The sequence below is a fragment of the Salarias fasciatus genome, chromosome 22, assembly GCF_902148845.1.
Source record: "Salarias fasciatus chromosome 22, fSalaFa1.1, whole genome shotgun sequence".
Classification (NCBI taxonomy): Eukaryota; Metazoa; Chordata; class Actinopteri; order Blenniiformes; family Blenniidae; genus Salarias; species Salarias fasciatus.
The window spans coordinates 9,124,539-9,268,126 of NC_043765.1; the positions used below are offsets into that span (position 1 = coordinate 9,124,539).

The 143,588-nt window shown below is 41.6% G+C and overlaps 7 protein-coding genes and 1 long non-coding RNA gene across 12 annotated transcripts in view; 2 read left to right on the top strand and 6 right to left on the bottom strand.

Annotated features, from left to right (window-relative positions):
• Positions 1-1,150: 1,150 nt before the first annotated feature.
• LOC115409279 (uncharacterized) lies at positions 1,151-2,512 on the bottom strand. The gene is made up of 2 exons (XR_003933933.1): positions 2,179-2,512; positions 1,151-2,140 (listed from the first exon to the last, which is right to left on the bottom strand). It is a non-coding gene; the product is annotated as an uncharacterized LOC115409279 (long non-coding RNA).
• A 2,189-nt stretch (positions 2,513-4,701) lies between these two features.
• Positions 4,702-22,805, bottom strand: LOC115409278 (protein shisa-7-like). The gene is given in 10 exon segments (XM_030120382.1): positions 4,702-5,249; positions 6,203-6,581; positions 12,137-12,379; positions 16,105-16,122; positions 16,125-16,172; positions 18,489-18,634; positions 19,566-19,682; positions 20,067-20,154; positions 20,157-20,308; positions 22,340-22,805. Coding segments are annotated over 10 exon segments (2,049 nt in total). The 5' UTR covers positions 22,750-22,805; the 3' UTR covers positions 4,702-4,801.
• A 34,358-nt stretch (positions 22,806-57,163) lies between these two features.
• LOC115409525 (CCR4-NOT transcription complex subunit 3-like) lies at positions 57,164-90,960 on the bottom strand. Of its 2 annotated transcripts, XM_030120749.1 has the most exons (20): positions 90,800-90,960; positions 83,289-83,351; positions 79,399-79,466; positions 78,034-78,108; positions 76,640-76,729; positions 74,185-74,313; positions 72,766-72,861; positions 69,808-69,936; positions 69,549-69,639; positions 69,176-69,309; positions 68,003-68,059; positions 66,707-67,691; positions 66,258-66,363; positions 65,938-66,085; positions 64,861-64,957; positions 64,414-64,615; positions 64,031-64,072; positions 62,018-62,150; positions 61,788-61,913; positions 57,164-61,296 (listed from the first exon to the last, which is right to left on the bottom strand). In XM_030120749.1, the coding sequence occupies exons 2-20, from the start codon at positions 83,311-83,313 to the stop codon at positions 61,198-61,200; spliced, it is 2,832 nt and encodes a 943-aa protein (XP_029976609.1). In that variant the 5' UTR covers positions 83,314-83,351; positions 90,800-90,960; the 3' UTR covers positions 57,164-61,197. The 2 variants fall into 2 exon arrangements, with proteins under 2 accessions (XP_029976609.1, XP_029976610.1); XM_030120750.1 differs by lacking the exon at positions 64,031-64,072.
• A 3,147-nt stretch (positions 90,961-94,107) lies between these two features.
• LOC115409755 (coiled-coil domain-containing protein 106-like) lies at positions 94,108-98,644 on the bottom strand. The gene is made up of 7 exons (XM_030121030.1): positions 98,605-98,644; positions 97,116-97,313; positions 95,796-95,987; positions 95,572-95,712; positions 95,241-95,450; positions 94,744-94,904; positions 94,108-94,263 (listed from the first exon to the last, which is right to left on the bottom strand). Exons 1-7 carry the CDS (start codon positions 98,642-98,644, stop codon positions 94,108-94,110), a joined length of 1,098 nt encoding a protein of 365 aa, XP_029976890.1.
• An 830-nt stretch (positions 98,645-99,474) lies between these two features.
• Positions 99,475-102,974, top strand: LOC115409589 (transmembrane protein 238-like). Of its 2 annotated transcripts, XR_003933993.1 has the most exons (4): positions 99,475-99,593; positions 100,422-100,579; positions 102,211-102,600; positions 102,963-102,974. XR_003933993.1 is itself a non-coding variant. In XM_030120828.1 (3 exons), the coding sequence occupies exons 2-3, from the start codon at positions 100,429-100,431 to the stop codon at positions 102,372-102,374; spliced, it is 315 nt and encodes a 104-aa protein (XP_029976688.1). In that variant the 5' UTR covers positions 99,475-99,593; positions 100,422-100,428; the 3' UTR covers positions 102,375-102,920. The 2 variants fall into 2 exon arrangements, 1 of the variants encoding a protein (XP_029976688.1); XM_030120828.1 differs by lacking the exon at positions 102,963-102,974 and having other exon boundaries at positions 102,211-102,920.
• Positions 102,975-113,411: 10,437 nt separating this feature from the next.
• On the top strand, positions 113,412-116,781 carry LOC115409962 (visinin-like). Its single transcript, XM_030121328.1, has 3 exons — positions 113,412-113,883; positions 115,398-115,509; positions 115,844-116,781. Exons 1-3 carry the CDS (start codon positions 113,506-113,508, stop codon positions 115,927-115,929), a joined length of 576 nt encoding a protein of 191 aa, XP_029977188.1. The 5' UTR covers positions 113,412-113,505; the 3' UTR covers positions 115,930-116,781.
• A 4,385-nt stretch (positions 116,782-121,166) lies between these two features.
• On the bottom strand, positions 121,167-127,043 carry LOC115409508 (germ cell-specific gene 1-like protein). The gene is made up of 6 exons (XM_030120719.1): positions 126,848-127,043; positions 125,198-125,392; positions 124,846-124,905; positions 124,565-124,723; positions 122,987-123,098; positions 121,167-121,830 (listed from the first exon to the last, which is right to left on the bottom strand). Exons 1-6 carry the CDS (start codon positions 127,041-127,043, stop codon positions 121,167-121,169), a joined length of 1,386 nt encoding a protein of 461 aa, XP_029976579.1.
• A 7,835-nt stretch (positions 127,044-134,878) lies between these two features.
• epn1b (epsin 1b) overlaps positions 134,879-143,588 on the bottom strand; it is a 9,229-nt gene continuing 519 nt past the window's right edge. Inside the window, exons 2-10 of one of the 3 annotated variants that reach the window (XM_030120730.1) lie at positions 142,853-142,960; positions 142,050-142,205; positions 139,576-139,704; positions 138,994-139,114; positions 138,699-138,874; positions 137,718-138,224; positions 136,859-137,645; positions 135,820-135,966; positions 134,879-135,404 (exon numbers count right to left, since the gene is read on the bottom strand). In XM_030120730.1, the coding sequence (XP_029976590.1) occupies positions 135,208-135,404; positions 135,820-135,966; positions 136,859-137,645; positions 137,718-138,224; positions 138,699-138,874; positions 138,994-139,114; positions 139,576-139,704; positions 142,050-142,205; positions 142,853-142,921 (2,289 nt within the window). In that variant the 5' untranslated portion in view covers positions 142,922-142,960 and the 3' untranslated portion in view covers positions 134,879-135,207. Of the gene's footprint in view, positions 135,448-135,819; positions 135,967-136,858; positions 138,225-138,698; positions 138,875-138,993; positions 139,115-139,575; positions 139,705-142,049; positions 142,206-142,852; positions 142,961-143,588 lie in introns of all 3 variants that reach the window. The other 2 variants (XM_030120731.1, XM_030120729.1) reach the window with 2 other exon arrangements.

Genomic DNA, 143,588 nt, shown 5'->3' on the forward strand with positions numbered 1-143,588 from the left:
TGTAAGACTAAACTTATGTATTTCTGTAGTAGTTCACAAAATTGAAAAAAAAATAGTGCACTTGCAGAAAGTCAACTTGGAAATCGAGCTTTTAAGTCTTCGACTGACCAAATAGCTCCTATGATGAACCCCTACTCGAAGTGACAATAGAACAATTGCCCCCTGGTGGCTCAGTACAGTACTAATTCGGTATTGCACTCAATGATGAACAAATTTGGGTTTTTAGCATAAGCACTGACCCCTGGTGGCAAAACAAGGTAATGTTCATAAGTTCTTTTTCGTGATGGGTCACGAGGCTAGCTAACAAAAAAGAAACTCAAATAAATCTGTTTTTGCAGATTCTAAACAATTGTTTAAGTGTGTTTAGATAAGTTTGCTTTCAAAGAGTGACTGATGACTGCTATTCACAAAGTGAGTCCAGGACATCCATGAGGAAATTTTATATGGTCACAGGAAAAAAAACAACAAAAAACGACTATTTCCAAAAAAATAAGTCATTTAAGGAAAAGATAGAGGTTGAACTATCAGATCATCTGCAAAAAGGCAAACTCCCATAGAAAACATGAAACAAACTGGTTTAATAATGCATGTCGTGTCATGGAAAAAAATACCAACAATAAAGAAATGAAATAAAAAACCCGTGAGCAAGACGTAGTGGGATTTTTTTATTGTTATTAATTAAACAGTATGATTTCTACAAACGCAAGAATTGATCACCAATAACAAAAGGGTTGCACATCTTGTGAGACCTTCGTTTGGATATTCTTGGAAATAGACATATAAGGGGGATGTAATAAATAAATGTATCATACATTTTGAGGTATGCAGAGTAGCTTTGAGAATACAAATATGCCCATGCCTCCCTCCCCTCCCTACCCTTAGTGGTTAACACACACATACACACTCATTCACACCAACACACACACACAACCGCGCACATACAAGTACACAGTTTCACCAGGGGAGCAATTAACTAAACATGGATCACAACATCTGTATAAGACCTTTGAAGGTATGAGGAGAAATGAGCGAGACATTAAAAATACAAGTGAAACTCACATGTTCTTTTACATGACCCCCCCCCCCCCCCCCCCATCCCCGCCCCTTTTTTGCCTTGTTCTCTTTAAAAGTTAATGAGATGTTTTCATTGTAAAAATCACAAAGCTTTTCCAGTCCTGTCAGCCAAAGGCAAGTAAGTCGCTGTACATTCTCCTCCACTTCAGCAGCAGCTCCGTAAAAACACCGCAATGTAACACGCCCGCTTTCTTCTCACGCCTCTTAAACTCGAGTACCCTTAAAAACTGTTTTAAAACGAGCACGCACGAGAGTTTCCTCGAAAACAGAAAAGGAAAAATAGTCATTAAAATCAGCGACACAAATGCGCGGTAAATCGTCGCACTCGGCTGTTTCACTTTTATTTAAATACCAAGCACAATATAAGCTCTCGTTAATTTACATTTTCAAACGTTTGAAAAGTTCTCACTTTGGTGAACGCAGCTCGACGAGTAAAAGCTCAATGTCCCTTTTTTGTCCTCGAAAGGCCTTTAAATTTTATTTCGGGTTGATATGAACGTGTAATGATTGGGTCGTAAAATCGTCTGGCCGAAGACGCAACCTGTGATTGGTCGAAATGAGAAAAAAAAAAAAAGAAAAGAAAAAAGAAGGTTCAGCATTCCTAAGAAGAAGAAGAAGACACAGAGTTACGCACACGGGCACACAAATAAAACGGACACGTGTTTGTTTACAAACATACACGCCGTGACATCATCGGTCAGCACTATGACATCACCGACACGGGCGTCTGACATCGTCATGCGGTTCGTCTTTTCTCATCGATTGCATCGGCTCTTTTTGTTCTTCAGAATACAAAGGTGTTTCTCTCTTTTTTTTTAAATTCCACTAGAAAGTTTTAATATTGAAAAATCCAGGATTATACATTAAATTTCACAGAGATTTAAAAAAATAAATACATGTTTAGGTAAGAGACGGAAATGATAATATGAGTGTTCAGTCTCAGGGTGTAGGGGACTCTTTTTTTTGTTGTTGTTGTTTTTTATTACATAAATCATTAACACGTGAGCACATGTATTAAAAGACTAAAAATGGCTGGCAGGAAGCTTCACGCAGTCATCAATCATGTCTATCTTCATAATACCGCTCATATGGGAAGATGATAACCTCAAACAAGGCCTCACGAGTCCCTTAAGCCCCGTAAAGGGGTCGATTCGGCCAGCGTGGCCAGAAGGTCCATCTCACAGCCAGAAAACAAAAAAAAAAAAGTTTTTTTTACAAAATATGACATCGTTATGGTCGCCTCTCCTCACGACTTTTATGTTTTTGCTTTGCTTTACAGAGTTTCCTTGCATGGTTGTGTTTTCACAGGAAGCAAATGAAAGAATCCACACCAGCATGCCTCCCGACACACATGGAAGAAAAGAAAATGAGAAGCAGACACTGTACAGAGCTCAGACACACAAAGATAATTCGGTTTTAGCCCTTGGTGTGAAGTGTCCATTGTCCCCCGCCTCAAACCCGTGTGCCCCTCCTCCCTCCGTGCGAGGTGAGCAGCTGAACCAGCCGGCGACGTGCAGGAAAACAAACCCTCAACTCTGACTGAGACTGCGGTGCAAAGTTGCTCAGGGATGCTCGATCAGTCGACAATAAAAATGTTTGTGCACCCACGATGCTCTGATTTTTTCATGGGGGGGGTGGAATTAAAAAATGTTCTCACTTTCTGATGCAAAGTGTCGGAGCACAGCGATTCAAACACGGTATGCTGGAGCTGACTGTACAGAGGCTTCTGAAAACACGCGTTGAGGCCCAGTCACACCAGAAACTGCAAAATGCATCAACACAGCTCAGAGAGAAAGATTCAAAAGAACTCCATTTACTCCAGGAGCAGTAGTTCCTTCACTGCCTGAGATAAAGTTTCTCAAAACATGTTAGGGAACATGTGCACTTTTGGGTATTTAATTTTCAATCTTTGTTGTTTGTTTTGACATGAATTTTTAACCTCTGTATGTAGGAACTGAATTTGTCACATTTCTATACTTTATTTTATAATCCTGAATGTCGATTTAGTTCAGAAATTTGATGTTTCTAAACAGTTAGAACACCTTAAAGACAAGATTTCACTTTCTTCAGGCATAAACCACAATGAACGGTTTTGTTCATTTGAGCTGTGTCAAACTGGGAGTCACTCACACTCTGTAGCTGTTGAGGTCAAATTCATTATTTTTTGGACAATCTGACCACATCCAGAGGCAGAGGATCGAAACATATTGGCTTTTTTTTTAAACTAACAAGTAGTCATTTGACCCAACGCCTCCACTAAATCAGGAGACTTCGAGCTAAATTTTCCAGCTTTGACGTTGTAAAAACAATATAACCAAGGGGAAAACAGCAATTTTAAAACATTTTACTGGTGAATTTGTTTAAGCAGTTCATGGAAACTCATCTGGTAGCCATGTTTCTCCCCAAAAATACAAACCTTTTAGGATGAACAGGTGGGTAACATCTACAGTGTGTGTGTGCATGTGTGTGTTTAATTAACCTCATGCTTCCAAAGGCATTGCTGCAGACGTAGCTACAGATGTTGTCATTGTCAGTGGAGGCGGCAGCAGGCGGATCCTCCTGGGTGGGATTTGAGTCGGGCTACATCCGTTTTAGTTCTGATCAGAGATTTTTTCTAAAAGGTGGGAGGGTTAAAGCATGCTCAGGGTGTCACCGGATGAGCATTAGCCGGGGAAGAAGCCCTGCGGGATGAAGTGAAGATGGACACTAGCTACATCAGGTTTGCTCCATGTTGGAGCGTGAAGACATGGAAAGTGGCCAAGGGAATTTCCTGCGATTTAATTCCTAATAAACGGTGAAACAACTGGTGTGACCGGGCCTCTGTGTTGAGCGTTTGAGTCTTGTTTTCAACCCCAAATGGCTCATTTTTTAATTCTTTATCGAGGATCACGTCTTGAAGGAAGATGACGGTTCCCTGCTGGATCATACCAGCGGCTTTTCTTGGAGTCTGATCACAGCTGGAGGAACGAGATGAGGGGCTGATCACACGTTCAGCCTTGAAGTTACAACCCGGCTGCCTAAAGGATTAATATGCTTTCAACTAAGTATACACAAACTCCTACAGGGCTCAGTAATATTCATATTTTATTATTATTATTATAGTCATCATTATCATGATAATCAGGTTAATTGCATACAAAAGCATCTGGTTTGGCTTTAAATACTTTTACAAATACAAACACAAGCAGACCAGTCTGCCTCGGCCTCGGCGCTCCCGTCATCCACAGCGGATTCAAAGACAGATGAATCTCTGTCAGAGCACACGAGGACCTGGAGGACAGCGCAATAAAACTCAAGGACAACTCAACAAATTTGACTCAGCGGATATCCTTCAATAAAAGTCACAGCGAATACCCGGCAGCCTTTAAACTGACTGACTTTTTTTTTTACTGTCTTTTTTTTTTTGCTTTTTATACGGGGGTTTGTCTTCCCTTTTCAAAGAATGGCTGAATATTCTCTTTTTTCAATACACAGAGTGACAGGGAGAGAATCAATTGGCTATACTCACTATGAGATTAATGTGCTCACCCACCTCTTTGTGTTTTATGACAGGGTGGGTGGTGGGGGGGCGCTGTCTGCTGCTCGCTGTCAGCCCTGCCAGGGAGCCAGCTGGGATCAAACCTCTTTTCTTCCGCTCCATCGTCCCGCAAACACCTCGCCGCCTCCCTCTCAAGCCGTCGGCTTCTGTACAACTTCACCTCTTCCTCTTCCTCTTGCTCTTCCTCGCTCACACGGTCACCTCGTTCTTGCTCCCAGTCCGCAGTCCCTGCCCTCCTCCGGGGAGGAAGTGCAGCTGTTCGATGGTGTTCTGCCTCTTGCTGGCGAACGCCATGCGCCGGGCGTTGGGGTGTCCTCCGCCCGTCCCCCCTCCTCCGCCGCCGCCGTGGGGGTCCCAGCCGCCGTGCATGCTCATCCCGGGCATGGGGCCGCGGTCGTGCTCGTGGCCGGACGTGGGGTGGGAGTTCATCTTGATCATGTGGTGGCGGTCCATGGACGGCGTGACGCAGATGTTCTGCTGCGACTGGGCCTTCTGGTGGCTGAGGCGGCCCATGGTGGGAACCATGCCGCTGCCTCCTCTGTCCACTCCTCTGTCTCCTCCTCCTCCGATCACCAGGCCCATGGCCAGCAGCCGGTCCTCCAGGCGGTCCGGGGAGACCAGGAGCCGCTCGTGTGACCTGAAACCACAGATCGGATTATCTTCACAGCTGCAAGGCGAAAATGAGAGAGCGTTCTTTATTCACATGTCGGGTTGGATGAGCTTTTCATTTTATCAAGAAAAGACCTAATCATTGTTTTCAGAATCTATCTAATTATGTTGAAAACATTCAAGATGGAAGGAGTAACTAGGCATCAGTATAAAATCAACATGTAATAATATGTTAATACCACTATAATACTTTAGAAAAGTAGCCTTGTTGTCCTGACGCCAAGTTCTCTCATCAAACTGTTGATCACTGCAATGCACTATAAATTGTAGATAAAAATAAACATTAAAAAGCTGAAGGAAAAGATGGATTAATTCATTCAAATAAAGATCCCAACCCCAGAAAATGAATAACCAACTCCCAAGTGTGCGACACTGCCACCAGCTTGTGCATGAATCAACTTCAAACCACCTGATGAACTGAGAAAAGCATCATTTGTAGGAAGGTAATGGAATAAAAGTGAAAGTCTGAGCCAGAAAATCAGCTTTCGATGTGAAATTGCCTAAGAAAAGAAAGTAAACATTGTCCAGTGTTGCTGCGTCACTTTGACCCGTTTCAGAAATCAGCTTTTCGGGTCAGTTTCAGGGTAAAAATAGGAGAAGAACACCCAGAAAAAAATGCCTCCCCCCTTTCTGTACTTAAACTTTACTTCTCTGCTTTCAATATTTAATGCAGGGACCTTCACCTTGTCAGACTTTTAAAACTTTGATGAAACTGTCCCACACTTGGTATTTCTAACCTTTTTTTCATGGAGTTTGTCTCATCTCACCTCCAGTGTCAAGTCGTCTCATCATCACAATCTCTGCGTTTCTCTCATCTTCGCCTCCTCTCTCACTTTTCTCTCTTTTAGTATTTCAGGCACTACGGCTGCCTGCCTCATCGGATCACGGCCCGTCTCTCATCTCCCTCGTCTCCCGCCTCACCTGCGGAGCGTCTGCGACGTGGAGCTCCTGCTGGTGCTCATCATGGCTTTGTAGTACTGGTGTTGCTGGTTCTTGGACAGGCGGGACAGCGTGTTGCCCTCGCCCAGCGCCAGCAGCTGGTCCTGGGAGCGGACGCGGCGCGGCGGCCGGTCGAAGCTGGAGTTGGTGTACTGCGACTGGGCGGGCAGCGGGTACGGGTTGGGAGTGGAGGCCGGGATGTGGAGGTGGGGGCGGGAGCCGTGGAGGGGCAGCGTGCCCCTGGACCCCAGCGTGTAGTCCCCTCCCCAGGGCAGGTGGTGCTGCGACGAGTGGAAGGAGGGCGGGGCGTTGTTGGAGCGGCGTTTGGAGGAGTGGTAGTTGTACTCGTCAAGCTCTTTCTCTGATTCAACAAAATGAAGAGAAGAAATGCACAACATGTCAGCACCTAATCCCATAGCATTCAGGTGTGAGGCAGGAATGGAAGCCACCTACAGATACAGAAACTCTGACATTAAAACAACGTAAAGACAATTGTAATAAAACCTTCGATGCAAAATACAGTGAAATATCCAAAAATCATCAACAATAACTGCTGCATTATGGGTGTTTTTATAAACTGACCCTGACAGCATGGCTCTGAGGCTAATGTCAGTTTGACAGCAATGAGGCATCATTAGCAGCAGCATCATGACATCTTAGCTTCAGTCTCGCGTTGTGCTGTGTCTGCTACTACGTTGCTTCTACTCTGCTAAAACATTGTTTTCTTTGGAACTGTTAAAATTTGCTGGGTGATTTGGCCGGAATGGAGCCTCTTACAGGCCAGTTTTGGCCCATGGGCCCTATTTTTGACAAACCTGTTGCAGAGGAAACTATTCAACTGTAGCTTGGTTTATTTTCCTGCCCGTGGATCAGCAGAAGTGTGTCAGCAGATCTCGAGTAAGATCTGTCTCTAAGGTGTGATTTACTTCTGTTCTTCTGGACGGGGTTTGACTTTTTTTTATTTTAGGTGTTCGTCAGAGTTTAATGGAAAAACTTTGAATGGAAAAAGCAAGAGGTTATATTTGAGGCTAAAATTAATTACATCGCATATGCTCTAGCAGTGAATGTGATAAAACGATCGGACACCATCAGGGGCAACCTGGAGTTCAGTGTTCTGCCTCAGAACTCTTCAACACAGATGGACAATACGAACAAATGAAACAGAGATGGGAGAGAGAGAGATGGACTTCGAAATAACACGGGACATGTGGCTGAGTGCCTGGAAAACACAAAAATCCTCCAAAAAAACTCAAAGACTTGGAGGGACTTCTGCTGAAAGAACCTAATCTAATATTTTATAACCATTAAACAGAAATCAAAAGAAATTGGATCCCAACACAATGTCTGAAGGGAATGTGGAGAAGTCATGGCTGATCACAGAGTTTTTTTTTTTATATTCTCATTTGGTGTTTTTAATGTTGTGTGTGATGGGAATGTGATTTCCTGCTCATTGTGATGTAAATGCTTCTTTGAAAAAGCTATTGAAAAGTTTTTGAAAAAAAAAGGAACTCTTCAACACATGGTTAATTCCAGAATCACAAGATTATTCATTGTGATCAAATGACCTCAAACTGGCCTTTTTTGATATTTACCTCAATTGGACTCAAGAAGAAGAAACACTGATCCTCAAAAGCAAAATGTGGAATGGAGAAAAGAAAAAGGGCTGCAAAAACGCAAAAGAAATTAAGCATAAAAGGAAAAGGAAATGAAACCAGCAGCTGGAAAGAATGAAGTGAAAAGAGGAGGACAATGTGAAGGAGAGCAAATAAACATAATATAATAGAGGCAGAACGAGAGGCTCTGAAATGACGGGAGAAAATAAAGCCATGGAGGGGAAGAGCGACAGAAACAGTTAGCCAGTTTCATTATTAGTGCTTTTGGTGCTTTCTGCTCAGAAGCCCGAGAGCGCTTTAATCTTCAAAGCATTTCCATGGAAGCAGCTCCCCAAGAGCCAATTTAAACCTGACCTTTAACCAGCCACCTCTCTCGCGCTCTTCCTCCCCTCTCGCCCTTTCTCTGCGCTCCCTCTCAGCTCTCTTTTGCCTCCTGTTTGCTCCTTTGTCTCCACCCTTCTTCTCCTCCTCGTCCTCCCTGCTACCTTCTGCCCGCTCTTGAGGCGTTTCACGTGTTTTCTTGCCGTTTGTCTCATGTCCTCACCCTCTCTCCCTCTCGCTCTGTGTTTACTCCCCTCCGGTAAGGCCAAATTATCTGGAGGTTTCTCTCTGGCTGCTGACTGCAGACAAAGAAGCCTTTATCAGTGTCCTTTTCTGCAGCGCTGTGTGGGGAACTACATCAAAAGGACCAGGTTTCTACAGAGGCAGGCGAGAGGCCGAATTCCCTCTTTATATGCTACAATGACGACATTTTAGTCTCTTTATGCAGGGGTGTTCCACCAAAAACATTATGCAAAGGCTTTTATTATTATACAGAAGAACGGCTATAATTCAACACCGATTCAGTCTGTATCGGCTTATCGGGGGATTTTTACAGGCTATTAGCACAAAGTAGGTGATCTCTTATTATATATTTGGCTTTTTTGAAGGAAAAAAAGTGAAAGTGAAAATATGGACAAATGACCACCTGCCTAAGTGTGGAAATTACTCACTGTCTACAGACATGTTGAGCCAGAAGGAAAAAAAAGTGCTATAGAGAAACTCTTGACCTCAGTCATGAGCACAGATCTTTACACTCGCACTTCAGCCGACACATACAACAATATGACTCAATTCATGCATTTATGTTTCCACCGGCCATTTGTTTCGTTGACTCAAAGCTTAATTTGAACCAACCTCCACATCCTGCTGAGGTGGGCGTGTTTGAATAACCTGTCAACAAACCCAACATGATGCAAACAAGAAAAGCGACTACTGCTTTATTTTCATTACCAAGAGACCTGCAAACAGGATGCAGCTTTTGTCAAGTTCAGATATTTACTTTGCACTGTATGAATTCTTATGTTCATAAACAGAAGACTTTGACCACCATCAGATGCTGTATAATGTATATAATTGCATTTTGCAAATAGTAAAACCGTGCAGTAAAATGTATTATCTTATTTAGACAAGTTATCTGTCAACCTGCATTTTCATTTACCAAAATTTTACATTGAGTGGTAGTGAAATGCCAGAGCTACTATTAAAATGCTCAAAGATTCACACATGTAACAAGAGAAAAATCATCAAGAACATTGTGAAAATTAACTGTGGGAGGTCCATTGGGAGTAACTGAACATTTTCTGATGACCTGAAAGTCATTAGGTTCAAAGAAAAATAAATTGGCAGAAGTCCCAAAAGAACAATAGGCACAAAAATATATACATATTTTTTTTGCCATTATATTGGAAGGCTTGTGAGTTTGGTCTTTATATAATTTTGATATCACTATTATATAGAGACGGTGATGCAAAGTGTTGTTTCATATCATTCAATTCAAGATACAAATATTATCAGTAAACCATAGAACCGTTTTTGTTTTTTTCTGTCCAAGAAAAGCTACAACCTCACGTTGGTGTTTTTCTTTGCAGTGTGTGGATTTGTAGGTTTTTTGCAGTAAAACTTCAGTTTCTGCATACTGCATCTGATTGTGTTGTGCATGTAGTAACTCTATGTAAAAAAACAAAACCAAATATTACTCCAAAATCTTGAGTAGTTAACTAAAGCAGAGAAACGGGGCCTTTCCCAGGAAACACAGGACAAAACGGTGCAGTCGCTGACTCACAGGTGTGGGAAAACTCAATATGAGAATATAAATATAACTATCGTTTTCTTTATCTAAAGTCTGTTTTTATCTTACTATTTTATTTTATTCTGTGTTCACATGTAATTACAATTATTTCACTACATTGTGCAGCTTATGTTAAATCCAAATTCCTGCTTTCCTATTTTTTTTTTTTTTTTTTTTTTTTGTCTTTGCAGTTGATTTTGCCAAAAACATTTTGTTAATGTTACTTTTTCAAATATTGATGGAAACGCAGGTTTCATCTGGAAACCCACAAACACATCCTGGCACTTCGTCCAGGGTATACAAAGAGAATTTTTTATCACAAAGGGAAAGGTAGTGTGCATTCAGGCTGCCTGTAAATTCATATGCTCAGTCATTTGAAAAAGTGCAATTATGAGCAGGAGAGACAAAGGAGAGAAAATCACGGTGACGACTGCAGAGAAAAATAAATAAATAAAATGACAGCAAAAACAAAGAGGTGAATTATGGGAATGGAGTATTTCTTACAGCTCAATTTGCCGCTCAAAAACGTAAAAGTCATCTGATCCGCACCACACAAGAAGGCTGCGGTTAATCTGAGCGCGATGCTGTTCGAGTGAGAGAATGAAAAGGAAGAAGGGGTGAAGGTCTCCGAGTGTCTGGGTGTGACGACAGAAAACCTCCAAACGCCGCACAGCGCCGTCTGCTCAAGTGTTTTCTCCCTTTGATAAAAATCGAAATAATAAAGAGACTCATCTGGACTCTGCTTTCATCTCATTATTGCTTCCGCATCCACTACGTGCAGCCCGCCACACACACACACACACGCACACACACACGTAGTAACCATCCATCACTCAGCCTGCGGAGGCGACTCCCCTCCCCCCTCCTGCAGTCTTCACAGAGGTAAAGACAGGCGGGGAGAGAGAGTCTGCCAGCCGCCGCTTCTCAAATGTCTTTTCTCCCCCGTCGAAGGCAGCCAGGCCCCTGCGGACCAGGCGGCCAACGCCCCACCCCCTCTCCCTCCTCCCATTCCCAGATCCTCCTTTTCCGCCCCCCCCCCCCCCCTTTTCTCTCCCTCCTTTCCTTCACTCTTTTCGCTTATCTGCCTCTCTATCTTCCCCAACATCTCTTTCTCCCTCTACAGGCTGTATCTGCTCACTCAGCTCTTTCTCGGCCTCGTCTTCCTCCTCATTCATACAAATGGCTTTGCGTCTTTTTCTCCTCTTTGCTCACATCTCCTTCAACTTTCCCTCTGTCCTTTTCAGTTCTTTTTCCTCTTCGTTTGTTTGCGTGCATCCATCTAGCGATCAGCCAAAAAGTTATGACCACTGTACAATACCAGCCCCCTCTTTCTGATGCCAAAAAACCCTGATCCAGCAGGGTGTTGCTTTGTCGCAGCACCATATCGTCCTGCAGAATGAGGCCAAAATGATGGCATGGCGCATGGTCTGCAACAATCCTTACAAAGGATATTGCAACGTAAAAGCCATGTCAAGACCCGAGGCTTCCCAGCAGAAGACCGCCCAAAGCATCGCACTGCCTTATTCTCACACTGCATCAAGGTGATGTGATTTTTCCAGGTAAGCCAATCAGCTATCCCAGTCATGTTTAGATCACCCGTTTAGACACCTGTTGTCCAGTTCTGGTACTCGCATTTCCATTCTTAAAGCTCTGGGTGTTGAGCGAAGGGATGCGAAACCGAAGAGTTTGGTACCTCCATATAGCAAACAATGAAATGCTATTAACAAATTAAAATGACATAAAAAAAATATCCAAAAAAACACAGCTTGAACCAGCACCTGTCTCAAGTTGAAGACTTTCAGATCAACTGTTGTCTTTTAGTGTGATAAACCAGAAAGTCACACCATCAAACCAACGTCAGTTTGAAAGAAATTGTGCTTGAGTTTAGATTTAATGTTTTACTCTCCACATATGAGAGATGTCAGCACTACTTTACATTTTGAAATAGATATGGAATGAGTTTTTTGACCTGAAGATGTAACATCATTGATTATTAAGGGTGATTACAGTTTAGCCCTCTCTTTGCATTAAAAGATGATTCCATTGAAAATTTAGACCAGGCAGTACATCTTGTACCCACAGTCCTCCGCACGCTCCTCAGGCTGGAGGGTCACCTCAGCTGAATTTAGTCCCATCTCCCTCCCCTTCATCTCTGCCTCACTTGCTTCACTTCCGCCATGTTTCTGGACTCACCCAGCCTCTTCAGGGAGCTGTAGCGGCTGATCTCGGGCTTCATGGCGGCCTCGTAGGACGGCGGCAGCTGGGCCAGGTTGTGGAAGGAGTGCGAGAACGACGGGTGGCTGCTGTTGTGTCTCATGCCCCCTCCCATGATGCCGCCGCCTCCCACGCCGACCCCTCCAGGACCTTTGCTGCTGCTGGAAATCAGTTTGGGACCGGAGGAGAGCTGCGGGGTGTTGTTCATGCGGGGTCCACGCTCTGGAGAGAAGGATATGAAGACAGATGAACAGGAGATAGTGAAGAAAGGAAGGCAGAAGGGCATGGAAATAAAATACAAAGGAAGGAGTTCCAAACAGAAAAAATAAAGGAGATGAAGGAAAACATAAGAGGTGATGAGGATGGAAAAATTATTGGTTTGTCATGTATTTCAAGAGTAAATATGTAAATAAAGATAAATGAATAATTAAAGAGAATAAAGCAGGAGGAAAAGACCGGAGAACAACAGAAGAATATGCGAGTTGGTTAATTATCTGTAAAGACAGTTAATGTCTCTGAGCTCCATGGCTACCGGCTATAAATACCACTGTGTGCTGTTGGTCTGAGGCTCTCACACAAACACATCAGCCACATGTAAATACATAGAAACACACTGATAGCTTCCTCCATACACACATTCACGTTTATGCTAAGTGCAAAAAAGCAGCACATCGATCGATACACATAAAAATGATTTGCCTTATGTAAGATTAGCGGTGTGGGGGAGGGGCAGGGGCGTCTGTTTTGCAACAAGTATACTCCTAACAGTTGCATATCACAAGGTACATTCATATTGTCCGAACATCACACAGACGGCACTCTGAACGATCCGGCATGTAGGTGCACACGGAGCGGTCACCTGACATGTGCCGGTTCGGAACATGGGAACAGGCACAAGAACGTGGAGTCAACAAACACATGCTGCCCATTGCTGGATCACTGTTGTCGCCCCGAGAAGGAGAGGGGTGGATGTCAGCAGAGGATGCAAGAAAATGTTAAAATAAATAAATAGATAACCTAAAGCTGCCATTACAGTTTGCATAACTGTGGCCGTTTGCGGTTGCTTCCTTTTATCTGAGTGACACGGTCAGTGCTGCGTCCGCTCTGGGTGGTCATGGTTATGGGCTGGGATCTTGTTAAGATAACTGCTGGACATATACTGGTCACTGACCGCTGACATTAATGGGCAATAATGGCCAATGACGTCCCTGTTTAAGTGCCACCCAGGGAACACACATCACATTGACTTCTGTACCGTGAAAAAGCAATGCTAGCTCTGAGATCATACGCTTTTCAGAGCAGGAAGTGAGCACGATTAAGGCTTGGGGGAGGGGGTTGAAATACACTCAAAAAAATGCATAGGTCTTTTGTCTTTTTGTTTGCCAGCATGCAGATTTAGCCTGGTGTTTTCCATGAGTGAGAGGTCATTGATTTTTTTTTTTTTTTTTTTTTTTCTTTAGGAACACCTACGGTGGCTGACAGAGAGGTTTGGTAATGGTGTCCTGGAAAAAAGTGAACTTTGCTCAGTGCGTGCTGAGTGTGTGACTCAGAGAGATGGAGTGTTCTGTTCTTGTATCCTCGCAGGAAGCGGTTGACTTTATCTAATGCAGAAAGAGTCAGGACGGGGAAAAAAAAAAAAAAAAAAAAACCTCCGCACACAAGGGCACGATAAAAGGCTAAAATCTTACCATCATAACCTAAAATGTCAAGAATGACTCTCTCTCCCTTGCTCTCTCTGTGTAAGTGTATTTATGACTGTTGTGGGGACTTGAACCTGTTTACACACTCACATCATGGACATTTGGCGTTGTGAGCTCAACAGTCGGGAGTCCCCCATCAGGAAAATCGTTACATTTTTTGAGTGAAAACATGTTACAAGGTCAGACTGAGCTGAGTTTAGAGAACATCTGCAGGTAACGAATACAAGTCAATGCTGTTTCCCCACAAGGGCACAAAAACAAAGCATGTGCGTGTGTATGGCCACTTCTATTCATACAGATGTGTAACTGTGTATTAACATGCACAAGGACATCCATTTCTGCTTTCATTAGTCTTTTTTCCGTATAAATGAACATAATTGAAATAAAGCACCTGATGATAAATGATAGTACAAAACAACTTTAATTTAATAAAAAAGGTATTTTGAGAGAAGCAAATTAGCTATTTAAATACTGTATTACAAGAGAAGCAGTCTGGAGAACAAATGAGCTAAATACAGCTGGAAACATTAAAAGAACATATATTGGCCGGTTGGTATATCTTTAATGTTTGTGGGTGAAAAATTTGATCAAAAAAAGTTCTTCATCACTTCAGATTAGGAATGTGAAAACTTTCGTCAGTGAGCTTTAGATGTGATCATGTGGTTTAACATCCTCTCTCCATATATATTAACCTTCACTGTAAATTAACCTGTGATAACACTGTATGAGCTGTATTTACTCTTTACAACAAAATGAAGCAAATACACAGTTCAGCTTGAAAATCTGTATAATTTTGCTTCTAAAGATGACAGTATTTGCCTACACATAAACTTGTGCTTTATCTGTGACCTGGATTTATTCTGTACAGCTGCCTTCTTGTGTAATTCATTCCACGAGGGACACGTGTAGGTGTAATGGCTCGGAATAACAGGCACTGAAACAGCCTAAAATGTTCAATGGAAATCATGCTCATCTCTTATCATCACCATCCTCATCATCATCATCATCATCTCTTCATGGCAACTGATCCAGAATCCTGTTTCAGGCATGTTAGATGCACCTCAACAAGAATGTACAGACTGAGAATTCCTGGACCTGCAGCATTGATGGGCTTGTTCTCAGTGAAATAAATCACTCGTGCTAGCATTGCTTTTTTGTTTCCTTGGTGTAAAGCCCGGGAAAACAGACTCAGGGAGGAGCAGTGATCTCGACCTGCTTTGTGTGTTGAGTGTCAGCTGGAAGCACACTTACACATCACTGCTTACATATAGAGAGAAGAAGGACGACGAGCACAACTGGCAGCAGGCTTGTGGTGGGAGAAGGAGAGGAGGGGGCAGACTAGCATTAGGCAAAGGGCAGGCCAGACAACTGGAAGCTCTTATGAAAGATGTGTATGGGGCTAATATGGCAGCGGACGGACTCGTGCATATGGAGAGTTGTGTGTCACAATTTGTGTGTGTACACTCTGAAAATGCATGCCTACAAAGACCTATAAATGTCTTCGATCAATGAGTTTTTCGACGGTGCATTGCGGGCTGAGCTACATCTGATTTTTTTTTTTTTTTTTAAGTTTGAAATAGTTGTAATTAGAAGGCTGCATAGCAAAGAGACACAATGCAGACTGAACGACGTGCAGAGTGAGCCTGCCAGCCCAGACTGTGTGTAGTTACACACAGATCTCCACTGGGACTTCAGAAAACTAGGCCTGTGAGTCTCGACTCATGAGAATTACCACTCCAGTTAAGCACCAGTCTCCGAGGTTGCAGAAGGAGGTGAAGACAGAGACATTTACAGGTCCTTATAGGCACGCACAAATCTAATCACACACACACACACACATTCTTCCGCACACATAAAAATCTGTGCTTGCAGAGATGTTTAATTGACACACAAATATCATACAGACACACACGAAATAGAAATACACAATAATATAAATATACAACTCTGCACACACACAAGTCCTTCTGCTGCTATGTTATCCTCATAGATGTGTCGAGTTCAACACGACCACGTGACAAGGAGAGTGTGTCCTGATAAAGGTGTGACGTGACTCAAAGCACAAACGACGTGTGGCGCCACAAGGAAGTGTTGACATTCAGCACAGCTGTTGTAAGAGCACAAGAGGCCATCATACTGACATCAAGACAGACAGACAGTGCGGTGTTAGAGCCGGGAGACCGGCCGGCGGCCCGCCGTCACCACCGCCGCCGCCGCCGCCACCGTGCTGCTGACCATGAGGCTTACCGATGGTAGCAGAGTGTTGGGGCTGGAAGCAGACCCCTGCTGGTTAAAATGGTGGTGCAAGTTCCCAGCTGGAAGAGAGCAGAGCCGACAAACTGATGGACAACCACTCGAGAGACACAGGAGGCGTGTGCCGAGTCAGCATTTGTGTCAATAAAGAGACAGGGAGAGGGAGAGAGACAGTGGAAGAGACAGGACAGTCGAGAGAAAAGACAGTCCCTCCAGGAATTAGATCTAGGAATTTCTCTAATACTTCATCTAAATGTCAACTTTTAATCAAATCAAACAGATAATGACAACAAATACTTGTTCACCTGCTTGAAAAGAGTCAAATGCTCTAAAGAGGATGGACATTACAAGCTAACTGGTTTTCATTTTTGGAATATTGAGGCATGTTAAACCCATTCATCACGTAAAGAATTTCATAAACAGGTAAAAACTTCAATCAACATCAAATTTAGTTTTTCATTTCATTATTGAATTAAATGGAAAACCAACATGAGGCTCAGACAGTGTGGAGTAACGCCGCTACAGTTTAAAATAATGAGAATGACTATTAGATTTAGCGTTACTGTAAGTAGGAATGTCTCTGTTGTTATTTTACTAAACTCCTATTAACTAGAGGAAAAGGAAAACCTCATTAATCCGATACATTCTCAACTCGCTCAGTCTTCCTGGCAGCATCCTGAAAGATGTTTGACTGCGAGTTGCAGTATCATTAGTCAGATTTTAGACTCGCTGTGATCAGCATCAGCAGCCCCAAACAAACACTGGCTTCCCTGTTATCAGACCTGTGTGTATGAATACATAAAAAGATTTTTATTCATATACATGTGCATGAAATGAAAGCCGCAGATCTCACTCTTTGCACACTATAAAGAGATAACCCATCTAAAGAAATACAGATGCGGGTTTGTTCGTGAACTCTGACAGAAAAATAAAAAGGACAATATGACTCCTTTTTGCATTTAAAGTGGCATTACTCCTAATGCAATGCATGAGTCATAAAAAGCACTAAAGTACAAAGAAGAATCATAAAAAGCTCAATTAAATTTGAGAAAAATGTCCACGCGGTGAAATCCTGGAGAGACTGAGGGAAAACAGCTTGTTAGAGACAGAGCGACAGGGAGACGAAGCACAGGGCAAAGAGAGAAATGCGAGTATTTATGTGTTTTCACTGCAAACATGTGAACGGGAATCAGAACAAGAAAAGCAAAAACATTCACCTCCTCTCTGATCTCCACTGAGACGACGAAACGTGAGTGATGCTTCATTTTCATTGTAATTTAATGTTGTCAGAGAAAGATGTGCTAAGTTTTTCATGAGCACATCCCGCTTCTTCAGCTCTGCTGCTCAACCTACAAACGCATGTTCCTCACAAATATGGCACCATTTAAAAAAGAAAATGAACCATTTTCCCAATCATATATGAATGTTACAAAGAAATAATCCATCAAACACAAATGTTCTTGCTTTCTGTGCTCAGTTGATTTACTTATTAGCTTTTACAACTCAAGTTATGTTTTATTGAGGTGATGAGACATTTAAGTATCCCAGTATTCATGTTGGTTCTTGTTAAATAAATAAACACGAGAACTCTTTTAACTACAGCTTCCTGCCAACTCAATCATGACATTGTATCATCAAACAAAATCCACAGCTTCAAAACTTGAAACAAATTTTCTATTTACTTCAATACTTATTTTTCTCATTTTAAAATATGTAAACAGTAAAAGTTTGTCAATGGGATAAATTCGGGATGCAAAATTGAAACCAGTGGATGTTTCCACCAGGGGATGATAGCTGTTTTCCCAGCATGCTCTCATTTCTATAAGACATCACGGTAAAAAATGAATAAGAGGAGTTTAGAAACGAATGTAACGTAAACGTTACGAAGAAGATTTCATTGTGAAATTCTGGATTTGGGAGATTTTCTGATTGGAAATTCATGTCTGCTCTGCATGTGGTATGTAATGTATACCACTCTTCAATCCTTGGCAGCAAATCGCACCCTGAATAAACTGCAGAAGTAAATCATTTGTCTTAAGCTGCAGTGCTGCTAAACCCAGAACAGCTGAATTAAAAACATTGTTAGACGCAGGCTCCTGTGAATGACTGAACGCACATTGTATCATTTTAAAACAAAAGCCCGCAGAGATTATGATGTGCTTTCTGTAAAGCTTCTGCCAACAGTTCAGTCACAACAAATATATTCTACCTGAAGTGTGAAGTGCATTACTGATACTGAGATTAGAGTGTGATTTGAATAAAAGCACAGACAATTACCACTGTGTCACCGGGGAAGCCGCGAGCCGGCCTGATCCAAATGCTCTTTTCACCTGAATGCAGCACGCAGAGAGGTAGAGCTGCGAGTCTGGCTCACTTACTGCGGTTGTCTTTGCTCTGCAGGATGGGGGTGTAGAGGTTTTTAGATGTGCGTCCGTCCGAGGTGGTGGTGGTCAGCACCGTGGTGTTGTTCCTCTCGCCCTGCTGCACGGGGCTCGACTGGTGGCGCAAGATATCCACCAGAGACCTGACCCAGCGGAGGGCGGGTGGAGGCCATTCAGGGAGAAGAGGTAATAAATAGAAGGATGAAACAGGAACATTTGAGAATGGTGGCAATAAATACTTCTGTCATAGGCCATCTTGGGTTTCAATTTCATAACTAATTTAACTTTTGAAAAAAGATAAGTCAGCATGTAATTGTGACCTCATATTGTCAGTATACATACCGAGCACGCAAATCGAATTTTTGATTTTACATGTTCAGCTACAGACTGTTCTTAAGCTGCTGCAACATGTGTTTTCTAAGTTAAACAGCATGAACCTCTTTCTGATGGCAGATTCAGACTTTGCTTTTACCAATATGATACACAGAAAGCCACTGAAAAGCAGAAAATTTGAAATTTGCTTCCAACAGAGAGGCTGGCATTTCTGCAGTTTACAGTAGTGAATCTTTTCCCTACAATGTTGAAAATAAATACATTAAAAATGCATAGAATGACAGTTTTGATAGCATCAAAACTTTCACTGATATTGACAAGACAAGTCTTGTATTTCTTATAACACACCCATGTTTTATCCTGACTGCTTTCAAGGTGCAGAACTGAATCTTTTAATTAAAAGACGTGTTTAAGGTCCGTTAGTTTGATAGCAATAGTCTATTTAAATGAGGGTTAGTTTATCTCAGTAATACCTCACAAACCACTCTTAACACATCCTGATGAATAAAAGGTAAAGAGTGTGAGCCACAAGCTGTAGAATGACGAAACAGTCACACATTTAGTGTTGTTTTTCGGAAATACTCCAACTATACCACAGTTAACAGCAATGAACTGATGCCTCACGCTCAAAAGTTGGAGAAATTCATAGTTAATCTGCAAAGGTTGCTGTCAATCATCTCCCTGCGTGAATTTCACATCCCAGCCTCTGCAGACAGCCAAACGGCCCTGCCGCGGTCTCACCTGGGCATGTTGATGTCTCTGTTGCGGGGTCGACGCGCCACCTTGCTGAAGGCGATCCTGACGCCCACCGCCACCACCAGCGTGAAGGAGATCACCCCTCCGATCACGTAAGCCGTGCTGCTTTCACAAGAGTACCACATCAGCTCAGCTCCTCAACACAACGGTAAAGAAAAACAAGCGGCGACGCGTCCGGGCCCGTTTACATTCTGTTAAATTGTGCCCTTCAGTCACTTCTGTGTACAAGACAGACATTTAGTTTCAAAGCATTTTCTCTGCATCTATTATAGCAAAGATAAACACATGTAGAGTTAAATCAGATCTGAATATGTGCAGTGTAACCATTAATGATACTGAAGCTATATGATTCATTCGAAAAGCTCTTTAGAAACAAATTCTATTTCACTTCAGGATAAGCAGCATTATTGCAGAACACAGCGTACATCCAAGTATGACCTTAAAGGTAGAGAGCAATGGCAGGATTTCGCTCAGTCACTCTCTCACCTGTTGTTCTGCTGCTCCAGTGTCTCGAAATCGGGGACGTGCTTCTTGCCGGCGGGCACGGTCACGGGCACCTGGGGGTCGGCCCACACGGGGAGTTGTAGTTGTTGCAGGCGTCCTGGTCCAGTCGGTTCCTCTGGTGCTCGCAGCAGAACCGGTAGTGGCAGGTGCCGCAGCAGTAGATGTAGCTGCCCTGGGAGCAGTTGAACGTGCTGTCGAAGTGACCCATCACGTCAAAGTAACCCCTGAGGAGCAAAGGTGGGGAGGTTTGAAGTCTGGGCACGACAACCCAAGCCTGGGTTCCACAGGAACCAATTTCATTTTCTAGATCTTGATGCAAAGAATCAATATAACACCCTTCTTAATCAAAAGCATCACTTCAAGAAACAATTAAACATAACAGAAAACACAAAACAACATGAATCACTGGCACATTGGGACAAAATGAATAGAAGAAATAGCTTTCAAAAAGAAAATGGAAAAACAGTGGCTAAAGAAAAGAAAACTGTAAAAAGATCAAAAACATCAAGAAGACTTTGGTCACTGTAGTATTATCTCTGCAGGCTGCAGGGTTTGGCCTGATCCACCTAATAATGCACAGCCAAGCTGAGGAAAATGTGATGTTTGTACACAGAAATAGATCAGTCATTAAAAGAGGCAAGTTTCAGGGAACACTCGTTAGAAATGTTCAAGTTTCTGTGCCGTTGGTCACAGTTAATGCTATTTTCCACTGCTAAGAGTTGTGGTGCGTGTGTGTGTGCGTGCGTAGTTCGCCAACACACAACTGATTTAGAGCTGATTGTATGTTGCCTAGCAACAGCAAGACGCCTCTCAGTGCAAAACACGAGCCTCAGTGAGCTGGAGATCAGAGCTGCAGGAGGAGAATCATGATGTGCCTCATTTTTATGGCATCCAGTGTGATTAAGACGTTACATGGACACATAAATCGGTGATATGAAACAGCCACAGCTCCTGATCCAGGAATCTGGCATCTATGTCCACCTATATATACATATATATAGCAGAAGGATAGTTTTTTCTTTAAACTTGCAGCTTTACCTGAAAGCTGCTCCAGTATCGGCAGGCTTTGTGATTTTTACCTTTCGTTGAAGGCTAAATGGAACATTCCAATTTCAAAGATTACACCCCTGTTGAAACTGTTTCTGTCTTGTACGCTGAAAATATAAATAAAAATGTTTCCTTATTCCATTTCTCTTCTTCTAAAGGTTGTATCACTGACAACCATCAATCTTTCTGTCTCTTCTTGATGCAAAGTGATCAATCTTCTTGATGAATCTCCTAATATCCTGTCCAAACCTGTTATTGACGGTTAGTTCGCTGAGCAGTGTAATAGCAGGAGTCATATGGCTTCTTTACACTTTAAAGAACGTATTCAAAGCCTCATTTATTAATTTAAAACACATCCTCCTGCGCCTGGTGCAGCGATGCATGAGGTAGGTGTGTGTGGAGGCGAGCAGTCCTACAGCTTCATGCTGCGTCTTCATACTGTGTGCTAGAATCACTCAGCTTCTCCCACTTTCTCACAATCCAATTAAATTCCATAAACATCATTTAAATGCCTCACATAAACAAACCTGCCCACGTATTCCATATTAAACTCAGGAGCATGTCGCATTACTTTGATTGACTTCAAGACTCAAAAAATCAGTGGGGAATTCAAAAGAGGAGAAAACATGGGGCATAATCATGTGCAGAATGTAAATTATGTGTCTGCAGTGTCATTTTGTGGACTGCTGCTGCTTTTCTCAGGCTTTACTCTTGACTGGCAGGTTAACTCTCTGGGTTGTGGTCAGCAGTTTGAAACGTGACGTTGAAAGAGTGTGAACGAAAATCGAGAATGATCAAAATGCAGGTCGTGCAATGTTTATCTTTAAATCACAGGGCACTACTGCAGTGTTGCTATGAGGCCAGCACAGTAAGACAAGAGAGAGGAGAGAGAGAGAGGAGAGAGAGAGAGAGAGAGAGAGGAGAGAGAGAGAGAGAGAGATGCTTCAGGTGGGTGAAGACGGAGACGTTCACAGGTCTTTAAAGGCACAGGAGTATTAGTGCGTACAAGCAAACATGTTCACGTTCACAAATTAGATCTTGCACACTTTTGTTTCACATAATCCAAATTAAATGTGCACAAACAGATCATTTTTCACACGCATCTAAGTACACACATTTATATTGGCACTAAGACACAGAAATGTCACACATGCACAAATGATGTTTCTATGAAAGCCTCTTCAAAGTAGTAAATGTTCTGCTGGTACCTGCACACGTCCACGTCCACCAGCTGCCGGGGGGGCGGAGCCACCTGGGCGGCGCCGAGCGGGGGCTTCAGGGCGTCGGCCGTCATGTTTCTTGGCAACATGGTCTGGGGAAGGGGCTTCGGGGGCAGTTCGGCCATTTCCGGGTGATCGTCTCCATCTTCTACCTCGGCTGCTTTCGGCGCCACTTTGGGCCCAGCAGGCACCGGCGCCGACTTGTAGCCAGTCAGGAGGAGCAGAGTGGCGCTGGCTTTACCGGCTGCAGCAGAGCCTCTGCCACTGCTCAGAGTCCTGACGTCGCCGTCCACGGCACGCCGCTCTGTGGTGATGGTTACAGTGGAAACCGCCAGGCAGGAGAAAAGCAAGAGAACCAGGGACAAAGAAAGCATCCCCGCTGAAATCCAACGTGCCATAGTGTTATCACAGAGTTCTCAAGATGTATATATAAAAAAGGAGTTCCCAAAGCAGCTGTAAATGTTCAGTTTCCTTGCTGTTTGGAATTATAAAACCTTCGGGAGGAAAGTTTGATGAGTTCTTCCCTTTTGTTCCGTAGATGTTGCACAGGCGCAGGAGGGGTCGTCTTCCAGTTCAGTTGCAGGCGATGTATCAACGCGTTTGGCATTTCACTCCTTCATCGAATGTAAACATGTCTTTCTCTCTGTGCACAATCTTTCCCATAAGCAGCTTTTGTAAACATTGAGGTCCTTTCCGAGTTTTTAGGCCCTATACAAACTGCCTGCACAATGGCTGTAGGTCTGGAATACTCGATTCAAAATGAAAACAGCAACCAGTTAATGATAGCAGAGCAATATGGACTTGCTTTATGGCAGCAGGTATTGGATATTTGATTTTTGGTCAGGCTAAATTTTACAGTCCACTGGCCAAAATGTGTTGAAAGAGGCAGTATTTTAAAAAGTTCATGTAAACAAAATGCATGAGGGAAACTGTAAACTCCTAATTCCAAAAAGAGTGGTCTAAGAGCTGTGGATGGCACAAGAGTCAGGTAAGAAACTGCAATGAAAACTGGAGTCTGTAAACACTGAGCGCTGTATGTAAACTTCGTATTTCACGGTTGATGAGCTTCAAACAGATCTGGATGAAATCTCCAAATCTGGCACTTCTGTGTGAGCCCATGTGGAGGAAATCGTACAGGGAAACTAAATGTTTCTTTAAGTCAAATAAATCGGAGCGCGTGGATCTAGTGTGTGTAAACAACAGTGTTGGCAGCTTCAGAGGTCTCAGCTTTGTTTGGTGAGCAAACTGAGAGGAAGTCGGTTTAAATTTTGGCACAAGCTGTGACTATTACAACGTCATGCTCACAATTTGCCCAATAAACAAATTCTAGAGAATTTTAGGGAATCAGTAAAGGTCAATATGCGTGAAATTTTGGTGTAAACAATAGTTTAGCAGAGAATCTGAAAATCACAGCCTGTGAGTAAAGTTGCTGCTGAATGACAAACTAAAGCAGCATCAGAAATCAACGAGGATGTCAAGGCATTCATAAAAGAGTGATCAACGCAATGGGCAGTCGGCAAATTTACAGGAAGAGACTATTATTTTAGAAAAAGGATCTAAGTGCGTCCGGTACCCTTTTGTGAGTGTCTTTGCTCTGAATTTAGCTTAGCCCAGCAGAAGAGAACGAAGGAGGGCTTGGGCCCGGTGCGAGCAGGGCAGCGAGGTTCTGCCCACAGAACAGACATGAAATGTCCGGATTCATCCGTCAACACAGTGTAGGACGGGGCGACGACGGCCAACTCCTCACAGTCAAGGCCACGCTGGCACCGCGAGCCGGCCGGACATAAATCTGACAGAAAAAGCCGGTCGGTCATCCGAATGTGTGAAATCTAGGAGAGGGGTTTGTCACGAGTGGTTAACTCCCTGAATGCGAGTGAAGATCACTTTGTTGGAGGAATCTGTGAGGAGCGAGGAGTGTCTGTATGGCTGGTGTTCAGTATGGCTTCAGGCGATGTTCGGAGAGCTCCTTCCACAAAGAATGTACCAATAGCGAAAGTTTTAACTTGCATGTTTCAGTAGATTAAAAGAAGAGGTCACTGGGGGGAAATAAAGGAGGGGTGGGGGAGGGGGGGACTGTCGGGATGATGGGAGCGGGAGAATCCAGTGCCACGTACGGAAGAAAACAGAGGACGACACAGAGTGAGAGGCCTCCTCTCACATGAGCGACTGGAAGAAGGAGATAGGCAAAGTGTCAACAGTGTTTCACAGCGCAGACTGAGACGACGGAATATCTCCGAGCCTTACAGATAGCAGCAGCGGCAGCCAGCGGTGGTGTGGTGGGGGGGGGACGTAGGGAGGATATTATCAGGTTAGACGTGGCTTGTGTTGCCTGTCAGTCAAACGGCGTCCTGCTGAAGCCTCAAAAACGTTGGAAGCGCGAAGGAGAGTTATCGCTTCTCGCCACACGCCTCCTCTGTTACTCACAAGCGAGCCACGAGCTGCAAGATGTGGTTATAAAGCACTTTGAACCAATAATGCACTGATAATCGTCTCCAGGATGAAAAATTATGCAGTTTTAGTGCAGACAGCAGCATACACTGAGAAGTAATAGAACATTGTTTTGATGAGCTTAAATGTGGCTTTGATGGGATGTTTTGATGTATTTGAGGGTTTCAGAGGCGAAAAAAAAAATAACCTTGACGATAAATCAGATATTAAAAGCAAGTTAATGACATGAAGGTTAGAAGATGTGTGGTTTCATTGTTGGGTTGCTTTTTTGCTTCTTCTCTTGACACAGTCGGTTTGGCACCAGGTTCTGGTCTTGCTTGGAACTGATCAGCAGACGAGACAGAAAGAGGTCCGAAACCTCGATCGCACCCTCGTCAAAGAGGACAAAAAAAAAGAAGAAGAAGAAAAAAAGAAAAGAGGAGCAGGAGGAGTTCGCGAGAAGCCTCAGCTGGTAAATATTTCCCAGGAAACCTCACTTGGCAGAGGGACAGTCTGGATCAGACTCCACTCTCTGGTTCTTCAGGTCCTCACAGGTTTGGCATCCACTTGTTCATCTGTTTTCACACTGCCAGAGAAAAACACAGCATGCAGAGTGTTGTGAGAGCAGATTCAGATACTTTAGGCTGTATATATCTATTATGACTGGGTTTTAGATTTGAGCTGAATTCACGGCATTGTTGTCCAAAAGACAAGTAGACAAAATGCGTATAAAAAATAAGGAAATGTGGGACTGGTAGATTATTTTCTTGGTTTGAAACAATGTTTCTAGCCAATGAATGCTATACCAATGGAAAGCTGCTGCCACACCTCTAAGAATGTGCACTGATGAGCAGCAAAGCTGCTTGACTTGACTTCCATCTTCAGACAAATTGGCAATTTAACAGTTCATGATGAACAAACAGGAGTTTCAGTGGTATGCTGAATAAAAGCCGCCTGCTCACAATTCTACTCTTCAAACAGTGTTTGTCAAAAGACAGTCAAGGTGGCTGAATGTGCTGCAGCACCAGAAGCTCAAAATGAGAGTGAAGAAAACTGCTGGACGTCGACAGAGAACATTTGGAGATGCAGCTCATCCCACAAATGTTCGACCATTAGATGTGCGGTACAGTTCAAATGAGAAAATACTCCAGCTTTGGTATTAGAGTTAAAGCACGTGATGAGACCTCCACATGGGCAAAAAACACTGCTAGCTTCTTAATAACAAAAATAAAATTAATTAAAAAACATTGTTGTTACCTAAATCAGCAGCATTTGTCCAAATTGTATTTAATAAGGAATCTGTAGCAGTTGCATTATGTGAGAAAACGTGCTTACAAATTAAGTAAACTACAAACTGGAGTCATGTTTTCCTTTCTGATTCACAGTAACACACTGCATTAATCGCTTCTATCAAAATATTAATGATCACAATATTCAGGTTGTGTCTGACAATTAGAGGATCGTTTATCAGTGAAAGGAAACCTTTGCATTAATTCTTAAATTTCATCAGTCAATTATTCAAGGTACACATGTATTTGTGCTGTTATAAGGTTCACATTTTTGCGTCTTGCTGTATTTTCTGAGGCAGTTTTTTTCTGTCAGATGATAAAACAAGAGCAAAAACACGTCACAGCCCGAGACAGATGTCAACAACTTATATTTGACGTGACACACAGGCTCGTAGCAAACTGACTACACTAATACTTCATCAAATACAAAGCATGTGTGCAAAGAGGCACATTTGTAGCTCGGAATGGCAACGACAAGCAAGTGTTTGCAAAGACAAGTGAAAAAAAAAAAGACATAAATCTTCTCATTTGATCGGCTCATTCGTGTTGTGGCTGTAACTATTCTGCAGCATTTTGAATGATTTGATGCTGGCACCCTGTGCTATTTACTCTGACACAGTTAAGCTTTTACTCATAAGGTTGGCTTTGTTGCCTCCTGTGAGAAGAATGCACAAACAGCACCAGAAGTTAATCTGAGCCGAGGGGAAATTTCTCCAGGAAGTCTCCCGTTAGGGTTATGGGGACAAGCAGGGACAGTTGGGGTCATTTTATAAAACACTTTGGCCTCGAGCAGCTTCTGAAAACACTAGTTGTACTGAACAGAGGGCACTACTGCCATTATATATCAACATGTATACAGAAAAATAGATGCAGCACTTCCTACAACCCACAGTTAAATATAAAACATCAGCTGACAGAGGAGATGGGAGCAGCCGTGATCCGACTTTGATAAAATGAGAGCAGGCGACGTGACAGATGCCATATGGAGTCATCCGACAGAAGGACAGAGGAAAGAGAGACCACAGATGTGTGTGTGAGTGTGTTCTGCTTACAGAATGAAGCCTGCAGCATCCCAGAGTAGGAAAACACTGCTGTCAGGAAAAATCAAACAAAGTCTTTTTTTGTTGTTGTTGTTGAATGTTTAATTGCTCCTTACAGCCTACATCCTCATGAAGTGGACGTAGTGATCGAGTCTGACAACATTCAGTCTTCTGTTCAAGTGCTGCTGATGTTAGTGTAAGCTCGAGCGTTATTTAGTTTGATTCATCTGACAAAAACTCTGATAAAACAGGACCGAGGGCAAAAACAGACTTTAACCCGGCCCGCCAAACCACCAAAACTCCCAAATTGTTAAAACTTGAAGAAAACATTGATTTTTCTTTAGCAAATTTCCTGAGAGTATAACACTGAGACCTGGGCTGAGATATTGGGAATGTCGAAATGAAATGCAAGTTAGCATTAGCCTTTAACTCATGCTGTCAGGGCGAGTTTGTAAAAACATGCATATTTCAACAGTTATTGGAGAAGCTTTTTGGACATTTCATTGTATTTTCATTAAACTTATTTAGTTATTTATCTTTGGAAGTAATTGTCTGAATTTGCAAAAAAGCATTACAATATTATTCCGTATATTGTGAGCCACAACAAATTAAAACTTAAAAGATTAAACTGAAAGGTTATTATGCCATTATCTCACAGCTCTGGCCCATTCAAGATAAAACGTCTGTGGCCCTGAACTCTAGATATAGGAAAATGCTCTTGTTTCTTACAGTAGAAACATGTTGATATGAGGACTGAGTTAGTTCTGGATTAAATAAACAAGAGCTCAGTGAAACAGTGACATCTGGACAATGCTCACATGCAGTTCAGTTAACAGGACAAAGAGAGACAGCAGCTCTATGAATGTTTCCATATAAGACAAGAGTAAGTATACAATGGAAATCACATGAAGTGCAGAAATGAGAAAATGCAGTTTTAGATTTTAGAAGCTCAGTCCGATTTCTGCTATTTTTGGAGAGCAACAAAAGAGATATGACCAGCAGGACAAGATTCACAGCCCGGGAGCAGCAGCGCAGCCTCAGAAGTCAGGGCTGCAGCCACAAAAGCAAAGACATGGAGGAAGACAGCAGAAAACAAAAACAAGTACAAGGTCAGGAATTAATTATGAATAGAAAAAAAATACAGTAGGTTGAGGGGGAAAATATGTGAGGACAGGATGTTCCTGGGTTCGAGTTAGAGCTGCCGGGGACTGTTTCCTGAATCACAGTAACCTAAATAGCCGCGGTCGTCTCTGCTGGAGCGTTGAGGGCACTCTGCTGCCCTGACAGCCTGGCTTCACATCAGTGTGTCTCCACCCTCCGGGGGCTTTTCCAACCCGCTTCCTCAGATGTCGTAATTAAGAAGCCCCTGCTGACAAATAGCTCCACTTCCAGTGGCTTTCGAGGCAACATGTGCATTCAATTCAATAATAACTGTGAGCGTGTGCGTGCAGATACAAAGTTTAAGGTTTACCAAGGTGAGGTTATCACTGCACTGTCTGCAGGAAGTGGAAGTGACAGGATTTTCCTTTCAACGTGTCTGTGGTTATTACAAGATGTTCTGCTTGTTACTCTGCATTAATCTACGAGTCTGAGCATGTGGGTCAAACTAAGCGGAAGACGGTGCAGTCATGTGGTCACAAATACAACACAATAAAACATCCATCCATCCATCCATCCATCTTCTGGTCTGCTTCATGCAGCTGAAGGTCACGGGGGGCTGCAGCCAATCCCAGCTGAATACAGGCGGCGGACAGGTCACCACCAGTCCATCACGGGACACACACTAACCACTGTTGGCCTCTTTGTATCACAGTATTTCAGGATTTTTTTTTAAGAAATAAGAGCATTTTGGTGAATAATATTTACTGAAATTAAGACTCTGTTGAAGATTCCAGCCCATACTGAGAACTGCTGGTATGTCATGATGTCCACAAACTGGCAACTTGGCATGGTTATTTTATTGATAAGAGTATGATTCAAATATTTATGTTCAGTCTAATCCTTTTACAGAAATTCTTATTTGCTGAACCAACATGGTAAATGTCAAAAATATTTCCAAACTATTTCTTTTACCACTGGCTTCACATTTTCACAGAAGCTTTCTAAAACTCAGGGCTAAAATCATTTCAATCATACTAAGAAATGCTCATTTGTCGGTGTGTGACACTGACATTCCTCGGCTGAATGTTTGGTATCAAATTATAAGATCCAATTTCAAAGTAAAGCACCGAATTTCATTCATTCACTGAGGGAGTCATGGTTTATAGTAATAAGTGTAGGTAGAATGAACTGACGACACTAAGAAAACGTTAGTCCTGCCAGGCCTCCTCTCTCTAAATGAACCGTTCCTTATGTGACGTTTGCTGCTAGTTTGCGTGCTCTTACCAAATTGTGAGATTACCGATTGAAAGAGGGCTCTGTAAATCCCAGCGGGGGAACCGAGATGTGAAAGCAGCCAAGCCCACATGCCAAGAAAGAGTTAAGACCTTTATTATGTCTTCCAGCAGGCACTGCAGCCTTCCCATGTTTCCGTAGATGCCTGAATAGTTTCTGCTTTGCATGCCCGTGTGCCTGCGTCTTCAGCCCGTCTGTCTGCATGAGAGCACCCTGCTGCTCTCGCTCCGTCTCCCTGCCTTTTTCCTGTCTTCCTGCTGATCTCGGCCATTCGTCTTGCTGCGCCCGCTCCGCAAATGTATGGATTGGTCCTGCTGCCTATAGCCTGCTGCGCCGCCTCCCTGCCAAGAGTGTGTGCCAGAGCCGTGGCACATGCAGCAACAAGATGGTGTACTGAAGCCATGTCCTATTTACTGTACACTCCAATAACAATCGGCGTTTAATAAAAGTGCACTCACAACATAGGTTTAATCTGTTAAGTCAGTTTTTCTGTACAAAACTGCAGATAAATGAGTAGTTTGATTTGTAATCATAAACTTTCATGCATTATTCCTATAACTCTGACAGACATTAAACAATGACTGATTCTAAGTCCAATACTCAGAATTTCAGGAGTTGATTCAGCCATTAGGATACAATAAAGATAATCATCCCTACATAGTTGCAGCACTTTAAAGATCCTAAAAACACATAAAACATATGGACTGAAAAATCTAAGTAAATCAGGGCTGCCAACTTCAAATTCTTACTCTTCACACCATTTGTGTCAAGCTGAGCAATGAATTAAAGAGACTTGTCTAAAAAAAGCTCGGAAACAGTCAACATTCAGCTTCATGTTTCCACTAAACATATTCAATTCTACTAAGGAGGGGGAAAGGATCTCTTCAGGTCCCTGGTGTGACATGCGCGGAAGGTGTTTTAATATTAAAAATATCAGTTTCGAACTTGGTCTATTCTGCTTCATCACGATTTCTTCTCACCATATGACTGTACTTCTCAAAAATCGCACCCTGGATAACAATTCCATCTCGGTCCAATCCACAGTAAATAATTGAAATTGCAGTAACGTCATGATAATCGACTTCAATTCGCAGTTATTTTTAACACTGTGTTACAAAACCTAAATGCGTGAGTAATGCTTGGCTGATGAGTCAAACATTCAGAAATGTGGTGTCAGTCTGTCAGCCCGCTGCCATACTGTGTGTTGTTCACGAGGAACCGGACAACCTATAGTTCAGGAACAACATACGTTCACCTCCTGAACTTAACCGATAGTATAGAGTAGAACAACAAACATTTCTATCTGTAGTCAGAATCACTTTATCCGTCAGTGAAAACGAGGCTGAAGAAGGTGAAACGTTGAGGAAAGACATTTTATTTTATGATACAAGGATTAGCACATCTCTCAGGTAATTAACTGAGGTTGACAGCCAGGCTGACCTGATCGTTCTGAATTTTGCTTGGTTATAATTATATAACGTCATCTGCAAAAGACGGATCCTAATTTTCTTTGTACACATGTGCACAATGAACTGAATCCACAACAGGAATATGAAGGAAACATTTCGTTTTAAAACCTACAACAGATTTACGCCTCAGTTCCCAAACTCCCTGTGAGAAAAGACGGTGATGCAACCCAGTGGCAAACAAGCAGCTGTCACAACCTCTCTGGAAAGATCATTTAGCTTTTTCTATTGTAAAGAGAGAAAAAAAAAAAGCGTGAAGACTTAACATCTGATATGTTGTCATTGTGCTACCAGCTAAACGTATGCTTCACCATTTTATTATTTATGATTTTCTTTTTACTTCTATTGAAAAAAAAACAACCTAAACTGTTTCAATTACAGCTAATACATCAGGTCAGTGGCTTTCAAAGTGTAAAGCTCACTGACTCTGGAGGACCTTAAAGAGCTTCTTCTTTTAAGTGGAAGTGGGTTTTTTTCCATGTAAGTGCAATAGAGACAATTTATTACAATTTTATCTTGAGAGTAAAAGCAGAAACATAACAGTTATAGCTGCTGCAGACTCTCTGTGAAAACCATATATTTCAAAATAAACAATCTAACGAGCAAAACAACAGTTGTGCATTACAACATGTTGATTTTTCACCTGGAGTAAATCATACTCGGCTACTTTGTCAAAATAACACACAATATTGCAGCACTGTAATACTTGATTTATTATTGTAAATCCAAGATAATTTTTTTTTAATTTAGGGAAATTTTTAAAGGAGAAATGCTGAAATTCATGTGATGTTGGTCTGACACTTCAAAACATTGTGTTATACTTAAGGTTGAAAACGGAAAGAAGGTATGATTCAACAACATGTTGAATCCCAACATCCCAACAAGTGGGAGGATTAAATCGCTGTGAAACGCCAAAAGCTCCTACAGTTGACAGAGCTTGATACTTTCCTCCTTATATTGAGCTTTGAACAGCGAGAAGAAACCTGAGTACCCAGAAAAAAAAACCCACCGCGAACCACTACACCACCAACGATCAGGCTTAAAGCAGCCTTTATAAAGATCCATTACCAGAACTGCCACAGGAATCGCTCCTTCTCGTGGAAAGATACGTAATTTCTTGTTAAGGGCAAGTACATTTTCACACAATATTTAGATACCATATCGACCAAACAGTTCATCTATTATTAATATGTGACAGGTCAATAAATAATGGAAAGGCTGTTAGTTGCAGCCCTGGGAGGGTGTCTGCTGGAAGGCTTCACACCACAGTGAACATCTCCTTTCTCCCCTTACAGGTGGTGTGTGTTTATGTGTGTCATTCCACATTATCCAGGCACACTGGGGAGATTGTTGTTGTTTTCTGGCGTTGCTGCAGATTGTGCATGCCTCTACGTGCACGTACTGTATATGTGCGTCGCTGCTGCTGCTGCTGCTGCCTGAGTTCTCCTGGCAGGAATGAATGAGCTTTAAAGACGCAGAAGCTCCCTGACAGGCGGTGAGTTAGTGCAGCGGACCCCTCCCCGCTGCGACCCCCCCAATAACACGTCCACACCACCCCTCCATCCCTCCACTCATCCATTCACTCCCTCCATTCCTTCCTTCTTCACTGCCGGTGCGTGGGCTCAAGCGTCTCTCTGAGAATAGCACTGCAGCATTGAAAAGACAGAAAGCAAGAAAAAAAAAGATGTTTGTTCCTCTTGTTATTATCTGGATTTTGTTTTTTTTTTTGTTTTTTTTTTTCCTATAATGCGTCTCTTTCTGTAACATAACACAAACAGTGTCAGTCAATCCCGCTGGCTGGCGTCCATATTTGCACTGTCGGTAGTCTGTCATCTCACAGCGGTTTGTTTCTGTATGAATTTACTCCTTTTTCTCATTCACAACCTTCCTCCTCCTCCTCCTCCTCCTCCTCCTTCCTCCTCCTCTTCCTCCTCCTCCTTCCTCCTCCTCCTTCTCTCTCTGCATTGTCATTTTATTCACCGCACTCGTCTTTTTCCCTTTCCTCCTCTTATTCACCCCATCCTCACCTCATCCCTCCTTCACCTCGCCGCCTTCTCCTCCTCTGTGAAGCATGCTGGGAAAAGTGCCAGTGGACGGGGGCATGCACCAGCAGCGGCGGCAGCAGCTACAGTGTGGCGCCGTATTCTAATGTGGACCGAGGCGAAGCTGGCAGAGCCGTCGCTGCGGTGAACTCTGTCCATAAAGGTCAGTGCACTGCCCTTGGTCCTGAAACTCCAATAAAAACTGCGTTAAAAATAAAAATCTATTAATGCAGCCTAGTTTTTGGATCATAATGCAGAGTGAGGAATATTACAGGAGGCCCCAGCTTCCATTAACTCTCGTGAATCCGACACTACATCATGTCGTAATGATTTATCTCAGACGGAAGTTGAGTAATCTGGTCCGTGCTGGAGTCAACTATCACTACACTCGTTAACACGTATAAAATGCTGACAAGCAAAAAAATTGTACAGGGCTGCTTTTAGTGACATGTTTATGTTTTCAGTCTTTACAACATATATTCCTCTCAATGTGTAAGAAAATGTGTAAAGGATTTTAAAAAAAAAAATACATGGGATGGCTGATAATTCACACGATGATATCAGAAAAAAAACATTTCACAGATGATGACAATTTGTGCCAGTAAGTAGAGCCCATTATAACAAAACAGCGTTGCTTTCAGACGACTTTGCTATTTAGTGAATATTCTTATTAGTTGTCTTATTTTTTGTCGTGAATCAGCCACAGTCAGAGGCAAAACTCCAAGTTTAAATTCCTTTCCCTCTACATCGTGGCCTGTCTTACCCTCAGGTGTGTACTGTACATCAACTATTGAGAAAATATCAGTATGTGTAACAGTCCTGAGAAGCAGGAAGTTGCAGGTTCCAAAAATCAGTTCTTGTGGATCCTGAGGAAAACATTAGTACAATACTTTAAAAATGGATATTTTAAGATTAAAAAGAAAAACATATCAATGAGTCTCAGTAGTAACATCCTTCATCTCTCTTTATTTCTACTGAGAAAAGATCCGTTTACTGTACAGTCATTACAAAGAAGGACACAGATCTCACATCTCAAACTTTTCCTTCTGTTGCATTTTCGATTCGAGAGTGAAAATAACAGCCTATTTCCACAATGATTTTCTCTACAGTGACTACGACTCATCGACGACTCACTGCAGCTCTTCTAATGATTGTAGGATACTCGCTTCGGAGCTGAGGCAACGATTGCATGTTTCTCTCACTGAGAAAACAACAAACACCCCGAGTGTGTATTCCTCTCTCCGTCTCCTGATGATTTCACCTTCTCCCACATGCACTTGTGCAGATCACGATGCATTCCATTGGACAAAAGATGACATCATTTAAGACACACTCAGGATGCATCCAGCTCTCGAGGGAGAAGCGCACGCATGTCGCTCCGCATCTTTAATGCCTTAATCTCCACAAAGAGATGCCGGCGAGTGAAAGCCAAATCCAAACACAATGGGATTTGGGTGCTAGAGGAGTTCCAGTAATCCAAGTAGTATTGAACAATAACATTTCCATTCAGTTCTGCTTTCCCTCCATTCAAACGTGCACTTTAAGGGTTCTTTTATTGATCACCACTGACAACAAATCCAAAAGAAACAAGCTGGGGAATAATGTTTGGGCTGATTCGTGACTCTAAAAGGAGAAGTTGGATGAAAAAAAAACAGGAGGTGATTGGTAAAACCTCAGAGTTCATCAAGCTTTCTGAGACTTCCTAGGGAATATTTCAAGAGCTGTTCCTTACAAATGCCCTGAAGATTTAGGCAGTTTCAAATGATGTTGTTTGTACTGACCACTATTTCGAGCCACTCATGGACGCTATGGGCTCGCAGCTGCGTGCGGGCGTCGGTTACCTCTGGTTCAGATCATATTCCAAGTGCCTTCATAATTCGAACAGAAGAAAATAGTCCTCATAGAAAGGAGAAATGACACAGCATAATAAAATAAAGTATCAAAAACCACAGGCTGATGGCTATTAAGGATTTTAGCTTAGAAAATCTGGCTTTAATGAGTGTTTTAATATGATTTTTAAATATTAATTAGCCAAGAAAAGAGCCTAAAATCAGCTTACTGGATCATAAACAATGACTGCCTTTAGGCAACCGCAATAAATTCAACTGCCAGTTTTGCACATTTGAAGCTAAAAATCACAATTTCTCTGCTTTCCATTGCTGTCCAGTTTGTGTGTTGAGAATGAAGTGGCAGAGCGCTAGCACTGAAGTAAACAAAAGGACACTGAATGGGCCTCTATATTTAATTTGGTTGTTTTCATATTAACAATAAACCAATATACTGTTTCACTCCTAACTGCCTGCGACGTCTCAGCTGAGATTTTTGTTATCCAGATATCCACTGTTGCCTGAGATTGCACGGTCTCCATACAACTTGTCTGTGACAGGACCATCTCACGCTAAGATAAAAACAACACGCCACAAACAAGTGGTTGATAAAACCACCGCGAAAGTTAAACTTCCAGCATCCCCGCGCAGCAGTAAAGAGTCAGCAGTTAACAAACGTCTGTGAACTTTGAACATCCCCAGCTGTCCTTTTCAGCAGCGGCTGAACTTCATTCATGTCCAACGTTCCTCTCAAGAACAAAGTTACTTTTGGAATTTGGGTCTCGGGTCCATCTGGCCTACTTTCGCCGAGTCTCTCCCTGAGTTACATCCTGCCCCAATTCCTGCGGACAGACAGCGCTAAAAGGCCATTTCCCAGCATCAAGGGACCATCCGCAGCATTTAGAGTTGTGTGAGATGCAGGAAACACAAACTTCTCTCGGAAAGTAAGTGATGACACACTAAACTTTTTCACTGCAACCCTTGTGTATTTACAAAAACCTTCTGACTTCTTGTACCAAACATTTCCAAATCAGCAGTAAGAATTTAGTTTGCAAAGTCACTGAGTTAGTGTGTTACAGGCAGACAGAATAGTGAGTGAGTTGGAAAGTACATGACCCAGTCTTCTAAATTATCTCAATATATTTTTCAACATTTTTTAAATAATCGTAACAGTAAAACCGGTGCTGTAAATACAACATGATGGAAAATGATGGTTGTTGTGCTGTTGATCATTTTTCAGAAGAATTCTCTCTTCAGCCTGGCTTCATCTTGCAGAGCCTGACCACAAAGCCCCTGTCATCATGCAACAAAAGGCTAATTCTCATCCTTTCAGTCTTTCCTCAGGTAGACAGCGTGTCAGCGGCGGAGGCCAACAATCTGACCTCAGCCTGACAGGACACACCAGCCGCCGTCATTCCGGCTCTCACAACACGTCAACAGACTCGAGGCTTAAAAATGCACTGCAGCCGGAAGATATGATATCTTTATGCAGTCAGTGGCCCCTTTAAGGGCCAAAAAAGGTCAAAATTAATGCAAAAGAGGGTGGAATACACAGACTTTTTGTTTAATCCGTGAAATGTCAGTTCACCAGTTAATTCTACTTCATCCTAATGGGCTATTTATACCAATGCCCAGCAGCGGCATAAATAAGCATTAGGTCATTTCGAGCTGGGTTGAAACGGGGGAAAAAGACTTCTGAAAATACCACTCCTAATTGTATGATTTGAAAGTTAAATCACTTCCTGGGTTAAAGCATGCTATAAAGCTGCATTTGGCATTTAGGAGAATCAAAGCTGGTCCTCATAGGTAAAGTCTTTAAAGGGTAAAGACGCATTTAAACAAACACAATGAAAAGCTGTGAAATGACGCGAAGAATATCAACTGATTATTCCTTTACCTGAGGTTTAATCAATACTGAGAGGCTGAATTGCTGTCAAGTGTCATTATGTGATATGTAAATGTAATTATTGATTTGGTGGCAGTGTCTCTGTTGATGACACCATATGCTCTCGTCGTTAACTGTGAAGAAGATAGTGACAGCCACTGCAAATGAGGACAATCGCAAGACATCACACAGATTTATTTGCTCCGTTAGTCCCAACGCTGCCGGCCTGCAAAAAAAAAAAAAAAAAAAAAAAAAACACTTTGGGTATTTCTTTCAAAAGATTATCAACTGTATAATTAGTCAATGTGATCCGGGTGATAATTATTCCCCTTGCATGGAAACGGAGGTGATTTTTTTTTTTTTTTTTTTTTTTTTTTTTAATGCGACAGCTTCAGAAGGCGTAAATTCAACATAATGTTTAGCTGTCACCATGTATGTGCAGCAGTGGGATGTTTGCCCGCAGTCCCATCTGTTGAAGGTGGTGGATATGACTGGGGATTTGAAAAAAAAAAAAGAAATAAAAAAAAGAAAGAGAAAAAGCTAGCTGCTACCCTCGCAGCCAACTGGAAGGTGTCGGTCCAGCGAGGGGCATTTTCAGCTCGCGCCAGGCCTGAGTGCTATGACTAACCTCTTGGTAAATAATTTCAGCTTCAGCAGTGGCACTTGGTGGCTGTTCAGCTCTGCTCAGACGGTGTGACACTGGCAAGCCGCATCGACAAAGCAAGTCAACAAACACTCTAACAACAATCGCTGCCTGCCAAGTGTCTTCCCATGAAAAGAAGTTGTAGGAAGACACCAGATAAAGCCTCTGCTCAACATAATTTCCGATGCTTTAACTCGTGTTGGGATGATAAAAGACAAATATTCTAATTAATTAGGGGCTCCGTAATTAACTGAATTTTCCCAGAACTGATAAAAGAAATAATATGCAACATGACGGCTCTTATTTGGGGATTTTTCTTCAAAGCAGTTGTGTCAAACACATTTCAGTTCAGGCTGCACATACTGCACAATTTTATCTTGTGTGAGTCGATCCAGCAAAATAGTGCCACAATTACCCACAATTACCTTTAAATTTAAATTTTGAAGTTTTACTTTGTTTAGGCACAGCATACACATAATGAAAATGTCAAGATTTTTACAAAAATCAAACAATTACTGAAGAAAATAACTCCAATAGTAACATAAATTGAACTTTAAAGATATCTTCTGGTGAAAAATACAGTGTAATATCAAAAAACTTCCCCTACAACTCTAGCATTATGCACGTTTTTACAAGCTCATCCTGACAGCACGGCTTTGAGGCTAAAACCAGTTTACCATCCTTAACATCAGCATCACCAATATCTGAGCTCACTAAACAGTGAATCAATAAAATGCAATTAAATGCAGGCATTTATTCTCTCCGTAATTAATTCACTTCATGTTTTGAAGTCCAAGCCCTCGTTCTGTGACAAGTAAATCTCATACAATATGGTTTACAGTTTCTCGTCCATCCATCCATCGCCAGGTGGGAGGCAGTGTTCGCTCACACTGCATTCGAGATGGACGTAATCAGTCAGCAAAAACAAACTGATGTTCAGCCCTCATTAATGGACACCAGAAATAGTCCGTTAAACCCGATATTTTATTAATGTACAAGTGCTTTCTTCTTGAAACTGAAACCACCAAGGAATCGCGAAGGCGTTTTGGACATAAACCTGTATGGAACAACAGCTCAACGCGAGTCAACCAGTCTTAATTCTATTTCCAGGTAGTTATAAGAAAAATTGAGTCATGAGAAACATCCTCACTCTGAACAAACCGATCATAGGAGGACCACACTGACAGACACACGATCACACTTATGAGCTACAGTATTTGAAGATATCAATAAGTGTATGAATTTTAAGCCGTCGGGAGGAAACAGGACTGCTGTTTCACACACAAACACACACACACACACACACATGCAGGACCCTCACCTGGGTTCAAACCAGGGATATTTTCACTGTGAGGCCAGAGTGTGAACTACTACAGCACTGTGCTGCTCTCTCTCTCTCATTAATCTAGAGGTCCTAATAAGAAACACGTACTGCCCCAAGATGCTTTCACATGAAATGACGGAGGGGATTAGAAACCTCATTAAATCCAGCAACAAAGACACTGTGTTGACAACAACTGAACAAAGTCATACACTCCCACACAAAAACAGCCAACAGTCAGTCATCATGTAATCGCTGGAGAGATCGGATGAGCCAATTACTGTCAGATACACAAAGGAACAGCATGGCCTAAAATCAAAAGCACCTTAAATAAAAATGTACATTACCTTAGTTCATCCATTAGGCTGTTATTATTGCCTCAAATCTGCACATGACTGATTTGTCTGTCCTGATTAGTTTTACTGTGACCATGACGCACATGTGGAGCTGTGGGCAGCCTGGTTGGTTGAGTAAGACAATAATAGTTGCTTCTGCTATTTCCAGCTTGGACAATTTATTCATTTGTACGCTTTTCTTACTGACCTAAATTTTTATACTTTAAAAGAAAAGAAAGAAAAGAAAAGGATGCTGGACAGTTTCATGGCAGAGTGCTGCAGGGATGACGTGATGACGCAGGGATGACGGGAGCTCTGGTTCATCGACAAGGTTTTCAAAGTGTGGGAGGAAGAAGCCCCCCAGTTAGAGAACAACATGTTTGCCACCGAGATGCACCATTGGATGGTATCATCAGGAAGCTGGTAGAAAACATCCTCAAAAACAAGGAAAAGAAACTGAAGTAGGAGAAGCTATTCCAGTGTTTTGGAGTTTTCCTGCCTGCTTAATGCTTTTTTGAAGCTGACAATCACAGATTTTTATTTGACCTTCAGCTTCCACCTATACTTTATTAACAAGCACATTTCACAAATGACACAGTGTAGCAACCAGCCTGTGAAAATACTCATTTGGAGTACTCATAATCTTCTTTTAAAATGTCTGAGATAAACAAGAAGGATCTCTTCAGTGTGTATCGACTCCACATATTTTGAGAATCCAACCCAAAACAACTGACTTTAAGACAAAAAAACTAAAGTGCTTTGATCCGCTGAGGGTTTTTTTTCTTTCAAAACATCGCATAAGTGAACCAATAGCTGTTGTTTGTATTGGTTTCAGCTAACACTTAGGTTAGGCGTTATACTGCGACAAATTCAGATTTGTAAACACTCTCACCAAAATAAGCCTTAAAGATCTGTGGGCCCCTCTCTGAGCTCCGTTTGCCAAAATATTACAGTTAAGCCAAACGCTGGCAGACAAACGAACAAACAGGAGCCTGTCCCAGATCATCTCTACATTCTTTTTCTGATTTTCCTCAATATGTGTTAATCTAATTAGGACTACCTCAGTACTAGAAAATCCTTAAACCCTCCACCCCCCAGTCCCACCAGGTTGGGAGCCACTGCCACGGAGGACAGTAAAGACCAGACGGCATCGGGTCCTGCTGCGGCTTCAGTCTTGCTATCTCCATTCCCAGCTGACAGGATAACAACCCCCCTGCTGCGGCCCAGCAGGTCAGCTTCATGTCAACTTACTATTAAAGACAGTAAATGTGTTCAACTAAAATAAAAAGCTGCAAAAACACACCGTTTACACAACATATTCAAGCGAAAACGCAAAACTATTTCTATTTCCCTGTAAATGGACATCATTTTCAAAAATGTTGCCACGTGAACACGTAAACATGAAATTTTTCTGAAACAACACAAAAAAATCTGTTTTCACTTGAATCGCTGTCACAGAAATGGGGTCAGGCTTTCTACAAACTAATTAGGGATGCGTGCTCAGTTTAATCGTTTCTGAGGAAAACCGTGGAAAACCGTGGATAACACAATTCCGGCTTTAGCATGAGTGCGTTGAGCCTTTTGGAGATTAATATTTCTAAAAAAATAAAATAAAAAATACACCTACAGATGTGTTGGATCAAGTGGAGGAGTCACTGTACAAAAGAGTACAGTGTTTGTTCCTGGAGGTTGTTGTGAGCCGAGAATACCATCAGCCAGTTGTACCCACGTCTCCGGTGATGACGTGAACGCCCGAAAACTCTCCACACGCCGCCGGTAAAATCCCCCAACATCCGGGGGTGCGGTGAAGGCTGTTTATCTTACGTATGAAGCCCGTTTAAAGCTCCTTCTCTGGGGGACACTGAGAGCCCTGACCACCACCAATCAGATTAATCACTGCTGACTCATAAAACAACTGTGATGGATGGTGAGGCTGCAGACGATCCACCTCCTCCACCGCGCTGGGAATGAGCTGCAGGGACCAACATCCATAACCCGGCTAAAGCCGGCCATCAAGCAGCAAACAAGAGAGTGATTTAAAATCCATAATTACACCTTCCTCCCCTGCGCTTTGGTGATATATATCACCCAAAATACACTAGAGTTTAAGGAACACCCTCCCTCTGATACTGGGTTATATCATCCCTCTGTAATGTGCAGAGTGTCATCGGGCCGCTTTCTCACCTGCTTCCACTTCAATCAGCCGTTCCCTGCATTTCCCACAATGCCGTTCAACAGCCCCCAGAGAGTGGGAGGGAACTTGTTGATTTCACTCAAAGGTAGGCGTACATAGGCATACAAACAGCTTGGAAGTGCGATCACTCAGCTCTGGGGTTATCCGTGCGTCCCGTGGCTCCACAGCAGTCTGGTGCACAGAGGCTGCTGCGGGAGCGCACAGCGCTCCGCTGGGTTTCCTCCATCGTATCAATGTCAAGCGCTGCTGTGAAAGAGCTGCTCGCAGAACAACTATTCTGTCTGCCGGTGAGGAACTGACACTAAATCGCCCAATTATAACGGCAATTTACATAGCAAAACAACAACCGTATTCCTGAAATGAATTCAGCTCGTGAAAATCAATCTCGAACACACCGACTAGCCAAACGAACCATTCATCAAACCAAAAGTGTCAAGTAATGATTGGTTTTAGCTTCTCAGCAATGAAGATTTGCAGCTTTTCTATAATTAATGTGATTGTAAATCGAGTTGTGCTTTGACAAAGCGAGCGATTTCATGACATCTGCTCAAGGAAATTTAAATATACACGCACAACGAAATTCAACGAAACAATTGAACACTGCGGCTTCGCTCTCATTTTCAACAATAACAACTGAATGTTTCTGAGTTGTAAAATGATTTACAAATACTTTCAGAGACCGTGGTTATATGAAAAAGGCACATTTTTGGATTTATTCAGGAAAAAGGTTTAATTTATTTGCAGTCCAATTATGAGGATAAAAAGCACTGATCCAAGCCACATCTGTTATCATGTCTATAGTGTTTTGATGAAAAACTGAAAAATGAGTGACTCAGTCCCAGTTATATTGGTGTGGGATGAATCATTTATGTCATTTATCGAAAATAAGATCAGCTAGTTCCTGCTTCTATTGTGTTTCATAACGCAGTATATCTAAAACACATATAAACTCTAATTTCCACTCCATTATCCTCCACTTCCTGGTAACTAGCAATGCAATCAACAACCAGAGCTGAGGAACACATTGCAAAATGTATTCTGTGCTTGTTTTTCAGTGGTTGTTTTTTTTCATTATCATGACAAATAATCATTTAGACATGTGAAATATCACATAATATGTGGCTAAATAGGCCAAATCTAAGTGTGTGAATAATGCATGAAGGGAAGCTCTTCTCAAATGGACCCACTTTTGGTAACCCAGTGAGGCAGGTGTAGGTGTGCAGCTCTAAAAATCCTGGCTAAAATCCTCATCCTCAACCACACACTTTCCTGCTACTGTAATGCAAGCTGCTCATCCAGAAACATGCACCTACACACACACATACACACACCTGCATACCAAAAGCACACATGCACATCCAGAAATCCACAGGCACAGCATAAATGAAAGCTGTCCAGCACCTGTGAGCCTCTGAGGCAACAGTGCAGTCAGTTTGCAGTGTTTCTGCATTAGCATGATGCATTAGCATTCATGAGGCAATTATGCTCATGTTGGAGCCAGTCATGGCTCTCCTGTGCGTGTGTGCAAGTGTGTGATCATCAGTTGCTGTTTTTTTTTCTCCTCATGGCTCTAATGTTGCATACACAGACAGAAACACACAATCACCCCCCTTTTTTCTTTCAGAGGCTGCGAGGTGACTCCATGTATGGGTGATGCTGTTGCTGCATTCAGGGCATCACAGTGAGACACAAAATGGGAGGGTTTTGTTGCATTATGCCGAGGCGTTACAGTGTTGTGTGCATGTATGGTAGTAGCAGATGAGAGAGCAGCCTCATGATTGAAAAAGAAAAAAAATAAAATAAACAGTTCGCCTGTCTACCAACACTGCAGCAGCAGAACACGGACAAAAACGAAAATCAGCAAAATACCTGTTTTTATTTTGTCTCTTTTTACGCAAAGGCTCCACAGAGAGGATGCTGATCCTATAGATGCGGCACCCGGCACCATTTTCCCCTTTGAGGAAACAAAGAAGAAAGAAAGAAAAAAAACACAATACCTTTCATGAATTAAGAGGAGAAAGCAGTTTCTCCCTTTCATTAATAAACACAGGCTTACCCAAAAGCGCAAACATTGCAGTGCCACACATGCGCCCTAGCAGGGAAATGTGGCATCACTGACGCCTTTAAGTTCATTTGTGCATCAGTAATTATTTTTTTTTATAGGAGAGTAAGGTGCAAACTACGACACTCAGTGACCCATTTCCCTCTTTACCAAATTTGTCTGGCTTTGAAGTTATTCAGGGTTAAAAACACGACTTGCTTCACAATTATTCCACGTTTATGAACCAAACGGCCACTCCGCAGGATGAAAAACGCGTTATTTCATTTACCTCTTCTTTCCCGTGTCGTCTTCTCGTCCTATTGTGATTCCTGGAGTGTGACATGAAAAGTGTCACCTACATTTTTCATTGTAATCCGCAGGTCTGGAGGAAGGAATTGATTAGCCGCAGTGAAGCCTGGCGCGCGACTCTCCTCCGATACAAAAACAACAACAACAACACACCGACACACCGGAAGCGTATAAAGCCTAAAAAAATGATTTCTCCGTCTTGTGCTGTCAGCGTGTTGTCAGTGTCGGCTGCGCTCCGGCACCGTGATGCTCCAGAGCTCCTCGGCGCTGCTCTGCCTCCGTCTACCTCACCGCCTGCTCTCTCTCAGGTCCGCTGCGCTGCGCTGCCCGCGCGCGCATTGGTCGACACGTTGGAAAATGAGCAACCAATCAGGTGGCGGGACGGTGTCGGTGCTGGCATTCTGATTGGCTGAGACGCCTTTTGTAAATTCCCGGCACGCGAGGCTGTGAAAGTTTACGGTTCCTGTAAATATTAATCCACTGACCGTTAATCCAGCACCAGAGGTCATGAGTCACGTCCGATAGACACACTGAGCGACAAGAAGTAGCATAACATCAAAAATGTATGGATTTTACTGGCAGTATGCGTGATAAAGAGCAACTGTTCCCTCTGACATGTAGCCATGAGGACACTGCCTTGAGGGGCTGCAGAGGGCTGAGGACACCAGGGCTGTCAAACACACAGCCTTCAGGCCAAAACCGGGGTTGAATTCTTCTAATCTTGTATTTTTTTTCTTCTTCCAGGAAATAGTTTACGCACATGCCCTTGCAGTGAGCACTTCCAGTTTGCATCAGTGCATTCTGATGATTTCATATTTTACCACTGTGCATATCTTTCCAGCACACATTTGTCGTGCAGTTTCTCAGACATGATGTGCAGATGATGGCGGGAGCTCAGCTGACACGGGCTTGATGACGCAAAAGTAACTTTATTTTAAATAATGATAAGAAGAAAACCAGCATCATGGTTTGCCTGGAAGATCGACTGTGGGCGCCGTTGTTTGTTTTTGCAATCACACACGCTCACAGAGAATAATACAGTGTAACCATTAACAATGGCGAGTACACAGGGATGACCAGGTTGGATTGCTATTATGAGAGATTCTCAACTATAAAACCACACAGTCCCAGGAGAATATGGACTGGGAGTCCTGACACTATGGCAAACATTGATACTGTCCATTTAATTGCACATGTGCAGAATAACTGTTTACTATGGTCGTGGTGAACATGCCCAGTAGCATCAGTTCTGAAAAGTTGCATTTTCACCCGTTTACATGGAAACCAAGTCAGAGCGCTCTTGAAAAGTTTCACATTAGGAGATGTTTTCAGTTGCATTTTCAGTGGCTTCAGACACCATTGTCATGTGAGCAGATCTCCAAAATGCAACAGAATTTTGCTACATACTCATCCAAACACAGGGTTTACATCAGACACGAGGCCCCTGGCCTGCAGACAGAGGGATTGTTGGCTTCATCCCTTGTTCAGAAGCTTTTAAAATAACCACAGAGACAAGTTTCAACTGTGCTTCAAAGTTCCATCATCAGATGTTTTCATGGTTGAAGTGTTCAGAAAAACATCCTTTACATTTGCGGTGTATTTTCCATCTATCACGTGCTTTGTGTTGAGGCTCTGTTGACCAGGTTGGTAAGAAAGATCTTGGGATTGAAAAAGTATTTGATACTTACTGTGGCAATCGAAAGATGACAGAAAAGACAATAACTGCTTTTTTAAAATATATGAGGACTAACTTTGATTTTTGCTCCTTTTGTTCTCAACTGTGGCACCTTTCAAATAGGAAATAAAAACGGCTTCCCAATAGTTTGTGCATTGACGCATCAAAAAATAATCTACCAAACACTGATGTCCTTACCTTTTGTGTGTAGTCCATATAACTGTGAGAAAGAACATAAGTATGCATAGTGATTTTTAAAGAGATACAATATGAAGACACATAACAAAGCATTAGACAGTAATTCGTGGTTTACCTACTCCCTGCACTGTAATGCATAATCATCCATTCTAGTAATTGAGTTTGCAAGATTAATGCCAGGCTAGCGAAGGTGTGTGAACTTGTTTCGGTGAATAAATAGGAGCTTAATGTGAGTTTAGGAGGGGTTACCCTCCTTTTTTTTCCCCTCCCTGCTAGGAGCTCTTCAATGGCCGCTTGATGAATGGGAGGAAAGAGGGAGGAAGGAGGATGCAGAGGCGCCAAGCGATAATGCGGTGTCATCAGTTACCTTGACAACTGCAGCCTCTACATCCAACGTGTTAATTATGAATTTTTGCCAGGAAATTAGCAGAGGCTTGTTCCCTGTTTCTTGGCCCAGCATCTTTAGCCCAGGCCTTCTTTTCGCCTCCATCACTCATTGCTGACTCCAACAACAGGAGTGGAAATATAATATGCAAATCTCTATGGCGCTCTGCCTGCAAGCCCTGGCTTATATTCCTCAGCGAGGAATAGGTAGCCCAGATGCAACGGACTGGAGGCAGCACGCTCATAAACCTGCAAAAGCAATGTTATCTGCCGCTGACTTTGATTTACGGGACATATTTTGGTTGAAATGAGCGCTCCAGAAATAGCGCGAGTTGTTATTAAATCCTGGACAAAAAAATCCATAGAGTTGAAATTTGATCTATCGTGAGGCAGGTCAGTTTTATAACATGCACAAAGGCATGAGAGCAGAAAATAACTGAATAAGTGACAAAGAAAGCAAGTAAAGCAAGCATTTTGGTTTCTTCTACTTTACGATGATATCAGTGATAAGTGAAGCCGAAACATCAAAGTTCAGTAGGATGATCGTTACATCGCAGGTTGTTTATCATTATTTAATATTTTAAAATGATCCGTTTATGTGGCTATCACTGGTGTGTTGGTGTTTGAAAATAAAACAAATCAAACCATGAAACACATTTGAAACACTTTGATTTTGATTATTTTGTCATCCACTTGACTGAACTATTGCTAAAAAAGAAAACACTGTTATCGCGTACGCTTTGGAAATGACAGAGGTTCCTTGCTGGCTCACACTAAATGGACTCACTTGGAACATTTTATTTATTCATGCTAATGCAAATGATTTTTTATTCAAAGGCATAATGCGTCCCACAGTTTCTCCTATGCTTGAATAGGTGCAATCATGTAAGAAGCCAGGAGCATTTCAGTGAATGTGGATTTTTTTTTTTTAGGGGGGTGGGGGGAAGTGCAAGAAAGATCAGCTTTCAAGGTCCACTAAGACACTATGACATTTTGACCACTTATAGATGGAATGAAAACAATTAATTTATTATTATGATAGAAGGACAGCTTACAGTGGAAAAGCCATGTTAATGTCAGGGGCTGAAAAACTGAACCATTTCTGGGGCAATCGTTATTAGACGGCCCAACACATTATACTGTATATTTGGAAGGACAGTGATTTCCTTTTCAAGATAGTGAAGAGTGTCTAAACCCCCCCATGCCGTCCTCAGTGTTGACGTGACAGAGGTGGGAAAAACAGGCAAGTGTGAGGATTTGAGTGAGTCTGACAAAGGTCAAACTGTGAAAGCTCCAACTAGGTCAGAGCATTTGTAAACAAAAAAAAATTGCAGATCTTTTAGGGCGTTCCTGGTTTGCAGTGACCAGTGTAAATCAAAAGTAAGAAGGATGAAGAAAAAACTGAGCTGAAAACAAGGTCTTTGGTAAAAACAAAAAAAACAAAACAAAACAAAAAAAGCTCCATGATGCAAAGGCTGGTCTGCGCGGCTCATTACAAACAACTGCAGTTCAAAATACTACAGAAGTTCCTGCTGGTTCAGAGGGAAAGCTGTTAGAATACGCAGATCATCACAGTTTCTTACTTTCAGGGTTACAAAGTCATGGACCCGCTGAAAGCACCGCATCAACAGAGCGATGGAGGAACGCCGTCTGTCTGTCTCCACATCACTTCAGAGAAGGTACGTCAGCTGAGGTGATGCTTTGAGCAGTGTTCTGCTGGAGAACCTTCGTTCCTCACATCCATGTGGATAGTTTGACACACACAACTCAATGCAGCAGACCATGAACACCCTCCATTAGAAGCAGTATTCGGTGACAGTAGAGGCCTGCTTAAGAGGAATGCACTCAGCCACAAAGCAACCAATGGTTTGAGGAATACAACAACAGGTTTGAGGTGTTGACTTGAATTTCACATTCATCCAATCTATGGAGGCTTGGCCTTGGATCGTAAAGAGGCCAGATCCCACAGCACACATTCAGAGGTTAAGAGGAGTCAGCAACTCAATCGCTCATTTTAGCCACAGAAGTGTGCTTTATATGCAGTATTGGTCATTGCATTGGTTATTGGTCAACGACAAACAAACTAATAGAAACCCAACAACCAGCTTTAAAACAGCAGATGCAAATTCTAAATTCAGCACCTTTCTGAAGTTAGTATGAAGTAGAGGTCAACTCTGGTTCCCAGTTTCCATCCGTCCATCCATCTTTTTTACCTTCCTGTCCAAGTTCAGATTGAGCTGATCCCAGCAGGAAGCATCCTACACAGTGGAGGAAAACAGACAACAGCTCGATAAAACCGACGCTCAATTTAGAGAGATCAATTCAACTAATGTCTTTCGACTTTTGGATAAAACCCTGCAAGAACAGGCTGAACATGCAAACTCTACGCAGACAGCCCCCCCAAACCTGGAATCAAACAATGAATATTATCATTGTGAAGCAACAGTGCCGACCATTTACTTTAAAAGAAAAGAATTATTCTTACCCGAAAACAACCAAGTGGAGTTTTTTTTGTTTTTCCTTTCTTTTTTTTCCAACATTGTAAGTGACTTGAACTGTCGGAAAAGTGCCTGGAAAGTGGGTGACCTCAGTCTGAAATGCAGGTCTTCAATCTGCTGCCTTTCTCTCACTCTCTGTTCAACTCCTGCCAGCTGCCTTCTAGTTATCATCCATTTTTATGCAGATGAATATTTTATTTCCAAGTCTGTGGAGAGAGAGAGAGAGAGAGAGAGAGAGAGAGAGAGAGAGAGAGAGAGAGAGAGAGAGAGAGAGACTGACCCGAGTTCAGCAGAAACTCTGTAGAGGAACCGCAGATGGAGAAGTTACGTGTTGCACTTTGCAGAAATAGCCAGAGGAGTTGGAACACATCAGCCCGAGTGTTTGCCAGCTGTTCCCTCACCAAATACAACTCTGGTAATCTTCTATCTAACACATATACATTTCACAGTATCACACACACACATCACAGCTTAGAAGACACAGAACAGTGGATGCATTATTGTTAACAAAGCCTCTGGATGTGCGGAATCAGGATGATTTCAGGTTTAGCTTCGCATTTTCATAACATGAGGCTGAAGTATCAATGCATCAATACTTTGACTAAACTTGCAATCAATGCGCTGCGGGAGATCAAGCCTGTGCAGCCAGCTCTGTGCAGCACTGAATTAAACATGTGGGTGGTTGTCTTTGTGCAAGCTTTCTGCATCAGCTCAGACCCAGCTATTAAGCCCTCATGAGGAGGTTTGATTTCAAACACTCATTTTCCCGACAATTGTCGTCATTAATCATTCAGTGGATTTATGAATAATTAAAAGGAGCGATATTATATGTTTGTATATGAAGATCTATTTTTCATCGAGAAAATCAAGAGAAACATGATTCTTTAAAGACTTCAGATAGCGTGTGCTTTAGTTCAGGTTTAAAGGTAGAATCTATCTGAGAGATGATGCTTCTGTGAGCTCTGGATGGGAAAATAACACAACAGAAAGCTGGAAAAAAAAAAAAAAACCTCAACACAGAGCAAAATTAGAGCATGTGGAGGCGGACGATGTGGCCGATCAGATATGATTCAGAGGGGGCAGCTTGATGTGAGGTGCTTCTTGAAGAAATGAACCTTTTAATGATCCCCTTGGGAATCGGGCTGGACCGACAGCAGAGGATGAGGAGGGTTCTCCGCCGCTCTGATTAGACCAGGGGGGGGTCAAACTCCGGGGTCACGTGCAGTCGACAACATTTCTGAGCACCTGATTTGTTTTCCCTGGCCTTTCACAGCCTCCCACCACCTCCACCCCCACCCCTCTCTCTCTCTCTCTCTCTCGCTCTCTCCTCTGGACGGGAAATCAGTAACATCCCCCAGAGGGCTTCTCCACTCGATACGGCTGCCGGTGAGAGTGGGAGAAAGAAGTGTCATCTGTGAGACGAGCTTAAACACACGAGGGTGTAATGTAGACCGCTGCATCGCACATTAATCACCGTCTCCGACACTGAAACCTGCCATGAATTTAAATGCTTTAGGCACTTTGTTTATCAAGTTTGTAATGTCAAGCAATTAAAGGGGAACGCACTCATTTACTTCCCAGCTGAGAGTGAGTTAAGAGGATCGATATCACTCGAATAATTGAACGTTAATTAAAAACCTGAAGCCGAGAGGTGTTCAACATAAAAAGCCTGGAAATAATTGGCAATAAACAGCACGAAACGTTGCAAATGAACATGTTCCAAGATGTTTATTCATCTGCAGGTGAAACATTAGCAGTGATTAGTGAAGAAAACTTGGAATCAAAAGACAAACAGGAGGGTTCATAAAACTTAACAAGTAATTTCAGCGACTGTCTTTCACATCAGATCATTTATTCATAATATGTCTTACTGTTGAATCAGGAACCCATTTATTAAATCATTTATGCTCCTTTCTTTTTTAATATTGCTGTTTGCTCTTCACTCTTCACTTACCGTCACCACGAAGGGTTAAAATCTTTCCAACACTGATTAAAGCTTCAGCAAACTGAACCCAAACACATCATATAAACATCTTCTGATATCTACATGCAGCTGAGCTGTCAACTGACAGACTCACTGTTGCCCCACATCATATTTTAGTTCAGTTTCTGATGGAGGTTTCTTTAACCGACACTTCAACACATTTGTTTTATTCTTTCTGCATTTCACCATAACAGGAATCAGTATTTTCTCTCACTGATCAATTACACCCATATACAAAACATCATGGTGTTTTGAAAGAAAAACAACAACTTTTTTGGACAAGATCAAAAAAAAAAAAAAAAAAAAAAACTGAGAAAGACTCAGGAATCCTCCTGTGGTCAAACTGTGAGTGTCTGTAATGGCAGCTGGTTTTTAATGAAGACAGATGATGTTTTGGATCTGAACCGTCAGCATTATGTAACATTAAAACAAGTGTAGGATCGTCAGTTTGATACTTTAGGCATTTTTACTGCAGGTATTTTGATTCACCGAGGGAGATGGAAGAGTTCATGTGTCATTATCACCACAACAGTGGCTCCATTAGTGTTTGAGTAACCAGTGAGTCAGCAGTACCAGGACCACAAACCGAAGCAAACAAGATGAATTCAGACATTTTTTTCCCTTCATTATATTCACCTTTCTTCTTCTGAAATGACTTCAAAAGGTCTACTAGACAAAGCAAATTTCATTTAAAACACAGAGCACCTCCCACCTTCTGAAAATTAATGCTTTTTTTTTTTAAATAAAACATATAATGTATTTGTTTGTCTTCGTGAGTCACTGTTATGCCAAAGAGAAAGGCCAGATTTGAAAGAATTCAGGATAAAGTGTTCATCAATTCACCTCCATGCAGTCCAGCTCCTGAAGACGAAAATATGAAGTTACAAAACAGACTTTGAGCCTCTCTGCAGAGTAAAGAAAGCTTTTGGGACTGATGTGAGCCACTGCACACTGGTTTGGCATTAATACTCATTCAGCTGAGAAAATTTACTCCTCACAAAAAAATGTCATTAATATTTACTTCTTCTTTTTCTTTCATAAATCACTTACATAGCTTCAAACCTTCTGAAAACCAACAGGCAGTAATTCACGCTTAGGTTTTAGACTCGTTAAATTTCAGTTTATGTGTTTGAAAGTTTCAGTTTTGAGAAAAGAAGAACCAGTGACGGAAGGTCGAGGCTTTGGTGGCTGTTAGAATCTTGGATATATCAAAGGTGAGCAACATAATAGTTTTGATTGCATTGGTTTTTTTATCCAGAGCCAGATATTCACTATTGTTTTTCTCCAAGGCCAAAAAAAAAAAAAAAAAAAAAAAATCATTGAAACATTTGAGGTCAGGTGGTCGTCAAACTTCTCTGCATTCAGAGGCTGGAGACGGAAACAATGCTGCAATGCATTCTGGACCTGAGTGGCTTCCAGTAGCTCCTCTCGCGTTTTCAGCTCCATGTGGACTCCGCCGTCTGATGCAGCTGAAAAGATGCTCTGGAAGGTTTCCCAGGGATTTCTGATGCTGCGTTTCTTTGCAGCGTGCAGCTGTTTGGGCGCCTCGAGCGGTTCAGAGTTTGATCGTGGGAATGGGAAAACTTTCTCAGGGCAATTTACAGTGTCTGCTTCTGCACCTCGAACGCTCGTCTCTATAGTAACATGTTGACGGATGAGCGTGGAGTTGCTGAATGTAGGTCAGAGTAAAGATGGCGGCTGTTTAAATGCCCACAGTATGCATAGCAATGATTCTAAAGTTGAGGGGCAGGAGTGAGGAGGGTTTATTCTTTTCGGGTCTAGGTTTTTACTTATTTAGATTTGAAATCGGCCCTGTTTTAAAGCTTTAGGAGTGAGAGTTAACCACTTCGACTTCACACTCTGAAAACCGTCATCACCGATTTCCCTCTAAAAGCAAACAAACACGCAGGATGAATCTTCCTCTTTGTTTCCATTCCCGTTGTTTTCTCCTCTTTTTCTGTTGTGGGCAGCCTTTACATCACTCCTCCGGGGCTGGAGGGAGGGTGGGTGGGTGCTGCTGCAGAGGGGTGGGGGCATGTGTTTGACGCTGCAGCCGTCGCAGCGTCGCTCTCAGTGGTCGACCTGCCAGACCTCCGTACAGTCAACAGACCGGGATGAGTCAAAGTGTCCTCTGGCCAGCGGAGAGTGCGTCACTCGCACACATGAGCGAACACACGGACGCACTGATACGCACTCACATGTACAGAGAGACCGGCGCCGGTCCAAAATGTCAGCTCGTCAAACGGGGGCTTCATCTGTGTTCATCTTGAGGATGTCAATTCAGCTTCACGTAAGAGAGGCTGGATCCCCTCATCATAGTGCAAACAAAACTCGACTCCATCCAACGGTGAGGAGGCACAACCTGCAGGAAACCGAGTGCTGATGTCTTCGTGTTGAATCCAGGTCCTGCTGCTCCAACACATTGGATAATAGTGAATGGCTCATTTTAAAACTTTCTCCATATGTTGCTGATCACACATTTGTATGTAGGGTTTTAATGCAATTCTACACAATGAACCCAAACATCCAGCTCAGGAGAAGATATTTCCAGAGTTCATCAGTCCTTCATGGCTGTTTAGTTCAAGATAACCAAAATTACAGTTACTGGTCAATAATTTGAAACATAATAGGAGATATAATTGTCACTCAAATTTATAAGACACTCATGTCCCCCTGCAGTAAACAGGAGCTCGGTGAAATAGCTCACTGAAGTGTGTAATGAAATAATGGAAACTTCACTAATTATAATTACAGTACCAATTTCGTATGGGTTATCATTCATCACTATAGTGTGACTGCCATTCGTAGTAAATTAACAGCAACTTGTTAGTTTATTACACGTTTTTACCAACACCGCTCATCTCAAACCAGTCAGTCCATCATAATCCACCGTGTTGTAGCTGGATGGACCATACATCCTTCCTTCAGGCTCAACTTTGACTTAAAGGCTCATTCTCTGTCACTAGGTAATCGACAGTATAAACGCATGGACTGGTTGAGGCTGCCACAGCTGTGGAGGCTGTTTTATTTCATAGTCAAAGGTTAAAAGAAATGCTTGATGCTTCAATCTGTGTATGTTTTTCAGCTTGAGACCTCATGATGTCAACTCGCAGATTTACCAGCTGTGGATCAGTGGGTAGAGTGGGTAGGCTATGTGTGCAGTGGAGTGTAAAAGATGCACGACAGCTGATTTTAAGTACCTGAATCTCTTCACCAATATGTATCATAATGTTGATTCTGTTATTGCCTCTTCAGTGACAAAACATGATTTTTATAAGCTACGATTTCGATCCAGACTGAGAAAATAACACCGCTCAGCGGAAATACCCATTTAATAGCAACAAATGTGCAACATTAGGTATGTAATGCCAGTTGTAACGATGTACGATGCATCATTTTGTAGTTCGACGCGACCACGCGCACAGTTCCAGAGCTGTGCGGGAATGTAGAACACTCCTCTCAGACACAGTCTGTTCCTTCAAGACACTCAAACCCATTCACACAAAAACATCCGCGCTCCAGGCCTCGCGACTTGTGAGTCCCCTGAAAAAAATAAAATAAATAAAATGAAATAAACAGCACATCTGCAGGCGGTGACCTGGGTTAAGTCGTGTTTTGATGTGGCGTTCATGCGGCCAGTCATCCAAGAAAAGGGAGGCGAGCGCCAGTCGGCTCTCCGCATCCGTCACACTGGAGAAACTGCAAAACACGGCCATATGGCCGCACATCTCCATATGTCGTGTTGCGGTTTACACGAGGCAAAAAAAAAAAAAAAAACATGTGAGGAGTAAACAAACTGAGCTCAGGCACATGAAAGCAGGAGTAGCGTGAGGAAGTAGGGCGATGGCTGTCCAGAGGTTGAGCACAGTGTCTGGAATATAAATGAACGGTAACGACGCCGCACGGAGCAGTGATGTGCTCCTAAACTGATCTCTACAATGAACTCAGCGATGCATTCACAGTTACTGAAGTTTCAGGGTGCCAGCCGCTGGAACATGAAAACAGATGAGATGTACAGCTGCCATCTCGCTCTGCACCGTTTACTATGTTTGGAACATTGTCTTTATAGGTGTTTTTTCTTTTGTTTGTTTGGGTGTAACTTCTTCAATAGAGCCATGTTATTGTAAAGGCACTACTTTTAGCCGAAATGTGATAAAACTTTCAACATTTCTGAGCGATTTCAATGACAACTGCTTTCTGAAGCCGTTATCCTTGTTATTTTACTAAACTGCTGTTTATTGGAGGTTGAATGAACTCGTTGTTGCTGAATAAACTCCTTACATTAACAGGTCACACTACTAAATTAGGCACTAACCTGTAGTTACAGTATAGTCAAGACTAGACTCAAGACAGCAGATAGTGCTGCCAAAAACCAGGAAGATGATTTCATTAAGAGAAGGAAGAACCAAAGATCAACCACAAGAGGTACAGAGATGCAGGAGAACAGACGGACTGACGACCAGAGCACACAACAAAAGCCCAATATATACCGAAGCCTCCAGGTGAAGACAATCACACACTCAGGCACAGGTGAACGGCATCAAGGTGGAGAACAGCATTCAGGCACGAGGAGGAGGAGAAGTCAATGAGCCTGAAACCAGAGACAAGAGCGAGACTTTCAGGAAAAAACACAAGACAAAATGTGAACCATTGACAGTTTACTTTCATACATTTTCACAGTTCAAACACTGCAGGAACGGAGGTCTAACTGAGAGAGACGAGTTACTTTTACCTTATTTTCGTTTCTGTAACAAGTCCAGTAGGTGGACCGTCCTGCAGCGATGCAGGGGGAGTATCCAGGTTGAAATCCCAGTTCAGCAGAAAGAGCGATGACGCTGTCATGATTCCAAACAGACTGGCGAACAACAGAGTAATACCGCCGAACATGATGTGTTAGTTTTCAATAACTTGCACCACAATGCCGTCCCTTGACTGCTGCTACTACGTTACATTAAGCTACACTCGAGCGTGGCTCCGGTGCAGTCAGGATGCTGCAGGCTTCAATGTCACCCTTTGATTCCAGTTTAAAAAGAGAATCTGTGTTTACAGTAATTCATTCATCATAGTCTCACTCATTCAGCTTCACAGAGAATCCTCATTCAAACTGTTCTGAACATAAACAGGTGAAGCTGACGGACGGTAAATGACGCCGTCCCCTGCCTTCAGATGACCTCCGGCTCTGCGTGCAGCAGAGGAAACTCTGAGATAGAGGGTTTTAAAATCAACCTTGAAGGAAGCGCGGCTCGTACTAATGGCCTTTCCCAGAGAACGCACTCTTAATCTAACCTGCAGCCTCTCCCACTAAAGCTTCATAAAAGCTTTATTGTTCCATGCAGCGCCACATAATGCAGTCACACTCATAAAATGTACGGCGCAACGCCTGCCCTCCGCCCCTCCTCCCCCTCCAGGCTCTCTGCCATGGAACGTACATGCTGTTCGCCGGTGAAGTGACAGGTGCAGCAGCAGCGTTTGGCTCCTCGAGCAGCAGCAGCAGCAGGACCGACTGCTGAAGCTCGCTCTGCCTTATTTTCACCGTTTGATCCAACATCACCGAAGACCGGTGAGGAAAATGTTCCCCTTCAAACTGCGGTTAACAGCGTGAGGAATGAGGGCTTATAAAGTGCGACTGTAACGCTGACGCTTTCAGCAGTAATGTGCTCGCTTAACTGATCACTATTTAATATTCATCTCTCTCTATCCTGCAGTTTTCACTCTATTCAAAACTGTCTTATCTCGTTACTATTCCATTAGACTCCTGGTGATTGGAGGAATGCACCGTTAATCACGAACTAAATCAAAGAGGCTTCGATTGCAGGAGTTGTGATCAGAATCAGCAGCTTTAAGTAGCTTAGCTTTGCTTTATGGCAGAATTCCAGAGGTTTGTGGTTTTGGAGGCACTCACATCCAGACGGGAGGACGTCTTCCTCCACCTGAATTCAGCTCAACTTCAGACTGAAGCTGCAAACAGCCAGGAGGAAGCCGAGTGAAAAAGTGAAATTCTTTACAATATTATGAATCCATCTAACAGGGCTACTGACTGAGTACTAGTAAAAACACCTGACAAGAACGGATTTATTCCATATTATCGGCACCGACAACGCGGCCCCCTGACCTCTTCTCAGAGCCCGGAGCTGCTGACGTGCTGTGAAAAAGTAAAACAGAAAAACCATGACGGACTTTAGTCTTCCAATGTGCCTGAATGCCTCCAAAAAGTCACCTTTAAAGTTACAGGTTACGGTTTCTTTATTGCAAATGGTAAATTCCACCTCGTTGTGTCTCACAACTCAAATTACATTCTCATTTCCAGCATTGTGCACACACAGTGGTTGATCCCACACTAAGGACAGGTTTGTATGTTTTCCAGTGGAAAATGGAAAACTTTTATTGCGTTTGGGCTGTCTGTTCACACGACACTGCCCTGAGCCACTGCAAATGGGAATTCTCCTTGGAAAAGGGCGACAACGCAACTTTTCCGAGACACTGCTGCTCATGAGCAACACAGTCACAGTAAATCGTTCTGCACATAAACGAGCAGATGAACATTAAGAACAGTGTTTTCCTCACTACTCCCAGTCCATACACTCCTGAGAATTAGTAGTTTTCAAAACACACTATTAAGACAAAGTTCAGTGTGAGGAAACAGTTTTGTGAAGTAACTTTACGACTTTTCTAAAAAGTAACTGAAGCTACCATTTTCGCAACAGGCCAACATCGATCATTAAAAGTACTGCTCTGCTGCCTTTTTTCCGGGATATTTAAAAGCAGAAACTGTTGATATTTTTCTTTTCATCTTTCACATCTTGCCAACTCATTTGGAGGTTCTTTGATCAGTCTCGCCACGAAGCACCACATGAGCACAGATTTCTGAAAAGTAATTCTTTTATTAATATCTTACAATCCTTTATTCATGGTTATGTCATTATTTACGTTTTTCACCGCCACTTTGCAAGTGTCATTATTTCATGCTGTCTGACGACAACAAACAAATGAAAAGATTTTTTTTTTTTTAAAAAAGTAAAGGAGAGGTTTGAAGAATGAGTCTATACAACACTTGTCAAAGGAGCAGAGAGAGAGATTCACATTTGGGCTCTTGGATTGATCTCTCGTCCCTTCCGCTTGTCAAAAATAAAGTAAACACAAATGATTAAAAGCAGGACTGTCAGTCAAGTGAATAAAGAGTGGAGGTGTGTGTGTGTCTGTGTTCGTGTGTGTGAGATAAGGGAAAAAAAAAAAACGCCTCAAAAATCTTTAAAACAACACCTTGTTCTCAGCTGCGTTGCAAAATGCTTTCCTCTAATCTGCCATAAATACTCCAACAAATAGAAAATATAAAGATGGTCTCTGTTCCAGGTGCTGCTCCAAACATTGGAGGATATTTGCTTGGAAAACAAAAAAAAAAAGTTTTTCTTGTGTGTGTGAAATGAACAGGGTCGCTGTAGAGGAGAAAGCAAGCTAAAAATTCAAAGTGTGGTACGAGTTTGCTGTTGTGCTGCGGCGACGAGAGCTGCTGGCGGATACATTTCCTCATAAAATGGTTTATCAAATACTTCCTGAGAAACAAAGGAAATATCTACCTGGCATGAAGAGGGAGAGGAGAGCGACTGAAAAAAGGGGAAGGTGTGAAGAAGAGCTACAAGCATGATGCAGGCAGTGTGTGTGTGTGTGTGTGTGTGTGTGTGTGTGTGTGTGTGTGTGTGTGTGTGTGTGTGTGTGCGTGTGTTTATCGTGGGCCCAGTCGAACTTTTGGGTGTGTAAACATGGAGCAGAGAGCTGGAGGACAGAGGAGATGTGGGCAGCAGTGCTGGTGTTGCTCGGTTTGCGCTCTTCAGCACAGAGGAGGAGGAGGAGGAGGAGGAGGAGGAAGGAGGGAGACTAACAAACTGTCCATCCAGCTGCTGGGAACATCCGACACCCACCACACCAGTGAGAGAAGCCGTTCAGCCGATCTCCGGCCTGAAACACGGACGTTCAGAGAGCAGCTCTGCTTTTTAAATCCAGTTTCTAAACCTGCTTCATTCCAGCTGAGACACCGTGTGAAACGCAGCGAACCTTTAACCTCCCGAGTGCTTAGGAGCATAAACTCACATCTCCTCTTCTACATCAGCTTTGTAACGACAACAGACTAAGTGACGGGCTGAATTCATCCAGGACAAATCAGTACACGCAGACTCGATATGAAGCATTTCCAAACCCCAAACCTTGACCTTAAATCCAACTCTAATCCGATACGGCCTTAAAACCGATTCTTCACCTTTAAAAACCATGTAATCCAGTGTGGAATCTTCCAGTTTTCAGGTCCCATTATGAGAAACATACAAGATCATCAACATGTCAGAGCCACCGATTCACCCTTCAGGCATCATAACGGATTAGACGCACAGAGAGAACATGCAACTTCACACAGTGAACCCTGAGCATGAAATAGTCTCACGGTGAATCCCGGGGAGCCAACAACCTAATCTTTTATGAGTTCTACCAGTGTTTTCAAAACTGTGACGTTTCAGCAGCTTTACAGAGGTTGTAAAACTGGGGGGGGGGGGAATTTGTTTTTGTACAAAGTAATGTGCAAAAATAACTTCTGGACAGCTGAAGAAACCAGCAGTTTTAATAAGTAACCCCTCCAAAAAAAACTACACCTCAACTACATTTACAGACGCATGCAAACGTTTCCTTGGGGCCAAAAGAGTTAAATAAAAGTAGAGAAAGCTAATCAGTGAGTTTCAGATGGGGCAGGCTTCAGATAGTCTGGATACAAGTCGAATAACTATGGAACGGTTTCATCAGCATGTCACAAACAGCGACTGTCATCAGGACAAAGTGGGTACAGCAGATGGACAGAAACCCTGCGTCCACACAGATGTGAGCAGCTGGATTCACTTCCTCATCGCTCCTCTCACATCCATCGCGTCGGTTAGAAGGTAAAATGAAAAAATGCGTTGCGTGACTGGATGTGATCAGAGGAAAAACCAAGGTAAAAATGGCTTTTTGGTTTTTTTTGGATGACAAAATTGAAAGCTGGCGGCCAAACGCACAATTTAAACTAAAACTCAAAACCGGTCTGATCCCATTTTGTTAAAATTTAGACGTGACTCCGCGCACCAGGCAAAAAGCTGTTACTCCCAACACCTGCCCACTGGTCACACACAGGTATTTCTGGAGCGCAGTGGGTGGCAGACTCACTAAAACACACCAGCTGCTTTGTACGCCTTTGAAAAAATATGACAAAAACAACAAGAGGCCCTCTGAAACGCGGAGGAGGCCCAATGTGAACTCCACCCCGAGCGAGGCTGCTGCTGCTGCTGCAGCGCCCCCATCAGGACACGGCGAGGTGACGGCGGCTCACCTGAGGCTCAACCGGCCCCTCCCACCGACAGCAGCGGCGATGCCGAACTCGGCAATTAGATCCTCCCACTGTTCCTGAAGGCAGCGCCAGAGAAACTGGCTAATCCAGGTTCAACGCTCAACTCACACCTCACAGGCCGCATAAAAGCAAACCCACACACTCGTATTCACCCAGCGTCACTTTTGGGAGTTATTGCAACATGCCGTTAGTTTCAACTTGAATAAAATTCTGGTTTTTAATTAATTTTTCATCCCTGATGGAGCCGGCTTGTGACAATAGCTCTCACACTAACCTGAGGTGTGAGTCACAACGAGAATCTGTTCCTCATTAAAAGTTGGTGACGAACGAGTCACCAAGTGAACAAGAAATTAACCAGAAGCCAGACATTAACTCAAGCTGAAAGAAACGGGAAAACGTTTGCAATGTGGGGGGAAAAAAATGCATTGAAAAGCATGAAGAGCACTTTTTATCCCGTCTGAAGGGGACAGACGAGCGCCAGACGTTCCTGGATCACTTTCTCTAATTCATGTGTTCATGAGAAGCTGGGAAGGAGAAAAATGTCTCAGTCCCAGTGGGAACTTCACCGGCGACTACTGTCAACCTGGGAACGCAGTGCTGGTAAAGTCAAATTCTTTGGGAAACAAATCTGAACTCACTTCCATGAAAACGTATTTTAATAATGATGCAAACTGGAATAACTTTACTGTAGGTGGAAAAAGAGCAAAAAAGAAGTGGGGGAAAAAAAAAAACCCAAAAAGCATCTGACCACTGACAAACTGGAGACTTCCCACTGGGACTGTGGGATGTTTTGGAGAACTTGGAACTTGAAGGACATGAAAAATAGTATTTTTAAAGTGATCTGCTCTGTAATTAACAAACCTCATTGTAGGTAAATTGAAAATGCAGACTTTATTAGCTTGATTTACAAGGATGAACATCACTTAAACGTGTGGCGACATGATGCTCATCGCTCGGCTGCAGATTTCCCCTCCTGGCTGCAAAACTAGACTTCCTAAACCAACATCTCTCCTGAATTCCCAGCTCAATGAACGCTCGCTGCCTTCGGGACAGAGTGGGAGGTTTAAATGGCAGGTTTCAGCCTCAGGACGCGCTGAATTCACATTTGAGGCGGTTCCCCGCTCGGCCGCATCGCTGCGTAGCTGAGGTGTGAACGGCGTCGACACCCGGGGCGGAGCCGACAGTCACCAATTATCTTTGGTCCTTTTGGTGTTAATATACGCAACAGTTTTTAAAGCCAACGTGAATGTAAACAAAGAGGGAAGAAAGCAAATCATCGCTGTGAAGTGTGTGTGTGTGTGTGTGTGTGTGTTGTGTGTCAGGAAAAGGTGGAAATCAGATGTGATGGGGGGGTGGAGGGGGTGTGAGGGCGGTAAGGCGGGGTTGGTGGGTCAGAGGGAGGAGGGCGGTTTCAAATGTGTCTCTGTGACCCCGTCTGACCCCCGCACGCCTCCTCTCCCCCCGTCCAGCTGGGCTGAGGTCAGATCCAGGAATGTCAGCAGGGGGATCGGCCGTCTCCGTCCGTCCGCGAGGGTCACTGCAGGTCTCGGTCTTCTAGGTACCGGTACTCGAACGTGAAACCCTCCTTCTTCCGCTGGCCCCACTTCTCATAGTCAAAGTAAATGTATGTTCCCTGAAAACAAGAAGAGACGACTTCAGAGAGTCACCAGCTGCTCGTTTTGATCGAAAGCAGGTACACATGATGGATGAATAGACAACAGACCAAAAGACTGCTGCGGCGGCCTTCAAACCTTCGAAACGTTTGAAAATGACTGGCACTAATGTAAATTACATATCTGTTTGAAGGAGGATTTTGAAATTCCAAACAGCTTCACTTGCTGCAGAATAATGCGTCCATTCATCACACAGGACAGGTGTATGAATGTGCCGTTTTACCTTTATCATTTTCATGACACTCTTCCTGTAATCAAATGTGGCAATACTCGCATTTCCTCCACATGACTGAGAAATCATCTTTCTAGGACAAGTTGTGAGATTTTTATAGCAAAGAGAAGTGGATGGGAATCAGTTGTTGCCGCAAACAGGATGATTTCCAAGTGTCTCTTGAAGCTGAAGGCAGCGGCAGGGGAAAGCTGAACGGGAAGCAGCGGACGTGACGCTCACCTGCTCAAACTCATCAGTGATGGTCTTGGGCTCTTCGTGCCTCTGAAACCACATCATGTACTTAGTGTGGAACCTCCACGACTGCTTCTTCAGGGCTTTGGCTGCCAGATACTGGGCCTTAGTGCCCTGCAGGGGTCGACAGGGAGGAGGGGCAGAGAAAACAGAACTTGTTGATGTAGGAAATCAGCAGTTTGTAAACTTGAGACTTTGACAAAAGAGCGAGACGGTACCTCCAGGTAGTAAAAGATGAAGAAGAGGGTTTCTGTGGAAAGCCTCTGGTAAAACTCTACAGTGTCCGAGTGGGGCGGTGGCACCTGGTGGTGGAAAGGCAGGGTGGGGCACGGGTTCCTCATCAGGTACTGCCTGTGGCGAGGACACGGAGGAGTCAGCAACACAGAGACTGAAGATTTCACAGAGAGGCAGGTACAACGCAGAGGCAGCAGACCTTTATGAAACAGGTAATCTACGAGGTTCTGTTTCTTAAAAAAAAAAGAAGAAAAAACTTATGATAAACTGAAGTTTATCAGAGAGCACATAAATGGATAGGTATAAACTACATACTGTGCAAAAACATTGTATTCTCCTTTAATTTAATGAGCACGTTTCCTTTTTTCATGCCGTTTGAACAAATTGGGAGTAAAATTAGATTTTAATTTAGTGAAAATACGTGGCGCTTTCACAGATCTCTCATTTTAGTTGTGTCACGCTATGCTGCTTCTCAGCACGATCTATACATGTATCTGTATATACTTTAGAAACACAGTTTTAGTTTTCATGAGTTCCAAAAGGGGAAATATCAGAAATTAATTACTGAAACTGCATGTTAAGGTTTCACTTTTTTTTTGGTATAAATGTAAAATGAGCACATGTGCGTGTACACACACGTTTAAAATGCTTGGAACTACAGAGACTTGATGGATCCAGCCAAAGTAGGAAAAGTCTGTATTGGGTCAAACAGACAAACAAACACAGACAGAAGCACTTTTTCCATCTAAACCCAGTATTTTTAGACCAGTGACAAACTCGGTGTGTCCTCGTTTCCATTAGGTCTGTGAGCACCATAAATAACACCCATGTGGTTTAAACTCGGCGGCGGAGCAGAAAGTTTGGAGAGGGAACAGCAACGGGGTAACATGAGCACTTCTTATCAAACACGGCTAGAAGTTAGTGTTTGTCAAAAGAAAGAGGAAAAATAAAAGATCTGCCACATGTTTATTTCACTCAAGAGTTGACAACAGGCTCCCATTTTAAATACAGAAGAAATCCCTGGAGGCTGACTCGGTGTGTGTGTGTGTGTGTGTGTGTTCTTTTCTCTTGGCTGTTAAACAACAGGTACTGTGGGACAAGAGGCTTTGAGTGTTTGGTTTTAAATGTCAATTGGAGCTGTGTGGGCTGAATGCATGAAGGTACAGTACAGGCAATCTGCTCTGTAAGAGTGTGTGTGTGTGTGTGTGTGTGTGTGTGTGTGTAGGTATGCATCATCACACACACATCAGAAAAACCCTAAATAAACAGATGAGCTTCTGAAGGGCCAAATGGCGGGTAGTGGTTGTTGCTCTTGCCTCACAGTAGGAAATTCCCCAGTTCGAGTCCTTTCTGTGGTGAGTTTGCATGTTTTTCCTCATATTCTGATTAATTTCCTGAGTCATAGCTGTGAATGAGCCTGTCTCCGTGTTTGACCTGTGCAGACTGTCAGCTGGGATTGGCTCTGAATTCAGTTAAAGCAGTAGAAATTACAGATTAAATTTTAATTCAGCTGCTTTATAGGAATTCAAATGTACTGGCTATAACAGCTGAGTGGCTTTTTGACTCCAGTCTATCCCAAAACCACTAAATCCCTTTAAATCTTTACATCAGAGCATCTTGGCAAGTTTTTTTTCCCCTCAGAAGATGCTTGTCGACACTGATTGAACACCTAGCCTCTGCTTTTATGTCAGACAAGCGATTTTAACAAAATTAAATTTGAAATTTTCTTTTCATGCATCAATATTTGCAACAAAATCAAACTCCTGAAAGGAGTGAGAAAACACTGGAGGGATAAATGGAAGCTGACTGGGATTTCTCTAACTTTATACAAGTGAAGCAGATCACGGATGAAGGTGTTTCCCTCTAAACGACTGGTGTGCATCGTCATTGTGTGAAAACAAACACATTGTGCATACATTATTCTATGCCGCGTTCTTATCACCCCCATACGGCGTGTACAGCATCCCATATTGTGCACATATTCTCTTTTTCTTTACCTCTGTACTTTTTGCGGGCCATCAGACTTCACTTCTGGATCGCTGTGGGATCAATGAAAGAATATCTAATCTAAGTACTGCAGGAAAGCATCAGTAACAATTAACAATGCGGCAATCAAAATATGGTCATATTCCTGTTTGGAGCCGACCGAACCGCTGCAAGGGGGCAAAACCCGGCGTTACTGAATTCCAGAAAGTGAAAGTTGAACTGTCCAGTTGAGTTAATCCACAGGTGAGTAGTAAAGCATGAATATGATACACTGCGATCTGAGCTTTTCTTCTTGTGCCGTGTCCAGTGCTGGCTTATTACTCGCTCTCTAGCTTTGGGGAAAAAAAGGAATCAGATTCTGAAAATGGCGGTTTAAAAACCAAGTCGCTCGCACCTGATTCTCTCGGAGTCGGACGGGTGTGGCATGTGTGTCCACGCCGCCTCCTCCATGGCCTGTTGGTAGAGCTGGTCTTTGGACAGGGGAACCGGCCCCAGCGGACAGACCCCTAACGACGGGGGGATGCTGACCTCGGACAGCGAGGGCTGAGGTGCTGAGGGGGGGCCCGAGGGGGCCGTAGTGCTGCTGGGGAAGATGTCTGAGTGGGGGTGGGGGGAGCAAAAGGAAGGGAAGGTCAGGATTTGAGAGTCAGAGAGACAAAGAGAGAGAAGTTGAGTCAGGGATGATAATATCATCAGCAGTTCTTGTTCAGAGGAGGCTGAGAGTGGGAGGTGAGATGACATTTTGTTCCATTAAACTACGGCTCTTCTATTTCTGCTCGGTGGCAACCCTCTCGCTCCTTTTATTCAGGTATATACGTGTGCGTGTGTGTGTGTGTGTTACCTGTGGTGAGGTGCAGGGAGGACATGTCTCCCTCGATCCCTGAGCTGAGTGCTGCTCGCTCGGCCATGGACTTGAGGCTGCTCAGAGGCTCCTGGGGCTGATGAAGACAGACAAGGAGGCTCATGGGAAAACAGATTCTCCTGGACGTTCAGAGAAAACGCCGGCTCCGTGCCACGAGTAACGTTCACATCTGTTTGCTCTCATGACCCAAAAAATAAAGTACACGTGACTCCGGGTCAGACAGCTGAGGACTGACTGCAAACCTGAAGACGTGAGGCGCGTTTGTGTGGATGGAAAAGAAACTCCGCAGGTAGTTTAATATCTGACAGGTGAACCGTTTGATTTCCACTGAGGGTCGGCTCAGCTTAAAACTAAAGCTTATGTTCATCATTAATAAGGTTAAAACAACATAATTCAATATAACACAACCAAGAATGACTGAAAAATTGGTCTCACTCCTTCACAAATTGATACAATTGAAATTTAAAATGTAAAAAGGAATATAGGACCTCTGGTTGAGATACGAAGCAAACTGCACTCAATAAATTCATAATTAACTTAATGCCAAATATTTCTAAATACTCCACTATGGATAAACCATGCCTTTAAAAACAAAACAAAGACAAAACATCAGCTCCAGTTACATGAAACCAGTACTGGCCATTTCTTCGGATTCTTCCATTTCGGTGAAATTTCTTCATATCTGATAAGAGTTTGTTTTCTGTACAAACAGCAGCACTGAGACCAAAACCACCCCCACCGGATTCGTCTGTTGGCACAATTAATTAAAGTGGAAGTAAAGCTGCTCTTCCTGCACTCGCAGGAAAATTAATACCCAGCGGAGTATTTGGGAGATTAACTTCTTTATGAAGTGACAACAGCAAACGGCATCTTCTCCTCAAAGGCCCCGGTCAGAAAAACAAGGATTTTAACACACCTGAAGGTATGTGAAGCTGGTGGGCAGTGTGTGTGTGTGTGTGTGTGTGTGTGTGTGTGTGTGTGTGTGTGTGTGTGTGTGTGTGTGTGTGTGTGTGTGTGTGTGTGTGTGTGTGTGTGTGTGTATGTTCACGCTCTCACCTTGATGCTGTCGGAGGGCTGTGAGAAGGACAGCGGGCCGTTCAGCAGGCTGCTGCCGCTCACCGTTTTGGCCTCGCTGTAGGAGGCCGGTGACGGGGAACTGGACGACAAACTCACAGAGCCCAGTAAACTGGGACCAGTGTCCTTACTGCACGGAGGAGGAGGAGGAGGACAGGTGAGAGGGTGACACAGATCACTTCAGGTATATGATTCAATAACTGTAATAGTTGGGAAGTTATTTTTTAAAAAAAACAACAACACCCCAACTGTAAACGTAACGGCAGAAAAGTAAAGTTCGTGCTTTGAGACTTCATACTCACGGCTGATTGGCTGTGGAGGTCAAACTTGAAGATTGGCTGCTTTGTGATTGGCTGGCACTGTTAAGGGCGGAGTCTGTTGTGCTGTCTGCTACCACAGCACTGTAACCTGCGGCGTCAAGAAGACGAAACTCCAGTCAGGTCAACAGAGTCAACGAGATTTCAGATCTGGCTGGAAGTGACAGGAGTTCACAGCTGGATGTCTTTTTCCTCCATTAAACATTTGAATGAATGAAACGTCCACAGCAGTGTTTTCTCATAAGGATCCACACAGTTTCTCTCTTAATTCAAATTTTGCTCTAGAAGGACATTTTTAATGATTTTCCAGCCTCCACAGGTTTCACCAGAATGTCAATAACTGCCCTAAAAGCCAGAAGCGCTGCTCTTTAAGTCCGATATGGATCAATAACAGACTTCTGCTGCTGCTGCTTGTGCACTTGTCAGATACTCACTTGTGCTACCGTTCTGCTTCTGCTGGCTTGGCGGTCGTACAGAGAGCGAAGAGTTTCCTCCCACCACTCCGCTTCCCGGTGATCCTGAGCTGCCTCCATTGCTCCCGATGACTCCAACGCCGCTACCGGGAGCTAGCCCGCCCACCTGGGTCGGAGAAACGAGGGAGGGGCCCTGCGCCCCGGACTGACCGGAGCCCAGACCCAGAATCCCCGAGCCGATGCTGCCCATCCCCGGCGCCGCGCCCAGCAGACCCCCCGTCGAGGACGTCGGCCCGCCGACCGTCATGTTCCCGCTGCCGATTGAACCGAGCGCGCCGATGGAGCCGAGCGTGCCGATGCCCGTCGACGTGCTGACGCCTCCCAGCGAGCCGGGCAAGCCGGAGCCCACCGTGCCTGAGGCGGCCGCCTGAGCGTAAGGCGCCGGGGTGGAGCTGGACAAGAGGCCCGACATGCTGCTCAAGGATGCCGGCATCCCCGAGAGGCCGAGGCCCGTGGACATGGAGCTGGTGGTGATGGAGCCGGACATGCCTCCCTTCCCCAGGGGGAGGCCCAGGCCCAGGCCCAGGCTGTTGGAGGTCGGCGTGAGCCCCGACAGGGCCTGGAGCTGAGAGTTTGACGTGAGCCCCTGCGTGCTGGCGTTGGGTGGGGAGGAGGCAGAGGAGGCCGGGTGGCTGTTGGTGGAGGTGACGGGGTTGGAGACGGGGGCGGAGGAGGAGATCACTGAGTTTTTGGCCTGCTGCTGCTGTGCTGACAGGTGCGGCTGCTGCTGGGTGGCGTTACTGTAGCTGCCAGCGGAAGTGTTGGAGAGGAAACTTCCCGAGTTGATGTGGTGACTGTTGCCCCCAGAGCTGCTGCTGCTGCTGCTTCCTCCCCCAGCAATGGTCGCCATAGAGACCAGTGAAGATGAGGTCAGTCCCGAGACGGAGGAAGAAGAGGAGGAGGAGGAAGAGGATAACAAGGGGGGGTTTCCATTCTTCACAGGTGACTGCAAGAGAAAAAAAACATCGATCCTTTTGCTTTGGTACAATTATCAACCTGCCACCACGGACGTCTTCCTACATTGTTGAGATCAAAGCTTAGTGTTGGATTAGTACCAACCTCATCATACACTAATCTGCTTTAACCATCTGCTATTTAATTATTTCTAAGCACTGGATTATTTTGACTTGCAACACTCTTTTTTATTAAAGTGCATTATTTTACTGGAGCTTTCTGCATCAGTGGTGACTGGAAACATTTTTAATGTGAAGCGAATGAGAAGTAAAGCCAGACAAACGCCAGCAGGTTCACACCAACCTGACAAACTTCACTGTCTGTCGAACGTCCCCGCTTCTTGTCATCTTCTGAGTTCTCCTGAAAAACACAACACTCCTGCTGTCATCATTTCATATATTAGAGCTATATAGATCTACAATTGAATAGAGGTTACAAAATCAGCAAAAGATATCATTTTCAGGTAGGTAAAGACCAAATCTTCTATGATGAAATTCAATTTTAAGGAGAATATCCTGTGGATTTGAAAGTTATAGTTTATTGGTACAGTTAAGTGTTATGTTCTGTATGTCAATAGATAAATGTGGACATGCTTTCAGTCTGATGAACCCCTCACACCTGATCAAACATGGGGAAGGAAATACTAAACTGAATTTCTTGTTGAGCTTGTGTCCCACCAACATTTACTTCACGAACAATAACACAAAAGGTCTGAGTTGCATTTTGCATTTTCATCTGTATGAAATCTCTCTGCTTTGATTCATCTCCCAACAACTTTAGAAAGTCTTCACAGAAATACTAAACTAAGTTCAACTACAGTGAATCCCAGGAGTGGCTGCGGCGCGCTGTGCAGTCCATCCTCTCCATTTGCCTTTCATACCAGAGTTTAACTCCTCATCAGCTGCTGTGAACATTACCACGCCTTCTATTCAGACACACTGGCCCTATAATAACTGCTCTCACTCCATACTGTGTGTGGGCGAAGAGGAAGAACAGACGATGTTAAGGCAATACAGCAGAACAATAAGAGCAGATGGCAGGGCACTACAATAGCTACAAAGGCAATTATCTTACATTTTTATTTCACATCCTGACCCGACTTGCCTGGAGGTGAGAGTTAACAATCGACTTAATTTCCCTCCGTTATGTCACAGCGACCCACGGTGACAAGAGCAGAGGTCATGAGGAGATAATAACCCCATTGTTTCAGGTGCTGAAGTAGCAGTCAAGTCAATGTTTATTAAATCCACATGAATAGAAAAACTATTCTTTTTAGATTAGTCATTGGAGAGAGAGCAAGATGAGGTGGAAAACAAAGGCTAATATTATGCAGGAAAGTTTGGCCACTTTTCAACAGAAACAGCAAAGTTGTAATTACTCTTCGTTACTTAAAAGCACACTGAAATAACTTTATGGAGTGTCTGAACAGATTTTTCAGTGCACGGAGCAAAATTCTGAGCAGGAGAAGTTTCTTACTGTAGTGCAAGTGGCCGGCGACGGGGGGATGGGTGAGGATGAGGTGGTGGAGGTGGGTGTGCTGCTGGAGTGCTGGAAGATCTCGTCCTCCAAGTGCGAGTGTCCCGGCGGGGAGGTGGCGACCAGCGACTGAGCTGCAGGGAGGAAGTCTGATCAACTCCACAAACATCTGACACATTCATATCCACAGAAATGTGCTTTTGGATTTTTTTCTTTCTTGGGGAAAAAAATGGTTTTTAGCAATGAAGAGAAGCACTAGTCCCAATATTTGGAAGCCAATCTAAATGTGCTCGTTGATGCCAAACAGTAGAGCACAAATAAATAGATTAACATTTAAAGCCATTGCCTGAAAATATTAATTATTTCCACTTACGAATGTCCTCCAGATCCAGGTCGTCATAAAGGAACTCATTCTCCTCAAAGTCCGGATCCTGTGACGAATCCAGGTAGTACTCCACATCGTCCTAGAAAAAGGGGAAGGAAAGTTCAAGAAACATGAGCTTCTTTTGTATTTTCAGCTGTTGGGTTCCACCGGGGGTGAATTATTACTTTTCTTCATGATATCATGCAACATCAAGCAAGTTTAACGGATGTTGAGACAACGATGAAGAAACAGAAAGAGTCGGACAAACCTTGATCTTCTTGATGGCTTCCACCTGCACCGAGTCATTGTCCAGCATCCTCAGTATCGTCTCCAGCATCAGGATGTGGTGCCGATGCTTCTCAATGAACTTCTTCAGCTCCTCGATTCGATCCTGCTTCTGTAAGCGGAACATTTTCGACATACGACCGTTTAAAAAATTATCTCAAGTAAAACTACATTGATTTTTATGAAACGTGTCCGAATCTTTTTCTAGTCCAAACCCGTTTTTGTTGTTTTTTTTAAATGCAAGCACTGGCAGCATTTCACTGCACAACACAAACTTCAATTAAATATTTATTGCAACAACAAGAAACAAAACTGCATTTAGAAAGAAAAACATGCAAGGAGTAGAGTAACCGGAAGGAAAAATGTGTTAAACTTTAAGTAAAATGAGGCGGACAGAAACCTGAGAATTACACGAGCGTGCAGCACGAGCCACTGCTGCATGTGCACTTTAGGGCTTAATGGATCATATAGCAACAAAAGCACTACTTCTGATTTTAATATTTAATCTTCAACTCTTCTACAGTTAATTCACACGGTCTTGAGCACTTTAGATGTCATATGTTGCACTATTTATTTTTCCAAAAGGTGCTCCGGGGGTCATCAGAATAAAACTGAACACAATGCAGGCAGGCCAACGCCGGCGTGTCGCTCCAGATCGCAGCCCGGACTGATGTGATTATTGCTAAGAGAAAAATAAAACGGCGGGAAGCAGCTGTTAAAACACAAAGCTGGAACACTTATAGATATACGTTGTTCAGCTGCGTTAAGTGAAAGCAGCAGAGTGGAAGCTGTTAATGTGTTTCAGCTCGGCGCACATTAATGCTGCACCAGCAACAACAACGCTCCTCCGTACAGAGCTCGGGAGCGAACACACCTCAGCTTCATCCTCTTATCAGGTCCGCTGGAGGGGCTTTTTCCAGCAGGCCGCCTCGTCTTTCTTTTTAAAACTTTTCACTTCACTTGGTGAGATACATCATGTGAACAGAAGCTGCAATCTTGTAACGTATTGAAATATGAGCCCAAAATCATGAAATACATGAAAATATAAAGCCGTCAGTAAAAAAAATATAAGCAGCAGTTGAATTGTAGGCATTAAGTGCAATGATTTTATTTTGATTTCTAGACTTTATTTTTAAATTAATGTTTTTAATCAGAGTCAGGCACCGTTTTTTTGGATGCTGAACTTGGTGGTAATAATGTACCTGCTGGGGACTATAGCGCCCCCTACAGATCAGGAATCATAGCCAATATCTCCTTACAAAAAAGCCAAACCCTGAAAAGCTTCGACTTAACTGAACAGACACCGTTCTCACCAAATTTAACAAACTGTATTCCCCAGAAACTGAGCTGGTGAACCACTAACTGACCAAGTTCAGCTAATGGTGTTTTTCCTCAACACATCACACTGAGCAAATAGTAAACTGCAAATTAGCACAGCCTGAAATGTGGGAAGAAAAAAAAAACCCTCCACCCCTTATTTAAAAAGTATGTTCTTGCTTTTTTTTTTTTTTTTTTTTTTTAAATTGTTGGTCGAACCCCTGTGAAACTGCATCTAAAAGTTAAGCCTTTGATTTGTGTGCATGCGTGCGTGCATTTCTGCATTCTCTGGGAATGAGCACAGGAATCATTAAGACAGAAGAGAATGGTGAGCATCCAGGTGGTAAAGAGGACAAATCACTGGTTTCTGTTAAATTTGCAGATAACAACTTCTTTAATAAGGATATAATCTGTAGAGATGATAATCTGTTCTGGGGTCGGAGCTGAAATCAGACGCCTCGGAAGACTGGGGCAGCAAACTGTCACGAGCAGATGGAATTTATTGATGCTGATGTTTTGTTTTCTGCCCATTTGAAAACAGCAGAATAAATTAGAATATATAGACTTTCTCTCTAGTATTAAAAATAAATAATATAATGCATTTGAAGATGATACAATAGGAATTAATCTGTTCATTTTGGCTCCAAGCAGCTCTACAAAAAATACAAAAGAAATACTCAAGCAAAAATGAGGGCATAAACACCACCTGACTGAATACTGTTACTTACAATGTCAAAGTTAAAATATTTAACAGCCCATTTAGTAAAAATCTACTATTAAATATGTTAAAATATTCTTCCACAGACCTGGAAATTATTATTCATTCCCAACTAATTTTACCTTGATTAACTCATTAAACTCCAGTTTATGCATCAAAACTTTAAATGCACACACACTGGTCCTTCTCTAAAACACACAGACTTCTATAGAAATGTTATGATTCACTGCAGCCCAAGGAACTGCTGAACCAATATGATATAAGTAAATACTATTTTTCTGTTTTAGGCCTGAAGAGTCGTGCGTCTGTGAGCTATTTAAAAAACTTAATCTTATCTGTTGCGTGTGAGTGAACTCATGTCAGTGCATTAAGAAGCTGGTACTCTTCACATTAGGTCATCTCAGACCAGAAACTCACATCAGAACAACGATGCAACATTTTGCTGAGTGTATCTGCTGCGAGACAAGCTCCTACTTCTGGCAGCAGAGCAGGAAATCGAGGCTAAAACCCCACAGGGACTCATTTTTTCCTACGTATGGTTAAGCTGCAGCCACTTTCTGCAACCTAAGAAGTCTGAGACTGTATGTTCGAGGTATGAATGTCAAACACAGGACGTTCAAGGCCTGAGTCATTGAAATGTCTGCACCGTCTTCAGTCAATGAGTTTTCTTGGGGAAAAAAAAAAAAAAAAAGAGGCCTCTGGAGGAGACTTTCAAGAGAAAGGAGAGAAATGGTCAGCAAGGTTATTCTCATCAGGCCTGAGACAGACGATGAATGAAGGACATGCTGTCTGACCTCTGAGAAGCATTGGAGAGAGGAGAGGAAAAAAGAGCCGTGTGTCGGAGGAGCAGTAAAAGACAGGAGAAGTGAGCGGGGAGCAGAATAATGAACGAATCAGATCACCCACCTCCTTGTCTCCTTTCTTTTTCCTCGTCTGGACCGACAGGGACTCCACTTCGCTCTCAAACTGGTCCACCTGCATGTTTAATGTGTCTATCGTGTTCTGGAAGGAGAAAAAAATAAGTTTTACAGATGCTGTAGAAACTGATTCGTCTGGTTGTCAGAGGTTGATATCGATCGGAACTGAACAGACGAGAAAGTTTGACTCTTGGAATTATTGGTTGAATAAAACAGGAAATAAAAGATGCACAAAGTGGCCTGAGGTCATTTTAATGGTAGAGCAAAGTTTTTTTTTTTCCCAAAGCAATATAGAAAAGCAATTCTTTTACAGAAAATCCAGATTGTAACAAGGTTGTATGTAAATGCACTTAACAAGATATTTCTACGTTACATAAATGTACCACATCCAAGGAAATGCACAATGAGACAAAAGCAGCAAACCTTTAACATGAAGCAGATTGTTCTCGTGATTTAAGAAGAAAAATCCTTTTAGTTTGCTGAATAAATCGATCTGTTTTGTTCGTACATCCTGACAATGCTTCAGATTAGACACTGAAGGGCTCATCAGTATGAACCCTGGTGTGCTTGTTGTGTTCCTGCAGACCATTTGTGGAGCTGAAACGAGTGAACTGCGTTCGTTTGAACCACTTCACACAGACTCCCGTGTGGTTAAATGAAAGAGATAAAAAAAAGAGTGTGAATGCTGGAAGGATTAAAGAACACAATGTGACAGGCTTCAGAAAGGTCTAAATGTGTGTGAAAGAGGGACTCCCGAAGCTGTTTTAAAAAATGTTTCCATATCAATAGGTGTTGGTGAGTTCTGGCTACAAAAACTTGTCAGCTTCTGGTCTGACGTTAGAAATGTCAGTATGAGTTAACCAGGCTAAAATACAAACTGTTCTCTCTTATTTAAGCTTAGAACTGTAGCATACGTGCAACCGCTGCTTTAAATTACATACCGAGTGTAGCAGAAGCGGCTTCTCTTGATTAAAGCTTAGTTTTTGACTGCAGTGAAGTCTCATTTCTCGCTTTTAGGTTCCATCAAAGACAAACTAAAACAGTTAAAGCTATACACACTATAAACTGACTCATGTGTGAGATGTTCAGCTTTTCACTTTAGTGTCCGAGTGTTTTAAAAGTTCTCCAACACACTTGACGCTGACAGACAGACTCATCTGAATGTGAAACAAGTCTACGGTTGGAATTATTGGGAAGGAATTTAGGACTTAATAATGCATTACAAATGTATCGTTACTGGCATTTTGACATGTAGTCTTCCTTCCTAATTTGTAACTCTGGTATTTGCTGCGAGCTACTGCTGACTGTTGCTCACATAAAGCACACTGAAAAAAAAAAGAAAAAAAGACAAATATAGAAAAGAAAATGAGATTACTTCCTGGAGTATGTGTGTGTCTGTTTAGCTCACCGTTAGCCACGTGCCGACCTCCTCCTTCTCCCTTTGTGCGGGGTCGACCTTCTGGGCCAGACCCAGCCCTTCTTTAGAGTATGCCTTCGTCTTTGTTTCTCGTTCCACAATCTTGAACCGCTCCATTTGCTGGGAGCACAAACATACAAAGAACAAACACTTTATGACTTTCTACAATTAAAAGAAGCCCCCCCCCCAAAAAAAATACATCCAAAGTCTTTGAGAGCTAAATTTCTTCTGATATTTCAAAGATCTACCTTAAATGTGTACTTAAGATCCATGAACAAATATCCAAGGTAAGACCTTTAAAGGAGGTTTGAATAATTCAAAGTGCCACAAAGATGACTGACAAGGTCGTAATGAGATCAAACTGAGGATAAGAACAATCAATATTCACCTCGTGCTGATTTATCTGTCAAGATTACACGTGAATTAATCAGCATGAAATGAAAAATTCCTAAGATGACAACGGCAAGTAAAAAAAAACCAGATAAAACTAAAATCAAAACCCCCCAAAAAGAAAAGCAAATATACTGACAAGCTTTTATGAGACAATAAAACAGCCAATAAAGGAAATGAAGAAAATGGAAGAAAAAAAAAAGTGAATAATTGTGCATAACGTGTTACTCAAGCGCTGACAGTCGCACACGAATATGAGGTTATTAACTGAACACTGAGCCTTTAAACGCTCTCCTCACGGACACAATCTCCCCAGTTTGAGTCCGGCTTGTTTGCATGTTCTATGTCAGTGAGGGTTTTCTGTTTGATCTGTGTGTAGATGAATTTATCAAAAATCACACAAGTCTGTAGCATATTTTTCTCCCCTCACGCAATTCTGGAAACAATCTTTAACATATTGAAGCCTTGTGGCCAAAAAACAAACTGAATGCCTCTCAGTCCACCTTTAACAGGACACAGTAACGCTGTGTTTTTCTGCTGAAGGTTTGTACTTCTGTGTGCGAACACTCAGTGTGAGTGGTGATGAAACTTCATCTTGCCAAGTCAAAATGAGCCCCGCAGTCTGCTTCCTGCGGGACCGGACTGTAATTTCAGGCCAGCCAGCCAAACCACATGAACACTGGTGGAGAGAGCGGCTCGAGGATCGGAAAAAATAAAAAGGAAGTGGTGGAGATCAGAGGGAGCTCTGCCGAGTCGCTCTCGTCTCATTGTGCAGGCAGGTGGCTGGCTTTCAGGCCATCTCAATGGGCCTCATCAAAGCCTCGCGCAGCTCTGGAGCCTGACGGGCGGAGCGGCCAGGCTAAAGAGCAGGTGTTCGATGTCGAACCGACTCCCGCGGATCCCAGCTCTATAATCAGCATATCCTGAGAGCAGCTTTTGGGTCTAACTATTGGATCAGCACCAGAGCCTGCCACAGTATTTAACACCGTCACTCATATTGACTGACAGGTTTTTATGAATACTCTGTTACCAGTCACTGCCACATCAAAAACCATGAAAAAAGAGCAAATTAGCATAACACATCAACATGGTAATATGCATCTATCATCCATTTTCTATACTGCTTGAGAACACTTGGGGTCATGTGACGCCGAGAATAATTGCAGCTGATGAGTGAATACAGAGTCCAGCACAGGGGAAATACAGTGAGAACATGCAAACTGCACACAGAAAGGGCCCTCAAGCCCAGAATGAAACCTGGGATCAAACATGACTATGGAAAAACCTTGAGGCATATCTCAAAGAGATGCTCCAGTTTTGTCATGCAGTCCTAAAAATGAAAACATCTGACTGGTTCCAGGTTTACTCAGCGCCAGAGGAAAATAACCGCTCATGTAGCCATTCAGAACAATCTCTTTTTTTTTTTTTTTTTTAAACACTGTTTAAAGACCATTATGTCATGTGAATTATTGTATTAAGTTGTACAAGTTTACTTTAAATTATCTTTTTTTGGTCACTAAAGCAGATTTACCAGCTAATAGTTGATAATCACATTTTGTACATCACGTAAAATGTGGAAAAGGAAATGTATACACCTCTTTTAAAGTTTTAAAGAATGAATTTGGTTGAATTGCTTTGATCAAACATTATTGACATATGTCAAACTTTTAGACAATTATGTTCATCTTTGTCCTGCAATCCTTTAAAACAGACTGGATTTACATGAGTTCAACAGTACAGGACAAAACACAGAAGAAAAACACAAAGATGCCTAATTTCTTCCCCACAATTAACACTCAGCATATCACCGTCTCACTGGTAATGAATCGCTGCTAGATTGCAATATGAGCTGACGGTTGAAAATAATCTTTTAAAACTTTGTGGAGTTATGAAAGGATCCGTTTCAGAAGAAAAACGCGTTTGTTATTTTCATCTCAAACTATCCAAACTGGTGATAAAGATTCTAATTTTTTACCCAGAGCTAAAAATAAAACCAACCCAACACGGATCTGATGGGGAAGGTTCTGATCTTATCCGTCTTTTGGTTTCTACTCACCGTTTCTATGAGTTTGCGGTTTTCTATTAGCTGCCTTTTGTCTTTGATCTCGTTGGATGCCACCCACGTCTTGATCTGGTCTCGAAGACGCTGCAGGACCAGAAGAAGAAGAAGAAGGAGAGGGAAAGAAAGCGGGGAGAGAGAAAGATCCATGAGTGACACTTGCGATACATGCAGAGACTCATCTCCAGCAGTCATGGATGGTGAACTTGACGTCTGCACGCAGCAGCAAACAGGCTTGGCTTGGTCCACATGAGCAAGGTGATATTTAACACGCAGGGATGGAAACACAAACACACACACACACTCACACCTTTACCTGCAGGCACTAGAAAACCAGCCTTGTCATCCAATTTCCAGAAACATCTATTTAAGCCAGCTTCAGCAGTTTCTGTCCCACCAGTTTGCTGCAGATTGGCAACAAATTAGACCCTGTTTTACACGGTGATGAAGCTGATCTGCAGCGTTTAGCAATGTGTAAAAAAAACACACTGCGATCAGCCGGGAAGGACGTGGGGAAGGGAACACAAGATAACACTATAACCTGATTTCAGGCAGGTGTAGAAGCAATCTGCAGCTGAAAACAAACATCTCTCTCAGTTTGTGAGCAGTTCTTCCAAATATGCCGTGCTTTTTCAAATACATGACACAGAGCAGTGGTTTCCAACATGAGGTCTGGGTCCCCCTGGTGGGGCATCATAGATCCTGGGGCGTGGGCACATTACATTTGTACACACAAGAAAAAAAAAAAACTATAAATCCAGGGCTGGAAACCGCTGCCCTAACGAGGGAAGAGGGAGGAAATCGGCAGCGATCCTCCTAACAGCGCCACCAACAGGATCTTCAAGAACACACTAAAAATTCATCAATGATCCCGTGATGTTTGGATGGATGGAAGGCTTGAAGTGATGAATGAACGAATGAAAACATGACTGAAAATCATGACGCAGGATACGTCCCTCTCACATATCGGCCACGTTTGGCGTTTCTGGGTAATTTCCCGGTGTCCTGGTTGACTGAGCTGGTGTATTTTCAAGTAAGTGAACAGGTTTACTGGCACAGTCATGGGCGCCAAATGCTCCCATGAGCATGTGTCCTCCCCCCCAGACCCCCCTGGAGAGACGAGTCAGCGTCGGAGGCCTCAGCTGGAGTGTTAAAACTGGGTCAACTGTTTAGTCAAAGTGTCGAGGGGCACAAATATCCGAGAGGTGGGTTAAAATCCCACTGCTCCTGCTGAACATTTCAGAGCAAATCCAGACGCTTCATCTGGTGGACTTTTAAATAAACAACATTCAAACAATGATTTAATTTAAAAGGTTTTGAACCTCAAATTGCAAATCAGTTTCATATTGAACGACCCTTTTGCCGTGAGGTCTGAATCATCTCATTCTCACCTGTAGCTTTTTAATCTCTTTCTTGAGGTCTGCTTCATATTTCTCCTTCTGGTTCGCGTTGGCTGCATTGTGAAGCTGCGAAGAAAAGCAAAATACATTTTAAAATACTGATCATTTACGACAGGACAGTTGTCAATAGCATCTCCACCAACAGGTGAATTTTATTTTGGTTTGTGTAGCTGTATTTAAAGGGAATTTAATTCGCTTCATGAGCAAAATTATCATAACTTACGCTGAAAAACATGAACACAGGAGCAGGACTGATTTTGAAACAAACCCAAAAATACAGAATTAAAGGCACCTCGAGTAAAGCAACAGTATTTAAGTGGATAAACAAGCTCTGGGACAGTGTGATGGAAGTGCAGCAGCGGCCAAAAAGACACAATAAATACAGGATGTAATGAAGGAAAAAAGGACGACTGGGATGTTGGCTAACCGAACCACTAATGACTTTCTGTCTCTTTATTAGCAGAAGTGATCTGCTCTCTGGGCCTCTGGGCCGCTGTTTGCTCAGGGCTGCTTTAACTTCCACTCACTGTTATTATGAGCATCCTGAGCATGGTGCGGTAATGATAGCCGTTATTTAACTACAATGAAGGCAGCGGGCTCAAGGCACTAAGGTCCAGAAATACCACGTTTCACTAGCAGCGAGGCCAACGTTCACCCTTGATTTTTCTGTATTTATTCCCTCTTCAGAACAAGGAATGAACAACAATTAGGAATAAAAACATTGAAAATGATGATGTAGGTGGCATCGGATCAAATAGCTCTGAGCCATTTTATCTTTAAAAACATCAGGTTCCAGCTCCTCAGAAGACAGTTTTTATTGTGTTTTTAGTCATTCATAACAAATAAGAAAATCTTCAGACTATTAGTATTCTTAATTAACAATTTGAGTTGATCAGCCGCTAGAAAAAGTGATATGCTGATCATTCAAAACAAGAAGTAACTACTATTGGTTTTACTGCAGACATGTGGAGCTGTGACGTTCGTCCAATTTCGTTGCACGATGAATTGATTCCGACACTTTCTGGTCAATGCAGCAGCGTAGGTAGCATTGGATCAAACACACCACTTTCACAACTTCCACAAGAAAATATAAGTGTTGCATCAGGAAAGCATTAGGATCGAGTGATGCTCGGTAGTTAAATAAATGAATAAATAGGAATCGGCTTGGGCACAAAAATTCTTACTGGGAAATCCATTCGAAAAGCAAGGTGAAAAAAGCTTTTAAAAAAGTTTTAAATGGGGAAAAAGTAAAAGTTGAAGAATGAAGGGAAAAAGTCAAAACAATTCAATTTAAAATGATATAACAGCAGCAACTCTAGCATCTATCATATTTGCTGATGAGTTTGGACGTCTTACCTTTTGCCAGATGTCTTCAAACTGTTCCACTCCCTCCGCTACTTTTTTCAGACATCGATCTATTTCACCTGGAGCGCAAAAGAAAGAGGAGAATGAATAAATTAAATACATTAAAAAAATGTGATTAAGCTAATCCTTCAAAGAGCCGCCACAGCCAACACATCAAAATCACACAAACACCGGTATCCTACTTATTACATAATTTATTATTTAACACCGTCGTATTCAAACGTACTTGTGATTAGTCACCATCAACAGAGAGATGAAAAGTGGTTAACACTCCGCAGCAGTAATGACGATCCGGGTGTTTTCATTACCGACTTACATTAAATTAAAACTCAATTAAAGCGGCCTTTGTTATATTTCAAACTCCAGGTTGGAGAGGGTTTTCTCAGTAAAGCACTCACTTTTTTTAACAAAGCAGGCTGCTGAAGTGCTCGGTTTTGTATCAGACACAGAAAATACAACAAATGGCGCTTCCCACAGCAGGGCACTCAGAAATTGCCGCTGACATGTCATGAAATATGCAGAGCGTAAAAGGCACATTATGCTCGTAAGCGAGAGGCGACATGCATACACGTACACAAATGTGTTTTGTAACGTAAAGGCCAGATAGAGTCACTGAAGTCTTGAGAGCGCAGCTCCATAAATAGCGTGCGGTGGATGGTGGAGGAGTCAAAACAGATTAGGGAGAGACAAACACGTCTAGATTTAGGCTTTGTTATCACTGGCATGTCCCAGATTTACGGTCCTCTCACGGTGTGACACAGATTAGCTGCTCGCTACGAAATGTAAACAGGAAAACAACTATTTGAGGCTTATTTTTGCATTTCTGACCTGGCTCACATCACCTCTAGCAGTTTTCCATCTCTGTTTCTCAGTTTTAATTCAGTGGGATGTCATTTCTCCCCAATATGCTCGAACTCAGAGTTCTAAATTTCTGTCATTTGACTGCACAATAGTCACTTAAAAAAAGAAAACAAACAAAAAAAAAAAACGAAAAACAATTTTACTAATTTCTACATACCATGTCATTAAGAAGTGAAAAACTGAATTGATCAGTCTTTCTGAAGCTTGTGATTTAACATTTACGAGAACATAAAGGCTGCGGCATGCAACGTCAAAATCACAGTCAGTAATGTTTTTGAGTCTTCTGGACGCTAAAGGAATAAAAATCAAACTTAGCAGGTTCAGATTCTGAAAAGGAGAAGAAGATGGGTCAAAATATTTCAGGAGAGTCTGAACGCAGAAAAGATAATGGAATAGGAAACGCTTAATACATAAATACATGTGACCCTCTTCGGGTTATTTTTTTCTACGTTCAAGGTTAGCACCCTCTGGTTCATGGCTCGATAATCTGTCAATTTCAGAGATTTGTGCATTTCAGGCATTGGTTTATTCCAATATGATAAAGGTTACTGTAGAAAGGCTGTGAAAGTTTGGATTGGTTGCCTTCTGACACAAAACTACAGCCATCCAAAAAAATGCTGAATATTACAAGCATTCTAGCTGACTATCTCGCCTTTTGATATTATTTCCATTATTAAGCAGTCAGTAAAGCAAAGTAAACAGTAAAGTTTCCAATAGAAATGAGCGAAAATGGTGTTAACTGAACGTTTAAAGTTAATGTAATAATGCATGACTGTATGTAGCAATGCTATCTTCATAATAATTTTTTTGAACACAGAAATATTGCACATTTTAAACGTGACAATCAAAAACTTCTGATTCCTGAAGGTAGATTTTTTCCCCTAATCAATTGACATCAAAACACTGAGATTCAATAAAAATACAAATCAAATTGATCCCTCACGGCCCCATATTTCAATTTTGAGCAACAGTGCAGGTGACAATATGAAAACAAAGGAGAAAGATGAAGTGTTCAGCGACTTTTGATGAAGTCGTCTGAACACACTTCAGTTGGAGTCTGGCCTTAAAGAGCCTTGATGTGGAGATGCTGCTGAGGGCGTGTTATTTTTAGATGAAAGTCTACCTCCTCTGTAATAATACATTACAATTTGACAGAGCTGGGGTACGGCTGGTGCGTGATCTTCTCTTCTTCACGAAGATATTTCAGGGGAAGCTCCATGTGCGTGTGACGGCGTTTTGTTTTTAACGTGACAAAGAGAAGAGAAGGATGAGTGACGCTGAAACCTGTCACAAACTCTTGTTTTCAGCCCGCAGTCACAAACATGAGAAGAAAATCAAAGTGTCAAAGTGAGGGACTGGAGAGGAGAATTTGGCTGTGACGATCAGAGACGTTGGTCTGGACCAGCTTCACAGCTGTGGTCAAACATACTGATAACAGAACTGAACCAGTGAGCGATAAAGTGTGTGTGAGGACTGAATCATGCGCCATCAAAGTGTGTCATCGCTAACAGATGTGTACAGACCCACTGTCACCCTGTGATCCAAAAAAAAACAAAAAAAACAAGTGGTCTGAGCTGCAGCAGACCAAAACAGGAAGACAAAACAAGCCCTTCAGTGGAGGTGGAAAACAAACAAATACAACCACCGGCTCAAAACTGGAACTATAACATTGGAGTGCTGACAAGAACTGATGATATGATTGTATTGTTCTCTGCATACAGGAGTACTTACACAAGTAAGTTACTAAACTTATTCCTCAGCAATCCATAAACATATGCAGTTGCATTTGATTTCCTGCTCATTTTAAATCAGGAAAATCCAGGCAAAACATTGCTGCCAGGTGTGATCTTCTTAAAATGAAAAGGAAGTAGTATATTAAAGTTTATAACAGTTTGTGTGGTTTTGGGTAAACTCTGTTTGTAAAATAGTTGTAGATCGTCACCGATCACTTTCTCTCCAATTAATGCAGTAACTCCACGGAACTCCACGGAACTCCACAGTTTTTACCATGAACTGTCATACTTGGACAGAAAACTGTAGAATTTTTTTTCACATAATGTAACCAAAAAAAAAAAAACCAAAAAAAAAATTGTTATTATGAAACAACATAAAATGTAGTGAAATATATCTTAAAAAGTGACGTCCAGTCATTCCCTAAAAAGTAGTTTCACCAATACAATGTGGAGGAAAAAAAGGAAACATTACAGATGTTAAAGAAAACTTAATCACAAATTTTAAAAAAGGATTTTGTTATCACATACAGAGAAACACCTTCAGACTACCTGAACTGGTAATAAGTCATCTTAGAAATTTTGCTTTGTGAGTTTAAGTAAAAAACAAAACAAAAAAAACCCCAACAACTTATAGTAAAAAAACAAAACAAAAAAAAAAACGTGTTGTATTTGTACAGTTGAAACATGTAGAAACATGAGGCCGTTTTCTGCCGTAAAACCACGATACAGCACACATACTCTCCAGGACAGGTTATTTGTTTGTTTTTTGTTTTACTAATCGTAGAAAGAGTCAGAGGCAGATATCAACACATCTCGTTTCAGAAAGCTCCTGCTCCGTGCTTCTTGTGTACTCTTACTTGTGAACAAACAGATAAACAGAAGCAAAGGCCATAAGAGGCAAAGCCATCCCCTTTTGCTCTGAAGCTTCAGGAACTGAAACCAGATTTATTCCTGCCAAACCCTTCTGAACCGGCAGGACGGCCGTGTAAACACATCAGTAAACAGCTCACGTGACTACAAGCTCTGCCTCTTTTCTAAACCACTCAACATAAAAACACTCCAAAGTCAACAAGAGGAATCTCTTTAGGTCGCAGAGGTGTGACCACACCCCAATGTTAGGTATCAGCAGTGCGCTCCACTTCACCACAAACCTGCCATGAGGGGACTTTCCAATCATTCTGAACGACTTTTATCTTGCTGTATGATCATTTGTGGTGAACGTCACCCGCCTGGACGCTGATCAGAGCGCCACAAATCTGCAAGATTAACTCGGGTCCAAACACTCACCTTGAAGTTTCCTTTTATCGGCCATGACTGATGACTAAGATGATGTCTTCATGCCTTCTTTCACTACGGAGACACAAAAGAAAAATAAAACATTTATTTACACAGAGAACAGACGCATTAATAAACGGCGCAGCAGATGAGATTTTCCTGATGAAAACACCGGAGAGAGAACAAAGAATGAAACATTTATAACACAGTCAGGAAAAGGTGGAAGGAGGGAGGATACAAGGCTGAGAGATAATGCTGCAGCTATTCGCGGGATATTTTAGAATTATTGGTATAAGGCAGAGTCCTGTGGTGGTCTGCATCCAGTCTGAGTGAAGGCTTTCTGTGCAGTTTGCATGTTCTTCAATAGAGGAGTTTAGAAGGATCGTCGAGGCGTCAGAAAGAGAATCTCATGATGTTAAATGGTCAAATCGAAACAATTAAATGTGATAAGACTTTCATATAATTAATGTCAAAAAAGATCCTTCATCATCGACTTATATTCCTGACTAAAAGCAGCCACACAGATGGACGTGGACAGTTTAAGGAGTTTTAGTTTACGCAATTTTTTTTTTTTTTTTTTGACTCTGGGACTTCTACCATAATGAGTCTTTTTTCCCTCCATTATACAAACAGAACAGAACACTGTAAAGCGAGTTGTGAGTTTTTAAACACTGATGAGGGTCCTTCAGTGCCTCCCAGACCCTCACCTCACCTCACCGCTGTTCCTAATGAAGTGACAACTCGGAGGGTTTTAGGCAGAAAAGTGAGAAGAATAGATAAGACAAAGGTAATCTACATAAGGCACTTTCAAAAAGCTGCAGGTGATCCAAACTACTGACAACATTATGTGACTAAAAAAAAAAACTAAAAAATCCTGATATCACCATATGTTACAATCCAACAAAACAAATCTGAACTAAATTGTTGGAATACTTTTGGTATAAAAGGAGTGAGAAAGTCAAAATAAACTATCTGGATGCTGTTCATATAACTTGAAGTTTGATAAACTGATGTTATAATGTATGTACTTGAAGCTTTTTATGCTCATATTTTCTTCATATGTGTAAAAAAAAAAAAAAAAACTTTGCAAGTGGAAGCAGCTTTTTTAGAAAGACAAAAATAGATCTCTTTATCAAATTTCTTTGAAAGGATTGTGTTGTGATGACTTAAAATGTATAATAAGTTTAATTTTCAATTCACGGGGGAAGACACTTACAAATTGCAACATATTGATATAAAATTGTGACCCTGAAGCACTTTTGAGACATCTGTTGTAAATAAACACTGCTCTTGGTCTACAGCTGGCATCAAGTGCATTCAAATTGAGTTCTAAAATTATTTACCTGCTTTGCACAGACACAGCAAACATAGGGAAACTTCTGTGAATATTTTTTCAGAAATGGAAACAAAGATGTTTATTCAGTGACCAGCTTCAGCTGCAAGTGACACATGAAGTGGCATCAGCTGACTTTCATGCCTCAACTCCAAACTGAAAGACACCCAGTCATATTTGGAGCCACTTTTAAACTTCAATGAATATTTTTCCCTCTCTGACGGACAGGAGCTTCACCTCGGCCTCATTTGACAACCACGTAGTTATGCAAGCACTTTGTTTTGTGTGCGAGTGTTTTGTTCAACTTCGTCTTCTGCTGCAACAACAAAGAGCACCCGTGCCAATTTCCTTCATGACAACAACACAACTGAACCACAATGAGGTTAAAATAACACACTGAAACCATACAGTGAATGCCCTGAATCAGTTCATCTGGCACACAACTGTTTCAGTATTCTTACTGGACAGTGAGCAGAACCGGTTTCAGGACAGCTGAGCTTCACTTTGGAGTTTGCATATTCTCCCTGTGTGATCAGAGTTTCCTCATAAGCTCTGACTTCACGCCAAAATCAAAAAACATGCATTTAAGGTCATTTGTGTGTGTTTGTTTGGTTGTCTGTGTGGATAAATGAGTGAATAACCCAATAATATTGATACTTATGATTAAATGCATGTCTGTTGTCATTTGATTCACTATTTTTAAACACTGCAGTTAGTATTTTTAGACATATACTGTTTATTTCATCAAAGTTAAAAGTTATCATGCTTCAATAGGATTTCCTGCAGGCATAAACAAAATGAAAGATTGTCTTTTTAACAGCTATAATATGAAAGGAACGTTCTTTTACAGCACAAACTTAAGAGTTACCCTCACGCTTTAGGCTTTTGTACAAAACATCTCCACAAGGGAAACCAGCTTTGCTTTTCCTTTTCCACTACAAAAATCAAACTAGTTTCATCACCAAACAACAAAGTGGGCTCGTGACGGCTCTGTTTCTCCAGCCTGACAGTCAGTAGTGGAGCAGTATTTCATTTCATCCCGAGCAGGTCACAATCGGTCAGGACGCTTCTGACAGAGGTGCTGCCTCCTTAAATCCTCACAAGACAGGCTTCAAACACAATCTGTCAAAACTAAAAGTTTTCATCCTGCACTTGAACCTACAACTGTGTCATTCATCACATCCAATCAGCGTCTTTCTCAAACCTAAAAATAAACTCGGCAGTCTTACTGTTCATGATGCTGTCACAAGAGGATGCAGTGAATTAAATGTGTGGTAACAGTTGCAGGTTTCCTGTGTGCATTAAAAAAAACAGTGTGTGTGTGTGTGTGTGTATGTGAAAAGTTGTGAAACAGAAATTCGCTACAAACACTACACACACACACCATCCACTGCTGACAGCGTGCACATAAACATCAGAAGTGAACAACAGAGCAATGACAAAAGGTGGGAATCATGTTTTATTGTCTGTCACGTGGATGGCCAGGTGTGTGTCTGTGTGTTATCTGAGAATCACAAAACACCAGGAGGCTTCATAAGAAGAAGGTGAGCCGACAGAGGCAGCGTTATGCTTTCTACCGAGTTCTGCTGTGAAACCTTTTCATAGTTCAACAACACCAAGTTAGGTACATGTTTCAAAGAATTCCTACATTAATCTAAAGCCGGCCGCACACAAAGAGAATCTGGCTGGTTTCGTCCAGATTCTGCCTCCTCCCAACCTCGCACGGACAACAGCCGATTATCTTTGCTGTTAAACGATTCTCCTGTAAGAGTATCTTGATGTCTGTGGTGTGTTAAGAGTGAATTTGTGTTAACAATCAGCTCCAAAATGATAGGAATGCCTGTTTTACCATCCAAATACAAGATAAGTGGAAAAGATGCCAAACTTTTAGATATTCTCGTGAGGAGAACATGCACACTAGATCCTGTAGAATCATTATTCACGGGTAACATGTATGTAAATAACAATATGGAGCGAGCTGGATGTTAAATAGTGAGGAAACCCCTCCCATCTGTTTATTTTCCACCATTCTTTCCATAATATAATAGTGCACTTTACTGGGGATGGGACGGGATCTCGTGTCACGAGATCTTGCGAGATCGAAATGCCGTGAGATTTCTCGTCCATGCGTTGAACGATATTGAGTACGTTTTACATGCAGGCAATAACCCCTTCTTAACTGGAATATTGACGGAATAATACATTATATGGCACACAGCATGTAAACACGTGCAAAACCCCCAATATGCTCATATTCATATTTAAAAACCCGGTGGAAAGGGACATGAAATACTGTTCTGCGCAAGTTCTATCCGCAAGGAATCTTGGTCTTTATAGTACACAAACTACTTGTGATACAGTTTAGTCGCTACGACGCAAATAAAATGTGCGGAAACGATTGTTCAGTTCTTCTTTTACTGAAAAAACACCGCATCGCATCATTGAACATATTACCACGTGTTGCTGCCAACACTTTTTCTAACATGCAGAGAGCCTGCAGTGCCCTCCTTCTTCTGTGGTGTCTGTGTAAAATAAGGTTGAGCATGCAAACAGCACACCTAATGGCATGAAGTACAAATGCAGTCATGGCGTCGTCTGTGCTCCGTGGTTTGAATGGGGATATCACTGATCATGTAGGTGACCCAGCGTCCTCTTTTACCCAGACATGTCCACTTTTTACGTCCTGTCGGGTTTTTTTAAATTCAAGGAAATGTCCGGGGTTTACCGTTTCTCATAGCACGTGAACGTAAATTGATCAGCGCTTTGTACACAATACTATGATAATACTTTGACACAGACACAGACACAGTCACACGGAGTGGATGGGGCTGTTCAGATAGCGGAGCACGGAAGAGCGCTTTCTCAGATGAACTGCAAAAAAATTTTCCAACATACCGAGATGAAAAATAGAAAAAGAAAAGCAGGATGAAGAAAATAAAGATTAAAAGTATATATCCTTTGTGTTTGTTAAGTTAGTATTTTGGTGAGACAAAACAAATAAAAAAAAAAAACCTTACAATTTTCAAAATCTTTATGTGTGTGGCCTGCTTAAGGCTGCATGATCAAAAATGGGTCGTGATCACTTTATCAACAAGTACAATATAAAATTCACGGATGTCTGAATTAGCAGCAATAATGTCGATGTCCATGTGCAGTGCATCGGAAAATTGTGGGACGTGGTGGGAAATACATTCTGGTCCATCAAGAACCTATCTCAGTGTGCCTGCAGAGGGTGAGCAGACTCCACACCTTAAAGGGTTAGGGCTGTGTTGACAGCAGCCATATAACGTTAACGTTACAAAGGATCGATTCAAGCGCTCAAGTTGACCAGCAGGTGTAAATAAAGCCTTCAATAAAGTCCTTTCCACAACAGAAACCAAGCAAACACAGACCTTCCCTTAAAGAATTCCTTTACCATGCAAATAAACTACTAACCAGAGGTTTAATTCTCAATTTCACAGACATGAGCTCTGCTTGCTGAATTAATTGGACAGCCATTAAAATTAAAAATGCAACACTCTTTGACCCAGAAAAGGCTCCAAACTATGTTAAACAGACTCACACATGGTGCAGGTCTGCTAATGGAGGGGAAGAAAATAAGCACAGGCATGTTTTTCATGCAGTCTGGGTTGAGGAAATTATGCCAAGTCAGCATCAAGACTCAAACTACCAGCAGGTCAGCATCAGGCCGGCTATCAAGTGCGGACGCGGGCCATTAAACAAGACATGTGTGGCGACGCGGAAAAATGCTGCGATTATGATTCGGTTCGGACACGTGATACAGAATAAAGCTAAGAAAAAAATAAACTGCTTCCACTTGCATGCATGGAAGGTTTCATTTGGTCAAAATACATGGTTAATAACAATATTCTCATCTGTTAACCTCAGGCAAGACTATTGCAATACAGTGAGTGAGAAGAGATGGTGGTTCCTCTTCAGCTGTACCCCAAACTTGTCAATGTGAAGCATTTCTCATGGGTTAACCGTAGAGCACTGAGAAAAGTTATGCCAGTGTTCACAACTATTCTGCTGATATAAAAAGCAGAGAAATGAAATCTTGTGCTCAAGTTAAAAGCTGGCAGACAACTACTCTGGCGCCGACTTTCCAAACTCAGATTGAGTTCAAATAAATGTTCTTATGTAAAAACAGTCTTGTTTCAAAAATTCTTAGTTATTGCCCACATTTGCAAGCATTCATAATATCTAATATCCTTCGTTTCAGATTTTGTGCAGCGAGGAGCTGCTGTGAGAACTACATTTCTTTATCTTCTTACACACACTTTCAAGCAAACGGTCACAGCTCAGCCTACAAGTATCACTAACAAAACAACTTTATTACTCTGTGTGTCTGTACAAAAACTGTGAATCAAATCTCTGACCCTGCTTCTTCATAAACAGAAAATACAGTCAAAAACAGCTCTAAGTGTAACACTGTAACTTTATATTTTCCCACATGAATAAAGTGAAGCCACAAAGTAACTGTTAATGTTTGCACAGCAACTTGAGGAGAGTTGGAGGAGAACTGTTTTGCACCACTCACCAGTAGAGGAATGTATTTATTGGGGGGAAAAAAATGTACATGTTGAAAACTAAACTTTGTACTAGATGACAATTGGAGGAAATTTAAGTCTACAAATCGAGCGTGTGTATATGAGCCTTTGGTTCTGTTGGATTGCACTCAATTTAAAGTGATCTTTGAGTTGTCCAGAACAAAATGTATCAATCAAATATATTTAAAATGTATGAATGTCATTTCAAAATCAAATACTTCCTCCACCACTCACTTTTGGGCTTAGTCAGCAGGCTTCCATGCAACTCCATGGCACCTTGAATTAAAAGGACTCCATGTAAGGTGTAGAGACAGGAGGAAGCTGAACGGCCGGAGATGAACGGTCAGAATCTGCACAGGTATTTGTTCAAAAATACCATGATAAAATTGCTTTGGAAACAGTTTGATCTGGGATCTGAGCTGCCATTGAACAAAGTTTTGTCTGTGCTCAAATGATTACATTTAACTGCATTATAGGTGACCAATATATTGCATGGCTATTTTTTAAACCAGCAGATGACCAGTTAACACATACTTCCAAAGAATGACTAAAGAAAAGGCAGAATACACCCCGAACATATCAAAAACAGAGACACACTTATACATTGACATTCATACTTCAAGTTTTTAGACTGTATGAGAAAGGTTGATAAATAAAAACTATACATTCAGAAGAGGAACATGCAAATTCAAACTGGAAATCCTCTCAATAAGAAGAAAGTGCTAACCACTACACCATGAGCTGCTCCACTCTGACTTCTGCAGATCAATAAAATTTAGGTAAAAAATAATTTTGAAACATGCACGATATCTTAAACACTGATAACTATTTTAACTGCTGGCTGACGCCACTGCCGACACTTTATTACCGTCAGATGATAACACACACTGAATTTTAAAGCAGATTATGTGGATTATAAAGGTAGTGTCTACTACTGAAGGAGCTTCACACTAACTCGATGATTATTACTGTCCTATGCTTTGATGTCGCATCGCTCTGGGGGCATTGTGATCTTGCATGTGGTGTACAACAAAGTCATAAAAAGTGTCCTCCACACGCGCATTGTTTATTTTTGCACCTGCACCTCAGAATTAAAGGATTTCAAGAAACAAGCCCTGTTAAATCAGCTTTTGTGTGAGTTTTTCCAGACAGCTGCACACATCTGGAGCCAGACCCCCACCGTCCTGCTAACATCCACCCTGACTGACCAGCTGAGTTTAGACCATCTGAGGACACAAACTTTGACTCTCCAGCTAGTTATACAGCGACCTGTAAAAACTCCACGCAAACTCAAGCAAACAACCGAAGACCGCTTGAAGGCCGGGGGTCAAGTGTTTGTCAGCCCGGGATGTTTACAAACAATGCGGGCATCATTAGTGGCAGCAGCAGGCTCTGTGGACGCCAACATCCGAGCAGATCCACTTCTAAACAAACTCCAGCTCAGCGCACACTCCGCGACTCTGCAGGACAAGTTGTGCACGCACAGACTACAAGTTGTTGTCAGTGTGGAGCGAGGCAGCTTCCCACCGGCTGCGCTATTTAATGTGGGAGACACAATTTGGAAAGGAGAGAGGCAAAGAGAGAGAGGAAAGAGGGGAGAAGACATAAACACATCACTTCTCACTCTGCAACCAACTCACCTGGATTCTTCCGAGTCACTATTGCTTTCGTCAGTCGCCACGCTCCAGTCAATCTTCAGAAAATCACTACAAATTTCAATAATCTAAAAAAAATTGTCAATTCTTCTCGCTAAACAATCACTCCGCACATCCAAGATGGCTACCAGGAACACCTCCTCCTCCGATGCCCTGCTGGACGGGAGTCCCGCCTATATAAGCTCTGATTGGTTCTCCGCAACCATTTCCGCGTTCTGATTGGCTCAGAGCTGCTGTCAGTCAAGACCGTCTGGTTTTACTACTTCCAGCACAACTCCAGCGTTGATTGGACCGCTGTCAAAGTTCAAAGGGCAAGCTGAGTTCTCCGGCTACGCCTCCCTTCTCCATGCTGCTTGGCATCCTGGGTAATGTAGTCTGGGTAATGTAATCAGGTAAAGTCAATCTCTAAATACAGAAGTTTTTTTTAATTTGCTTAATCGATTAATGTACTTAATCTATTAACTTTTTATTAAACTCTGTGAACGACACTCTCTGAATTGATTCTTCCAATCTTCAGTGCTAGTTGTGTATATTAACATTTAATATTAACTTTTTTTAGCAAAAGATTTGTTATTTGAACTAGAACATGCTTTTCCAATAAAACACAAATCATTAACAGGACAATAAAGACAGTATAAAAGTAGACAATGACTGACTGTAACGGAACATTCTGTGAAATCTATTATGCTGTATTCTGTGTGAAGTAGTATGTTTAAATGAAATGATAAAGTATTTTTATTTTAATGTTTTATTGTAAAAGTCACATGGATAACATTTCAAGTTTACCATTAGGATAGAAATATATCCATCGTCATGTTCTCACTTTTAACTGAACTTTCTTTGAACAGTATAGTTGAGTACAATAAAGCAATCAAATGCAATCCCTTCATAATTATTGAAAACAGAGGATGACATAATACAGCAGAAACCATAAATTTCACAGAGAAAGTTGCCAATCGGAATCTAAAATCCTATATTAATGTACATAATTTCTGGTTCCCTTTCATCAACCTCGCTATTAAACAACATGCTGAGATTTCTACTTCCTGTCACCCTTGAGAGAAATGCCATTATTCTGACAGTCAGAACCCAACATTTTTTCTGGCTTGTGTAGCACTCATTATGATTAATAAAACTCACACTTTATTGTTGACCTGGATGCTCCAGCTGCCCGGTGGATGTTATTGTGATTGATGAAAACAGCCAGTTATTGATTGGACTTTAGAGGCTTCGCTCTGCTGACCCCTCATAACTTTGTGGTCCCTGCAGTTCATAATCCCCACACCGCTCCCCATTAAAGTATTTGTCCTGCTAATTTATCAAGAAAGATATTTATTAGATGATGGAAAATTGCTGTGTTGTTGTTAACAAGGTCACAAAGTTCCACATTGTACAAGATGACAGCGCATTTGTGTGTTGCTGATGTTTGTGAGAAAGTCATATTTCAGCATGATTTATGGCATGTGGCTAAGAGTGTATACAGACTCTCACATCTGCCTGAAGAAGTGGTCATCAGTTTGCTGCTGTGAAGGCGACTCCATAAATAAAACGGGCAAAATATTTCTTATGATCTTCTCTTTTTGGTCTAATGAAACAGTGATAAAATCAGCTGATGGCTGATTTAATTTTCAAAAAGTTTCTCTGGCGTTTCATAGAATATATACATTACAACACACATTAAACACATTTATCTTAATGTGTAGTCCACCTCAGCCACAGGACCAGCCTGGGATCATGATGACAGTTATTGATCATGGTCAGTCATGTGATGGAGAACAAAATATGCTTAACGTTTGGTTTAATCATGTCTACGTTGTTTATTCAAACATCCATTTGTGGAAGATAATCACTGTCCTTAATCAAACTTGAATTCTTTCATTGCATTCCAGTAAAGCAAATTGTCACTAATCCAGTGAAAATAACATAAGAAGGCTGCACAGAGGTGTAGTGGTTACCTCACAGTAAGAAAGTCCCTAGTTTGAGTCTCACATTGCAAAGCCATCTGTGTGGAATTTTGATTTTCAGCCTTTAAACATGCATTCGAGGTAAATTGCTGACTTCAAATTGGCCACTGATGAACTGATGATGAACTGTCCATAGTGGAACCTTCTTTGTTCATCTGATGGCAGCTCCAGCTGTCTGCAAGCTGTATGCAAGAGTTTTTCTCAGAACAGAACAAAATAACACAGACTAAAACAGTCATGACAAAACTGATGTTTTGGAAGCTACAGTCACAATTAGACAAAGTACAATTAGTATATTTCCTGTAAAGTGAAGGAGGTCATTCAGAATCATGTTCAACACTGGACTGGTAAAAGGGTTTCAAAAATCACATGGCTAAAAGTTTCTGCTATGCTATTCCTTTACCCTTTTAAGTCAACATTGACGTTGAATGGCAGAAGTTCTGGTGCAACATTCAGTTTGACCACCGAATGGCACTGTAGTACAAGTACAAGGAAAGAAATGATGGAGGGCATCTGTGAATAAGATGGATGAAGGGATGGATAGTCTTTGGCTGTAAAAACATATTGCTTGCATCTATGTTGTTTTTCAAAATGAAAAAAAAAACTCCTGTTGTAGAATTAAATAATCAGGCTGGAAATCTGTCAATTATCTCCAATTACAACATCTGGTGGTGTGTGAAATGTATCATAACCTCAGACAAATTGAAAGAATAAAAACTTTAGCTACCTTAACAAAACCAATATATAAACGGGAAAAATATAATAAAAACACCTGAAATCATTCATTTATAGTCATTTATTGCAAAATATTTTTTTTTGTTTTTTACATTTTTTTTTGAAAATATAATCAACAAAAAACCCTTGGAAGGACAAAATAAAGTTGAATAACACATTTTCTATTGAGTACTCACTTCACAAAATACAAAATACTCTGTGCAAAACCAAAATTCTCTCAAAATGAAAATAAATACTGAAAATATAAGTCAACAACCATCCAAGTGCTAATACTAACGAACTGAACTTTAGTCTAACTTTGACTCAACAGAATTAATCTGATACTTGCTGAATGAAACTGGTGTCAGCATTGAAAATTCAATCAGTCCTCTTTGAAATGAAAATAAGCAAAAATATATTTCACACATCTCCTGAATGTGGCTGGCCAGATAGTTTCTGATCTGAAGGAAAATTAATTGAACTTCCTGTAGGTGCAAAAAAAATATATAAAAGGTATTTTATCAATAAGGAATTGATTCAAACTAAGCTATCTGGTTTCCATTCTTCTTGTCTTAGGATGAAGGACTGAACTCCATCTAACCTTCCTGCTGTCGCTCAGTTTCTGAATCTGTAGGAAATGGGCAGCAGCTTGTGGGTCTTCTTCATGGTCTGAACCCTGGTGTGAGTGTCTTCATCCATGGTCTTGTAGCAACGCCGGGCGTAATCCAAAAGCTTCTCCTTCGACGCCTCAAACTCTCCGACTTCGGCCATCTGCAGGAACATCATCAGGTCGTCAGTGAGGGATTTAATCCAGAGGTTTACACTGGAGTGACTGAACAGGCACACACAATCCAGACACTGCTCCGTCATGTGATGACCGATGACATGGACTATCACTTTGGTTGTATTGCTTCAAGCAGATTGAGCAAATCAAATTAAGTAACCTGAACGATTCTGTGGGTTTTATCTCCTCCTTTCTCTCAAGGACCATGTTGCTTTCTTTCTCTATTTTGAATGTTTTTGCTCCAAATTACATTAGTAGTGCTGTTACACACACATTGTCAAATTTTTGGGTTTTATCACTTTAATATTAGAGCCAAATATTCAAGAATTTATTGATATACTCAAATTACTCTATGAAGAAAGTCTCTGAAACAAAAACAAACTCAGCCTTCTTGCTGTGAGGCTGGAGTGGAAAACACTCCTGCACGCCAACGTCTTCTATCAGGAACACAAATTTCGAATTTGCACCTTCTCCGGCGCCACCAGCAGCAGCTCAGCGATGGGTGAGGTGGAGGCCATGGTGTTTCGGTCGACCCCGTGGATCTGGAAGGCCCGGGACATGCTCCTCACACGCTGGTAGGTGGTCAGGATCTTCTTGTAACGAATCAAAACCCCATCTGGGTCTTTCACTGCAGAGGAGGCAGAAAAGCGAGGCTGGATCTGAGCTGTTTGTGTTTGAATGCTGTGGATAAGTTTTGTCTGTTTTGATCCGACTCTGGTTTTATTGTGGATCAGTGGGGTGATTTTAAAAGCTCTGGGAGCTCTGTGGCACAGGGGGATATTAAGCCAGGCTTTGGATATACGGATAACAATTGTGAGTAGAAGAGATTTATTTTGGTATCTTTATTGGATTTGTCGGTACATCTTTTTCCCTCCAGTTGTTGTTTTCTAACACTTAAAATCTGCTTTGTTCAGTGTATCAGAACACAGAGAGAGACTTTCCTTCAGCTGCATTTCAACCTCACCTCTTTGTCTCTCCCTCCCGTGTGTGATCCTGAAGATCCTCCTCATCTTCATCCTCGGCTCCCTGCTGGGTTTTCCCCTGGCCCTCTTCTTCGACCCTTTCTCCACTAAAGAGTCCTCTTCATCCTCCTCTTCGTCCTCCTCCTCATCTTCCTCCACATACTCATCCTCGGTGTAGTATTTGTCTTCTTCCAGATGGAATTCCTGTTTAACTTTGATCAAGAGCACACATTTTATTCACCTGACACCAGGAGGGGGGAGGGGGAGGAGGAGATGCAGAAATGTGAAAGAGTGAAGAGGAGCAGAGGAAGAGGAAGAATAGGACTGTCTCACCAGGGATGGCGGTGCTGCAGTGAGCTCGAGATCCTTGGATGCGTTTGAGGGTCATTCCTGACCTGGTGGTCATTGGTGAGGGAGGGGAGGGGGAGCTGGCAGGCTGCAGCTTCACCGCACGCTGGGGGTCTCCACTCCATTCTGCATGGAATTATTACAAACTCCATTGTGCCAATGACCAAAAAGGCGATTTTCAAATGACGGGAGTGTTGTGAAGGCCTCACCCTCAGGAGGCCGCATGCTGACGATGAAGCGGTCCAGCTGGCAGCGCAGGAAGTTTCGCTCCTCCTCCAGCTCCTCGATGCGCTTCTGCAGCCAGGCGTTCTTCTCCAGAGTGACGTACAGGTGAGCCCGCAGGTTCGACACCAGGATGAACGAGCTGTACTGAGAGTGGGGGAGATCCTGCACCATTGGCTCTGCAGGAGCAGGAGGAAGAGAGGAGCAATTCGAGGAACTTTAAAAGATGATTTATAACAGCAGTAGAGATGAAGCTGACGTTCTTAATATCTCCGAGGTTTCTATTTTCTTGGAGTCCCCCAGATTGCTTCTAAAACAGGCTGCAGACCTCTGTTACTGCGAAAACATTAAAGTTAAGGTGCACGCACGCACGCACGCACGCACACACACCAGCATACAAAAGCAGGAGCTTCCAAATAAAATCAGCATCTTGTGTCATTATCAAACATGTGTCATTATCCAATGGTCTGCAGGCCCCCTGAGGAGAGACCAGGTTTGAACATTTACCCTATAATATCTTGCACGACACCAAACAATTGTGCAAAAACAATCTTTCCTTTTAGATCCGTGAGCATCACCTAGAATGCTTTAAAGAGAATTGTCTGCATATGACTTCAGGGGACAAATACAGCTCAATTTGATGTGAGTTGGGTTGGGTCAGTAAAATTTTCGTACAATAATCACTAAAAACAGACAACTCCAGATTCATCCCTCAGTTTTAACAGCAATAAATAGATACATACAAAATTTTCATTCATTGCCTCGGTTTCTCTTCAAGCGAATGTGGAAAAACAGCATTATAGTGTGCATGTGTTCACAAAGTCTCCAATACAGGATGGAAGTGGTGCTCAGACCTAATGCTACCTTCTGACTCAGTGCTGACCTTTGACCTCTAATCCCACTGAAACAGTGGGACAACCAGCGAACAAAATCAGAACCATCAGTTACTGCTTTGCTGTAGCAGAGGTTGTAGGTATTTTCATCTTTCTTGACTCTCATTTTAGTGAGTTCATCCCACTCTTTGCGGGACTGTTTTGGCCCACACGTCAGGTCATGTTTGACACAATTTATAACAGATAAAGTTGTGACACAAGCAAATAATCTAAAGTTTCCCACTAAACTTTCATGCTGAAATTACAACTCAATGACATGAGAGTATTTCAAAAAGTGCATTATGAGAAACATGAAACCTGTGGATTTAAAGCCTGAGCAGCACTACAGTGCATCAAAAACATCAGATGGAGCGTGTGTGTGTGTGTGTGTGTGTGTGTGTGTGTGTGTGTGTGTGTGTTGTAGATGTGGCGTACCCTCCATCATGTGGTGGCCTTGGTTCAGGTGGTATGGGGTTGGTCGCTCTACATTCTCCCCAAGGGGGAAAGCCACCTCGTAGGCGTCCAGGTATAAACGCCCTTGTCCTCTTTCTCCTGCTCCTCCTAATCCTGCGGCAGCTGGAGTCTCGACTGAGGGTGAGGCTGAAGATGAGGCTGGCTGAGACATGTAATTCTCTGAGATATAAAAAGATGAGTAGAACAGTTAAATCAGACATGCCAAACATCAACCATTACCAAAAAAAAAATAGTTTTGTGACATACCAATTTACCAAACAAAGATTCTACTTCACATCATAAGTCATGATTTTCATACTCAGAGCTGCTAAATGTGTAATTGAATTACAAGCAAAATATGTTTTTAAGTGTGGAGCATTAGTAAAGACAAAACAAGACCTTTTATACAATTGTGTTTAAATTGTATAATAATATAAAACTATGAACATGTTCAAATGCTTCACTAACAGTATGTTCAATGTGCTTAACAAATAATGCACATAATTCAAAATATATAGCAAATATATATAGGATAATACTATATTACAGAATTGTCACATGACCTAATTATGAATGTATCATATGTTTATGTGTAATTTAAAATACATGCAAAAATTCAACAAAAGGCCAAACTAAATATTTACACAGTAAAATTGCAGCACCCTCCCTCTTTCGTGCACCCTCATAAAATATGTTTGAGTTGTAATAAAAAGTAAAAAAAAACAAAAAAAAAACAACAACAATAAATAAATGCTGCTTTTTTTTTTCTTTATCAAAAGTGTTCCAAATTAAAAAGATCTACCCTACATCTCAGGCCTGTTTTTTTTTTCAATGTTTTTTAATCAGTATTTTGCACTTTTAACAGAGGTACCAGCTTATCAATAATTGATAATGAACAAGTGAAAAATCAGCATGAAGCTAATCAAAACTGAAAATCTCATATAAAAAAACGTAATTTGAATCATAAGTGGCGCATTTAAATGCAATTTTTAATGTTGGTAACATTTTGAAACTACATAGTGTTGGAAAAAAAAAAGACCTAACTCATTTTACATGTATTCGGTAATTTCTGCTGACAAGGTGTGTTTGCACTCAGCTCAAAGTTGTAATCGTTTACTGTTATTTACAGGGAAAATACCGTCAGTAAAATAGTCATAACACTTATCACATTAAAAACATAGTATTGAACAAAAATATGACTTGAAAATGTCGATGAAAACCGATTAATCTGCCAACGACAAAAAATATTTAAGTTTCAACGAGGAAACTGTTAGTGGTGCTTTATTTCCTATCATCCACAGTTACAAACAAACACACATTAGATCCACTTAGGAGTGTTTCAAAAAATATATTCAATGAATTTCATTTGCCAGCTCCAGTAAACAAGCCTTTGACCGCCATTTCAATAAGTCTGGGTGGTTTTGTGGAGTTAGTTAACCGAATCGAAACACCGTTCGAGTGCTGCTGTTACCTGCAGGGTTTGAATCGTCTCTGGTGTCTGGAGGATTCATGACTGAAAAACTCCGCGAATAATCGGAAACTTTGGATAAAACTGTTATTATTTGTCCTGCACGCTTCCTTGCGCGTTTATACTTCTGTAATACAACCTGACACGACCCTCGTCTGCTCCTCACACAGCCGACATCCAGCACACTCCGCGGCAATTACCTGATTATAATTCATACGCAGCTGCAGCGCGCGCAGCGCTCAGTGCGTCACACATGCGCACAACGGAGCGCACGGCTCCCCAAAAATGCACAAAAAGACAACAACATCTGAGAGATTCTAATCACACAAAAACGATTTCAGGGATTTAAAATAATTCTTAAAACATACGGAGGAGAATTTCTATAACTAATACAATGTATAACTATTTTTTTTCATGCGTTGTAATTTTTAAAGAACGTAAATAACGTCATCTTATTATATGTATTTATTGTTTTGCATGTTCCAATTTATTCCTGTGGCAACACTATTTATTTGCCTTGGCCTGGTTGCTGTAAGGATGCAATTTTTTATGTTGCGGGACAAATAATGGAATATCTGTCTGTCGTTTAGTTTTTTGTCTGTGCAAATATGATTACAATTTATGCAAGCAGATGGTATTTCTTTCTTTCTTTCTTATTTTATTTATTCATCCATCCATCCATCCATCCATCCATTCATTTATGATTGCTCTTATGAAAGTTTTTTTTTTTTTTTTTTTTTTTTTTTATGTGAACATTACACAAATTTGCTCTTGTGAAACAGTTCCAGGTTCAGAAAAGGGGAATTGTTGCAGAATGAAAAGAAGAGACACCCAGAGCGGAAATGCGTCACCAGGTAGGTTTGCGTGCTCGTGGACTTCTCGAGGCGGGGCGTCGGTGCAGGTAAAGGCGGAACAGAAGAAAACGAGACACAAAAAGTGCACAAAACCCTCAAACTTAAAGGTTTCGGGTTCGGAACGGGCTTCAATTGCAGGTAAGTCAACATGAATTTGTGAAAAACGTGAAATTGAGATTTAGGAAAATCGGAATTATTCCGCAGTGGCTCACGTGATGGACAGGTTGTCTCCCGAAAGGTAAATATGAAATCAATGATAGCCTTTCGTCTTTTTTTGAAAAAAGTACGCCACATTGATAAGTGATGACCTCTTCGTTAACATTAAACAGAGCGTCCGTCAACCAAAAGCCCAGGACAGTTACATTGTTGTTGTTATAAACTGTTTACATCCACTAAATTTTGTTTTATTGCGGAACTGGAGCAAAATTCAATTCAGTTGAAATGTATTTTAAATGTTAAACGTGAAAAAAGGAATGAATGAATGTGAAGAAGGAACCACACAATTACAAATATTATATTTACTTTTAAATCCCACTCATCTTGTATTGAAATTTCCATTTTGGAAGCTGCACCAAAGGATTATTTACTGTAGTTTCTGACATTCGTTTTGAGTTTAACCTATATATAAAACTTTTTTGTTGTAGATAATGCAGATTATGTAATACACTGTGAACAATTAAAATTGTTTACTGAAGTAAACACACATCATTGGTCTTGATAGTTTGTCTTTTTTTGCATTGCATTTAAAACATTCCATCATTATCTGTGATAACAATATACCTTAAATTATAAAGAAATACACGGAAACTAATAGCACAAGAAGTTAGCAATACTTTGATGATTCATTGTTTTTGTAACTGAACATGTACAATCAATGATATACCTTTGTTTAAATTACTCAAACACAGATGTTCATTGTCTTGATGGTGAGACAATAACAGTGTGGCCTCCACTCCCTCTCCTCAGCTGCACCATGGGGCTGTGTGATGGCCTGTCTCACTGTAAGCTGGCGCTGGTTTTCGCCGTGGTGATGGATTTGCTGGGAGGAACCGCTCTGCTGGTGGGGGTGTTCGCTCGGCTGGAGACCAAAGGACAGGACTATGGAGACATGCTGGTCTATACAGGTGTGTCTGAACCTCAGTTTGTAGTCAGAACTAGACACAGAACTGGCTTCATGAATGAATTGAATTGTACCTATAGCTTCATACAGTCAAGAAATATTTGTAAGTGATTTTGAACTGATCATTAAATGTATTTTGAACATACAGTCAAAAAATGACAAAATCAAAACAAGAATAGCCTAAAACCAGGTGAATTTTACAGGCACAATAAACATTTAGCTCCGAGCTTTTCATGACTAACCACACCACTGTGGAAAACCCCAGCACACAGGATGATACTGTCAAATATCATCACAGGAAGTCATGATGTTTATCATGCCATATAGTAATAAGTTAACTGTAATACATTTTTTTTTTCAAGTAATGAGTAAAGTAAGGAATTACAATTGCAAATACAGTAATTAAATTACCTTTACTTTCCTGAAAACAAGCTGTGTTACTGCATTACTAAAACGTGACTGTGTTTCATGAGACTGCCTGGTGACAAAGACGTAAATCCAGCGTGTCATCAGTGGTGAACAACAGACACGTGTCGTGATGGACACCATGGAGTGGGAGAGAGCAGGATGCATGGAAGTACCAATATTTCACCTTCGAGTTTGACTCAGTGGTGGAAAAATAAGACCAGCGTTTGCTGTACGCACTGTGTGGAAAGAAAGATTTTATCTAAAAAAACAAAAATCCAGCTAAAACCTGAGCATGCACCCTGCAAGTCACCATGGGAATATGAAACTCAGTGAGGAACCCCCGGATACAACCACTGACCACTGGCATGCCTGCTATGGAGACCACATCCCCACCGGGTGAACGTCTGAGGGCTCTTCTCCTGATAAACAGGTGAAATTAGACTTAAAGCAACAGGACTTAATGTTGCTGAACTGAATAAGCTTATCACTGTCTATACTGCTGAGGACATGTTGCCCACGTTTAGTGATTTTATTTCTCTCTTTCATTATGTGCTTGCCAGAAGGATCCACACCAATATTCATTTTATCTTTGCATTTTTTTTTTTTTTGTTCGAATGAAGGAGTAAGGAATGTATACTATATGCTGGAATATGCATAAATATGTTGTCATAGAATGACTTTATTTTCATAAAATATGGTCAATGTAATGTGCATAAAGTTAAGACTGAAACTAATAAGACATTTAATAAGGATTCACTTTCATTTGTCTCAATTTTATATGATGGAATATGCAGAAAGAATAGAAAGCTCTATTGCTTTATAGTGTATTCACATTGTGCGTGTTGTTTTTGAAAAGTAAGTAAACTAATAAAGTAACTGATTACTTTTCAAAATTAATAAAGTAACTGGATTACTTTTTGGTGAAGTAATCAGTAAGTAATTATTATTTCCAAGTAACTTGACCAACACTGATGAGGATGATATTGTTATGACACAAATATATTCAATAGCAAGAAAATAAACGCAATGGAAGGAGTCGGATGGTTGAATCACCTTTGATAAGAGCACATAGTGATAATATTGTCATGATTTTTATTTTTAGATGCAAATATTACTTTCAAATGAATGCATTAATTTTCTCCAACTACACTATGTTCATCTCCCTGTTTTCTGCATTTTGTGATCAAGCCGTGGTAACTGAGCGATCATGTGCTGACTTGTGTTCAGGAGCTCTGTTCGTGGTCGCATCTCTGGCCGGGTGGGTGCTCTGGTACAGTGGGAACATCGAAGGCCTGACCTCCAAGAAGGAGCTGGGACACATCAGCAGCGCAGTCGACCGACTTGCCCGCAACCTCAGCCGCAAGATCCACTCCTACAGGAACCACTTCTGAGCGACGGGGGGTCCGCGGGTCTGTTACACCTCGAAAATCTGCCTGTAGTCGTCAGTATTAATTCAAGAAACACACTCAAAGTGTTCAGAAAGGTGTTAATAAGCATGCCAGAAACATTTCAGCTGAAAGTTTTCCTGTTACAAAATCACACTGAATTTTTGTATCTGTTCAATTTTATTTACCTTCAGTGTTTGATAAAAGCTCATTTCATTGTTACAGTGGTTATGTGTTGGATTTCAATAAAAATATTTCTATAAATTAGGTTTTTTCATCTTTCACATATTTATACACGTTATCTCAAAGACAGTTTTTTTTCGCTTCATTATGACTGATTTTGTTCACCTTTATAATGCTTTGTTGAAAACATGAGATTTTAGTATTTTATATATCCTGAAATTTATTCACTTTTCAGCCTCCAGATGGCGCCATTCGTTAAAAGAAATGCAGTCGTGACTTTTGCCAATGAGATCAGTCTAACTTGATGTGTTATCTGCTGCTTTGCAAACGGAAAATATCAAGAGACAGCCAAGCTACACTTGCCTGCTATAGCCTGCAGTTTCAATTAGAAAACCTTGGCAGATTTTCCAGAGATAGGAAGAGATGAAAAGAGTGTGTTGACATGGTTGCACCAGTATGACGAATGGCAAGCAGAATAAAGCATTATTTCATTTCAGTTTTAGCTATACTGTCTGAGTGACAACGTGTTTACTTCACATCAGACAGCAGTAACACCTCCATTTTCTGGGTGTGTATTTATGTATTTTCCACTTCTACACACAAGCTGTCATTAGGTGAGCTCTTGTTCTGTCCAGTTTTAAATTTGTAGATCATCAGTAAATGGAAACTTTTATTTTAGCCACAAAATAACTAATTAAGCAATCTGAATGCTGTGCTGACCTCTGCTGGTGAGTAATGCGAACTACAACAACATCAATATAACGTGTTGGAAAATGAAAAGATCTGACTTTTAAATGCCGCAAACTTCACACCAAAATATAAATCCTCCTGTTTTTAGGAGTTAAAAACTTTTCACTGCTCCTCTGTACAAGCTGAGTAATGAACTCCATCTGAACTCATGATTGCAATGTCTATAAAAAGCAAAGAGGAGCATCAAGACAGGCGCTTCCCTGAGCTGATTATACCCCTCCCTTCAAGGAGGAAACTTTCCTATCTAATTCAAGCTACCAAATAATGGGAGGTAACATGTCATCAGCAAAGGACTAATAAAGTAGTTTGCGACTGGTCCTATAGTGGGACCGTGACCCACTTTTTCACGCCACAAAAAGAATGATTAGATCCATTTCAGTTACTTAAAAGGGACCAGTGGCAGGTCAGACGAGACCAGACAGGTCAGCAAGTTTCTGAAAGGTGAGGTGATGTAACGTCTCACCTTTGTCATCAGCCTCATCTTCACAAAACATCTTCCTCTTTCTGAAAGAGCTTTAACAGCGGGGAATTACAGATCAGAATGGCTCATTTAATGAACCAAATTTCACTGAAATCCCGTTTACTGGCAGAAGAGGGCCTCATCAATCCAAAGTAGTCTGTCAAAAGATTTCTGTATGTTGCTGTGATATGCACAGATAGAGTGACTCCAGATAAATGCATCACATCCTGCAGGGACTGAATGAAAAGGTAAAGGTCTTCCTCACTGAAATCATTTTAAAAATTAGAGTGTGAAGGTCAGAGCAATGAGTCAGATTCAAATGCTCAATTATCTCAATGTTAAATCAGCATACTATCCCAGTTCCCTCCCGGTACTTAAGCCTTGATAGTGTGGAGGATCAAGGTTCAAGTCCAGGTTGCAGTAATCAGGGATTTAAGGGTAAAAACTGGTCATGTCTGCGATGCATGTTGCTGTGACATCCCCCGTAAGTAGACAAAGTCTGTTCATACTTGAGACAATCCCGTTCGGTTTTCAGGGCTACGAGAAAGCAAATGATGTGATTATTACCTTGCAGTTTGTTAAAACATTTTTTTTTCCTCATGTGTGATTGATGAGGAATCTAATTTGGAAGTGAAAAGCAAGCAGAGCACCACGTTTACTCTCTGTTTTCAAACTCTTTTCAGTCTTGCTCAGGAGTCAGGCCTGCAGGGTCGATGGGAAATGATCTCCTTTTGAAGTGTCTTCTGTGGGTTAATTTTTAGGTCTTGGGAAAAAACTGTTTTCTCTGAAAATCACCTGAACATTATCAACAGATTGAAATCCATATGAAACTTTGAAATCTTGTCAAACTAGCTTCATACCAGAATAACAAAAACTCCACGTGTTCCACACACACACACACACACACGGTGAATCTAAGGTATTGTTCCGAACACATGCACACACACACAGACACACACACTGCCTCAAACACATCTTATTCCTCCCAATACACAGCCAGCTGACCACCAGGGAATCCCGTGAGGAACTACACAAACACATAAAAACATTTACAACTTTGCATGTTCGAATCTCTCTGCTGATAGATTATAGTGACCCTTGACCCCTAGCAGGCCCTCTGGTCACTTCAAGTCTGCCGCCCCACTGTTTCTAAATATTGAGATTAGGTTAATTATGAATCGGGTGGGTTAGATACAGAGAAGTAATTTCCACTTTGGGATTGATAAATATGTTTCTGTTCATCTCAAAAAGACTGGTGAGAACGTGAACTGGTGGAGGTTTGGTTGAAGGTGGTCTGACTTTGTCCCTCAGATCTAGCAACAAAGTCTAGAGTTTTCCTTGAAGTATAAAGAAGCATGTCTCTGCTCTTTTGGAGCATTTACTTCAATTTTGTAAAGAGGAGAAACTTTGCAGGGCATTTGAGAGGCTTCCTGTTTGGTTCCCACAACACTGCACCTCATCTGTCTATCATCCGTTCCTCTTTTAGAAGGAGGATTTTCCCTTCAGGCTACAGATACTAAATAGTCTGGATTTATTGGATTAGTAGTTCAAGTCCGCTGGCTTTTGAGACAAACCTTTCCCTCTCAGAATGTCACCTTTAACCCGCAACCTGGTTTAGATTGTTCTTGGAAGGAGAATCCCTTGATTGAAAGAGGAGGAGGGGATTAAAATGGAGGAACAGAAGGAGATCGAGACGCAGACACACAGTGGAGATGGTTGATGTGAGGCAGTGTAAGGAGGATTTGGCAGCTCCGCACAGAAGGCAGGGAGTCACTAAAGGGAACGGAAAATCAGTGCTGGCATTATGAGAGCTTTTGGCCCAACCTGCAGGAATCTATTCCCAGATAGAGAAAGTTTAATTTAGGCTGAAGTTTAATTGGACGCTGTTTTGGGGGAGGCGAGGGAGCACAGGGAGGTCACATCTGTGGCTCGGAAATAAATGTGTAGATAATAAGTGACACACTGGAACAAGAGAACATGATCAGACCTTGTAATGGTGAATATAAACATACAGAACTATAATTTCATTTATTTTATATACAGTTAAAAAAATATTTTCTCATTGAAGTTGGCAAGCAGCAGTTTATTCCAAACTGTACCTAGGTCGATTTTTCAGCTATCTCTACAAATCTTTGATTTCAGCCCCATCTGAATCCAAAAAGGGATGAAAGTAAAGTAAATTAGTACTTTCTTAGATATTCTTCAAACTAGCTCATCCTTGTTTTAACATGCGACTGATTCAGAGACATTTTTTGTTACTCCAGAGAAGCTTCTGGAAAACTGGAATGTGATTTTGTCCTGCCTTATCTGATTCATTTCATTTATATTTCAATACATTGATAAATACTGTGCATTTTGACCTGCAATGCTAATGAAACATCGATCACTGTATTTTTTTTTTTTTCAATTTTTTTTTTAATTTCGCAAGCCACTAAACATAAAAAACTGAATTTTACTGAAACTAATTACATCATTTTATTCAGAAATGTTTTGTAAATTCTTGTTCATAGTGCTCTGCTGTCTTCAAAGTAGCGGCTTTGAAGTTTATGTTATCAATTGACTTAATCTTCATTACACTTTGAACAAATTCAGTGATAAAATATGCTTAAATGAAAATAATTAGTTTGAGGTTGTTCATGCTATCTGCTTTTTTGTGCTGCAGGAGGCTGTTGGTCAGATAACAAGGTCAGTGAAAACAAACACACACACACACGCATGCGGCCTTCCTTCACAGACAGTGTTCGTACAGCTAATAATTGGATTATGAAGACAGTGTGTATGTTTACACATACACACTGTCTTCATAATCCAATTATTTGCTGTACAAACACTGTCTGCAGGTGAAAAGTCTCTCAAAAGCAAAGTGGCGAGGGGATTCCTGGAGCTCTGGTAGTGGAAGGAGGGTTTTACGACGCATGCGGAAAAGTTTGCCTTAAACTTTCAGCACTTTTAACATGAAAATGACCTGGAAGCAAAGTTCAGTCCACCCCTGGGTCATATAAGTGCAGCAGTGAATAATTCTCAAGTCCACATCTAATCCACTTGGTTTAGCACATGCTTCAGGGCTTAATGTATGAGGGTAACTCAGGTAAAGTTTGGCCTGCTGACTGAAAAAAACACATCAATCTGAAACTCAAACACATTATTTCTGACAGTGTTTCCTGGAGCTTAATGAGACCTGCAAACAGAAGAAGACCTGTTCAATCTGATATCATCCGTGTTTGATCAAGAAGCCTCAAAACTGGTCATAATTGATAATTCCCTGTTTCTTTCAAGACGATTGACATGGAGTGCTAATGGATAAGGAGGTCGTATTTTCAGCTTCTGCTTTTGAAAGTGTCTTTTTCTCCCAGTCAGAACACTTTTTTAATGCATTTATTTCATAAATACGAAATACGTATTTTCAGAATATGGGAGTAAACCAGAGTACCCACAGGAAAACACACTTACACTTCCGATCTTCTTTTTATGGCACAATTATGTATGGCACTGAAGGAAATATATAAAGACTGCTTTATATGCACATTAAAGTAATGCATGTGACAATACTGCTTCAACCAGTGGGGTTAGATAAACTTCAGGTATAAAAGCCAGCTGGTGTCTGATGCTATCTGCTCTATCTTTTCAGTAGTAAGCAAAGTAACACTAATTGAGTAGTAATGTGCAGTGTCCAGTACAACACAACTTTTAAGAGTTGCTGTGGACGGTGGAATTAGAAAAGCCCCAGCCCAACCAGTTTGGCAAACTTCCATCAGTAAAAAGAAAATAATACATGAATAAACTGTACATGTGTGAGAACACAAACTCAATGAAGTGTCCTGAACACTAAAGCATGAAGTCTACAAAAGTAAAGAAAAGAACACACTATTAAAATTAGCAGCAAGTTAAAGTGCATAAAAAAAGCAAAATGGACTGTGACTAGTTTAATCACACTTTGGGTAACTTCTAGTGGAGTTAAACAGTCTCTGTCTTTGGATTGAAGCTGTATTTTCACTCTGTGTTTTAAGATGTGAGGCTGCTTAAATCTAGAGTCTGCAACTTTTATGAGGAAAAGAGCTTTCAAATAAAATATAATTAATCTGCAAGTTTAACCCTAAAGGTAACACGGTTGCTGTGATAAAATATAAAAACAGTGTAACCCATGCTGAATTTCTGAAATTAAAGGAACTATGTTCCCAGTTAAAAATTCTGCATTTTGAGCTGTTTCTAGTTTAGGTCACTTGAAGTTTGTTTTTGAACAGTTTGAACAGTTGCAGCTGTTTTGGATATAACAAGGTATTATCGCAATTTGAGCCTTTTAATCCATTTGAGCAGTTTAAGTTGTCCAACTTTCTGTAAACCCTATCCTGTACCTATTTTAGCTATTTTTACTGTTTCACTCTTTTACCAGAGCTTCGAATTTGCCAATTTCTCTCAACCTTTCAAAAACTGTTGACTTTGTCAGAAAACACAGGAGAAAGATTAAACCTTTTTAATCAGAGACATTTTATTTTGGGGGATTTTGTTCAGGTTTAGTTTTCCAACAGGTGCAAAACTCAGTATTTAGTACATGTGGTGAAAGCCTGCAGGCAGCTAACTATTAAATGAAAATAATAAACTGTCTAATTGAGGTCTTACCTCGAATTGTCAGATAAGAATCTGTTTGACAGAATGTTTGATTGTTTGCTGTCAGCATGGTCGGCACTCACTCACCATGAGGCGTCATAGAAAACAATGCATTTTAAAAGTGATCGCGTTTGGGTGTTTTTAGGTTTATCTTATGACTTCTACAAGCTGATTTTTTTCCTGATTTTTTTTGTTGAACCCAGGTGAGCTACCTGTCACGGAGGGTTTCAGTTGATTTGTGAGAACTTTATTGAAAAATTTCACAACCTGAAAACAGCTAAACTTTGTATAACTCATAATGGTGAAGCTGAGGGGAGGGACCGCAAAATGATTGTGGTTTATTTAATGATTCAATTTATTGTAAAAGCCAGAAATTCAGCTCAACTTACCTGGCAGTACCCTACTCAGGAAACATTCTTCTAAATGAATACAAATTGCATTATTAAAGGTCTGATTAAGCGATCAGAGCCGGATAGTTTGGGTATGCGCATGTTTTCCGAGTACGTCTGGGAGGCTCATAAGGTGACATTGGTGCTCCATGTCCTCACCAGCCTCCCTGCCACTGCCCTGCAAAGCTCTCAGTGGCCAGATGGTGAAATCCAAATCACCTGTGGAGGGCTGGAACGGGCCGCCAAGAGGGCGGAGCCATGTCGGAGTTAGGACCTCAGCATGTCAGCAGCAATTAAGTTGTTTTATTTAATACAGGAGAGAGATCAATCAGCTTAATGCTGTCGTGGGTCAATAGCGGTTCACACAGCTCTGTGTGATATATACATGCTGTGTGCCCCCCACACCCACATTCATGAACAGTGGGTGTTACGTTCACCTGAGAGACTGCAGCCTGAATCCATGTTTTGTCAAAAATGCAGACTTTAATTTCATAATCAGCCATTACAGCAGGGCAGGCAGAGGAAATGTGTAAATTGATTGGCCAATGAAAGAACAGAATAAGCTATGGTAATCTTTTTCCCAACTCAATTCCCAACTCAGAATTCTACATAACATAAAACATAAACTATACATTCTCCCAATTACCCCATACATGAAGTGTGTGTGTGTGTGTGTGTGTGTGTGTGTGTGTGTGTGTGTGTGTGTGTGTGTGTGTGTGTGTGTGTAGGAGGGGGGTTACACAGACAGGGCAGTGGGCCCGTGAAATCCTCCCTGCACAGTGGGCAAACCTCAAACACACACACGCGTCACATTGTGTTGACAGCTTCAGATGAGAAGAAGAAAACTTGTAGGTTACCACTAAAGATGTATTGACCCAATATCAAGTCTACATACTAACTGAGATGCTTCATTAAGTGATTCAGGATGAGGGATTTGACTTCTATCGGTGTGATTTCATTCTTGTATTAGAATATTTACTTAACCGGCAGATCCACACGGGTGAGTGGATGGAGAGGTGAGCGCTGGGAGGGGAGAGGTCAGAGTGGTTACACGTCGTCTGGCACTGAGGCCGTGACCTCTGAGCTCAGCGGCAATCAGACAATGAACTTCCTCCCGGCGTCTCGTGGGCCGTTGACACCTTTTGATGGGGAGGGATGCGGTTTCCCCCGGGTGCAGGTGCTCTGTTTTGGACGAGGGAGCGTTTCGGTACAGACGGGCTGACAGCAGATGGTGGGTCAGCGGTCAGCGCTCTGTTAAGCACATTTGGATCCCACAGGAGAGCCGCCCTCCTCCCGCCAACGCTCCCTGGATTTAAACGGCTAATTCTTGGCCGGCCCGGAGGTCGGAGGTAGTTTGGGAAACAACTCGGGTTTACTTTGTCACTTCACTTGATCAGGTTTATTTTTGCTGCAGATAAAAGCTGTGGCGTGCTCGTCATCAGGCAGCGGTCCAGGGGCAAGCTGGGTCAGCTGACTTGTTTTCAGCGTGGAGGAGAGCTGCAGGGAATCCTGCTAGTCCAGAGATTTACATTGACTTTTCACCCCGTGTTCCATGTCTAACCTCTCAGTCACTCTCACAGCATCACGCAGCAATGTGCTGGGAAATCCGAGGAAGCAGGATCAATCTTACCGTGCAGTGTAATTAATTCTTTAAAATATCCACTTTCTCCTTTTCTTGCATAAAAGATCTCTTTCATTTTGAATCATACAGTCACATTTTTCTAATTTCCTGCCGCTACGACTGTAACAAATGATGCAGTCTCCATCAAAGTCAGAAAAGATGAAATTCAAACAATCCTGTTGATATTTTTTCATTGAACTCCATACAACCCTAAAACTGAAAAACCTAAAACCTGTGGAGATAGTGAGAAATGGACTTCATCAAAATATGCCTGAATAATATGTTTCTTTGTCCGTCTATGCCGTTTCTCATCAATGCGTGCTTGAATTATTAAAACACATTAAATAAGTCATGATTTATTAAAAGTAGAACTGTCAGACCACATGAATAAAGAAGATTATTATCACCAACAGTTTTATTTAAACTGATATAATCTATAAATACAGAATCCATTTGTTCAGCTGTAAATAGCTCTTTTTTTATGTTTTAAAAAATTGGTTTGTCCAGATTTAAAGTTTTGTGACAATTATTCCAAAGTACCAGAAAAGCAAAATAAGTTTATTTAAAAGGTTCAGTTGTAATGTTTAAAAACTTTCCATCCACTCATCTTCAATAAAAAATCGCTGTTCAGTTAATTTACTCTTGAGCTCATATTTATTGACTGTACGAAGAAATCTGCAAAAGGCCCCAAGCTAGTTTGGAATCTGGAACATTCTTGCTATGAGGTTGAACCACAGCAAAGTTCACATTTCCATTTTTATGCATAAAATATGCAGTGTGAGGTCAGACAGCTGCATGGAATAGCTGCAAAAGATAAACTATGCAACAATGTCTGTGTTTCTAGTTTCAAATAGCTGATGAATGAATGAATGAGTAAATCAATAAATCAATGGATCAGTTTAGTTTTTCTTTTTTCTGACAGCCTGAGATAATCAGAGTCACAATCACAAGAAGGATAAATGACTGGAGGAATGAAATGATGATGAATAAAATAGCCTGCAGCACCGCTCTTTATTAAGAGTCAGTGAGAAGAGAAAAGATTTGAGCTTGGATTTAAAAAAGGTTTCAGCCATTGGAGGGTTGCATGTCAGAAAGCCACTATTTGCACCTTCTCATCAACACTTCCAACATTTTGTTTGATGATCTCAGTTCTTGCTTCGATTTTGAAGCTGTAACATCAATCCAGGGACATTTGGAAGAGCCTACACATTAACATCAGTTCTTAAACATTTTAAATGGCCATAATGTGACCAAACACACAGGCAAATCAGTGAACTTGTATTTTCTGTTTGACTATTTTACTGATTTATTTTTTTGCTGAACTTAGGTAGAAGATGAATCTACACAGTGTTTCCACCTGTGTGGGCCCAACTTGATCCACACCTTATAACTGCACGTGAACATTAGGATCACTCACTATGTTGGCGAAAATAGCAGCTTGGGGGTTCACATGGACGCTGTTGTTGCTCCGCCTTGGGGATTAATTGACTTATCTCAGCAGGTGAAAGCAGATTTCCTGGGCTGCTCGCCGTCAGAGCATCACTGTTTGTCCTGGAGCTGGACTGATCACACAGGTAGGAGGCCTGCGGCACACACAGCTTCACACTGACAGACTCTGAAGAACCTTTACACTTCTTTACACACCTGCAGCCAGAGGTAGTAATTTGATCTAATTTCGTACGGGTCACTTTTAAAGGAGAATCACTTCAGTTTTCAGGAAGAATCTGCAGTTAAAAGGGGAAACTGATGCATTCTGCTTGCAATTAAAACCCTTTATCGTACTGTTATTATTGATGTAATCTTTTGATATTGTTTGTTATTGATGCCATGCTGGAGTAAATTCTGAGCAACCTTTCTAATTTTATCGCCTAATGTTACATTTACTCACACATTTGATTCTGGTGATTCTGATCAGTGTAAGCTGTTTATTTTGAATTTGTCTCACACTTCAGATGATCTTTGAACATTGACCTGTTGATCTATGATGCATTTCAGGGAAAAGTCAAATTTATTCAAACCTTTCATTGGTGGAGCAGTTTGTCATCGTAGATTAATTTACACATTTTAATCATTATTGTGAGGATGGAGATGCTAGTTCCAGTTGAGGTGAACATGGCACTGGCTCACATCCTGGTCTTTTAGACCTTTTGGTGGACTTTTTTTTGTTTGTTTGTTTTTTTGATTGTTGTTGCAGTTTTTCTTTTTTTTAGCATTTCGATAATTTTCTATCTAAGCTGTGAAGCATTAGTAACAAAAAAGAAACTAAATATCTCTTTATCTTTTAGTGTACATTTTGAGATAGTGATGTGGATGATTGTAAGTTTCTGCTGTTGCACTAAAGCTGCAATTACAGACACATGCCTTCAGTTATTTGGCCATGAATGAATCCAAATTTGAAACCAAATCATTAAATTATCTTTGTCCAACTAGCATAACTCAAGGTTGAAAGAGGAAACTAAGGTGACTGTTAATGAAAAACTCTTGATGGACAAATTGACTGCAGTTATGAAAATAATGTCATATTTCATCTCAAATTTATACTAATCAAGCATTATGAAAGTACACATGAAAGCTTGAGTTCTGATTTAATTTAAATAATTTCTTTCCAGTCTTCGATCACTCTTAAAATACAACAGTTATCAGCCTTCAGAATGTATCCGTGATGCCAAAGCACCAGCCTGTGTGGAGGCACACTACAGCATCTGACTGCTGTCTCTACAGGAAAGGCTACTAAGTGCATCTTTTCAAGTATTTATTTTCAATTGGTGAAATTCCTATTGGGTTAAAGGCGTTTTAAATGGTAAGTGGTTTGCAGCACCACACTTTAAATGTGAGTAAACAAGCAGGTGAGCCGTGACCTGCGGTGAACTTTGTCCGTGACACCTCCTGTCGGTAATGCTGATGGTTGATTGGCATTAATGAGCTTACCCAACTGCTTCTGCTCTTTTCACAGCATTTGCTTTGTGTGGGTTGAATTGCAGGTTAGGACCGAGATCAAGGAGGACGTGTCTTCGGAGTTAAGGCAGCAGCTCTCGAGGCTGAACCCGTGTGATATTTGTCCTCACAAAGCGAAGAGGCCACAACCCAACACGCTGATAGAACTCTAAAGCATCTCCAACAGCAGCAGCAATGGGAAACAAGAACGGAGCTGTGTCCAAGGAGATCCTGGAGGACCTGAAGCTCAACACCAAGTTCTCAGAGACTGAGATCGTCCAGTGGTATGAGAACTTCAAGAAGCAGTGTCCCACGGGCCGCATCTCAAAAGAGGAGTTTCAGTCCATCTACGGCAAGTTCTTCCCGGAGAGCGACGCCAACACGTACGCCCAGCACGTCTTCCGCTCCTTCGACACAAACGACGACGGCACGCTGGACTTCAAGGAGTACATCATTGCCCTCCACATGACGTCAACAGGGAAGACCATCCGGAAGCTGGAGTGGGCCTTCGCTCTGTTCGATGTCGACAAGAACGGATACATCACCAAGTCAGAGGTCACAGAAATCTGCACAGTGAGTTTCAGGGAAACAGCAGTGATGCGACGCTCTTTCAAACAACCAAAGATGTTTGAGGGTTGTGAAAATGAACGATTGATCTTCCAAATGTCTGGCAAAATGCTGGATTGACACATGCAAAAATAGTGTGAATAGGTTCATATTCAGCCCTTTTAACTGATTTCTGAAGCTTGAATGGACTTTTAATAGGTGGAGGACGAAATACACCAAGCGTATAAATTAAAACATTACAGAGAGGAATATTTATAGATCAACTTTAATCTGACTTCAGGAAAACTTTCACTTGATTGACCTCTCATCACAGGTCTGGTACCCAATTTAACTGCAGTATTAAAAGCTACTACTCAAATCGCAGCCTGACGTTGTTAGATAACATATTAGAAGCACGGGATTAGACGTCGATTCTGATAAACAGTTTAAGGTTTACAGTGAACTAAGACATCAGAGTGAAAACAGGAGGATAAATATAGAAATAGAATTTAATGGGAGATAGAAATTTAAATATGTGTTTACTGCCATCCAGGTATGAATCATATTCTATTAGGAAATATAATAGAGATGAAAGTTTAATCTTTCTCCTACTAAATTGCTGTTATCCAAAAAAAAAAAAAAAAAAAAAACTTTCAAAAAATTTAGCTTATCTCTATTATTTTCATAGTTTGGGAAAAGACTGTAAAGTTTGATGGCTTTCAGTCTTATTTGCCTCTTTGAATGTAGGAAAATGATCGATGTGTTAATGTAAAACCGGAAAACCGGAAAAAATTTAGCAGTCAGTTTCTCCTAAAGGTAGTTTGAGAAATACAAAAATGTTAAAGAAAAGGCAGGGGGATCTTTTTGAAAAATACAAGATGTCACCAACTTGGCCTTGTTGTTTAAATCAAGTACGTATCTTTTTGCTCTATCGCTGCAGGTATAGATTCTGCCTTCTGCTGAGGCAGAATATTCCCATTTTTTCACTTAATCCTGTTAAAAGTTGTTCCTGTTCAATAAAATGCTTCAGATGTTTAGGTTCAGGTTACTGTTTCACAGAAACCATAATCACAAAGGTGATTATGGCTCAACGGTGACAAAATAATGGAAATACCCATGCTTTCAAATCTTTACCCCCCTCGTGGGACTATTTATAGCAACCACATTTCAATTTGCAAGATTAAAGCTCATATAATCATAGAACAAAGCCAGAAAGGCCAAAAGCGCGTGTCAAGCTTAATCCTTTGCACCACAGTTGTTTCTGTCAAAAGGCCGAAGATCAGCTCATAGATGTGACAAAACGGTGGAGATTAAAGCTGGATTTCTGCACTGTAGCTTCTCTCGCAGACTGTCATCAAGTCATACTCTAGTATAAAGCATGGTGCCTGACAATACAGTCAATAATGCAGACAGCCGAATGATTTTTTTTTTTTTTTTTTTTTGCTGCAGTGCAGTCAAATCCAATAAGACTTGAATCTGTGTCATTTTATGTCTTTAACCAAATTGTTTGTTTTGTTTTGTTTTTGTTTTTTTCTAAACAGGCGATTTTCAAGCTGATTCCAAAAGACGAAGTTCCCAATTTACCCGACGATGAAAACACAGCCGAGAAGAGGGCGGACAAACTGTGGGGTTACTTTGAGAAGGGTGAAAATGGTGAGATGGAGATGTTTGTGCTGCAACATTCTGAGATAGGAAGTTCAGACGCTGCACTGAATCCATAAATTCACTTTTGCCTTAGAAGTGGCACTGATAACCATCAACACTGCAGGAGCTTACGTACAAATTCCTCTTTCAGATTACGAGAAAATGTTTCTTAAACTGTAAGGTTTATTTTTAATGAAAAGCCTGAAAATGCCGCTTTGGACAAAAGCGTCTGCTAAATGAAATTGTAGAACTGTAGAAAATGTCTTATAGTCTGTCTGCAAAGAATTGGTTTTATGTTTTTATGTTTCAGTGATGTAAACTACAGTCTTTTTTCTCCCTCCAGACCGAGTCGCAGAGGGCGAGTTCATCCAGGGAGTAATGGACAATGACGAGGCCCTTCGTTTGATTCAGTATCAGCCTACAAAATAACCGCTCTGTCCAGCAGATTTATTGCATACGTCTTCACTTCTGTCTCTTTTTTTCACTTTACCCTCCATCCTGCAAACGCAAACACACCTGAGAGCACCTTCAGAACATGGAAGCGCGTTGCAGATGTGACGATGACGGCCCAAACGCTCCAGTTCAGATTTGATTCAGAGTCTCTTGAGGGCTTTTTTTTATAGCTTCTTGTTGCATGTGCATGAGTGCTGTCTGAGCTTTTTGCTGTGTGTGAAGAAAGTGCTAAATCCCCCAAGACATCAGGATTGCATCCCAGATTGCTTGAACACTTCCTCCAAACTTTATCCAAAATACCATCTCGCATGAGGCCAACGTTAATATTCCCTGATCAGTGTGTGACTGAACTGACTCTTTCACACATTTACTTAAATACAATAATGCATTATTTGCTTTTACTGCTAACTGTAGCTTCTTCATTGAACCTGCCATAGACGAGGCACATTCAGTATTTCTAAAACCTTCAATGTTTAGTTTTTAACTTACTAAAATAAAATGTGTTTTAGCATTTCAGTCACACATTTTGATATTTGATATGTCAGGTTAGTTTTGTAAAATTTTTTTCACTGGGTGTCCAATGCTGGTCTTTACATATTCCATCCTGGGATTTTTCCTTTTTTAATCCCTGGCCAGCGTGTAGCTCATGGTGTTATTGCAGTAAGTGCAGGAGGTATCAATCATCCTTGTCTTATTTTGTGTCCCTTAAAGGATTTAAAACCTTCTCATGACACAATCCTACATGTTTTTGTCCTAGTTAAGTGGTGAATATGGAGCTTAGATTTGTTAATGTGAAACAACATGTAAAACAAAGTGTTGATCTTGGACTTCCCTTTGCAATAAATTCAATATATTAAAACAAATTATGATAACATGTGATGTATGGAGTTTTTCCTTATGTTGAAGTAATAATAACAAGTGAAAACCACACATGTGAAGCCAGAAGAACACAGTGTGCTATCAATCAATCAATAAGCAAAACAATTCTCGGTACTGCTGACACTTTTTAGACTTTGACCTATTTGACTTTTACAACATTCTCCAGCTTATTCTCAATCCTACTGAGATGTGTTAGTCTTATCCTGTGGACAGAACATTGCGTACGGTACCTTGCGTGTATCAAACACCATCTGTGACATGGATGCCTTCCAACACGAAGCAAATGAGGCTGACGGGCCGCCGTCCTCAAGTCGCTCCTAATGTCCTCTCCACATTAGAACTAGCTGGCAGCACCAGTGGATCTCTGGTCTATAGTCTGTAATCATCCCTGCCATAAAGAGCTATTTGCCAACTAACTGTGCCCAATTCCAGCAAGCTACGTTTCACCAGATGCTTGACTCAGTAGTGCAGCTGTGGATCCTTGATTAAATCTTATCAATATAATGACACACATAATGAAGACCCAGGTCGGGCTGCAGAGAAATGCGCCTGATTCTGAGTTCACCTCACAGGAGAGACGTTTCTGTTCTCTGTACTCGTACATGTTCTGGTTTATAGATTACAGCTGTTCAGAATCCCTAGCTGACCACAAATAAGTGTTCTCTGACTGTGATCTAGACCTGAACCAGGAGAGAGGCGAGAGCACTAACCACTACACAACTGTCCTGGTCTGACAGGACGACGTCTGCAAACATTATCCAGATGTTTAATTTACCTTAAGCTCATGCTTGGAAATTTAGAACCCAGTTCTTGACTCCTCCTGATCTGCAGATGTCCCCGTTTCACGATATTCTTAAGTTGCACGACAAGACAAACCAAAATCAGGCTCTTTCTAAAAGGTTATTATTGCTTCACAATGATGAGACCTCCTTTCTCATTCCACTTTCTGTGAGACATCTGTCTCTGCTTCTTACACAACATGTGTACTTAAGTACTTCATTTAATAAATGTCTGAGTAGAAGTAGATTCATTTTGAAGTGAACTACATGTCTTTGTTCCTCTGTTCTAATAATCAGTTGCTATTGCTAATCAAGAGGCTGCATTGAGATGTTTTTAGCTGCTTTCAGTAGTAAAGCAAGGTAGAAACTGAAGGCTTCACAGCTTTTCTACAGATATGAGGAGCAGAAACATGTTAAAACAGAAACATGGCAACTGCTTACCTGAAAAAGTGTCCATGAGCAATCAAGTGGCACACAAGAGAGCAATTTGGCACTCAGAGAGCGCAGACCTCCGCCACAGGTCAAATCAGTCACCAACAACAATAAGAACACCATATATAATAAAACAACATTGTGATCGGGGGTGTGATCGGAGCGGAGCGGTGCGGCGTGCGGCATGTGGCGTGTGGTGCAGCGTGCACATGCCGAACAGGCCCCCTGTCGGCGGGCCTGCCCAGCTATGTCAAAGACTGCCCTATCTCTCAATGATAAAGAATCCTTTAAAAAAATTCCTGGATCCAGACAGTGATCCGGATCATCACCAAAATTTAATGGATTCTAAGTTAGTCCAAGACCCACCTTTCCACAAAGTTTCATTGCAATCCGTCCATTACTTTTTCTGTAATGTTACTAACAAACCCACCAACCAACAAAAAAAACAAATCGACGTGATTACATAACCTCCTTGACAGAGGTAATAACAGTCTGCAACAGATGTAAAGTGGATCACTTTCAGTGAGAATCATTATTAATGTCAATGAATGAATGAATAATAGAAAAGAAAACAGTGGTAAAAGCAGACTGTCGATATGACATTATGACAGTGAGGAAAGCTGCTGCAAAGGGAAACATTTTTTCAACAAAAATGAAGAATACACGTTTTTCTTTAACCATTGTTTTTTCAATACCAAAGCATTTTCCTAAAATATACCATGCACTACTTTTAGAATACTCACACTTATTAAGTGAAATAAGCCGTTTACCCTTGACTCTATGTAGTGACAGTTGTGTAAGCCTTTGTGTAATTCCTCTATTTTGTTTTGATATTTAATTATCCTCTGTGAACTGCTTGGCCTTCATCTTCACTTCACTACCTATATTATGTCAGTCTCTCTCTCTCTCTCTCTCTTTCTCTCTCTTTCTCTCTCTCTCTCTCTCTCTCTCTCATTCCCTGACTGGGGAGATTATTGACATAATCTTCTGCCCGGCGTTTGAAAGCATCTGTCTAAACATCCCCGATCTCTCTGTTGCAGTAATCTTTGATCCCTGTTTTCTCATTCTCTCATAAATGTTTGTCTTCTGCAGGTCATATTCATGCTATAGAGAGAGAGAGAGAGAGAGAGAGAGAGAGTGAACCCGAGGCCAGACGGTACTTACACAGTTGAAAAGGTTAGCTTCACAGAGCTCCATCCATCCATTGAGCCCTATCTGAAGCCCTGTCTACATGGACAGTGTGGGGAAGTTGTTGCCTTTGATCTCATCAGTTACTCATCTACGGCATTTGGGGTCTGAAAAAGAAACTTGTTGACAGAGACTTCAAGAGTGCAACACAATGCTCTGCTCTCCATCTATTACCAGGGAAGGTGCAACTTTTTTGAAATTTGCCATGCTGCACATGTGCACTCCAGTTTCAGTCTATATTTCTTTTTGTACGTGTGTGGACAATGACAGTAACAATGTCCTGTTCTCTGCATGCATGTGTGGGTGGTCGCATTTCAAAAACACAGCAGGAACTAGTGGCAAGGCATGCAAACAACAGGATTTCCCTGCTGAAAACATTCAAACTCTACTGCTGCCATCAGCCATCGGCTTCTGTCCTGGCGTTGTTTCTCTCTCTGAGCTCAACTTTTAGCATCTGATTGCTTCTCTAACTACCTGAAGTCAGCACAAGTCAGGTCAACAAGACTTCACCTCAGTCTGGAATCGGACTGGTCCAGGAAAAATAACAAAAGCACAACATAAAACAACAGACACTGCACTTCATAAGTCACCAGTCCTGTTTAATGTCTTTTGTTTTGAAGTCAGCAAAATGTCAGCAGAAGTGCAAATGTGCCATAAATGAAGGAACACCAACCACAAAATAAAATCAAAAACTTAAAATACATAATACTTTGACAATTTTTTTTAAATAGGTAGAAAAAAACTGACAAACATAACACTGATTTCTTTAAACAAAGTAAATGTTCTGCCTTCATAGATCTGATTTCTAGCTTGGCAGACATCTGAACAATTTCCCCAATAAGTGTCGGGAATCACCACGTCATTTTGAGTCATTTACTGAAGAAATGTTTGTAAAACTGCCATACATAATTCAGTAAAAATAAAGTCACAATTTATATTGTATTTCTCTTTCACATTAACACAAAAATGATTAATCAGTATAAAAAACAAAAACACACAAGCATACTGAAATTAACACAACTATTATCAAAGTAGTGATTAGCCTGATGCTAACTTAAGATGGAAAATCCCATTGACGAGCTACAGCATTAGCATCGTTACGTAGGCTCCTTAGGGTTTAGTAGAAAAATCAACAAGAATGCAAAATAGCAGCTTGACTACCTTCATTTGACAAACCACAGCAGACCTGAACAGATAGAATGGAGAGCAACTGTATCGACAGCTTTACAGAGTACAGCACAGTAAATCAGTTAATGAATCTCTTCAAAAACTTCAACTTTTACCTTTTTCTCAGAAAATTCTGACATAATTTATTTTCAAAAATGGAAAACAAAAAAAACTAAAGTAAAGTTTACAAGCTGTTCGTGATCATTGGCGCCCAATGCACCCGGATCTGTTGCATCTGGTTGCATCTTTTTAGAAAGAAGAACATTTTTTTTCTTTTCCTGGTTTAAAGAAAATCAAAGAACGTGTAGCTAAATCTGACTCTGTAAGATGATCCTAAAAGAAAAAAAAAAAATTATATATATATATATATATATATATATATATATATATATATATATATATATATATATATATATATATATAATCATCCCTGCTGAGTTTGCTGAGTTGAAAACCAAAAGTTATATTCTTGTGAAAAATGTCCTGATGTGAATATTTGCAGTGTTAACAGATTATGGAATTATATTAGAATAGATTATCCCCCCACCCCCTTTTTTTTCAACACATAATTCCATGAAAATTTTACTGCAATAAGCCCTCAAAAACAATACTTAGTTCCTATTAGAATTTTTTTTATGACAATACAAAATTCCAAGCAGCAGACAGTGGAGCTGTAGTGACCGTGGAGATCCAGTGAGTCCAGCTCTCCTGATCTGTCGGTGCAGCTTCTCCAGATGAAGCGGTTCTCAGTGAGGTTTGTTTTCAGTCTCAGCAGAGCGAGTCCTCTCTCTCCTCCTGCAGAGCGTAGTCTATCTCATCCATCTCTCGCTCACAGTCCTCACATCCTTCAGCGCCGCATCCCTCCACCACCACCACACCATGAGGGTCCATCAATCTTCCTCCTCCACCCACTGCTCCCATTGTTCCCATTCCCCCAACACCCATCGCCCCAACTCCAATCCCCCCCATCCCAACTCCGTTCCCTCCAACGCCGTTTCCCCCAACGCCGTTTCCTCCCACAGCAGCCATTCCTGTGATGCCCGCCATGTTTGTCATGCCTCCTATTCCAACTCCGCCCATCCCCATCCCAACGCCGACGGGTCCCATGCCTCCAACACCAATTCCTCCTCCTCCGACCAGCAGGGCGCCCCCTGCGCTGCACACCAGAGGTCCGACAGCGGGGCCCACCCCTCTGGGCCACATCGGGTCCATGAGCGCGCCTTGCTGGGCGAGCTGGATCAGCTGGCTGACGGAGTAAACCCCCGGCGCTCCAGCTTGAACCACCTCCTCGTATGAAGGGGCGCTGGTCGCAGCCCGGGCCTCCTCTAGTCTGACCCGGGCTCGATGCTTCATCTCGATGATGGTCTTGGTGTAGGAGTTGAGTGTTGCCACGGCAGCCGCCATGCAGCAGCTGAACGAGAGCCACGCCATGCTGGAGAGGAAAGATGGAGGGGATTGAAGTTGGTATCAGAGAAGCTGCAGTGATCACTATTGTTTTAAGTTCTTATCAAACCAGGAAGATATGCAGTGAAGTTCTGACCAAAAGAGAGTTTTCATCTTTTTTTTCTCCACCATCACCTCTGTTGATTATGTTGTAATTACAATTTAAAAAAAAATATTTAAAAAAAAAAACTAGTTTATCTAGTGAACTAGATAACGTTTTCTTTTATTTATCAGGAGAACTAGTGTCATCTAAACCTGCAATTTTCATTTTTGTTTCTTTCTCCCCTCAAAGCTCACTAATTCCTGTTTCACCAGAACAGAGAATCCAAATGCCAGTGGCAAAAAAAACAATAAAAACCCAAGAAATGGTCTGTTTGGGCAGGAAAGAGATGTATTCTTATGTTGATTTTTATTGAAATATGCAAACTACCTTCGGCAGTCTTGGAGTAAGAAAAACTATTGACCCTGTTTGTGATCTCTGGTGCCACTTAAAGCTGGGGTTGGCGATTTGAATTAGATACATTTTTTTAAATACTAGTTAAAATGATCTTTATGACCCGATGGGAAACAATTCATGGCGTGTTCTTAAAGTAGTTTGGAAAATATCCGCTATCTACAGCAGGAGTAAAACGGGAAAAACAGCAACCAATCGTCTTGACGGGACACCTTTTTTTTAAACCAATCAAATCCCTTCGTCGTTCAACCTGCCCCCTGCGCGTACATGTCAATGGCGTGCACTGACCCTGGTTCAGTGCACGCGTAGAAGGATGGAGCGTCGTTGCAGGATGACGGAGAAGAATGTTTGGGGCTTTACTTACCGGTGAGTGCGCCATACTTGGCGTAGTGCATATAAAGAAAAACGAAGAAACGAAGCGCTGAGGACAGGTTACGCCAGGAACGTACTGGACGTGTCTACGCTCCCAACGGAGCTCCTCCAATGGGGTGGGAGCTGGGCGGAGCCTTGGGGAGATGCTACATTCATGCTACATGCTAGTTTTCCAAGATCGCCAACCCTAGCTTTAAAGTGGGGCATGTTTCTCCCCCTCTGGAATCCCAACCCCACAACAACACACCCGATCTGAATGAGCATGGGATCAAAAATGGCAACAACCGCTCATTTTTTTATGCAGAATAGGCAAACTTACGCAAAAGACCAGCCGTAGTCCCAGGACTGAGGTCGCCAGTCTTTTGGTCCGATGCTCACAGTCATCTGAAACACTGTGGTGTACATCATGTGAGCGACCATCCCCATCATACCTGCAAGAGGAAGCAAGGCACAGCTTTAGAAACGCAAGAAGGACTAAAAATTAATGTTGTCGTGTTTGAAATAACTTTAAAAGCATGGGAGAAGAAAAGAAAGGGACAGGAAATGAGTCACGGAGGCCTTAAAAAGCTAATTAATCAAAAAAATGGTACCCAACCCTGTTCCTGGAGCAGCCCAGCAGTTTTTAGCGCTCCCCCTGCTTCAACACCCTTGAATCTAATGATTCCGTCCTCACCAGGCACCTAGCAAAGCCTAGTAATGAGCCTATCAATACAAGCAGGTGTGTTGAAGCAGGGAGAGAGCTAAAACACGCTGAATAGCGGCTCTCCGAGGACAGAGCTTGGCACCGCAGCCCTTGTCCTTGAGGTCTGGCGTCCTGCTGTTTTAGCACTCTCTTAGCTGCAGCACAGCTGATCGACCTTTTATTCATGCACAATGAAGATGTCAACATCAGATTGAGGTGTTCTGAAGCAGGGAGAGACCGAAAATGTGCAGGACACCTGACCTGCATGTTTGCCTGCACCAGACCAGGATTGAGTTGCCCGAAGTATTAGTTACTCACGGTATTAACCCCCCCCCCCCCCCCCCCAAAAAAAAAAAAGAAAAGAAAACCTCATCTTTTGAAGCATATAACTCAACAGATAAAGCAGCCCTTCACCAGAACAGATTGTGGTATTTGTGGTATCTCTGAACAAGGAAAACAATTCCAACAAGTTACAAATGCAGAATTGTTAACCCACAATTTGAAATATGAGAAGGAACCATCTTTCTGCTGTTCAGTGAGACCAGTTTCATTCAAAGCATTCAGATTTTGCTAAGAAGATGTTTCTGGATATCAAAAGCAATTAATCTGTTTTTTTTTTTAAAAAAAAAGCCAGACTTAACTGCTCTATCCACCTCAAATATAATCCTTTTCAAGCACAATCAAAAGTGACAAATTACTTTGATATGAACAACCATTAGCTGAGGATCTTTTGTCTGTTGTTGTGGTCTGATGAAACTGGAAAATAACTATCACGTCTTTGAGTGGTCCTTGTTGGAAACTGACTGAAATTTGCCAAATACCGGTAACTATCAACCTTTCTGTGCTTGTATTCTGTAGCTTGGTTAAAAAGGGATTATTAATATTTTTTTAAACTGAAGCATAACTATCTTGTCCTTTGTTGTGTCGTAATTGAGACAGAGAGATAAGGTTTTTTTTTTTTTTTTTTTTTTTTTGCTGTGATCTGACGATCTGATTGAATTGGAAAAACATTTGTCTTCTGTTGGCTTTTGCTGTAGTTTGAAAGTAGTAGATGTACCCTTCATCTTTTTAGCCTGACTGATTGGATGCAATAAGAAAAATGAAAATTAAAAATTGGATTGGTTGAATAGTCAAATGTGGATTAAAGCTATGGGAGCTCGGTTCCACTGCAGAGTTTTTAGGCTTCAAAAGTGTTTTTGTTTCCTGAGCAAACACCTGAGAGGACGGTGCACATGGCAGCGAAAGCGTTGATCTTGAGCGCGTTCATTTCCCGTTTGGCACAGAGACACAGCGCCTCCACGCACATCAGCAGGAAGCCCATGGCCAGCAGACCGATGTACATGAACTCACTGATGACGGAGAGCCACAGCACACCTGAGGGCAAGAAAGTTCCAGACGTTGCATCTGCTCAACACCTTCCTGTGAAAACCTGCCTCTGGACGTTAAAGTGGACATATTTACTGGGTTGTGAAGAGAAGCACTGGTGTTGCACCAACCTTGCGTCTCTCCTGGCGTCAGCTCAATGAAGCTGCGGCACTTTTCCTCCTGATCATCACCTGTGAACGAAACAATCCCCTCAAACTAAACCAAAACGATCACGTCTCTGAAGTTACAGCTGTCCCAGTAAAATACACTGGACAGCACAAAACATAAACATAAAACAGCACAGTAAAGATTCTGACAGCTATTTCCGCCCCATTCAAGCAATACTTCTTCTCTTTCAGTTTGACATGAATAAAATGTAGCTGATAATTAATCTGATGCTCATTCAAACCATTCAGTGTTGCTTTAAAGCAAAACAGTGTTGAGCGTGCGCGTGAAGCTGCGCTCAGGTGACGTCTCACTCGCCTTCATTGTGTTTCTCACAGGAGAGCCAGAAGCCGGTGTGGAAGTATCTCAGCATGTACTTGTCCTCGCCCGTCTCCCAGATGTAGTGGACGGCGTTGGCCATCTGCTTCCTCTTTATCCTGGCCAGCTCCTCCTTCTGCTGCGGAGACAGGGTCACATTGGGGGTCGGGTTCCTGGGGTCCGGGGTGGGGGCCTCTGGATGAAGGAAAAGGAGGCAGAGTGATGAAGACGGTGCAAAAACACAAGCAAGAAGGGAAAAAAAAGATGCTAATGCAATTAAATACATAAATAATGAATTTTTTTTTAATTCATTTTCTGAACTGCTTATTCTTCAAACGGTGCCTGGACAGTTCACCAGTCCATCACAGGACCAACACAAAGGGGCAGACAACCACACACACTCACATCCTCTATTCTGTTCTATTCTTCTCTTTAAAACAAATAAGCTGAAATCTCACATGCAGCTGCAGAGTGAAACCCTTTAGTTTTCAGGTTAAATGTTTCTTTTTTTAGTGGGTAGATTATTTTGAAATTGTAAAACAGAAACGCTTCCACTCTCATTTCGAGATGACAGTGTTCATATTGTAGCGATTAAGAGAAGTGAGTCAATCAGGACTGGAATAAAGGAGTTTCCTCTGGCGCACAGCAGAAATTGAATCCAGTCTTTAAACATCATTTCTACAGATTTCCATGTAGTAAAAAATGTACTATTCAATAATAACTACTGGGTTTAACACTAAAATGATAGATTAAGGTGAAAGGAACACTCTGACACAGGTAACAGGCAGGAAAGCGGGAATTATGTGAATCTCAGTCCGTCACGTTGAAAATAGTTAAGCTAAAGAAAAAAATATATGAAAGGATTTACGTGTATTTTATACATTAAAAATTTTTATCACATAGGATTCCTACAGTAGTATGCGTCTGCCTGAAAAGTTCAAATTTTGCACTTTGTTTTTCTTATAATTCATTATTTAATTAACATAGTTTTAGTGTGATTAATACAACAGACAAAGACAAAACATGACTTTTCATATTTTCATTCATTATCATACTGTATTATCTGCATGCATTAAAATAATCATTAGAAAGTTTTTTTTTTAATGGACGCTTGTTCACAAATTCTGAAAAATGTTATAAACCTTAGGTTTGTATGTTTTTGAAATGATTAAATATCTGGAAATCTGATAAAATATGTAGAAAATCTACAAGACACGTACTGGATTTTGTTGGGTTGCCACTGTCGAATATTAGTTGGTAAATTTGTGTTAGAGTTTAGTTTATTTTTTTGGCTCAACTTTCACTAATACAGCATATTGACCAGCAATATTGGAGGAAGTTATACTCTTTACAAATAGCTGAAGCTGCAGTATTTTCTTTTCCACAAGATGTTTAACTAAAACAACCTCAGTGCCTTTTAACTGAAATGTCACATTTCAGACAAAAATGTTTCATGCACAATTTTTACAAATGTAAATCCAGTTTCAGATAAAGCCAATCCAAACGATGAATTTAATTTAAAGGTTTGTTCAGAAGAATGTGATGAATATGTAAAAGGCTCAGTAATGTGCATCACCTCCCAGCAGGAAGGTGAGAATCTGCTGAAGAGGTCAGAGAAACCTTGATGCTGCTGCTGTTTCCAGTCCTCACCTGTGGTGTACGGCTGGCTGTTGTTCTGCCCACAGTTTTTCATCTTGACCGGCGAGAGGCAGAGGGGCTTCACCACCTTGTGGGTCCCCTCGCACCAGTAGGAGGTGCAGAACGCCGAGACGGACAGGGTGAGGGCGAGAGAGGTGAGGGACAGCGACAGCAGGGAGCGGTTACGTCTGGACATGTTCTCCAGCATGGCGGCGACTCCACTCCAAAACAGGAGAAACGACAGAGGTGGAGGGCGCTGCTGGCTCAGCTTGGAGAGCGGTTCTTGTTCAAAGATGGCTGCAAGAGCCCGAGAGGCTTCTGGCGACCAATGGAAGATGAGAATCAGCCGAGCGAAGGGCTTTCTGTCACAACTCAGTGACGACTGAGCGGAGATTGAGACTGATACATGGAGGATGATAGAAAACAGAGAGAAAGCGAGGAGAGGGGATTAGGATTGTTTGAGAAGTGGAGCAAAGGTCGAAGAGGAAAAATAGAGAATGAGGTTGGAGGACAGCAGAGGAGATTCCTCACAAGAAAGAAGAGCAGGAGAGACAGATGTGCTGGATCGAAGCGGCAGGAGGAACTCCAAAAGCAAAGACGTCGGACTTGGGTTTCTTCTACAAGCTGGACGAAGCATGTTCCTGATCACATTAACCCATGTCTCCACTGTCTTCAGCATGCAGGCGTCACGCTGGATTCTGCTTCCCCGACGGTTACGTCTTCCCTCCAAGACAGAGATAAACGTTTCTCTCTTATCCTGCAGGTTCCGCAACTAATCGGCTGCAGTCTTAGAGCACATCCCCGTCTTCAACCTGTCCCTCTCAGCTCCCGGCGCTGGATTGAGCTCATGAAGGAGCGATTATACCACTGTCTCAGGCCCACCTCTGGGCCTGGTAATCAGTGTTAATCTTGCAGGGTTAGGTGGATGAGATTAATTCCCAGCGAGTCTCACGCTGTTTTTGCCTGCATGACCACCCTGAGGGGGGAAAGAGCATGACACAGAGGTAAACATCTGGATTAGGACTCATCAGGACAGAAACTCTTATATCCACGTTTAATATACGCTGCATTTCATTGGTGCCAGCAACACGACACAACAATCAAATGTGTGGTTATATCCAAGTTCGTACCACACATGACCGAGGATTTCATCAATCATGGCGATGACATGAAGAGAGGTGACCTGACCTAACCATGCACTGCGATATTACAATACACAACTCATAACGTAAGAAATACCATGATGTGACGTGAACTGCTGAATAACATCCACGACATGACAGTTGTAACAGAACAGACCAAAGATACAATACGTTATTTAAGACATGTTGCTGTTTAAAAAAAATACGAAGACTTGTGAAGAATAACGTGATCAACAAATAACTGAAAGTACCTCTACAAGAAATAATACAGTGTAACGCAATCCAGTGTAGAAGAGTGTAATGTGTGCCACAGTGTGCATGCCAACCACGAAAGTAATCTTTTCTTTCCCTGCTTTTTGTTGTAAAACATTTTGACATCATTATACCCAGATCATTCATCTCACACTCAGCTTTAAGCCTCAGTAATCGTATCAGGAGAAATCAAACACCCAAATTAGGTTGCAAGATGTTGCAGCCCAACAGCTTCATCTGACCCAGATCCGCTCTGCAGGCGCAAAAAATTGATTTGTTTGTGTGGCAAAAATCAGCTTGTAGCGGTAAAGTTGTGTCATCTTTTTTTAAAAGACAGAATAAACTGTCAACATATATCGAAAACAACACATTAAAGCTCAAGAAATCTGCTAACTAGAGCATAAGGGAATTATTTCTTTTTTGATAGTGTCTCTTTTTATTCTCTTTTTATTTTTTTGCTTTAAATTCAAATGACAGAAAATGTCAGATATATATTTTTTTCTAAGAAAATGTTTTTTGTAAACTTTCCGTTTTCTGTCAGCCATCTGCCTCAAGAAACTTAGAGCCACATTTTCTCCACTGCATGATCCTCCCTGATGGGCAAAGAAACACAGAGCTTCAACATTTAAAAACTGCTTTGTGCAATACAAAAACAAAGATTTTCTCAACTGTCTCAGCTCGCACCATTGTTTGTTGCTTCATCAGCATATCTGGGAGACATGAGCCTTTTTTGTTAGTGTGTTGGAAATTTTCAGTTGACTTCTAAATTTTGAATGAAAAACAGCATCTTCTCTGTTGGTTATTTACATTTTCCCCTAATACCTCCATCAAAAAACAACATAACTTTTTTCCAGACTGACCAGGCCTCAGGTTTTACTTTAATCATCCGATGGTTAGAAAGTATAATCCCTTATATACACTGATTCTGCTCGACTTATTCTTGCTCCACATGTTGGCACACACTCCTTCCTCACAGCTCTCAGTGATGAAGCTGAGAGGTTCAAAAATGCAAATGCACAACATGCAAGACACAGTTCTTCAGTTATTATAGTTGTGATTTTTTCGGTGTGCAAATGTTTGAGCAAAGTTCAGTTGGGACTAAAAATCTGCATATTTCCTGCATGAGAATCACAGCGAACACAGTTCAGATCCGCTTTCCAGTTTTCCCTGTATGACCCCTCAGTTTCATCCCATTATGATATGCTGAAGTCTTTCCCTCACGCATGTGATTGGAAAATCCAGCCGCTGCCGTTCACGCTCAACTTGTGATCAGCTTACACGCACAACAAATACTGTGAAAAAGAAAAAAAAAAACAAATCCACTCACCATGTTCTCGACCTTAAAGGGCTGCTTGTTCCCCTCACCTCTCTCCGAGTGAGCAGACCGTTTCCTTCACCTTTCCTCTGCGCTCCCTCTTCTCTCCCTCCACCGTCTTGGGTGAGTTTCCATCAGAAGCCCACCCAGATTTCCCTCTAATCCTCCCAAGTCCATCTGTTACTTTCCCTCCCCTTTGCTCCCTATACTGTGTCAATTCCTCCCATCCTCACGGCTCGTCTTCTTCATCTCTCCTCCCCTCTCGCTCCTGACCCCTCCGACCTCTCCTCCTATACTGATTAATTTGACAGCATGCTATAGAACAGCTTGACGGTTGAGATGAGGGTGATAGCGTTGCAATCTCATGGTACACGCAGTTCGTTAAACTTTGACCCGTCTTAGCAGAGCAGTGCAGCTGGATGTACAGAAGCTGCGTTTAATGACTGGAAAGATGCTTGCTGGAGTCTGAGATTGGAAAATGAGTGAAGCTATGGCAGAGTTTGTTTTTTCAGCTTGTATTTCAGAACCTTGTTTCAGTTCTTGGATCTTCAGGAATGACCTTTATTCTTTGCAGAGTGATGCATGTGCTTTTGCATGTTTCTTTCTGTTCATTTTGGATTTCTGTTGCAGGATGATCCCTTCAATAAATCCTGGAATCTGCAGTGCAGCCACACTGAGAAGGAACTGGAAGTTTAACATAAAAGAAGGCACATTTCTCAATATATCTTATAGAAATAAGTAATCTCGCTTTTCTGTGTAGAACAGAAACACATCATTCCTTTAACTAAAGTATTTTTAGCTTTGGCCATATTGGCCAATTGTCCTGACTATGCTAGATTATATTCACTCCAAACAAAATACACTGACGCATGAAAACATCTACTAACCATAGAAAAGCATAATTTGAGCTGATGAAGTACAGCTGAGCTTCTTTTTTTCACTTTATACTCTTTGTATGTGTTTGGAGGGAAACGTCAGTGACCGAAGTGTTCACAGCTGTTCTAGAGATTCTAGTAGCTGAAAAAAGTGTGCTGTTGGAGGAACTTGCCTCCTCAAGTGTGTATGCGCTCAAAATGACATGAGAATTTAAAAGAAAATCATAGTGTAGGTCAAACAACTGTAAAAATCACAGTGAAAATAAAGCAATTGTATAAAAATCACATAAAAAAAGAGACCACAGTATTAAAACTACAACTGTATGAAAATCACTGTAGGTACAGTCAAAAAGTATTAAAAATAACACTGTATTAAATTCACAGTAAACATGACAGGGGAAACGGCTGCATAAGAATCACATTAAATGTTAGACTGTAAAAAAAAATCAATGTAAACAGACTATTGTGATAAAATTATAATAAAAAGTCACATTGTCTAGAAATCACTGTTACCATTATGCTACTGTAGATGATTTTGACAATGTTCTTATTGAAGTATAAAAACAGCCATGAAAACTTGATTGAAATAAAGCATCATTTTGTCGTTGATGTCGTTATTTTGCCCCTCAACAAGTTTTTACAGCAATTCGTGGCACACAGTCCCTGAGTCGTTACATTTACAGCCTCATTTCAGCCTTTTATCCAACAAACTGCTCTTCCCTGCTTCCACTCAGAAGCTGCATCATCATTTTCAACACTCGAGGCAGAATCATCAGCTGCATGCGTCTGCTTTGATGAATGAGGTTTGGCAGTCACACTTGAATATTATTACTCACATTGAAATGATGATTATAGCCTGAGCAAGATGAGTCACTGATCAATGGATCATAATGAGAGACACTTTCTTACTAATTAGGGGGAGAAAAAGAAAACTTTTGATTCAGTGCAGGCTCACAAAGGTTTAATCACTTAAATGGTGAGTGATGGGCAGGAAGGACGCACTTCAACTGTGTTTGTGATTGCAATTATTCTGCAAGTATTTGGCCATTAAAAGGAACTTCAATGATTTTTCAGGGGGCAGATTAAATATAATCTGATTGCTGGTGTCAAAAAAGGCAACGCAAGGACTCAACTGACCATCGTGTCCTAATGTAACACAATCTGATGGCTGTCAAATTCCCAATCTAGCCCACTTCTGTTTTTAGACACTAAGCTCCTCTCTCCATGAATGAAGAGGCTCAGATCCGGCTCAGCTGTCAATCCTACATTTCCTGCTCTTCTCCACAAATTCACTAATGGCCTCATGTGACTCCACTTAAGCAAAGCCTCAAAATTAGAGACTAATGAATCAATTAAACACATTGTTTTGTTCAGAAGCTCACCCGTTTTTTTTTTTTTTTTTTTAAGAAACACATATACTTTGAACAATGTGTGCTTGTTCCAGAAAATCATGAGTACAGTTTATGATGGTAAAATATATTTTTAATGGAGATGTAAAACTTTCTCATCAACTTATTTGTGACTTTCGGTTACCCATCTTTTAATAAAATGCTTCTTTCAGTCACATCCAAGTCGATACATTTTGTGAAGTATTTTATAACAAAAAAAGAATGCCAAAACCTAAATATTGCTAACATTTAAAACAAAAAAGATGTACTGTAATCTACTCTTTTTCTGATTAATTTTCATTACATTTCATCAATATTTGCACCAGCGTTTTTTTTCGTGATTGATAAATCATATTTTTAAACTGTTGGATAAAAAAATAAAATTGTGTGTACAGAACAGTTGCATTCCTAGATCACCTCGTTGCAAAATCTGTTAAAGTTTTGCTTCAAATAAACTCTGACCTTTTGGCTGGATGATGAATTGCATTGAGTCCTTATCTTCTCTCTAATTAGTGGTCCTGTTGACATAAATGAAATGTGGTATTTATCAAACCAGCAGTGCAATTCAATGGCCAACTGATAGCTGTACTGTATGGCTGTACCTGGCAGAGACTTTTAGAGTGTCTAATAAAGAGTGAGTGATGCATTTCACTTTGCAACTGGATTATTTCATGATATCAAAAAGGGCATTTATGGCCCTCTGGTGGTTACAGAAAGGAAGACATGGAATGCAAACAAAGTTAGGCCTAATTTATTTTTGGGGGGGGTGCTTGAAATTCAAAAAAGAAATAAAATTGCACAAAAGCTCTGAAATTAGACGATGAAGAAACTGTTTTATTTCTTGTGTTATTTTATTTTTCAAATGTTCTGTATACTGCCACAGTTTACAACACAACTTCAAATTTTAATACACAGTAAAATAAACTCATTTCATACAAAATTAAATCTGAAAAATAATATCAAGTCATACGGACTAAGTCTTCATTCTGATCCCTCTTCACTGAAACCGAACTGTTGAACGTCGTTGAGGACATTTTCCCATCGACATTCACATTTAGGACATGAACGGGCCAGAACAACACAAACAATGCTAATAATTCAAATCACCTAATCTGACTGGCTTTAATTCTCAGTAAATCCTGCTCGTGTTCACATTTTCAAGGTCAATACCACTTCTGAGCTACATCTCGGGAAGGTGCAGCTTTTTATGTAGCTTTTGTACAAGTGTGTGAGTGTGTGTGTGAAATTTTCACTGGACACACACACAGCAAACCAAAAAGAGGCAGATACACACTCACGAGATAATGAACCACTCAGACAGCATGCACGTGACAGAAGTTGGGTTCAGTATGTTACGCCACGGTCGTACATTAATACATTTCCACTTCTCTTTTTTACTGTGACATACAGAGAAGACGCGTTGAATTCATTCATGAATCCAGGATGACCACGAACAGGAAGAGTAAAGCCACTAATTGTTGCTGAGTTGGCCCATGAAGCAGCATTTTGAATGTCCGGTTGCATTTTGCATCCAGTTGATCGACGGCATCAGGTCCACCTGCCTGACCATGATTTCACCTGAAAGTGCCTCTTGTGTGAGGACTGGGCTGCATCAATAAATATTCAAGCAATAAATTAATGAATAAATAGATCAATAAATAGCTACTTGTGATTGCAACACTCCGATATACAGTATATTTCCAGATTTTTCTGTAATTACTTCCACTATTTACATCAGCACAATACATACTGCACAGGGTCTCAAGGTGTCAGTCACACGCACACACGCACACGCACACTTAATGAAAAGTCATTCTATACTCCCCCGTCACATCATCACACAAACACTCAAAAACAGTAATTCTTCACACAAACATTATAACTGCTCCGTTTTTCAGACTTGTGCAAAAAAGTTTAATATCAAATAACTTCAAATCAAAAGTGGCCTGTTTTGAAAATATTTGGTGTGTTTTAGTTTATATATTGAGCTGTATAGGTTTACTGGGTTAATAGATTTCAAGGAATCGATGGGAGGCGGGTGCAAATTAAAGAGTGGGATTAAAGTATCACTGGACAGTTTTGCGTGTTTTCGCCTTCATGTACATGCATAAAAATGCGCAGGTTGTCATATGTGGCGCGTTTCGAATTTTTGTCCATAGTTGTGAAAATTTGGACTGATCCATCATGAAAAGTGAAATAGGTCAGGTTTTACATCCTCATAATTCACTTGGTAAAAATGTCAAAGATGCAGATGATTAAAATCTGTTGAATAAAATTACAACAGAAAATAACTGCTATCCAACTTGCATATATTCTTGATCAGTAAACAGGATGTAGTTTCTACCTGGAGATGGTGTTTTTTTTTTTTTTTTTTTGGTAACGGCGGATGGCGATCATTTATGCACTACACAAGTGAGCTAAAACGTACAAAACGTCCCCATACGGCGGTTACCTATCACGTGTTGAACTTTTCTTGAAAGACACGTTGCATGCCGCGCTGTCAGAACAGGAAGGGATTGGTGTTTTTGTGGTTTTTCTCTTCCAGCTCACTGCTCAACAAATCACCAACCCTTTGCTGATGTGCCACTCCTGGATCCAATAAAATCGAACCAGGATATGGAGCCTGACCTATTCCCACTGCTGCACAGAGGGCGTTCACATTCAGTGCTGCTTGCAGACTCCCTCTTTTAGGTTGTGGACCCGCCTGAAGCACACCGCCTGCAGAGTGAGACACTCCCAGAGTGTGTGACGGCAGCTGAAAGAGGGGTGCTACACTGAAAGGATTGCAGTGCGGGCCCGGCGCTTCAGCAAACGTTCCTGATCTTACCGTGGGGGCGGACGCCATGCCCCGAGCTTTGAAAGCGCCTGGGAAATGAGTAAGAGTGACAGCAGGACGGGTGAAGTGAAGGAGTGAGTGAGGGAGGGAGGGATATACAGTTTGGAATATTCCAGCAAAGAGAAGATGCACCAGAGCAGAGCAGAGCAGAGAGAGGGGTGAGAGGGGTTATATATCTGCTGGCTATCATACACTAGTCTGTATACAGAGTAACTTCAATAGGTCACTGATGCTCTCACACACACACGCACGCACACACACACAAACAACATCTATATACTACAGCAAAACCACAGGGGTCGGATGGGAGGGCAAGTACATGATCACAATAAGCCTTTTCATACAAATCTTATGATAAATATCTATTTGTTCCCAACCCCCTCTCCTGATCTGTCTCTGTTTATGCTGAAATCTCAGCTTGGCAGCACTGGAATGCATTTGAAACAGCAACATGGAGGACTAATGTTTAATGGTCTGTACGTCTTTGAGGTGGATCATGCATCCATTTGAGTCACGCGTACCACAGTTAAATCCACACGAAGCCTTCTGCAAACATGTCGACATTTATCCCGAGCGCAGCGTTTTTTTTCTGTCCTTACCGATGGCTTGAGTCTGGGCGGCAAGCGCATTGATGAATGGGCGCTGTTTGGGTTTGGGGTTAGAGGAAAACAGATCGTCCAAGTCAACCAGTGACGCCCCCGCCGTGCCCAAGAACGAAGCAGTCTTTCTGTACGTTTCCTCTTCCTGCACCATTCGCTCTGCTGAAATAAAATATAGGTCCGATTCTAATCTAAAAGGTGTTTTCTTTTGGAAGCGGGTTCAGGGAGGAAGAGAGCAAAGCGGAAGAGAGGGTTAATCAATTAATCTGTTAGCTGTCTGTAGGTTGATGGGATGATGGAGGTGAAATGGAGAAAATATTAAAACAGGCAAAAGAGTTAAGACAGAAAAGCTTGCAGAGGTAATTCAAGAAATCGTAAAGAGAATTAAAAGAAATAGCACAGTTTTAAGAACCATGACTTTCAGGCTCTTGGAATAAAGACACAGTTCTAAAACAAATTCAAGTTTTGGCCAAAATTCAATTGATTTAGTCAAAGAAAAGCATTTACTGAAAACACACAATCATTTGCTGATATGAATAGTGAATGGATCGCAGACATGCAAAACTTAGTGTTTTACCTGTGTTGTTGCCATTTGTGGTACTTGGTGCACCCCAGGGATCATTGCTTTTAGAGGCTCCATCCCCAAAGGGATCGCTGGATGGGGAGGAGTCTGTGGGTGGAGCAGGGGCGCCCCACGCATCATCCGTGCTGACTGGAGCTGAAGCTACAGGAAAACATTAAATCACAACAACAGAGATAAAACATTTGGTCTTTCTTTTTGCTGACCCCTTGATTTCAAACACATAACCTTCCTTGTTTTTGTTTTCTTGCCTATTTGATTTTAGGATGCATTCTTACAATGAAAGGCAATGAAAACAGGAGGATGGTAGATAAAATTAGTAAAGCCCCGGTGACAGTAATTCTGGTTTGATTTTTGGTTTGGTAATATTTCCATACGGAGATTACAAGATGTCATTGTGACTGCATGAATTTTGACCGCACAGGTTAAAAGACACACATATTAGATGAAGTGGTGTATTTAAACAGATATTAAGTGTGAAGGAGTGTGTTTGCTGAGTGTTGAACTGACAATCTGCCTTCAGACCATTAACAGCTGCCCTGAGGATAATGCTGTATGAAAATAAAGTTGGATGTCATCTGTAATGCTACACAATTGTGGCTTCTCATAAAAAGGAAAGCAACTGTACCTGTCAAGGAGAATGCAAAAGATGAATGCAGAATTAAATGTCAACTTTCAGTTGTGGTCAGAGGAATTGCTATTTAAAAAACAATGTCAAGAATGTTAAGAGAGGACAATGATCAGGGCTTTAAAAGAAGGTGGGTATGTGTCTCACCTTTGCATACCATGTTAGGGACAATGCCCGGAGGGCAAGGTCTCTATTGTTCTTCGTCTGTTTGCTTTTTTTTAAATTTGATATTTGTTTGTGGAAGACTGTGGTGTGATCCAAAAAGACATATTGCTGTGTTCAGCAAAGAACGGCAGAAAGGTAATGAAGACAGCTAAACATACACATTGGAAACAACTGCTGTTTAATATGCTTTTAAAGTTGACTATTGGCTACTCAAGTTTTAAATGTTCTAAAGTTGTTTCTTACCTGGTGCCCCCCATGGGTCATTGTCTGTTTTGGACGAATCTCCAAATGGATCAGAGTTATTCACAGGTGATGATGCACTTGCTCCATTCCCCCAGGCATCTTCACCTGGAGCAGATGGTGCATCCCAGGGATCTGCACTGCTGGCTGGTGGGGAACTGGCAGGAGCTCCCCATGTGTCTTTGTTGTCTTTTGGTGAGCCTGCTGGAGGTGCACTGAAGGGATCTGAGGAATCTTCTTTTGGTGGAGGGGAGGGTGCTGTGAATGGGTCCTCTTTAGGTGGTGTTGTTGGTGCCGTAAAAGGGTCCTCTTTTGTTGGCTTCGGTGGTGAAGAAAATGGATCCTCTTTAGGTGGTGTTGTTGGTGCAGCAAAGGGATCCTCTTGAGAAAGTTTGTTTGGTGCAGAGAAAGGATCCTCTTTAGGTGGTGATGTAGGGGCTCCAAAGGGGTCGTCTTTAGGAGGAGTTGATGTTGGGGCAGTGAAGGGATCATCTTTAGGAGCAGTGAAGGGATCGTCTTTTGGGGCATTGAAGGGATCGTCCTTTGGGGCAGTGAAGGGATCGTCTTTTGGGGCAGTGAAGGGATCATCCTTCGGCGTGTTGAAGGGATCGTCTTTTGGGGCTTTGAAGGGATCGTCTTTTGGGGTACTGAAGGAATCGTCTTTTGGGGCACTGAAGGGATCATCCTTTGGCGCGGTGAAAGGATCGTCTTTTGGGGCATTGAAGGGATCGTCTTTTGGGGCATTGAAGGGATCATCCTTCGGTGCGTTGAAGGGATCGTCTTTCGGGGCCTTGAAGGGATCATCCTTCGGCGCATTGAAGGGATCGTCTTTCGGGGCATTGAAGGGATCATCCTTCGGCGCATTGAAGGGATCGTCTTTCGGGGCATTGAAGGGATCATCCTTCGGTGCGTTGAAGGGATCGTCTTTCGGGGCTTTGAAAGGATCGTCTTTTGGGGCCTTGAAGGGATCGTCTTTTGGGGCTTTGAAGGGATCACTATCAGAAGAACTGAACGGATCAGGTTTATCTTTTGGAGCTGCAAATGGGTCTTCTTTATCTTTGGGTGCATTGAAGGGATCTGAACTGTCTGGAGGGGCATTGAAAGGATCCTCTCCATTCTTTGGTGCTCCAAATGCATCTTCCTCAGTTTTTTCTCCATCAAATGATTCTTTCTCAGTTTTAATTGGGCCCCCCCATGCATCAGTACTTGCTGCAGTGTCCGTGGAGTCAGGTCCTGCTGGTGTTCCCCATGGGCCCACAGCCTCCTTGGGTTCTGACTTGTCTTCCTTCTCTCCTCCCCAAGCATCATCTTTAAGGCCAGTCCCTTTCCCTGCATCTTCCCACTGTAACTCATCTTCTGTCATCTTGGCCTAGAATATTGAAATTGCACACTGCTAAGTGACATTGTTTTTTCAATGAGTCTATGTTATGCTGGCTAATTCCACCTCCAATAGTTCAAAAATATAAGTCAAGGCTTGGGAATGTTCATGAGTGACTGCTTATTTCTGTGGTTGATTTTTAAAGAATTTCCCCAAGAGTTTAATTATTTCTATTGTATTGATGGACTATTGACTTCTACATGTGGAACTCTGCCCTTCAGCCACTGCTGGGAAGATGCTGGACTACGTTCATGCTAGCTAAGTGACTATAAAAGATGACTGACTGTGTTTCATATAACCATTACTTTTTAGGCATAATAGAAGAAGAAAAAATACTTCATTAATCCTTGATGGAAATTCTTTAAAAGTACACTGCGAGTAGACCCATTTATAGGCATTGCAACATTGGATGGGATGATATTAGTACAGCGATTCCACCACAAAGTTCATTTGAAAAATACTTACCCTTCTCTCTGTTTCTTTCTTTTCAGCTTCCTGTCGAAGACGCTCCTCTTTGCGTGCTGCAAATGATGCGGTCAAGTCAGCCACTGAGGGTATGTTATCCAATGATGGGAGTCCGGAGGATCCGGGAACATAGCATGGCTTGTAGTTGGGATCTTTGAGAGTGTCTGCAGATGAGGCTGTGAGGAAAAGATGTTAGCAAAATGCAGTTACATTTGTATGTCATGTACAGTAATGTCAAAATCCTGAAAATCGTCAACACATCAGACATGGAGGAGATTGAGAAAGACAAGCTCACCGGCAGAACCTTTGGAGGTCTTTTCTCTGGTTTTGAAAGCAAAGTCTCTCTCCTCCTTGAGTTTTTCATCATCCTCCATAAGAACAAGGACAACCTTGGCCTTCTCTCTTACATTCACACCCTAGAACACACATAAGTTACACTGGATTTTTATGTGTTGCCAACTATTCAAGCAAAATTATGCAAAATAATTATCGATCTTGCATATAACACTGACTCTGAATGAGAGACAACCAATACAACCTTTAATGTTTGTATCCAGCATGAGCTGAAATCATCACTTCTATTTTTATGAAAGAGGTTAAGAAAATCCCCCTTTTTTTAAAAAAACACAGGTGATTGCTTATGAGTTGCTTGGGAAATACTCTCTTGTGATCATGACATATCCAATTTATTCATATTAAATTTTCATATTCATAAAACAATTGGAAAGGTTACTGTATGTGAAGCTTACAAGAAACCTGGAGATCAAAGACTTATGATGACATAAATATTTCAGTTCCTAAACAGTATACCCTAATGCGCACCATGTAATGGAAGCTGCAAAGATGCATGCACGCATTAGGACGACGCATGTATCACCTGATCTTTGCCATCTTTTTCTATGAAGCGGTACTCAGTCAGTGCTTTTACGATGTAGATGTTGTCTTTCATTTTCAGAAGCACTCGATCATCACCAGTCTTCAGGAGGTATTCCAGCAGCGTCAAAGACTACAAAGAAAAACATAACACAATTGTTTTAAAACAAAGGTCTGTGTTCTTGCTTCATATAAACCTGAAAATTATTTTTTGGAAGTATTTCACCTCAGTATCTCACCTAGAGTGCAGTGAGGAAACAGAAGGCACTCTTTGTGGGGGGCAGTGGCTGACTGGCCCACAAAGCTGCTACAGGATGTGATGTGATTTGCATTAAATATCATGGTAGGGCTGGATGATAGTTCAATACATCGATCAGTAGATGTGTGGTGCATTGGCCAAAAAAGGTTGATAAAAGTTAAATTGAAAAACAGTTTCCCTTTTTCATTATAGCTTAACTTCATTACTTCCTCCAAACCAATCACAAATGCAGACCCAGACACGCTCTGTTACCAAGCCCTGGCCCTTTCAAGCAACAAAAGAGAGCATGTGTACAGCAATAAGTGTTGCAGCAGGGAAAGGAACTAGTCCTTAAAAATGGTTTCAGTAGTTCACCAGCATGGCAAAGTTTTGTGCTCTGAATAGTAATATCTCAGTTTGAGGAGCCCTGCAGTATATAAATTACACCTCCCATGGGCCAGGCCCATAGGGGCAGATGCTCTGGGTGTGGGTGAAATACTGCTGCCCGTCTGGGACAATATATATCTGAATAGGGGAAGCTGCAATCAGAATTAGTGTGGCGATGCTCCCTGACTCGGTTCAAAGTTGGGGGTATCAGAACCAATCGGGTGAAAAGCTGCAGGAGGGCCCTCAGCCAGACGAGGGGGAGCGCATCCACACTGAGCGGCTCACCTGGATCACTTATTGAGAGAAACACTGTGTGTTATCTCTCCACTCAAACAGATCCACCGTGGCTTTACTGAAGTGGGCCCACACCTGGTATGCCATGGGTGGAGGTGGTGTTCATGGGCTTAGTCTGCATTATGCAGACTAAGTTAAACCATAATGATGGAAAAATGTTAGTTTGCTTTTGGAGAGGAAAAAAAATCCATCATGATGCTATATATAGGCTTAAAAATCCATTGTGATGCCTGGCTTAAAAATCCATAGTGATACTATAGGCTTTAAAATCCATAGTGATGCTAGCTTTAAGGGTGAGTTGATTTTTCCCTACAGCTTTTTTTTTCTTTTTGTTGAGTGGTGTTTGTTTACATGGTAGCCTCGCCCTTCCAGTTTCTGAACTACCTAAAACTGGTAGCGCGCTATTCAAAAAAAGCTATTCTGTCTATCAATCTATCTATCAGTGATGGGAGTTACTGTGTTAAAATAAACGGTGTTACTATTTTTAGTAACAAGTAATCTAACTAATTACTTTTCCCAGCGTAACAACGCAGTTACCGTTAGTAACAATAATATGAGGTGTGGTTCCGTTACTATAATTCAACGCTTTCAGCTTGATTTTCCCTCCGCTGGAGTCCAGCTGACAGAGCATGATGTTTGTGTACAGAAAGAAGGAACCGGATTGTGACGTGACAGAGATACAGCCAAAGAGAGCCCTGATCATTCAAATGTAGCTTTTAAATGGAAGTTAAGACATCTACTGACATACTTCTAGATGTATGTCAATAGAGTTACACCTAGATGTATGTCAATGAATATAGAAATGCTATCTACAGTTACAAATGAAATCTGACTGTTGTCTCGTCTCATAATAAAAAAAATAACAATGTTGCTTAAAAATCAATAGATTGTTACCAACTCCTCACTCAGGAAAGTTCTAAATGATGCCGTCTAATTTGCACAGATGCTCATTTGCATATCGAGGTCGAATTAGTTGATGTCATTTAAAACTGATACATTATTGCAACTCCTCAGTCAAGAAAGTTCTATATGACATCCAAATACAGAAAGAAGGAACCGTATTGGTGCAAAGTGGGTCACGTGATGTGACAGAGATACGGCCCTAGAGAGCCCTGATCGTTCAAAGGAAGCTTTTAAATTGACATCTATTGACATACATCTATTGTGTTTTATTATTCTTCACCAAATCAAAAAAAAAATCACATTGAAAAACTTTTTTTTAATTTGCTTTTAATTTACTTAATTTGCTTAGTAATTAGTAACTGAAAAAAAATAACTGAGTTACTTTTTCGAAGAAGTAACTAGTATCATTCATTTTCCAGCCGCTTTGAGCACTAACTATTATGTGGCCCAATGCAATACCTCCTAAATCTCATGTAGTTGTAATAGATTTAATAGCAGAAATGGTTTAGTCACAAAAATGTCTCGGTTTGTTGTCAAAGCCAGATATTGTTTGTCCACCATTTGAAAACATAGAAAGTGCATATATAAAAAAAAAAAGATAGTGAAGTGTCATCTAAATAAAAAGTGTAAATCTTGTTTCTCCTGATCTTTCTAACCTTGTGGATGTGCCTCCAGTTCTTGTCATCTTTCAGTCGCTTCCAGAGCATCGTCATGATTTCATTGCAAGCCACAACATTGTATGTGAGGTCTGAAATGTCCGCCATCTGAGAGCTGGATGGGCCCCATGGGTCATTGGATGTCGCCTCTCTCACCTACAGAAAGATGCAAAGAGAGAACAGTCAGGACCTAAAACGGAGAGTGCTGCAGAAAAGACGTTTGGATAGCAGCCTGAAATTAGAGACATCAGCTCATTAAAAAAAGAAAAAGAAAGCTGCCTGCAGGACTTTGAAGGATTGCAGCAGTGTATCATCTATCCCTGTTCATGCTGCTGAAAATGGTTCGTAATCATTTCTACTGGGATGATAATGATTATATCTCAACAACACAGCACTTTAATAAGGAATTCCTCATATCTTCCCCCTACCTAAAATTATTCAAGGTCAGAATCTATGAAATTCTATCTGTAGAACGCATATGTTTCCAGATGTGTAAAATTTGCCTGTTGTTCACCTTCAGTGAGGTCAACATCCTAACTGTATATTTCTGCCTGCTCAAGAGAATGTTGCTAAAGTTGTCACAATGGTGCTGTCAAACATTTTTCTGTAAAGTTATGCAGAAGTCTGGTTGTCCTATAAGATCAAGACAATAATCACTTGAAATAAAATCTTGAGATGAACTCAGCAACAGCAGCAACAGCACATTTAAGCATCTCACTAAGGCCTTGTAAAAAAGGCAGGCTTGGAACATTACATTCACTTTGGGGGAAAAAAAATCCACAACAGGATTTAGTGTTGCCTACCTTGACCTCAGCCTCAGAGTAGTTCTGAACCAAGTTCTTCAGCTGCCGGCGAAGCATAGAGGACGTCATGGTGCCTGGAGAGGAGCTGAGGAATCAAACCACTGGGATCTGATTCAAACAAAGCAAGAGATTGCAAAGGTGCACACATTATTGAATTCAGTGGTAAACTTAGGTAATTGAATCCATTTCTAAAAAGTGAAAGATAGGAAACAATGTAAATGCTTTTCTTTCCCCCAAAAACTTCGGCAGTGGTCACTGCTGTTCTTTAAGTTAATAACTTCACATATTTCTTTGAAATAAGCTCCTGGATTGAGAATTTGTTGGTGCTCTGAAGCTGTTTGGACAGCAGTGTTACCTGACATATTTTGTGCCATTTATATGTAAACCATGGATATTAACCATGGATATCCTGCAATTTGTCTAATTGTTTTTCGGGACAAATTTACTCTTATTCTTCACTTCTAAAGTCAAGATTTTCAACTTGCTGACACTATATTAGCAGGACGTTGTGTCATAAATTTTTGTCTGAGAAATTTCTGCATTATATTATTTAGTCAGTGGTGCCCATTTTGTTTCAAAAAAGGTATTTTAGGCTTTCTCTGACACTTTTCTGAACTTCAAATCTGATAATAATGCTTTTTAAATGTATTTCATATCAAAAGTTATTCCTTTCTAGAATAAGTGAAAGATTGGGCAAAACAAGAGGAATAAATACAGAGGTGGCACCACCAGTGTA

Bases quoted from the DNA above. Each gene is read 5' to 3' on its own strand.
- LOC115409525 (XM_030120749.1), bottom strand. From the start codon at position 83,313: ATGGCCGATAAAAGGAAACTTCAAG. The intron at 69,937-72,765 runs GTGGGTGATCTG...TTCCGCTTACAG, and splicing joins AAAAGAAAGGAGACAAGGAG to AAGCAGGATCGAATCGAGGA. The intron at 69,640-69,807 runs GTTTGTCCGACT...CCCTTTTTCTAG, and splicing joins AAGCCATCAAGAAGATCAAG to GACGATGTGGAGTACTACCT.
- LOC115409589 (XM_030120828.1), top strand. From the start codon at position 100,429: ATGGGGCTGTGTGATGGCCTGTCTCACTGTAAGCTGGCGCTGGTTTTC. The intron at 100,580-102,210 runs GTGTGTCTGAAC...ACTTGTGTTCAG, and splicing joins AGACATGCTGGTCTATACAG to GAGCTCTGTTCGTGGTCGCA.
- LOC115409755 (XM_030121030.1), bottom strand. From the start codon at position 98,644: ATGAATCCTCCAGACACCAGAGACGATTCAAACCCTGCAG. The intron at 97,314-98,604 runs GTAACAGCAGCA...TTTATATCTCAG, and splicing joins AGACGATTCAAACCCTGCAG to AGAATTACATGTCTCAGCCA. The intron at 95,713-95,795 runs GTGAGGCCTTCA...AATTCCATGCAG, and splicing joins CAGCATGCGGCCTCCTGAGG to AATGGAGTGGAGACCCCCAG.
- LOC115409508 (XM_030120719.1), bottom strand. From the start codon at position 127,043: ATGCTGGAGAACATGTCCAGACGTAACCGCTCCCTGCTGTCGCTGTCC. The intron at 125,393-126,847 runs GTGAGGACTGGA...TCCTTCATCCAG, and splicing joins CAGCCAGCCGTACACCACAG to AGGCCCCCACCCCGGACCCC. The intron at 123,099-124,564 runs GTGTTTGCTCAG...TTCCTCTTGCAG, and splicing joins CATGTGCACCGTCCTCTCAG to GTATGATGGGGATGGTCGCT.
- LOC115409962 (XM_030121328.1), top strand. From the start codon at position 113,506: ATGGGAAACAAGAACGGAGCTGTGTCCAAGGAGATCCTGGAGGACCTG. The intron at 113,884-115,397 runs GTGAGTTTCAGG...TTTTCTAAACAG, and splicing joins AGGTCACAGAAATCTGCACA to GCGATTTTCAAGCTGATTCC. The intron at 115,510-115,843 runs GTGAGATGGAGA...TTCTCCCTCCAG, and splicing joins CTTTGAGAAGGGTGAAAATG to ACCGAGTCGCAGAGGGCGAG.